The following is a 144,179-nucleotide window of genomic DNA, read 5'->3' on the forward strand; positions in this document are numbered from 1 at the left end:
AGCTGCTTGGACATGAGATGTCTGTAACGGAAAAGGTGCTGGTATTCATCTCCTTTTCAATGAGAAAATCCTTGTGCCATCTCCTGCTTCAGGCACAAGAACAAGGTACCAGCTGCACTGCTCAGCACAGCTTGTGAGGCTGTTTTTATGTCCCTCTTAAGGCTCACCCTGTTCCTCAGGCTTTGGTGGGGCTCCACTGAAGTCAACACTAGTGCTTCTCCCCCAGGAAGTCCAATTCTTTTTGGCTTTCTTGCCCCACAGTATCCAAGTGCATTAAATAGCTGAGATACATAAAGACCCTTTAGACAGTGTGGTGTGATGATGCACGTTTATTCTTTTAATCATGTTCTGCACTGACACTTCAGTGACTCAATGTCCTTTTGGGATCTGTGAGACTTACCAGAAATCACAACAACCTTTTTATTTCAGTTACTGGATAGCACCTGCAAACCAACAAACTTCTGTAAAGACGAACTGCATCTTCACTTTAAGAAAGATGATAATTTTAAGTGAATCTTTAAAACCTTTGTTTTATAGAACACAGTGTCTTCCAAGGAAATTGCCTTCTGGAAAATTAGTTCTTGGCAAGGACAGGACAGACAACTTATTAAGAAGTTGAATTAAGAATCCTCTACTCTAGCTATTGAATGTATGACTCCAGAAAAGAGAAATATATCATATGGTTTTATTCTAACACTTCTGTTATAGCTCTATTAATAATAATGTTTTGATGAATGAAGTACATGAACCTTGCCAAAGCTGATCTAAGCATGGAATGTCTACAATGTAGTCGGCTACAACCATTCACTACTTTGAGTAGAGTTCAAAATTTTGATGTTTACATTGAATTTCCAAAGTACACGGGGAAAAATGAAATAGGAAAAGCATTTACATCCATTTTAATTGGTGGCAGGCATAAATTCATCGAAACAAAGGGGGGAGAAAGACCATTTAGCAGAAACCTCAAAAAGTGCAGATACAGATTTGTTGAATGACAATCTTTCAAGAGCTTCTCCTGCAGGCTCAGCCACTCTTTTAGACATTATGCTCATGACACACGGTCACACAGACGTTCTCAAGATGGATGAAGATGAAAGCGCACTGCAGAAACAACCCGGGTGTTTGGCATGTTTCACTCTGTTTGCGAAGGAGATCTCCTCACTTAATTTACCTTTCACTGCTTTGCTTCGAGGTAGTCGGTCTCCACCTGTTACAGACTTAGTTTGAGTAGTTATTACCATAAATCTTTACATGGTGACCTATGCCACAAATTACATAATATATTAACTTTCGTGCACAAAAATAAACTTGGGAAATAATAATTAAACTTAAAGAACATCATAGAAAAATCACAATACTATTAACGGGGAACATCCGATTCTGATATAAATTTGTACTGCAAGAATTTCATGATGGTCAGATGTGAAACTTCATATTTAGAAAAAGAAAAAGTACATCAAAATGAATAATGCTAGTAGTAATATAAAGCCAAATCACACAAGATCATTTCAAGATCAATGTAATGAATGCTTATTATTCAGCAGAAAAAAAAATAAATCAGGAGCAATGTATAAAATAATAGTGCAAGAACAGCTGCAATCTATTTGTTCTCATCAGTTTTGAGATTTTGGTTAAAAACTTTACAGCTGGAGAGAGATGCTGCTGAAAAACTCAGATTCCACTCAGTGGGCTGATTAAGGCACGTCTTTATGGACTTCAAATGTTCAGTTTCTGTGTTCATGTCTATTGAATTCTGCGGCTCCGAGACTTTCACTTGTAGTGTGCTGTGAGAAAAGAAGTGGGATTGGGAGAGGGGGAGAAAATGAGACAAAGTTTAGTACATTTTCTTCTTCCCCTGCAAACAAGCAAACTGGTAAGAGGCAAGATAAGGTGGTGGCAGCCTGGGTATTCTGTGGGGTTTTTCTGCTGTGTCACTGCGCTATGTTCCAGGAACACCAAGCTAGAACCTGACTGCTGTGCTCTCCATGTTGCCAAAGTAGATGGGGCTTGTTTCTATTGAAATAGCGTGGTCCTGGTGGTTGGCAGAGCCTGCTGGTGCTATTCCTCTGCACAGAAGGGACCGGCCCTTCTTCAACTGTGTCCAGCTGACTACTGTAAAACCATAGAGCAGAAACTGAGCAAGAACTTGGGGTTGGTTTTTTTGCTGACATTGTTAATTTAGTACAGCCATGAAAGGGTTACTATGTTGGCAGTGTTCGTTTTGTTTTAAATCTAGGAAACTAAGTAATACAAGAAGGGAAAGAAACCCAGGCCTTTGTGGGGATCACTGAACAGATGAGGCTGTAAGTGTGGGTTGAATCACACTCTCATTGTGCATATAGACTCACAGAACAGCATCACAGAATGGTTTGGGTTGGAAGGGACCTTAACAATCATCTAGTTCCAACCCCCTGCCATAGGCAGGGACACCTTTCACTCCACCGAGTTGCTCAAAGCCCCATCCAACTTGGCCTTGAACACTTCCAGGGATGAGGCGTCTACCACCTCTCTGGGCAGCCTGGTTCAGTGTTTCACCACCCTTACCATAAAAAATTTCTTCCTTAACATAAATAACACTGTCATTGTCTTCTGAGTGTGCACAAGGTGGTAGAGTTTGGGAATCCTAATTTCAAACCTCTCCTTCCCTGCTATTCTTCTCTTTCCCTGACTACCTCCTGCCGTGATCTGTGCCCTATGTGCAATTCATTGTTTCTCACAAACCTTGTCAAAGATTTCAAGAACTGGATGAATGAAACAAAGTTGGAAATATTTCTAATTACTGAGACATTAAAAATCAAGTTGCATGTGTTGTAATTAAGGGCAGAAAGTAACAATTGTGCTATAACCTATCTGTACACGGTTTCTCCTATCAAAGGGGCTCTTAAGCAGTAAGAATCTCTGAGTGGCTCTTGCAGCATTTCAGGAAACCAGGTCCATCGCAGGATGTTTAGGCGCCAAGTATCAAGGACTCAATCTGCTGAAGTATGTATAGTGTTCCCATGGGTGAACAGTCTAGCTGGGACATTCAGTAATCATAAGACTATAACCTAAAATACATTACCTTGTGTTACTCAAATACTATTGACTGACTTTGATTAAACTTTTTCCAATGTCAGGGCAGGAGGGAAAGACAGGTTGTGTAAGAGCTAAAGTCATTGTTACATTTCACAGAGCATCTGAAATGCACTTTTCATTAGTTTACATTTTAATGCAAGCTCTCTGGAAGGCTGTGTGCCTTTCTGACAGGGTGGTGAAACAGGCATTTCTAAATTAGCAGCCCTAGCTCCTAACCCTTCGTAACTGGGGTACTGCCCCCATGCCCAGCGTTTCCTTGTGTGCTTACTCTTCTGCCTCTCTCTTTCGTCATGTTTTTGCCTTGTGCTATTTCCTTTCATTCTTTCTGGTCTGCACACGCTCTTGTTGCTCTGATCTGTCCCTTCCCACAGGAGACACAGAGTGCAAGTGTAGGTGACAGAGAAGACTTTAGTCAGCAAGGTTAACTCTCTTAAATTTACAGCCTCTTCAGACTTGAACCTTTGCCCTCACTGCTGTGCAGAAAGTCAAAGTCTGTTCTTATGGCCGTGGGATTACGTGTGTGTATGAGATGGTGCTAATGCTGACTGCTGCAGTCCTGCGGCCTGCCTCACCCCTGCTCATTATGTGCTCTGCAGGCATGGCCAGGTAGCAAAACTTAACTTACACTCTTAACAGAAACAATCTACAGTTAAATGAAGAGAGTGCTTGTTTTGTTGTTTTGTTTGGGGATTTGTTGCTGGTATTTTGGGGGTTGGTTTTTTGTTTGGTTTGGTTTTGTGGGGGTTTTTTTTTGGTGGTAGTTGTTATCTCAAAGAACAGAAATGCCTCAGGAACCAAGAATTGCAAACTCTGAAGTAGCAGATACCTACAACATGCTTTAAAGAACAGCATTTCTACTGTCTTTAAAGTAGTAGATACATAAACCTTGTTCAACAGCAAGCAAGTGCCAGACAGAAAAAGCTAAAGGCTCGGGCTTCTCAAATGATTTGGCATGTTACTTCTGTACACAAACCAGGAATCGCACTGTTGGTGTGGCCCATTTTCCAAAGAGCACTGCTAGCCGTAACAGTGTGTACACTAGGTCTCGGTGGAATTGTGACCATAATTCCTTCCCCTTTGCTTGGACTGCAAATGCAGAGTTCCGTGATACCCCCAAATAGCTCTTTGAGTAGTTGGCTCTCTCAGGGACATTCCTACCCTTTATATTTTAGGTTTTGTACAGGTTTGTGTACGAGGTGTAAAAGGCAGGACTGAGCCTGCAGAACTAGAACTGAAGTATGCGCTGGTAGTTATTATGCAGTAATTTACCTCTCACAGAAGAGCTCTAGGAAACTCAGGAATCTGGCATTTTAAGAGCATGCATAAAAACAGGAACAGAAAAATGTTAAATGAATATTTTTGTCAGTTCCCCAGTATAGGTAACATCAACATAAAAAGCTCAAGTATTTTAAGGAAATTTATATCACAGCAAAAGTGGTAAACAATAGGCCTGAGATCTGCATTAATATACTTGTTAACCAAGAAGAACCTAGTCTTTCATCTTGCTTTTCATTCTTTTACCTATAGTGATTTATTTCCTAGCTGTTGATGTAACAAGGCATGAAAATGGTGTATTTAGACAACACTTCTTTAAAGCAGAGAATATAATTTAAGCATAAAATTAAACAGAAGCAGCTGAATTTCTCCAGCCAGATCCACCAATAGATTCTACACTAAATTTTATTCCACTCCGCTTACAGAAGGTGCACGCAGCAGCCCTCCTGTCAGGAAGACCTTACAGAACCCAAGGAGCCTACTCCAGCAGAGCCTGGAATGAGGCTGTGGGACACCTCTGCTCTACAGCCTTCTGGAGTTCTCCGCTACCAGTAAGAGGATGGAGGTCTCTTTACCTTCCCAGACAACAGGCATTTACTGATTTATATAATGGTCTCGAAAAAGGTTAGAATTTCCAATTCTGAAGCCATCTGTTTGCTGTTGCAGCAATTATCATCTGCTTTGTTTTTATTCCCTTGGGACTGATTCAGTTCATCAGCTTCTGTGCATGTGATCGGTGGATGTCAGCTAGGGTGCTCCTCTAATGTGGAACATAAATTCCAGCCATGGCATATTCCATAGTTCTGCTTTCACTAGTGAATTTGAAGACAGGCCAACTGTGCTAAAAGCCCAGTGAAAAGGAAGAAAAGTCTTTATTTTTTTCAATTCTTTGTATGATAAACTAGTGACATTTCTTGAAAACTCAGATGCTTTTCTTCATCTTTAACTACTCTTGAAGTGCTGGTAACATATTTACTGGTTAATTTAAAAGATTTCATATTTCAGAGTGTACAATAACTGATCCTGATAATTCTTGTCTCTTCTCAGAAAGTAAATATATATATAAACACACACACACACGCAAAATGGAAATGAGACTGTATCTTTTTGATCTGAAACAACTGCAAATTAAAATCCATGTATCTCAGGCAGCTGAGGTGCGTGTTCCTGCAGTCTGTTGCATGCTGTATATGACTGCTCCTGAGTCCTTTATGTGAATGAGTGGCAAGGTGGGAGGCACCAAGTACCACACTGAGGATGTGGACACACGGAGGTTGTGTACTGTGACAGGACACTCTGCTCTTGCCTTTCTTTGGATGCTGCTGCACATAGAACCCATGGGCCTAGAAAACTGTCAGAGATGACTCCAGGGTTCATTTTTCATCTGTTGCTACTCAGTTCCCAAGTCACCACTACCCAATCATCTCTGAACTTACTTTCTTCCAACAGTGTTGGAGGCAGAGGTAATTACCTATGTTACTCTAACAAATCATAGCAGCCAAATTCAAATAATGCTGATGGACTCTGAAGTCCCATCTCCTCTCCCCTGGCTGAGCACACAACCCTGTGTGTGGTTAAGTCTCCAGGCCTGCTAGGACCAAAAAGGATCATCTCTCTCCACAAAAATTTCCTCCTATCATTAAAGCAAGAGGAATTAAATAGATAGGTCTTCGAATTCAACCTTCTGCTAAAGCAAGCAACAAGAGGCCTTCCCAGGCTCCCAGGAGCTGAAGAAAACTCTGCTCTTTTCCACATTTCCAGATAAACTACTCGAATACAAGTATTTGTGAAATTTTGTTTCTTTCTTTAGTTCAACTCCAATCATTGTTATAGAAGTGCTGACTAATTAATAGGAGGATGTGAGAGCAATACTGTATAACTCGATAGGCTGCCAAGCACACACATGCATACAAATATTCTTTGAGCTTCTTATTTTTCCATGCAGTTTGGCACTGCATTTTCCAGGAAAACCAGGAATTTGACACCTGTTGTATGAAAACAACAAAGTTAAGAAATACTTGGCTAGCTCAGGTCCATACTGAGCTAGCTAGTTCATTAACTCTGCTAAGTTAATCTCTGCCTACGATGTGTCAAGGACATGTAGAAGAAGTAGGAATAGGGGTAAATGTTTCTTATCTGTTAGGTGACTCCTCAGCATTTCCCATTAAAGAGATTACCATCAAATGTTGTGTTTGCAGGCTGTAAAATGACTATGAAAGTATCACTGCAGAGTTATGTTTCTCTAAATCTTTTGCAACACTTACTTATTTCATAAACACTTCTCCTTCCCACCTAGCTGAGGGCTAGGGCAAACTGGTTTTTACCTTCCTGTCTGACAAAGATTCTGCAGACTGCACTGTTTAACACTGCCATCAGTGAGGTGCAAACTGACAGCCTGGAAAGCATAAGAGTACTGGTGAGTTACAACATGGATCTGAGGCTTTTACAGAAAGGCTTCAAAAAATACTGAGTAGAAACAGTAAAACCTCAGCAGCATAAAAAAATCTTCTCTGTACAAAGTACTTAGATTTTTCCCAAAAAAGAAAACAGAGGAATAGATTAGGTTTAACCCTACAGCACTATAGTAGCCTCAGCACCCCTTCCAGCAGAGGTTGATTCAATAACGCAAGAAACACTGAAATGAAAGCAAACCAAGCACACACAGATTTATTCTCTCTAACATTTAACTCATCTTTTTCCACAATGCCCAAATGCAACAACAAAAAATCTACAAAGAAATCTACAAAGAAAATGTTACTGTCTCATTTCTGTTTATCAAATGGATTCTCATGGTAGTAAGAAAAAATTTTTTTTTCAGTTGAGTGGATGGAATCCCATTTGGGAATCTGAGAGAGAGGAAGAAATGCCCTGGAAATAGATGACATCTCAACTAGATCAAAGCAAGCTGGGGAGATAGATAAGTGATATGCAAGAGGCTTTTAAAAATTAGACCTAAGAGCTGGGTTTAACACAGCTGGTACTGAGACAAATAAAACAGTACACAAAGCAGAACCATGACAGGAGGGGAATTGAATGTAGACGAAAAGACAGGGTGAGAAGTCAGAACCAGCCACAGTCCCAGACTGAAATGATGGCAAAAAAGTTTCTTTTGCTCTTCAACACTAACTCAGAAATGTTTGCTTGGTTTGAGGGAAAAAAAAACCCAAAACATGGGAAGAAGAAAGGAAATAGGTATGAAATACATACGAAATATATGAGAAAGATAACTGAGAGAGGCTAGTAGGAATTTGCTTAGCACTTGTGGCACATCAGTGAAAGCAATCTATGACAGAAGCTGACAGACATCTCACTCTTCCTATAGATCTTTTACCAGGTGTAAAAGAGAGATAGCATGGAGCAGCAGAAGTACACAATGACAAATACGCAGCACAAAATAAAACAGGGAATGAAACCGAGCTGCACTCATTCTGCCATGCTCCTGAGGGCATGCTTTGGCACTCACAAATGTGCTGCTTGGAAAAAAGCTGATGCATGATCTGAGAAGGAGAGCAAAGTATGAAGAGAGGATGCAGATGAATGTGGAACCAGAGGGTATTAGTCTGGATGGTCCGAACAGTGTTTCAGACCTGGGTCTGAATAAAACAAAGGAATAAAAACTATGGTGTGAAATAAACAGCAGTTCAGCAGGACCATGGCACAGTACCAATGCAGGTTGGGCAATTCTTTCACAAAGGCACAGGCAGCTATAGCGGGTCACAGATGAAGCACAAGTCAATGCTATGTTGCTGTAAAAGTACAAGTAACATGATATACAAGAAGCAGTGGGATTGCCAACACTGGAAGAGATAGCCAGTGCCAATGGTGTGACATGATGGGAGCTGAGCTGTTACGAGAAGCGGTTAGACATCCTGCTTGGGCTCATCAGCCTCCCCAGAAAAGTGTGCATGCTTTCTATGCTCCTATGGGAGAGGAAAGCAAGCAGAAAGCTGCAGAGAAAACACAGCTAGTCTGACTTACTAAAGTGAGTGATATAGAAAATACCATTGACAAAAATCACACATTGAGAAAAAAAGAAATTAAAAGTGAGCATTTAGATGAGAAAACAAGTAGTCAGCTGAAAGCTGGCAATGCAATAATGAGGGAAAAGAAATAACAGATGGAGGAGATATGAAAACTGAAGTAATTCAAGATGATCCTTTATGCATTGTAAGGAGAAGAGGGAGAGAAACGTGTCTCAAGAACAGCATTATTTTATCAAGGTACACTGCAACCAGTCTAAACAGTGTTTTGAGTCATAACCTGGTTAGGAACCTGATAAAAATGCATGGAGAACATTTTAGTTATTTCTCAGTTACAAAAGCTTCAATATTTTATTTGACCAGCAGTGAAATAAATTCTGTTTTTTCTAGTTTTTTATACAGCACTATTAAAAAAATCCTCACAAACATCAAAGTAATTAAAAAGTTCCAATTAACATCTCAATTGGGACCTCAGTCGAGGTTATATTCACTTCAAAGAAGTGATTTTTCTCTTAAAATGGTGCATTAGATGTGTTCTCATAGATCTCATAAATGTACATATCCTTGTACATATATATATAGGTACAGGTCTATAAATCATACATTTCTACATACTTGTATTTATTAAAAAAATCCCAAACTTAGGTTTCCAAATATTTTCTTCTATTTTAAAATATCTAATAATATATTTTTTTTTAATACCTTGGAAGCTAACTTTGTTAATGAGGACTCCATAGACTTTCTTTGCCAGATTACACACCCAATAACACCAACATGTTTTATGTCACATTGAACCACAAAACATGACACCACCTCAATGACCATGAAGGGCAGAACTGTCAAACTGCGATGTTGCAGTGGTGAGTGCATTTGAATGCAGAATGTTGCTCTTAAAATCTTGGCATTCCATAGAAAGCAATTTCCATTCAGATGTATCCATCCAATTAGTTGCTGATCATTGTAAAAATATCTGGCTTAATTAGAACCTGAAGGCTGTCAACAGCTTTCAGAAATACTCAGTATGTTGGGGAACACCCAAGATTCAAGGCCATTTGAAAATGCAGTCTATTTTTTTTCATGTTGACCATAGGAAACACCTCATGATATGAAAATGCTGTCCTTAGAACATGGCAAAAATCTTCTTCGTAGTAAATTAATATCCAGTTACCAAATGAATACAAGGAAGAAGGAACATAAAAAATGAAATATAATCTCTAACATCTACTAAATGATTACCTACATTTGAAACAAAATTTCAGATAAGTCACTAAGATTCAGCACCACTCTGTAACACCCTGCAAACAAATGTTTAGACTTTCTCCTGAAATCCTTTAGAATAGTAAAAACATTTCTATTAGTCTCAAATCTTGTTTAAGCTGTATCTTTTGACCAAATCAAAATTGATAGTGCATGTAGTGACAGTGGGGAATGGCTTTAAGCTGACAGAGAGGAGATTCAGCTGAGACATAGCAAAAAATTCTTCCCTGTGAGGGTGCTGAGGCGCTGGCACAGGGCGCCCAGAGAAGCTGTGGCTGCCCCATCCCTGGCAGTGTTCAAGGCCAGGCTGGACGGGGCTTGGAGCAACCTGCTCTAGAGGAAGGTGTCCCTGCCCATGGCAGGGGGTTGGCACTAGATGATCATTAGGGTCCCTTCCAACCCAAACCATTCTGTGATTCTATGAACTAACTGGAGATTCTAGTGTAAGATGCTTTGCAAAAATTTTGTGAAAGAAAAACACCACCAACTTCAGCACATAAACCATAGAGGAATGCAAACTAAGGCACAGTACACATGCCTTTATGAATTAAAGCATCTTGAACAGAAATATTTTACCAGAGTTCAACATCAAAATGTGGAATTGTCTCAGTATAATTAACTGCTTTGTGATGATCAGACTACATCGACACTTCCTTTACAAAATTACAAATTTACAATCACCACAGGCTGTGTTGATCGACCTGTATCCTATATAACAGTAGCTGAAGCTCTGCTTTAAGCGTAAACTCCTAACAGAACAAAGGATTTTAAAAGGCATATGTACCTGTCATAGCTTCACAACTATGGGAGGCCTGGCAAAACTGTTTTCTCTTCTAGAGAACGGCTTAAGCTGTTAAGTGTCTGTATTTATGTAGTTATTACCAATACCCTAAAGAAAGCTGAACAATTTAACCATTTCCTCAGGACTTAGGACAAATAGAAAAGCATAAGTATGAGCATCTCAGTTTTTGAGGAAATAAAGAGATAATAAAACAATACTGAATGATGAAAAAAAACCTCACTTATGTTTTAAACTGGATATATAAATCCTACACAAACGCTTATTCATCATGACACTAAACTACTGAAATTTCCTTTCAGGTAAAGGAAATAAAAGACTTCAGAGTAGAGTTCTTTGAAAGAAGTCTACTACTCAAACAAGAAGAAGTAAAAATCCTTAGCTCAGAACCCTCAAAAGAACCAGAGGAACAGCATACCCTAAGGCAAGATGTAAATGACCACAGTTTAAACTCACACAGCTCCCAAACTTTATACAGCTCACAGTAGATCACATGATGGGAGAACAAGACAAGGGAAGGAAAGACTATATAATTGGATTTGGCAAATGGAATTCCGGAGTGTAAAACAAGATTGAGTATTAGGCTGTGGTATTAGAGCTGTTGTTGTTGCATTAAGGGGAATGAAGGAGAGACCATTAAGCTCATTTAATGAGTCAGGATTTATTATATATGTGTGGTCAACTACATATCAAGTCTACCTTTTTTGCTTTTATACTTTTGCATTAAAAAAAGCCCACTTACTGAGTCATTCATTTCAATATTCTTCCTGCATCTTCTATTAATTTTCTTCCTTTATTTTATGGCTGTCTGTGAAAAAGCAACTTCTCGTCTGGCAATTGCAGTTACAAACATTTCTATCTGCTTACTCTGCATCACAGGTGAAACTTACTCTGATGAAAAGCCTTTGTGAAAAGAGCTAAGCTGTTGAAAAGCATTTCTCAAAAATCAACGGATTTAATGGCTGTTACACTACGTCCATTTTGCATTTTATGTAACCCAATATTTTAAATTTGTTCCCCACTAGGAGTATAAAATGTGCTGCTTTGTGATAGAGAAAGCCCAAGAGACTTGCTAAAAACCAGTTCTTTTTGTCACCAGATCAAAGACTGATGTCTTCCATAGTAGTAGGAAAGCGATTCACACTGTAGCCTTATTGCTACTGTACCGCACTGCCACAAGACAAATAAGCAACAATACTGGAATATTAATGCCATACTAATATAGATGTGTAAAGAGTTCACAGCATTTTCCCTCCCAATTTTAAGAAAATTTCTGGTAACGGAGGTCAAAGTTAAGGAAAGTTTTGTCTGTTGTCATATTAATATAGATGTAGTTTCAAGTGCACAATCGAGAACACTTAGACTCATAAAGATACCAAGTTTTCATAGTTAGATTCCTAACTCTTGTAGTCAACTTTGAAATTATTACAAAGATTAGCAAATTCTCACTGTTAAGTACTGCACTAACTTGATCTCCCTAAGATAGCATTTAAAGCCAGCATTGAAATATAATGAAAAATCAAAATTGAAAATTTATATTCTCTACCGACAAATACAATAGATTTTCTTCTAAAACTCCAGACTACTGGAGAAAAGCCAAATTATAATGGAGAAAATTATTTTAGATGAAGAAAATATCCTAGCTTCAAGTGATTAGAATTGATTTTTAGAAGCTCTTCCATGTGAACTCCCACCCTGACACAAAGGGTAAGTAAACAGGTATGTGATGTCATCACAGCCTACAGTTCTGCCTGCTACTGTAGTAGGTCCACAGCCTCCTTTGCATCTGTGATAAATCCACACCCTCTGAAGGAGATTTTTTTAAATACTCAGTATACTGTAAGTTTCTAAAATGGAGTCTTTCACAGTGTCCTGTTTTACTGCTGGGTAACAGTTTCTCTTATTTCAGCTTGGTTCTCTTGAAGCCTTTTGGCCAAGTCCAAAGCACATGAATGTGGTCTTCAGTGTTATAATGAAACACAGTGAACCACTCTCATTGAGAGAAAACATAAATGCTTTCCTAAAAACAGGCTTACATAATTTTCTTTGCCACCTCAGAGAGTAATAATGTTTCACTTTCACTGAAGAAATTAAAATAGTCAGAACATAGATTTACAGTAAAAGGGGACCACTGTTCAACACATCAAATGCATTGTTGAAGCAACAGTTCAAAAGTCATATGGACCAATGTATCTACCAGCCACCTTATCTTGAATAAAACAGGTAATATGAAAAAGTGATCGACTTCCTTCTGTTGCTAGAATGAGTACATGGCTAGTTCTGGTTGCTTGATACTACCTTGAGCTGTAAGAACTCCAGAGCTTTATTCCCACTTGCACATTCTAGCAAAAACTGAGTATACATAAACATTTGATAACAGTGTTCTGCCTACCTGCCACAATGCTTCACAATAAAACAGCATCACAACACCTTTTTCTTTCAAGCATATTCAGTAAGACACCAAGATCAGTAAAACTTGAAGAAAAACTTTAAATATTGACCATAAATGTGTAATAAGAACATTTCAGGCATGACAACAGAACAATGATGCAATTTATGATACCACATCAACAAAAATACAGTCCAAAGAACACATAAATGAATAATGATGTTTTCATGTGCATTAAACTTCCAGATGTAGGAATTATGTCTGAAAACAGATACATGCACAGCTAGAAATCATGTTCGTTCTTTTTAGCCAGTAGCTATACTTTAGACTAAAAATGCTTATATGATTTCCTTGGCTAGTGCAGACAGTACACAATGTTGAATCAATGTGCCAAAACGAGACACCCTTTTCTATGTCAGACAATCCCCCAATACTGCAACAGTATCTCTGAAAAAAATTGGGGTTTGTAAGTGTGAAGAGAATTCCAGAATCATAATTCTTTGTCTTTTAACATTTCGTTTATCAGTGAACTTTCTAAAGACAACAATTGATATGAGAAACTATGAGTAAAAGCGAAAATAACAAAAATCGTAAATGAAATAATGTAAAATATCAAAATAGTTATCAGATTTCCTAAAGATCCAAAACTAAAGGAGGAAAGTTATCAGGTAAATAAAATTGAGTCCCAATTAAAACTAACATGAGACCATATCACAGTAATAGGCCTTACATTGCCATAGCAAGAAAAGGTTTAAATATTTGAATGCAAAATTTTCTTAACTACAGTCAAAATTATGAAATAAATCTATGAGAGAGCTCTTTCTTCATTTGCAAAACAGAAACAGATAGATGTTACCCTTTCCTTTTCTAGGTCTGGCTCTTACAGCAGTCTTGTGTCAAGGTTTGAACTTCCTAAAAACAAGGTTTGTATGTTGAGTTTAGCTGCAAATCAGTGAATTAAAATACAAAATCACAACCTAAAGATAAAAAATGCTGTATTTTGGAAAAGCAGGGTTATGCTGAATGAGCTTAATATGATGAATCTTATATATCACATAAAGCACAAAAGAAATAAAGTATACAAGAGCCATAATGTTGTTTTTACTACAACTTAAATGAACTCTTCAGTTTATAACCGGAGATAGTTTTCTACAAAATATAATACAAAGGGGGGCCTAAGATTTTGCTCCGGTATTTTGAAGAGTTTTTTTATTCCTTTGGGCAATATAATCAGATTAGCTAATACAATATTGTTTCTATAAACAAATACTTCTGCAGTAATTTAATTCCTATTGCAGAACCTTTTTTTTTCACTTGGTATTTCACACCTTAGTTATTTTATTGAAATGAGTTGAGACTTCTGTTTAAGGAGATCTCTTCACCCACCGGAAGAAATAACTTCGTAAGTGTACCATCTTTGTAAGTAATATAACAGCCTTTCTAAGATCACATTTGTATTACAATGTATTATAAATATCTAGCTTCAAAAACGGATTTAATTTCACACTAGCCTAAAGAGTTTCCAAGCCAATGCATTTAGCATAGTAACTGTGTATCGTACTCGTCTAGCATAATTTTGCATTTTAAGTTGTTGTGTAAGGATTCAACGTACAAACACTTTATAGTCATCAGATTTCACTTGGCAATGAATAGATACTAAAACGGATCTCTGAATGAATACTTCTCAGAAGTACGTAGTACGATTTTTTACCATATATTTATAAAATCATTACTGATTTATATTAGAAATCATTCAATGATGACTTTTTTAAAACAAGTAGATGATAATACACTAAATTTCTGCTTCGTTTTCATTATTTACCCTTCCTCACAATATGAGAAACTACACAGTGGAATGAAATTCTGTTCCTTTTGAAACCGATAACCGGTTGTGACCGAGTTCAGACATGTCAGAACTTGATTTGTTGTATGAGCTGTTTTAGGTTAGCTCTTTTTCTTTTATCTTGGTGTGTTATACTCGTAATAGAATGTAACACACCTACTGTAGCTGAAAGATTCATGTAAAATATTATATACCTTTAAAAATTGCACTTTTCGGCATTACTCTGATGCTATGTAATGGTTAATTTCATGACTTCTCTGAAATTAAAATGAATATCATGCAATTAAAAAAAAAGTAAAATCCAAAGTGCTTAGTTGTTTGACTTCTCCAATTCTTTAAGACTACAATTTTAAGATGAAGGGGGGAACAGGAACTTACCTACTTGGTACTTTGGGTAATAAGTTGCCATTTGTCCACTACTGCATGATTGTCTCTTATGCCTTTTCCTTATATTTGTATCAGTGGTCTCCCATTGTGGACTTTTTCTTTTGTTTATTCTGATAAGAACTTCAGAACTACCAGCAGGATTATCATCATGGTTTACACCTCTAAATTTTGTGCTGTGAAACTGGTCATCCAGCCTTTCAGTCACTTTAGAAGAATTGGATCCTTTAGATGTTTCCATTTCATTTTCTTGTTTCTTTAATGTATTTTGTTTAGTAGAATGGGACCTCAAAAGAGGATGTCTTTTTTCTTCCATATAGGCCTGAGTGCTTTTACTTTCAACAGCTTCCGGAGAATAAATGACATTATTTAACTTAAATGAATTGTGCTGCTCGATATGGTTGATTTTTTTCAGAAATATCCTACAATCTTTAAAGGTTTTGGCTTTCCAAGTATTTTGAAACAATTTATCTTGGCTTTGCTCTTTTCTAACATTTTGTTGGCAACAAACTGTTCCGTTTGTCTCTGCATGTGACTTAAGTATATTTGCTAAACCAGGATGTGGGTTAAACTCAGAAGATCCCATCATCTGTTGAACAAATGCATCTCTGGCTTCATTCTCAGTTGGCAAGAGGCTACTCTGAGATTCTACCAAAGTCTGAGTGGGCTGGATTTCTACTGTATTTTTTTCCTGGAGCTTGGGCATTTCATCATTGGCTTCCCCACTTGTACTTTTAAACAACTGGCTTTGGCAAAAGAACTGCAGATTTTTCTGTTTTGATTTCCAGCCTCCGGGAGCCTGGTTATAGAGCTTTTTCATCTGTCCCCATCTATCACGCCGTAGCTTCTTAAATTCATTTCTTTTTAATCTGGCTAATGTGAAATTACTTTTCATGCTTAAGACTGGAGACCTCACCATGTTATGTAGTATCTGTAATTTCCCTGCTGGTTTGGAAGGCGAGGATAGTGCAAACTTTTTAAAGTGCTTTCTGAAAGGGCAAGTATTAAGATCAGATTGTTTAGCTTCCATCTTTATCTCTCTAGTACTAACTACTTCTAATGGATTGCGAGCATTTGCCTTTCTCACTAGAGAGAGAGACTGCGTTTCTGTAGTTTGCATAAACCAGGTGCAGAGTTCATTCATATTACACTTTTTCTGAAAAAGCATTTTTATAGGTGATGTTTCAAGTTCTACAAGGCAGGAGTCTAAACGGTTTGACATTTCAGTATCACAGTCTTGTTCAATGGGATTCCCTTTTTCACACTCACATTTATCAAACTCATTTCCCCCCACTCGCAACCAGGTATTAGTTATTTGTTCAAATCTATTGTTTAGTTCTTCCAACAAAGTGTCACTTGAAGTGGAAGTAGGCCACCACCTGAGAGAAGGATTAGATGAAAAAATGGGATCCGATGATACTTCATTAATGGCCCCGAATTCACCATCCTTAAGATCCATTTTTGCATTTCCTGAATTTCTCAGTTCTGAGGTATCTTTGGATGCTGTGCTCTGATTTGATTGCCTATGTTTTTCCTTTCGATCTTTAGCTTTTTTCAAATGGAGTTTGTAAGATTTATGTAGTAAGGCACTTCTACAAGTAAATGCACTAGAAGATGCTAATGAATGTAAAAAATGCAGCGAGGGTTTTCTGTCTCTAGCAGAATGTCTCGATGGAATTTCATGTTTTCTTGACACTGTTGTAATAACATTGTTTGATCTATCCTCTCTAGAATCTTTCTGCATGCTCTTTACTTGACCCATATTATTGCACAGTTGATTTTTCCTCTCCTGTGGTACATTTTTTTCTAACACACTCTGCTGTTGCAAAGGAGGCAAACAGTTGCTAATACTCACTTTTCTTTCCTGAGGTGAAACTCTATTAACAGTCACAGATATGCCGGAGATTTTTACTTTTGCTGGCCTGCCGGGTTTACGAATGGTGGTTAGCGGTTTCTTAATAGGCCGTATAATATTGCTGCACGGATGTGGTGATGCTAGGTTACTCTTGATAGGTCTGACATAGTCATAACCAGAGACCTCGTTTTCAGTAGAAGAATTTTGTAAGGCTTTTACTATTTCAGTAAGAGCATTTTCAGTTTCCACATTGTGCCTTACTTTGCTGTGGTCATTAGCAAAATTAGAATCAATGTGTTGTGTGGGCAGAATGCTAATTACATTTAGATTACTTTCAGAAACATGTCTTTTAGTTCTTCTTGACCTTCCAAAAACAACTGTCACAGTAATATTTTTGTTGCTGTTAACTTCTTCCATTACTCCTGCACTCAAGTCGGTACTTTTACCATCACTACTAAGTTTAGGTCTAGGTTCTGTACTTTCAGTCATGTCTACTTTTGGTTTAGGAGGCCGTCCAATAGGTCTCTTAACCTGCTTAACAACTTGAGGACCTATTTTCTTTGGTCTACCAGGTTTTCTTTTTAAAACCAATTCACTACTACTGCTTGGTTTCTCCACAACTTCGTCATTTTGTTTTGAGTCATTTAAGGTAGTTTGACCAATTGGACAAAAGCGTGTAACTGCTTCTGCATAAACACAACTGGACTCCTCCTTGGTCTCATTTTCACTGTAATCACAATCCTTGACACAGATTGCATGAGAAAGGTCTCCTGTGACCTGTTTGTCTAACAAAGTGTTGGAGTGCCCCTGAAACAAACAAATATCTGTGCTTCCTTTAGAAGATGCAGCTGCAGATGTCAAAGTATATTTGACTCCTTCACTACTATTAACCTCTGAGACAAACATAAGCTTAATAGGACTGGAGTAGTTTAAGGGAGATGAGATCTCCCCAGCTTCAGAAGTTGTATTTGAGTCCCCATTGTTGGAAGTTGAACTGGATGAATTAAAGGTCAGAGATTTCAAAAGGCTGTCATTTATTGCTTGATGTATAACCATTTCTTGTTTGTTTGTTGTCACACACATGGTTTTGATTTTACTGCTGCTTGGCACATGTGAATGTGGAAGGAAGCTTTGTCCTTTGAATCCCATTTCACTCACAGTGAAAGGCAAGCCTCTTCTAGCACCTGGGTTCATAACCGGTTCGTATGCATTAACTTTTTGGCTTATTCTGTAACTATCCAACAATGAGTTGTTAGTCTTTCTGGCTAAGCTTATTGTATCTTCTAAACGCTCTACAACAACTTGCAGATTTGTGTCTCTCACAATTTTGCTGATATTTATGTCACTGCATCTTTCAGCATGAACATCTTTATTTAGTTTCATTTTTTCCAAACTCTCACAAGCATTTTTTGCATTGGATGACTTTCTAAACACAATATTGTTTGTTACATACACAGAGTACCATCCAGGAGGCACAATATTACGTTTAGTTCTGCCCAAGATTCCATTACTCTCATCCTGTAGAGGAATTTGACCAGTCTCATTTAAGGTTGCACAATCTCCTTGCGTTTTTGCGAGTTTCGCCTGTCTGGCTGCAATAGCACTGTTTTCTGAAAGAACTAGAAAGCCAGAGCTAGTGTGAAAATTAGTAAGAGGTAGTTTGAAAGACTCTGTTTGGTGTAGTGGAAAGCACCTTGGTTTGGTTTGGCAATTCATGCATGGGTTATTTTCAAGATGTTGCAAAGCCTCCTCTTCTATCACAGTAAAACTGTGTCTTTTATTTGGATATATTTTATCGATTTTTCTGGTGGATTTCTTTGCATTTCTCTCAGAAATTGACTTTTTTCTTACAAGGGTTTCATCAAGGCTTGCAAGCTCCCTCTTGATTTGCAAAGACTGTCGTCGAATGAATGGTGAATCAGGAGAATTATACATTGAAAATAAAGTTTCCTGACGCTTGCGAAATCTTGTTTGGATGATTTTATTTTCCATTTGTTTATCATGTTGGCGAAGTAACTCCATAAAGCTGTAATCACTTGCCTTAGCATTATGCAAAAGGGAGGTTATGAAGTCTCCTAATTTGACATCGTTTTCTGGTGTCCTGTCACTGCTAGAAAGTTTTACAAGATTTGTTGCTATATCTGTAGTGTCTATTGATTTTAGCTTTTCATTAATGCGGTCCATTAAATCTTGAAAAATGGCAGAATGTTCACCTTTCTCAGCCTTCTCGGGATTTATATAATAGTTGTTGCTTTCTTGGTCTGTTGATAGCAACATTGTCTCTTTTCCTTTGCATGTTTTACTTTCATATTCAAATTTTCCGTTGCTTCCTTCAGCTGGCAAGAGGGATGGAGGCTGGTTGACGGATATTTCAAGCTTGTTGTCTAAAGTTGGGAAATCTGTAACCGATCCTTCCAATGATTCAAATTCTTTACTCTGTACAGGTGATAGTGGAGGTGGTGATGGGCTGCGAGATCTATTTGAATTTTTAATGCTGCTCAAGAGATCACAGTCCTTAGTTGAATATGTACATGCTGCTGCTTTCCCAGAATGCCAGTTGTAATTTTGCAACTGTTCAGCACAATACTTATGAGAACTACATGCTTTGTTCACCATTGTCTTAATACATCCAATTGCTACAGCTTGGCATGACAAAGAATGGAAATCTTTAATACAGACAGACAGAGGTGGTAAACAAGTGTTTGGTCTTTGAGTTTGTAAACAGCACCTTTTTGTCAGCATATGCCCATTGCAATTACAAAATGAAACGTGAACATCCTCTTCAGTAAGGGAACTGGGAGTTTCAGAGTGGACCAAATGTGTTTGCTTGCAACTGCAAGCTATAGGAAAGTTTTCATCTTGTATTAGAAATTTTAACATAGCCAAAGTCTGTTGCCAGTGATATGAACAAAAAGACTCCAAAACTTTGCTTAATGTTGATTTTCCTTTTTCAAAATTAGCTGTTTCCTCTGAATTTGCATCAGCTGTTGAGCTTGAACTGAAAATGAAAACAAATCAAAACAAAATATAAATTACAGTAAAACACCATATCTAATGCTTGTTACAATGGTAACTCAAACCTAATAACCTGAAGTTTGCAAAATAGTTCTGTTCTATTTGCACTATACTTGCGAGTGTCACTAGCAATGATGTTCATCTTATCTATAGCAGTGATAGTCCTATCATAAGAAAAATCATCAGGAAAAAATTAAGGGGAAAAAAATAGTTTGAAACATAGCTTCTGATATCTAAAATGTAATGAGAATAATGTTAACTTTCTGATATTTCAAACTACCTTAATCAATGAAGGAAAACCTCACCAGGAACCAAGGGAGCTTAATATTACTCCCACATCACAAAAGTGAGGCACAGAGAGGGTAAATGCCTTGCCTAAGGGCACAACTCATGGTTGTGGCAAAGGCAAGAACAGATCCTTCTCTTCCAAATCCCACACTAAGATATTCATATAGCAAACTGTATTAAATGCTCTTCAGGATACTCTTAAAGATCCTTTTAAATACATTTTCTATTTATATATTTGTTTTTTCAAGAACACTTAATGGGCTCAGAGAAAATTGTGAAAAACTGCCACTTGCTACTGTTATTGTTTTTTGCATATAAAAATTTCCCTTCTAGTTTTTAAATAAACTGCAGTGGTGCATCACAGGCTCTTCGTTGCAATATACTACACACAGGCTCGGATTCCTTCATTAAACAGAGATAATCACCACTGGAATAAATAACTTCCGTGATAAAGGTCAATATCCTTTAAATCTCAAATACAGGGTAGGCCTATATCTAAAAAAGACTTCTGAGCAGTTGTTCTCAAAGATATTAACTCAAAATCACTCATAAAATACTACCTTAACTATTTAATGAATTTCTTACAAATTATTAAAACTAATGTCACTACTTACCTAATAAATCATTTATACTGAAAAGCTGAAAATTTTCCATGGCAGAAATTAATACGGATATTTTTTCAATTAAATACAAAATCCTTATGCTGAATAGCAACTATCAACAGATAGTTAATACCTAATTCAAATGTTTTACTGAAACCAACTGCATAAGCAGAAAATATTAGAAGAATTCTGTTTTAGAAAAGTATGTATTGTTTAAACATATCACCAAACTCTGAACATGACACTAACTTTTTGCCTTGCTATTATCTTGTGTAATTTTTTGCATCTAAGCCTGTACTTTGGAAAAAATTCATTTTGATTTGGTCTACAGCTGTATTATCAAGGAAGAAACATATTTAAAATTTCTATAAAGTTACCTATTCATTAATTAGCTCATACCCAATGTTATTGGCATTTAAAATAATTTTAGCTTAAGGTTTCTTACTGGAAGTTACATGCAGAAGTTTGTATTTTTATTGTCCCACATGGATTTTAAAGTTTAGAGCTTAAAACTAGTTAACTATACTTCATAATTCCTCAAGTTTTTTCCTTCTTCTGTAAAACTTTGTATGAAATGGTATATATTCAAAATCAAGCATCTAGATGATACTAACTCCTAAAAGCATCAGATAATTGTGAATGCCCTAGCTGAAATTGTAATTATGTTTAAACTTTGAATAATTGAAGTGTTAAAAAGACAAAAACCCCTCTACACTTTCAATCTAAAGTAAAACCAACATTCAAGGGCATGTCATTGTCAGGATTTAACCGGTTTTGAGACGCTGCTTCACTGAGAAGAGTCTGAGTGTTACTCGATCCAACAACCTCAAGAGTCATGAGGTGTTGAAATGTATTGCTACACTTGTGAAAACAAAGCTTATTCTAGCAGCACAGTTATGGATAAAAAATAATTCCCCTGCCATCATCGTGACTTCAATTAAATAATGTTTTGAAAGGCCAGATAGAAAAAAAAACGAACATGGCACTAGGTCTTCAATATTTTGCTCATAAATCTCAGTAAATTTGTTAGGTATTAATTTGGAAAAAAGATGGCTATTGTAGAGTCTTTTCAGACTCCAGGCAGATATCTGTCCCTCTAGACTCACCAGGTATGTCTAATGGAGTTTCACTGGAGAGCTTTAATTGAATAGGACCTGTTTCATAACTGCTATTGAAAGTATGCTCACTGGTGGAAGAAACCTCCCTAAAGCTTTCTCAAGGTCAGTAACCAAAATTTCCAAAGGCCTCAAAACGGCTCTGAATTCGCTATTTGGAGATGAACCTGTTGTATAAAGTAATATCCTGGTTATCACAGACATACTGGACATTCTTCCAATACAGTTTCTTTCCAACTTATCGGTCTAACATCTATAAGCTGCTTTCCCTTAACGTGTGTTAGTTTCTAAAGCTGACAACTTCAGCTATTCTACTGCAACAGCGCCACACTCCACATGATCTTCCAAGTTCATGAAAACACACCAACCCCTTACTCTGTTACCATTTCAGAGCACAGCTTACTATGCAACAAATTAAACCATTAAAGCAACCCATTTCTTTAAAGTGTCTCTCTGTAGAGCTGTCAATATACTTACACTAATTTTTAGGAGCTTTTCAATAAAATGATGGAATTATATTTCAGTTTCCCACCTACAGCCCTTTAAATATGTGCCGTCACATAGTAATTTAGGCTATCCTCAAGATAAAAGGCTTACACAACTCCCTAGAAGGAAGAGCTATCGCTTTCCCAATTGCATACTTCCTTCACAGAACAGTCTTACACTTTCTACAAATCACACATGGGTAGGAAACTGAGGAAGTGAGAGGATCAATATGCACTGCTCCCCCAGTGCCTTTTGTGCACAATATCTCCAAGGACAAAGGTTAAGCACGGAACGATGTTACCTCCCTGCTGGAGGACAGGGATGGTTAATACCACGGAGTGGGGATTGACTGGAGTAGAACATTGGCACAAAGGCAGAGATGAGATAAGGTTAAGTACTAGCCTTTCAGCGTATTATTTTATGTATAAGAAAGTAAACCTTTGCCTCCTCCACAAAGCCAAAAACTATCAGAAAGAGCTCTGTCAGAGGACTCCCAAAAGATGTCCCTTCCTGGTGTTCTATCCTCTGTCGTCTCAGCCACAGACAAGATAGATTAATCTAGCAACTTCTTTGCAGACTGGGAACAGAACACACTTCTAAGTACTCATACAAACAGCATAGAACTATTATAGAACAGTAAATTTGTCCTATAGAAATGTTTGTTTTCTGACTTTCCTAAGTAAATAAATCCCTCAAAAAAGCTATATGTTATCTGTAATATATAATATTTTTTAGCTGCAAACTAAAGGATATAGCTGTTATAAATGAGAAGAAATTTACAGAACTAATTCTATGAGTAATGCATCAATTCTGAGAGATTATCCGTCTTGAAAACTACTATTTCTGGTATATAGAATACTCATAGTAAAATTAGTCATTATGTGCTTAATTTATACAGTTCTTGATCTTATGCTACTGCTAATGAACTTGTGCCTCAGGAGTAAGTCAAAGGAGTCAGTGTACAGGTTTTTGTTTCTTTCTTTTTTTTTTTACTGAATGAGCAAATCAATCACACATCAGTGTTGTAAATTTATGTGCAAAAGCATTGAAGTGCTTTACTACAAATTACAACGTAGAAACACGTTAACTAAACAATTAAATTCATACAATCAGATTTAGAAATATAACAACACAAAGAAGAAACAGAATTACAGTACATTTACAACACAAGACAAATACATGGAATTCATTAGAAAATATTGTAATAAATAATTCATGAATTATAGTGCAATTGATTTATGCATAAATATAACTAATTGCCTAAAAATCAGTTGTTAACAAAAATCTGTCAAAAATCAAGGCAGCCACAGAGTTTTACTAAATTACTGCGACAATGGAAATACTGCAATTAAAAAACAAATACAAGTATTTGTACTGTAAACAACTAAAAAAATCAGTCTCACTAAAGTTAATATACAATTTAATATAAAATTGTCATTAGCTACCAGAAATGGTTTAAACAGCTTTACTGAGCAGTAGTTCTAAAAACAGAGGCACTGTTTTTTAATATAAAATACTTGAGAAACATTCAAATAAGTAGAAAGCATGTAGGGCTTGCTTTCGCCTTCATTTAAAATTCTGTTGAAACAGGAATTTTCAGAAATTGTCAATTATTAAGTAGTGACTGGTAACTGAATTTATAAAACAGTTCAAAATGTGTACTTTAAATGACATTTAATGGAATACATAGGGGTTGGGATAGGAGAATCTAAATATTTCCCTGCCTTTCCTTAGTTGTGTAGTCAAAGGTTAACCTAATAATTAGAAACAAATAATTCTGTTCCTTTAAACACTTACAGGTTGAGTATCATCTATAAACTATCAAAAAATATTTTAATATACTATTTCTGACCAAAAAATAAATACAAGTACTAAAATGTTGAAAATTAATTATAATATTACATACAAAACTACTGAGTACTGTTAAGTCAATAGTAAAATGATCCCTGATTTTATGAATCCTGTTAAGTTTTTGGTCAGGTCATCTTTTAAATGATATAAAAAGAGTACTCTAACTTGCCTTCAATATAAACTTTTGACTCAAGTTTATAACATTGTCTGAGGAGTAGAAAACATCAGTATGGTACAAATATTAGGCAAAGTATTGAAGCCCCAGATTTTTGCAAGTAAAACTGTATAAAGACAGATCTTGAAACATTTAAGGTTTTTCAACCTCATTCTTCTGTGGGGATATATTCACAAATTAATCCTTCCGGCCCCCTCACAAAATATGGCTTAATTCTTTTAAAATGAAAGATGACCCTGACATCTGCTGTTTTATGACCTCCTTGTTATCAGGTACAGTTCTGCTTAAAAAAGGATTCATTCTGTAATATGCAAGTAAACTTCAATCACTGAAGAAGATTCAGTATAGATCTGAGAGACCAGATCTGAGACACTGGTGGTGCAGTTTCGATGGAGTATTTTGCTTTAAAAAGGAAGTTACCATTTTTTTAGTAGCGTTAATATGGGCTAGATTTTGCCACCAATATTGCAGTATGCTCTCCACGTTTCTAATGGCAAGTTTATCTATAAATCAAATTACCTCATGTGGCCCATATGTATCTAACATCCCATTTCATTTATATAATCAACCTATACACATGTGAATTTGTTGGGTGAAAAAAAATGTATGCGTGTGTACTAAATGTATAGAAGTTGGAGAAAAGTCTTTTTCTATGCCAAATTATACATTAAAAAAAATACATTTTGAGAGGAAAAGGGCATTGATGTTCGGTATTGAATGTATGAAGCAAGCCCCCATTCTTCATTTGTAGACATATACTTTGTGATAGTACACAAAAAAATTAAGTATGATATAAAGTCCAATGTGAATACTTTGAAATTCATATAAAAACTGCAATATGAAGGTAATTGGTCTCCCTTAAATTCTATTAAAAGTTACGTATTTAAAGTGAACTGCCTAACTTCTAACTACCAAATTTATAAAGAATTTATATTATTGAAAGTTCAAAACAGCTTCACCTTTTAATATCTGTATTTCTATCAAGACCCTGAACTGCAAATTTGGTTATTAGCAAAATGATAATGTAACTTGGTATTCATTTGAAAAACTGAAAATGTTTTGAAATGTCACAGCAGCAAATACATTACAGTTACAGTGAGGTTCTTCAAAAGGAGTGTGACACAATCCTTAAATAAATTTTAAGTAGTCATAACATCAACTAACCAGCACGTTTCAATATAAAAACCCAAACAAACCCAAACCATTCTCAAGCTCATTCTGTGCACATTATGAACATGCTCTAAGTTGCATTCCAACTTTCTTCTTAAACCTTACAAGTTACCTTATTTGTCAAACTAAAAAGGAAAATTATGTTAAAGTTTAAATTATTTTATGCTCTCAGTATTCCATCTTATTTCATATTTAATAATTCTATAACTACAGTAATTTCTCAGATTTCATAAGTGTACACTTTGTAAACACCAATTTCTTTCTAAACCAACAACAAAATTTTCTTAAAATTATAAAAAAATGCAGTTTATGCCTGCTAAACACACATTTTTAGTAATGAAATATTTTTCTTACTTGTATTGGATACTTAAGCAACGATGAACTTTTTTTCTTTCACAGAATGTACTATATCCTACTAATACTTCACAAATCCACTTCCTTGTAAGGAACTAGCTTTTTAAAAACACCCCTTAACTTGTATAATCTGAGTTACTTACAATTTATTGCAAGTATTCTGTGAAGTATAAAATCTGCTAACCCTCGGTTGTGTATTTCCGTAATAAGATGGATTATTGAATGGGTAGAGTGGTTTTTCACCAATTAAAAATTATGCTTCACATGACAAATACTTGTTTTCTCAAAACATCTTTATGCTATTGACTACTAAATAAAACCTGAATCTTTTCACCTATTTATACAAGGATTATATTAAATACACACTATCAGAATTAAGTGAGCAACTCTATAATTCTGTCCACAGTGAAAACCCTGAATAAAACTATTTTTCAAAAGGCATGTGGTTTTTGAACTGTATAGTTTCACGTCTTCTGTCAGAGTGAGCATATGTACTTCTCACATGGTGTGTGTATATACGGACATACATACACACACACACAAAACAATTCGCTAACAATTATTCTACACAGGCTTGCTACTATTCTTGCAGCTGCCAGTCCCTGAATCTGTCATATTAAATAAGCCAGTATCTGGTAATCGGAGTTTCTTCTTCGGCGGAGTCTTCAGTGTTCCAGATCTTTCTTTTACTTTATATTCTAAAGTGCTGTGAGGTACCCCATAAATTCCTTGTGCTTTGGAAACACTCATTTTCCCACTCATTACCATTGCAATTGCTTCTTCCATTATTTCATGATCATACTGCCGATAGCGGCCACGTTTTTTTCGTGGTTGCTTATTATCTTTACGATCCAAACTATCTTCTGTATTTTCTGAGGTTCCATCTACTGTCCCATTCTTAGCATTAAGACACAAAGGAGAGAGGTCCCCATGCAGAAAGTAGGAGTCAACACTTGAGTGAGTTACAGGTCCAGAACATTCAATTTTGTTCTGTTTGGGGAGTATATTTTTCAATTTTTGAAGAGCTGATCCTTCTAAAACTGAGGAGGTTTTAGAAACGTGGTACATAACATCCAGAAGACCAGCAGTATCAGACTGTGGTTTGGACACAGAACTTATTCTTAGCTGAGGAATTTTTAATTGTACAGTAGGACTTGAAGTTTCATACTGTAGATTTTCACTTTTTTCTTTAAATTGAGTGACCATTCTCTGTAGAGTTAACTGGTGGAGGTAACTGGAAGCTGTTGGGAATTTTAATTCTGAGGTTTCAAGTAGACTGAGTTTACTTTTTTCTGTGCGCTCTGCTTGAGCTCTTGCCCACAAGGCTACTTTTTGTAGGACTGCACAAGTTTCTTTACTGTCTTTAAATGAATAACTATCATTGAAATCTCGAGTTTTGTTTTTAAAAGGTGCAGGCTTTCCTGCTGGTAAGGCTTCTAAGTGGAGAAGTAAAGTTTTTTGAGGTATGCCATAAAGTATGCCTGCTTTATTTATGTCCAGTGCTCCAGACTGAATGTCTTTCAAAGCTTTTGAGAGCAAACCATCTGCAAACTCAGCACTTCTTTCCACATAGTCCTCTCTGTGTCTGTGTAGTCTCCTGGATGGATGGAATGAAACGATGGTAAACTGATGTATGAGAGACTCTCACACAGCTATGGAAGGGAAGGGTCCACTCCTTTATTATACTCCTTGCTTCGGTAACATCACTGCTTCTGATACTTTTAAGCCTTTGAGATGTGGTAGTTAAATGATTATCCTAGCAAAATGTTACAGTTCTGGTAGGACAGTGTGTCAAAAATCATACGGTGGCTTCTACAGCAGCCCTTCCAAGAACTTTATATCCTAGCTCAGCATTTGATAATATTCTCATGTGCTTGCTATATCCCCTTGTTCACATGCTTGCAGAGCAACACTGTTATAATTTTAATTGTACAATTAACGTTCCATTAAATACCCAAATCCTGAAGGAGTTTTTGTTAGTAGAAACGTGACGTTACCGCTAAACAAGTAATAAAAGAGTCAACCCCCTCATAGAAAATTTGCAGCAATAAGTACATAACTACACACAAACATCCCAGACTTACGCAAAACTAGGCTTTCTACAACAAGATAAAGTGCTGTAGCTAACAAGTCCATTTTGGCAAGATAAAACACAGTTTTAAAGACTTCTAGCCACTATTTACAGCTCTCTAATTACAAAGCCATTTTTCTTTTAAAACTTCGTCATATCAACAAATTAATAAAATGCAATTTTACATCATTCAAGAAATACTGCTACTGTAGTCCTATTTGTAGTAAGTTATTTGGTAAGACGTACAGGTGACAAAAAGGGTCCTGCTATGGCTAGTGGATGGGAAGATGCCAAGATCGTAACAAAATCCAACAAAACAATGCATTTCACTAGTTTTGTGGTAGCTTTCAGCAGATGCAGATTTTTTTTTTTGCTGAATAAAGAAATTTAACCTTTTGCCACCACACACCATAGTCAGAACCATGATGTAAGTATAAGTACGATGATTAAGAGCTCTCTCTCTCACGCTTGCTTACTCTGTCTCTCTCATTAAGGAATATTAGAGATAGTCATTTAAATTGTTCATGTTAGTTGAAGAATATTTTAAATCTAAATATTAACATGCTCATTTTTGTCCAAAATTGAAGTTTCCTAAGTAAACTCTGAAAGAATGTATTTACATCTTCTTCTGCTAGCCTATTACTTTAAATGTGTTATGTAATAAATTTTCAGGTAATTTTTAGTAACATGAACTAAAGTTTGGTGATTGTTCTGATAACTTTTCTTTAAACAGAAAAAAAAAGGAAAAAGACAAATGAAACATATGATATATACATAGACACACACTTATGAGTGACAAAAATTCTTTTGAAAGCAAACCAGGAACATGTGTGTGTCAGTATATACAAATATGTTATGAACACAAAACCTGACTTCAGAGGAGAGAAACCTGGATTGTCTTTTACATAAGACGAAGAGATTCCTAAGCATTGCTTACCCAGACACTGAGTTTTCAGAACACACTGGGTCATATTTTGGTTCTTCCAACCTTGCGCTTTTCTTTGTAGAGAGATCTAGCACTCCATCCCCTGCAAAGAACGAGTAGTGGTGATAGCAGTTGTTTAACGATGCTCTCTGAAATCTTGTTAGCAAATGTTTATACCTATGGCCCATTTTTTAAGCAGTTACTTTATCTTGTGAAATTACTGACATCCCTTTAACAATGTCAGCTGTCAGCAAACGGTTTTATATATGATTGGTAACAAAACTTTTTAAAATTAAGGAAAAAGTACAATCATCCTATTCAGAAATAATAAAATTTAAAAGAAGAATCTGTCTTCAACAGGGACACATGAGTGTTTCCCTAAAAATCACATACATATATATATTGCATTGTTTACTTTCAAGGCAAACAAAGCAATGCACTTATTATTCATATATTCATATTTACAGACTGTAAACAACCAAGCATGATACTGAAGTTAAACCTGAAATAACTAAATCATAGGCTTACAGGATAATTCAGGCTTACAGGGATCTCGGGAGGTCTCTAGACCAACCTCCTGCTCAGAGCAGGGTCAGCTGTGAGACCAGACCAGGGTACTGGATGAGACAGCAGTAACTGGGAAGAGAGCTTGAGCCCAGAACAGACTTTTGGGCATGTGACCTATGTCATCAAATGTTCTAACAGTTTGTTTATACATATTCCCCCTGCCACCCCCGCATATATGTAATAATGAAACTAGAGAAATGGAAAGACCTAAACTGGGGTGGGAGTCCACTCTGTTAAGTCACTGGCAAATGTTGAATTCAAGAATTATAGTTGACTGTTGAAGTCTATGAAGTACTGAAATAGAAAACCATTTTTTTTAATCAATATTTAAGAACATTGAAATTTAAAACAGCTAATTAGCACAGCTATTACTCCTAGTTTTTGTCTTAAAGAAAAAAAGTGCATTTAAATTATAGATAAATCCCCTAAATATATTTAATTTCATACCTTTCTTCCTTGGTTTTCTGTTTCGAACTTGGGCTGTTTCGTATGCCTGACCTCTGCGAATCCGATTTTGTGTTTCAACAAGTAGCTCAACATTCAGGTCTACAACCAACCTTATGCTACCCATTTTTACATTAGTGTCATTTTCATGTTACTGCATATTATTTCTAAAACATCAATCAACTGTATATATTTTCCCACAGCCTCAGATGCAGACATGAAGCACTGGCTGAATAGTCCAAATACCAACACTCAAATAAAGAAGTCAGAAAAATCGTTAGGGCAACTGTCTTTTACACCAATGCTGCATAGAAATAGTTCTGTGTAGTAACCGAATCCAGCTATTTAATTTTGACTGTGTTTCCTCATTTTTGACTGTTTTCTCTCAACTATTTTGTATTATTTGAAAGGTAAAGAGAGAAAAAGTAGCATTACTCAGCCTGAGTGAAAAAACATTTATAAATATGCCACTTGTCAAAGATGCTCCTTTACTCCTGAACACATTCCTTTCAAAGTCTTCCTTAACCCTAAGAAAGCTAAAGGAAGAACTAGTTAATAAGCTTTTCTGACATTCCAGAAGGAAAAGCCAATTAAAAGCACTACAGAAGTATTTTTCAAGGACTATCTAGCATACCCAGCTGTAAAATATTACAAATACCTAAGCTCGCAATATACTCAAGTCCTGCGTAACAGACAGATTTAATCTGTTGTGTTGTGTCAGTCACACAAAGTACAACTCCCTTTCTTAAGTGCTTGTGTGTGTTCCCTTTCACAACAGTTTCTCTGTCTTCAGTTGATATTCATAGGCACTATGATAAAATAAGTTTAGAAGAGGTGACTAGAGCAAGTCACTGGAGAAAAAACAACTTCAAAGTTCACAACTCATCAAGAGCTAATACTCTCTGTATTCAAATTTAAAAAAAAAAAAAAATTTAAAATGAAGCTAACTAGATTTTTATGGAAAAAGAAAAGCCCAAAACCCAGAAAACCAAACACCACCCAACAAAGAAAACCCAAAGACTCTTGCAAAACTCTGTAACAAAATCCAACAAAAATCATTTTCATCTCCAATCTTTCAGAACTGGCTTTGCCAAGACAAGGCCACCAGTAAGTTGAAAAATTACTAAAAAGAAGACAGTACTGAAAATACAGGCTTCTAAAACAAAAATTAGATACATTTTATGCCTCCAAAGGGTAAGCAGAACTGAAGAGTCATTTCAAGTTCAAGACAGTTTGTTCCTCCAACACAGCATATGTAAGCATTAAGAATATGACACCTCCCTAAAGACAATGCTTTATGGGAAGCTGATCCTCAGGAGTGAAACAGAACCATGCAAGAAATTTGATACACATACAAAATACCAGATAAAGTCACCACACACCAGGATTCTATTCAGTGATTTCACTCAAATTACATCCCCCCCCCACCTCAAAATTATAAAAAACCGAAATCAGCACTGTCCCCCCCCAAACAAGTAACACAAACCCCCCCAACTGATACAGAAAGGGATGATAAGACAAAAAGACTCAATAAAAATACACAGTAGTTCCTGGTTTCGTACATCTTCGTGCTTTTTAGTAGTATCAATTATTATTATATAACAAAGGAGCACCTACAACTGGTAGGAAAGGGACAGCATTTGTTATAAATCTTTAAGACATGACGAAATGCTACCTAATGAAATGAATGTGTGCATATATATACACACAGACAGAGTAGAGATGTTCACTTTTCATTAGGTACAAGACCAAAAGGTTTGCAAAGAGGTATCCTATAGGTTGAAAATGAACCTTGAACACTTGCTAACTTGCAAAGTAGGAATAAGGTTTTTTTTTTAAATCAAGCCAGAACTTTCTATTTCTATCAAATCACTCAGAATGGGCATTTAGGCAAGAATTCTGGGCAGGAACTGAGTTATATCAGGGAAAAAAAAACCAAACAACAAACCCCAACCAAAACCACTCTAAGGTAGTTTCAATAAAAGATATGGAATTACGTTTACTCTTTAGCTGAAGCCATGACTACCACGACGACAGTCTTCATAAACAACACTATGTAACTGGATAATATAGAAAAGATATTAATTTTTCAGGTCTGCTGCTCATGATCTTCTAATGAAGTTATTTCTGTGCAAATTTAATGATTGTGATCTCCAAAGAAATGGCTCCACTTCTAGTCTTTGCTTCTCAGCATAAGATCATCGGGTCCAGCAACACCAAAAAATAATTAAGCGTGATCAAAGGTCATCTTCAAAATAACCAGGAGGTGGAAGAATAACTAACAGAAACTGTATGGGTCACTCTTGAATTCCTACATTTGGTGTTTCTAGCAAACTTCTTTTTCCTGGGTTTCAGGAAACCTCTCACTAGCTATTATGAACTGCCATACCAGGCCAGACAACCTACTCTACCCAGTCCTCAGTCTCCAGGCACAAGAAAATGCCTCTCCTAGGGAGAGCACATCAGCTTGGCCACCACCTGTAGCTCATTCCTCTCCTGCTCTCTCAGTAGCTCTTCAGTAATCACTGAAATAAGGATCTGAGAGATACATCCCTGTCTAGTCCAGCTTTAGTTTCTGGCCTTAGTTCAGTTAGCTGGGAAGTTGTCCAAGGCCTTTTTTGAACCCAGTGACACTGTCCATTTCCACAATCTCCTGTCACAGCAGTTCTGATATTCACAAACTACTGCGCAAAAGCTGCCCCTTACATGCTTTTCTCTTCCAAGAAGTTTCAGCAAGCCCTGCCTAGTTCTAATATTGTGCAATTTAGTAAATAACTCTCCCTCTACCTTACCCATCCTACTGTGGTAAACCTCAATCAGGTTTTTCATAGCAACAAAGTGACACTGTCTTGTCTTCACTACCTTTCCTGATGATGTCTTGCTTTCTGCTGGCTATTTTTTGTGCTGCTGCATATGAAGACAATGTTTTCAGAGAAGTGTCAGTAAGAATGACAATTAATTCTTAACTACGGCTTTGACTAGCCCCTTTTTGCTGTGCTGACTTGCTATTCTGTAAAATGAAAAACTGATAGACGAAAAGTATATGGCTATGCACTGGGTGCCCATGGCAAGGTCTTGCCAGCAACTGCGAGGAGAAGCCAGAGGCTGCCCTGTGCCAAGCACAGACAGTTCTAGCTGGTTCCAACAGACCACTGCTGGACACAGCTGAGCCCAGCAGCCCTTTGGGCAGAACCTCTGGGAAATCCTATTTAAGAAAGGGCAAAAAGTGCTGGCTGGAGGCAGAAAAAGGGAACAAAAAGAATGAGAAAACAGCAGAGGGAAGCCCAGCGGCAGAGGAAAATGGCAGAGAAGAAACTGTTTGGTACAGACTGTAGACACCCCACATCCATTCCCCTTGCACCACAGGGGTGGTGGTCATCACGAGGGTGTCTGGAGTGAAGCTGAGCTGGGAAAGGGGGAGGAAAGATGGTGTTGTAATGTGTCTTTCTATTTCCACTACCGGAAATAATAATTATTTTAACAGACAATAATTGAAGTTAATTTTCCCCAAGCAGAGCCTGTTTTGCCCATGATGGCAAGCGGTAAGCAATGACAATATTCTTAACTCATGAGCTCTCCTTCCTGTTCTTCCTATTTTCTCCCCTGTGCCACTGAGAGAGAAGCAAACAAGATAGTGTCTGACAAGGAGCGTGGTTGTTAGCCACCAAGGCAGCCAAGGAAGAAATAAATACCTACTGCCCTCCGAAAACGTACATTTTCAGGGTGACCTTGTCATGCAGAAGCATTAAACAAACTGTTTCCTGAATATACTTACAGCTCATACAATTTGTCTTTGGGAACTTAGCATGCGTACCTTCAAAAAACACAGTACTTTCCCCAACACAGATGGTAAGAACAATATATGAAGAAAATAAAAGGTTATTTTCAGTAACGTTTGGGATTCTTTCAGTAGCCCTGAACATAACAAACAAGAGGCCATACATGCTGTGAGCCCAGTTGCCATACTAACTTCAGTGTGGATTTTCACAATATGAAACCACTATTCAAAACATTAAGAATTGTTTCCAAATTCTGGTCCATTATTCAGAAATCTTTGCTACAAATTTTGGTGAAATCAAATGAACATTGTTAAACTAGATAATAAAATGCTATTTTAAATCATTTAAACAGGATTTTTGCCTTGGATTATCCTTAGTTTTCCTACTTCTTCAGTAACAGCCAACAGCAACAACAAAGCTACAGCCTAGCTGTAAAAAGTTCACAAAGCGAAGTGTCGCACATTGCCGGCTACCTTCTGATGTCTTCAACCTATGATAGATCAATGAAACATGGAAATCTATGCAAATTCTCTTGCATTCTTCTGCTATGTTTACAAACTATCATTGTTCCTAGAAGACACAGCAATAAGAATAAGATAAACTATCAGATAACTTGTTTGTACTGCTTATACTTCTGCCTGTTGTAGGTCACTTTGCTTAGAAGCGTGAGAGTGATCAACTCTTCTATATCTATCAAGGGAAAGAGGCCTCTGCACCCAAGTCAACTGCTGCTGGGAACACTCCCCAAAGAGCTCAGGATCATTACTGCACAAGAAAATAATAAGTTGCTGCAGGATATTTCAAGACTGTTCTTCACTCAATATTTTATTCTACAAGGATGCTGCTTTTTCATTGTCTTAATTTTGAGGACAAATAATATTGCAAAAATACACACCACCACCCTATTTTTTGCTAGATGCAGTGTTCACAAAACACTTTTTTTCACTATACAGAGTATTCTTTTCAAGGCCTGGACAGTCTTAAGAATTACATGGATTAGGAAAAAAGAGCAAGATATGGGTATCTGAGACAGTTGCTCCCAATTGACTGACCATGAAGAAATTGCCTGATTACTTAGCAGCAAGGAGCACAGGAATAAAAGCACCCTGCTAAGTTACCACACTTCCGCACGTACAAGAAAGCAGAGCATAATCTGGGACTCTGCTATCAGTCAGGCACCAGCCAGACATACTGGGATGCCAGTGCTTAAATTCAGTACCAGGGGTGCAATGGGTTGACCCTGGCCAGTAGCCAGACCCCATACAGTCCTTCTCTCACTCCCTCTCCTCAACAGGGATGGCAGAGAGAAATAAGATGCAAAAGGTCATCAAGATAAACACAGGGAGATCATGTGCCAATTACCATCACAGGCAAAACAGACTTGGGGAATTGATTTATTACAAATTATAATAGATTTGGATAATGAGAAAGACAAAAATTAAAGCACCACCCTACCCTACCTTTTCCCAGGCTCAGCACCACTCCCAACCCTTCTACCTCTCTTGCCCATGCCCAGGCGGCACAGGCAAGGTTGGGAATGGGAGTTACAGTCAATACAATCCTTTCTACAGGACCTTTTCCTCATGCTTTTCCCCTGCTCCATTGTGGGTTCTCCACAGACTGCAGTTCCTTCAGGAAATATCCAGCTGCTCCAATGTGAGGTCTTCCACAGGTTGCAGTGTGAATAACTGCAACCTCTGTGCTGCAGGGAAATACCTGCTGTGGTGCCTGGAGCACCTCCCCCCGCTTCTTCTCTGACCTTGTTGCTCCCCTTGCTGTTTCTCACTCCTCTGTCTTCCAGCATTTTTGATCTTTCTTAAATACATTTTCAGAGGTACCACAAACCTCATGGATGTGCTCCACTTTGGCCTGTGGTGTGTCTGTCACAGAGCTGACCTCTTCCATAGGTGCCACCCTGCAGCCCTCCCCAGCTACCAAAACCTGGCCATGTAAACCCAATACACAGGGGTATCAAGTCTCGAAGTGTCAGACCTGAATATTTTGGGAGTACTTCAGAGATGGCCAGCAGATACTGGAGGAAAGCAAGAAGGTTTCTTAAATGAAGATAAGGTCATCCAGACATCTTCAGTGGCAGAATCTTTCTTTCAGTATTGAGATAGCATTTAGCTTGGATCTGCTCAGTGCAAAAAGAACCCAAAAATCCTTCTAGTGATCCGGAATATAAAACTTACTCCTTCCTCTCAACTTAAGTCCAAGAATCATTGCCATAGTGAAGGAACAAGACTGCTTTATTAGTTAGATCATTAATTTTAAAAGATTACTACTACAAATACAAAGCACCTGCCTAAACAGAAAATGAATTTAGGTCATTATCTGCTTCACAAGATTCGAATTAAGACAGACTTCACCTTTGACAGTCCATCAGAGAAATGTACAAATTTGCACTTCCTGCTTTGTTACTGCCACTTCATTTGGAAATTGTAACAGGAATTACAAATAGCAAATAATAACAAGAGTTGCATAACAATTGAAAGACACTACTAAGAAGGGAACCATGGTATAATTTATGAGTCTCCAGACTGAAGTATATTATGTTAGGCACAGAATAATGTACTTTTAAAAATGATCCAATTGAAAAATTTCATGATTCCCTAGTGTAAGCATGTAACATGTCAATATATCCAAGCTTTCTTCAGGAAAAGGACAGAAATGAAGAGTAGGTAAAATAGTAATACATAGTCCCTGACAATAGCTAATTGAAAGAACTCTTCCTGAATCATTGCACCTAGAACACAATGCAAATGAAGAGAGCGGGCTGACTTTTTCCATCTTAATCTTATTTGCTTGTGTTGCTACCACTAGAGCAGAAAGCTAAGATAGCTCAAAACCGCTATTTTATGTTGATGGGAAATGCTAAGCGCAGTACAACTTCACTGCTAGAGAAGATGGCTTAAAGCCTTTCTCCAGCTGCAGCTTTGTTTCAACACTTCTCATTTCAGTAGCTCCAAACTTCAGAGCAAGACTAGTATCTTTAACATCTGCAAAGCATTCCAGCAAACATGGCAGTGCAAGTTCTGAGAATCTACAGTATCTTAGCATGAGTTTCACATAGTAAACTATGTATGCTGAGCAAATATTTTAGCCTCAGATATTTTGCTGCAGATGCAGAATTCTAAACTTGCTGCTTAGCCTTGTTATAAGAAAAATGCAGATCATATAAAAAAAATTAAAATACTTCAATCTCTTTATACTTTAAGTTATTCTTGGACAGAAGATGAATAGATTTTCAAATAGCTGAGGGTGGCAGCAGAACTTTCTTCCCATCGCTGCCCTGTTCACCCTCTGCCTTCCCTTTCATTCCTCAAAGATTTATTTGGGCTCAGCATGGACCAGAACCTGTCCCTGGGGACTCTGCTCCCTCATGGACATTTTAAACTTGTTATTCTTTGTAACCAGCTGTTGAAGTAAGCAACAGGCTACAGTGCTGATACCAGGAAAGTACTTCCTATTGCCGTTGCAAAAGAAACATGCTTCAACCCGGTCCGTTATAAATCTCTAAAATCTAATTCATTCATAGCAAATGTATGTCAAAGCACTACAGATATTTTCTCAGGATTTAATCTGCACAAGCTATTCACTAAACACAGGCATGAACTGGTTTCTGCTGATCATGAGGAATAAAAGTAGGAATTCCACAATTTCTTAATGACAAAGAGAAAGGATGTTTAAACTTTAATCTAGACTAGTTATGTTTAGCAAGGTAAATCCATGTTAGAGTACTGCCCCCAAAAGCATGTGCCATCTTAGTGAAGACTGCATCACTGAGCACACACATATGAAATCTACTTTCGCCCTGACCAAGGTATGTTTTTCCTCAAAAACTAAAATCTGCAGTTCTACCTTAACTTTTTTAGTATGGCATATGATGTATAGGTAAACTTTTCCCTTTGGTCTGCAGTATTATTGAATTAACATGGACTCTTGTATCTGCAAACAACGAAAGCTGCTTTTGCCACTGCTTTCAGTTGCACATGAAGTCACAACCCTTCCTGAAAATTGCTGCTAATCCAAATCAAGTTCAAAGTCCACAACATTCTTGTGATTATACTGTTATCAGTTTTGGGTAGCAGTACTCCTTGAGGCAAATTACTTCCTCTTTGTAAAGGACAGCGAGACAGACTTTTTCTTTTTCTAGCTTTACTCTGAATTAAGAAAGTTGCTCTGATCTATAATGATTAAGGCATGAAGTATGGAAATTTCCTCCCAAACAAATCTCCTATTTGCACCATTCTAACCACTCTGTATTTAAAGAATCCAGGTGTCCAAGGGCCGACACAGACACAATGACCTTTGCTCTCTGAAATTCCAGTATCCTTCTCTCTCTTCTCAGGAAGCTTCGTAAGAACCATTTACTTCTTCCACAGAAGTTTGGACCACTGTTACCTGTGACAGCCACAGGTGAGCTGACTTAGATTCAGTATGCAAAAGCTGAGAAATTCCAATGCCACTTATTTAACGCAGGCACTCAGAAATGAAAATATTTTTCTGCTCACACATAATACGAAAAATGTTTCTTGAAAGAATGTAGGGTTTTGGCTGGTTGGTGGGGGTTTTTTTGGTGGTTTCTCCCCACCAGTTCTCTTACAACATTTTTTTCCTGGTGCTTGAAGGAAAATATATTAGTTTTCTTTAAGTGTTAAGTTGATGCAATGCTGATTTTCTTTCAACCTTATTTTAATCACGTAGGATAATTCTTTTTCCTATACACTGACTACTACTTTGGAAAAATGAAACAAGGATATTTGACACAGACATATTTTTTTAAATGAATAAGACTTCAAAAGGCAATAAATGACAGCAAAACACAAATAAGCAGATATAGACATTTACCTTGCTGAGTATTCTGTTCTTGAGTTCGATTCACAGTGAGGTCTAGAGGGCTATCCTGTTCTTCCTGAAGGGAGTTTTCCGTTTGGTTCATTTGGATACTTTTACATATCAGACTTGGTTCAAACGATGAACCATTTCTGTTCTCTTGAATTTTGCTACTTTTTGAAATGTACTCAATCGCAAACTGACGGATCATTTTTTTCATTAATTCCTGAGCAACTAGGGGAATGTTAGGATCACAGTTCTGAGGAAGATCTAGGAATAAAACACAACAACAACACAGGCAACAGATGCATTAAAAAACCAAACTTCATTACTTGTCTTTAAATAAATACTTCCCATAAGCCAAATAAATGTGTATAATAAGTACATGTGTAACGAACACATTAATTCCGATGTGTGCAAGTTTTTCTTATGAGCATTCCTAACTAGAGGTCACTTTGAAGAACATATTTAGCATGCATCAGTAATTTTTACCTCATTCCTCTGTCATAGCATGCAAGTAAAACTATGTGGGTAGATCTGTAACGCAAATATGGGAGTCAGAATCTGTATTTATTGCTGGCAAATAAGTTAAATTTTCATTTGCAGACTGCACATGTTCACTTTTGAAAATAATTTTGAATACAAACAGTGAAAGTTAAATAAAGCTATGAATTAATACATAAGTCACTTTCAAAGAACTGTAACAAAAAAAATTCAGTTGCAGTACTATTTATTAGTCCTTCTCATAACAAAATAGTTGTACTTTTGAGGAGCTGATCTTAGAGAAAAAAATTGTTTCACCTACATATTAGATTACAATCCCTATTGTAGAATCAGGATTGCGATGTCAAAACTGCTATGATGCTACTTGAAACATCATACAAATTGCAGCAACACAAGCAATTGAATTCTACAAAAAAAGTTGTAGATTTCTATTGTAAAATCTTACAGGATTTTCAGGGCATTTTTGAAGTTCTACCAATAAAAACACCTGGCAGAAAAGCTTTATTTCCTATTCTAAACTGGAGGTACCCTATTTTTCATTTGTGTGTCTAACAGTCCCGTGGAGAGAAGTGTTTCAAAAAAACCCAAAAAGGATCAAACATACGATAGCTATTCTAATGTTATCTATCAGCTAGAAGAAAGTTAAACATCTTATTAACAAGCATAGCTGAAACTAAATTTGCTAATCGCTGAAAAGAATCCTAATACGAAGTACCAGAAAGATCAATCAAATAAAGCATAAGTAACTATGTATAAATAACAATACTTAGCATAAACAACGTAATTAAGAAACTCAGTTAAAGCAAGCTGTGTTACTCATTAATGCAAAACTGCATTGATGACTGCAATACTTTATTTCACAAAACGAGCACAATGGTCTATACTCAAAAGATCTAAGTAGTAGTAGTAGTACTCATTTCACTACCCCACTGTTCCTACTCTTTCAACTCTATGCACACACAAACCAAAAATATCCTCTTTGATGTTTTAACTACTGCCCATCCTTGAGTTCACAAGTAACGAATGAAATAGATTTCATCAAGAAGGGACAGGGATTTAAAGATTTAAGGTAAGTGTGAATGTGATACAGAATAATCAGCTTTTAGGTCAGCATGGATTGCCTGAAAGAAACACAAAACAACATGGTGGCAGTTACTGGGATACTTAACATACTCTGGAACAGATAAGACAGGAGACAAATTGAGTTTTGTTTTCATGGAAGTGGAGAAACCGAAAGGACTGGATCAGGTAGATGTTTGCACGCAAAGTGTAAATTTCCTAATAGGTAGTTTGGAGTATAACGCAGCATATTTGCTCAAGCATTTTATGCCAATGAAGCTTTATCCATCTACTAGCAAGAGTGACCATTGAGAGACCAAAGAATGTTGCTCTGGGTTTTATCCAGTTCAGACTTGAATACTTCCATGGATAGAGACTGTACAACCTTGCTGGGTAGCCTGTTCCACTTGCTTACCTGCCCTCACCATTCCTTACATAAAAAGGACCCTCTTCTTTCAAATTGTCTGTTATCTTTCACTGTCCTGTTAGGCACCATTGTAAAGACTTCGGTAACCTCCAGTAACCAGTAACCTCCTCAGGGGTACTGAAAAGCTCCTCTTGATTTATTCCTATTAATGATGCTTTGCTTCCTAATAGAGAATGAAGCTGCAGATGCATAATTTGTATTACAAGGAAGAAGTAATTTAGAGTATTTCGAAGTTAGAAATAATTTCTCACAGCTCTCCAAATGATATAAAAGAGAAATAAGATGTCAGATACTCGAAGAAGAAAAAGTTACGTGGTTTCATAAGCTATTTTCTTTTTACACACTGTACATTTTCGAAAGAAAATAGACGTTTTAAGGGTAAATGCAACTTCTATATAATGTTTTATCAACATAAGACTCCTGAATGACCAGACTAGGGTACACGCACTTCAAGTGTATTATATAGTCTAATTCCTTACATTCAAAGGCTGTAAGTCTGTATTATTGTACAAGCATACAATGAAAGCATGTAGAGACCTGTGATTTTAAATTCATGGTAGGAAAGTTTCACTACACGTGGCAAATTTGTAATTAGTCACCTGAAATTTTTAAATGCAATTTACTGTATTTTGGGGTAAGTATTAGATCTCTGAGCTCAGTATCACTAGCAAATATTTCTTAATTATTATCAGCAGATGGCACCAGATATACTCTGAATGACCCAAAAAGTTTTTATTCTAAGATGCCTTATTAGAAGTCCTGAATATAGCAACTTACAAAACTTTAAATCTACATGCCCACATTTGTTGAAGCTTCTTTTTTCACATAGTTGGTTTAAAACATGAGGCATGTGTATTTACTCCACGGATGATATATGTACATACATACTACCTCAAACCCAGCAGAACAGTCTTTAAGGATCAGGAATAAAAAGCAGCTCTGATGTTCCTCTAGTTTCTCTCAGATCACTATAGACGTCCTGATATTACTAGGATAAGAGAAGTCTAAGTAACACATTTGTATGATATAATCTGATACGTTCTGCTTGTGATTGTCCAGATTACAGACAGAATGCAAGAGAAGGCAGTAATAAAGATTATGTGTATGACTACCGTGATGATTTATTTTAATTCAAAGCTCACATTTAGGATTGAAACTTCCTCAGTTTATGTAGTTTTACTATTAAAATCCATACTCTTAACTACTCTCTACATCAACACAGTGTGTGATCATTACACTGCAATGCACAATGTAACAACCGATTTAAGTGATAGTTCAGACCTACACATGCATTTGGCAGGACAATGGGCAAGCTCCCAAAATAGTGCTCCACAATATTAATTATTACTTGAAAATCAGTATTTGTTTTTTTCATTAGAAAGTCAAAACAGTGATTATCTGTTAATTTCTCTTCTTCTGCAATACCAAAAAGCACTGGAAATCAACAGGGAATTGCCCTTATACCTTAAAATCATGCTGTGAGAGTAGCAGAACTAAAAACACCTGGTTGGTCATCAGCATGTTTCCTGTACCCACTCCAGCTCTCGCCTTCTCACAAAAAGGCCATGTTTTCCAGAACGACCCCACCTCAACAGCCACCAACCAAGCTGTCCCAGCAATATCCTTAGCTCTACCTGTAAATTTTCCAGCTCACTGCCAGATCACCAGCAAGTTAAAAACAGAATACAGCCATTTATTCTGAGCCATGTATCATGATTAATTTAGTTAACTTCACTGATCACCAACAGAAGGAATAAGGGCCAAGTTCACTCTAATCTTCTGTTCAACATTCAACATTTTTCCTTCCTCTTCTCAGATGGTCATTTTTATTACTCTATACACAGTAGTATCTCTAAGGTTTTTCTTAAACACAGTGGAAAATGACCAAGAAATTCAGAGGTCAGTGAAGACAGCAACACTGGCAGGCAGGCAGTCAACACAAAAAAGTATGTTTTACTTCCTTAAGAAAGCAGCTGAAATCCTGCTAAACATTCTTTGAACTTGATGAAAAGGGATAGCAAGGATGTCATACAAATTGACTGCACAATGAATTCGTGCAGAAAACCTTTCAGATTTTGAAAGGATTTCTTAAAATTAACTAAAAAGGAACTGCAGTTATTGGATGAAGTAGTGAATACATCTCAAAACTACACCTCAGAAACACTTTGTTGTAGTCTGAGATTATGTGCGCAAGATTACATTTTCATAGGTTTGCCAAATAATACATATGCTGTCCAAGAAGCATAACCAGCTTGTGACATCTATGTGTATTTGAGATATAACTAAGCAATGAACAGGAGAACTCAGAGTTAAATGCAGGTATGTGGTATGTTGTAAAAAAGCCTTAGTTATGAATGGAAATATTTTAGAATACAAGACAGATACCTAGAAACAAGGGAGAACTTCAAAAAGCTTACAGGGAAATTATTTTGGTATGGAAAATATGCCACTGAACATACTCAACAGAGTTGCCCAGAGAATCTGGAAAGATTTTAGTCATCCTGACCATTTTCTCCAATTTTGTGCCTCAATTTCTTAATTTCTGCAAAAGCTTTTCAGGTTTCTATCTTCTCCTGGTGGATCATGTCCTGAAGATAGAACCTGATTCACAACCATCAACGTATTCAAATGACCTTTTCTTTTTCTTCCCCTCCACCGCCTTAATTTTTGTTTTAAAAGGTCACATAAATATTGCATGGAAAAAAGCTTTGAAGAACATACAGAACCCAGAAAATTAGTTATCCATGATCAAAATGTCTGATCCAGCTCTTAACAACTGCAGTTCTGCCATATAATGATGATCACATATACAACATTCTATAATGTTCATAGGGGGAAAAAGACTAATATGTATTTTTTTAAAGCACATCATGTTTTCTCCTTGTAACTGTTTCTCTGACAAAGAAAAATGGGTGGAATTTAATGTTATTTAAGTGGAAAAAGTATCAGAGTCTTCTCTGCTCTCAATACTGAATAGGTAAAGAGAGATGCCATACTTAGGAAGAAAGTACCTGGGTTTCAGATATATTGTTTACTGGAAGCAATCAAAGTTTTATAAAAAAATTACTTTGGCTTTAACTGAGGCGTCTGCTGAGGGCAGGACTTTCCTACAGACCCCTATCTATAAAACTGGTCTTTTATACATAACTAAGATAGGTTCCTAATAGGAAGACTGTTACTTAGTTTACCCATCTTGGCAGTAATTCTATCACCCTCTTCAAAGGAAAGAGGAATCATCTTTGTCCAAGAATCTACAGACAATTCCTCACCTAAAAACATCCTGAAGATTGTATGCTGTGGACAATGATATAACTTGGTTGCATGTTTTGAGACCTTCTGAACTAATTCCCCGATGCCAAAAAACCCTACAATCCTCACCCAAAACCAAGCCTGAAAACTGAAAAACCCAGCCACACACTAACTTGTTCTAAAAAAAAAAAAAAAAAAGGATAACAAGACCAATAAAAGAAACTCTCAGATTTGCTCACTAGTCTCAGAAGTTGTCCACAGAGGCCCCAAATGAAGCTGTGCTAGCTACAATAGTAAGAGACAGTATGTGATTTTAAGGAATTTGCCATTAAAACAAGGGAAACAAGTGTTGCTTTCATTTTAAACACAGCCAAACAAGAATTCTACTTTCTTGGAGAAGGGAGAGGGGGAGGAAGTGTGTGTGTATCTGTTTCAGTATCAAGTATAAAAGCTGTTCCTTAGCTAAACAATTGCTTGAAATTTTTTGATAGTTTTTCTCTAAGTTGATAACTGATCTAAAAAAACTTACAAAAACTCAGAAAGCAGACTTGGGATTTTCCTAACAAAACTCTTCATCTTCCTCCTATAAAGCCAAGACAATTACTTAAATACCTCATAAATTGGTTTCACATGCCCTTTGTAGGTATAGGGTTTTTCTTTCTTTTCAGTTCCAATCATTTGAACGACTTAAGAGACTGGAATCTGAACTGAAACAATATTCTTAAAAAACTCTGCAGAAAGTACCTTTTACCTAAGAATACACAAGTCCTTCAGAGAATCACAAAAACAATCCGAAAAGACTTAGGTTTTGTTTTTCAATAGACAAAACCTTTTTAACCTAGCATTACTGATCTGGCAGATCAAAAAACCTAAGGGAGATGCTAAAAGACAAATGCTCTTTGTGAAAAACTTCACAGAAGTCATTCACTCCAGTAAGGTCATGCAAAGTTTCACTTCTCCCATGATAAAAAGTTCCTCTCAAGGAGTATAAAAAGACAGCATCTCCAGCAGAAGCACGAAGCAGGCAAATGTTGAAAAACACTGCACATCAAGCCCAAGAACAGACACGAGAAAGTGGAAATTTGAAGGAATTAAAATACTTGCCTAGGGAGATGCCATGCAACTGGGTCTGTGATGAAAATACAACAAGAATTTCAGAAGTAATGAGGTGACAACTTCACTGGAAATTTTATTTTAAATGGAAAATAGTTTTAAAGAAAGCCAAGGAACAAAGATGGGCTCAAAATGCTGTTGCACTCCGTCTAAAGATCTTTAAAGCCCAAAGCAAAACGTAGGCTGAACAGACAGATGCCCTGTACAGAAAAATATTCCATATACCCCAGGTTCAAGGGCACAGTAATCTCTTCCTGCTACAGCAAGGTAAAGGAGAGAAAATTAGCTTTGGGTTGTTCTCCCACTTACATGAAGGAAGAGAACGTGTCTCACACTCTAATTCTTTGTGGGAGCAAGAAAAGGCTGTCACCCTAATCATACTCAGCTATTTTGACATCCAAGTGCATCTACTAAACCTAAGAAAAGCCTGTGAAAGTTGTAGTTGCTGAGTAGAGCTGCATTCACAGAAGTTTAAGGAAGAAAATGAGTATTTCTGCTGCTGGTGACAGTGACTAGCTAAGTAACTTATATGAACCAACCTGACTTGTCAATCATTCATGTTAGTGCTATAATTCGCTGAGTGCCAAAGAACAAGGATAGTCAAAGACTTAAAGAGCTACTAAATACTATATATTTTGACAAGAAGTTTCAACCTCTGAATTGGATGTTTCTGAAGTATCAGGTTTTGCATGAGAAGATCCCAAATCCTAAGACACATTCTCTCACCTAAAAACAGTCTTCCTGCTGAAAACTAGAAGCCAAAGTTTAGGAACAGGAAATGTTTAAATGCTTAAAATTCCAGAGATTGGCACCTGAACTTGGCATAAAAACAAAGTAGCAAGTCATGGTTAAAAAAACCAACAAAACAACCAAACCATACAATATGAAAAACAGGGATTCAAGAATAGAACACACAATGCGATAGGACTAACAGCAATGCCAAATAGGAAGAGTGGTGCTTCACTCAGTGACTCACTTAAGCAGAGGAAAAGATTAAGGAAAATCAAAGGAATAAAGAAGAGAAACGACATTCAGTAGATAAATGAAAACTACTTAAAATCAACCCTGAATAATTTGATTCTTCTAGATTTGTGTCACATCTCTTAATATAAAAGACATGCTTATTACCTTTCTTTCGAAAGAGTGCATTTAGATAGTTTTCTGCTTGGCATTCAATCTTATCAGTGTTGGACTGGCCCTGAGATGACAGTTCCTCTGTAGGTGTTGACTGTGAAGAACCGATAACTGATGCACGATCCTAGAAGACATACAAAGATTATAACATCTTTCAGAAGTTAGTCTACTGGTAGCACAATATACAATTAAATTATTGAGTTATTTAGTAAAAGAATCACTAAAAAGATATTCACTATAGAGCCAAACCACCTCACTCCCTCTCATAGCCAAACTAGTTGAGCCAAAATGCAGTATTAACTTATTTGCAAAATTCAATTCTCCAATTCCTACTTTCATACAAAAACTTGGGTGTTGGGGAGTCATGCTTGATATCATGTTCATACTTACACTGACTGTTTCTTTGTGTAAATTACAAAAGGAACATTTCTCATCCATAGACCAGTCAGTTAGCTCTTCTGGCTCACAGTCTTAAAAGAAGAAAAAAAAAGCTAGATGTTTTAAACAAGTAAAAATGGATTTTGAGAACAAAATACACATCCTCCAATTCTCTCAAATAAATCCCATCATAATCTAATATACATTTATTGTTACAATGTAGTCAGGCTCACATAGCTCAATTTTCAAATAGCAGAGGGCACCTTTCTTAGGAGGAAAGGTAAACTCACACATTTCAAATAATCACAGTTACTGGAGGCATTTGAATACTGTAAATAAAGCTCTGAATTCTAGTCATCATTCATTTTAACACAATGCAAAGTGTTAAACAAGCGTACAAACTTGTAGTAAACTAAGCTAGGAACTAAGATATGGACTCCTCATCATTTCAGCTACATGTGTTAGAATATTTTAACTGATTTGATACCATCACTGTAGGTAAAACAAACTCTTATACTCACTTGTAGCACCTGATTTATTTAGAAAACTTTAAAGTAACTTTGTATGTTTTATCAGAAGGTGTACTTTGGTCTTGAGGGAATGTAGAACTTAAACAGAACACACATATCAAGTCCAGTCTTCTCCTACTGAATGTTTCTTTAAAGAAGTTATTAAGCCCCATTTCAAAATTTAAGAGTTTTCCACCTCATACACTCTTTTCTTCCCAAGGTACCAATTGCTTTAAAGCTTTTCCTAGGCCAACTGCGCTAATAAACCAAAATTAACCTTCTAATTTGTTGTTTAAATTTACTCATGGCAAGTTATTCCAGTTTACTTCTGTGACAAGATTGTTCTTATACCCATAAACAATAATTGTTTCTGTATTTAGCACCTTGATGTATTTGTAGAGAATATTGTTACCTGCCCTTTACACTTCATTTTGCTAGGCTAATGTAGTCCATCCAGTTTTATCTCATGAGATTCAACCCTCTCCACTCCATCTGCAATCACTTTTTCTGCACCATTCTCACGTGAACACCCGTTTCCTGAACACAGGTGACCAAGATGTCAAGATGATGCCTGTCTTTTACACCAGACTTCCTTAAACTGTAGACAATACTCTTCCTACAGTATTCTAGTTGTGCATGAGTCTATCACAGCTGCAGCATTTTGGCAGGTGAATGACTGATCAACTACAGCACCAAGGTCCTCTCCACATCCCATTCATTTGCAGCTCATGCACTTACAACCTAAGCCTTCCCTGACCTTAATTAACAAATATATTTCTTTCTTTTCTCTGTACCACTAAACTACAATCACAGTTCTACTAGGGAGGTTCTTGGGATTATCTGTTTTCAGTAACACACTGTGGTAGGTTGACCTTGTCTGGCTACCAACCCCCACACAGTCACTCTCTCACTCCCTCTCCTGTACAGGGCAGGGGGAGAAAACAAGATGGAAAAACTTGTGGGTCCAGATAAAGACAGGGAGATCACTTACCAGTTACTGCCACAGGCAAGCCAGACTCAACTTGGGGAAAATTCTTTTCATTTATTGCCAATAGATTTGCATGATGAGAAAGGCATAACTAAAACAACCTTACCACCCTTTCTTCCCAGGCTTCAATTTCACTCCTTCATTCCTTACTCTTCTACCTCCTCCCCCACCACAAATGGTGCAAGGAGGATAAGGAACAGAAGCTGTCCTCAGTTCATAACAGTTCCTGTCTGCCTCTTCTTCTCACATTTTTCCTCTGCACAGGCTACAGGCCTTCATGACCTGCGCACCAGTCTGGGTCCTACCCACAGCTACAGCTCTTCACGAAGTGCTCTAGTGTGTGTCTTTTCCACAAGGCACAGTCCTTCAGGAAAAGACCACTCCGCAGGCTCACAGTTCCTGCCAGAAAACAGGCTCCTACATGGGCTCCTCTCTACAGGCTGCAATTGCTGCCAGGAGCATGCTCCACCATATGCTCTCCATGGGCCGTAGCCTCCTTCGGGGCATGTCCACCTGCTCCAGTGCGGAGTCCTCCATAGCTGCAGTGTGGATATCTGTTCTGACATGGTCCTCCTCAAGCTGCAGGTTCTACCTGCTTCACCATAGTCCTCTCCATGGGCTGCAGGGGACTCTCTATTCTGATGCCCACAGCACCTGCCCACCCTCTTCTCTGACCTCGCTGTCTGCAGGGCTGTTTCCCTGACCCTGACAACTGCTGAGCCTTCACTTTCTTAAATACATTATCATAGAGGCACCATCAGAAATAAAATGAGTCTGCAAAAATGAACTTCTTGAGTGTGAACATAACCCAATTAACTCTATTATTACTTAAATCTAGTTTACTCAGCTCTAAAATAGTCATTTAGAACAGAATTCTGTATTGACAATATGTTATATGCTCCCAGGGATGCAAACCAGCAATTTTGACAGGTTGGACAGCTGATGATCAGAAACAGACATGAGATTCTTCTTGACTGGACAGTAACAAAATGAGTTATTTCTGCTGAATTAATCTAGCTGTCGCAGCCTGTTAGAGCTATTCCTTTAAGATGTCCACAGATGAAAAAAATCCCACACTATTCTTTCATAATAAGTTCATGTTTTCATAGCTTTCCTTGCAACCTCAATAAATCTACTTATGGATGTCGGGATTCTGTGCATAACTCCAAGACACATTTTATATTTTCAGATAAATTCTTCTGCCGTGGAATCCTGTTCCCCTGTTAAAAGTCTAACTAGAGAGCAATCCTTGTTTATCGCCAAAAAAGCAAACCTTGAGAAACATCAGCCCTAAGTAACACCAAATTTATTCAAAAAAGTATAAACTAAGTACAACATTCCACATTTAAGTATGACAGTGAGGTAAGCAAAACTGCCATCAGACAGCAGATGTATACCAGATACATCAAATCCCAGACATCCAACAGTCTCACGTCACCACTGCAGGAAACATACTGAGACCAGTATTAGTTTTTAACTTCAGAGACAACCATGATCCCAGAAAGAATAAAAAGGTGAACTCTGACAAAAACTACTACCTTTTTTTCATTTCTTAAGCCATTCAAATCTTTGTTTCCCCAAACCATTTTTTGTTCCCCAAAGAGTCATGCCAAATTAAACAAATTAATACAGATATCTGGTACTGAACAGATTCCATTTACCTCTTAAAAGGTGAAATAATTGCCTAGCAAATATAAATGAGATAGCCTAAAAAAATTTAACCCTTACTTTTCACAATTTTCTGCATCATTATAACAATGTCCCAATAAATTTTCCAGCTCTTTGTCACAATTCTGACCAAATGATCCCCTTTCGTTTTATATGGCACTACTGCTTCCTAACAGGTACAGAAGAATATCTGAGATGTTTATCATGTTCTTTCATCTTTTTAATTTAATGAAAACTTGAATATTATAGATTCAAGTTTCTATTATAATTTTTCATTCCATTATGTCATATAAAAATAAATATTCCAGAACAACCTACCAAAAAAACCAAAACACACCCTCAAATAAACCTTTCATCCTGTATAAAGAGGGTATTTTCCCTGGCAGATAAAGAATGATGAGAGCTGCTTTTCTCCCGCAAGACACTTTTTCCTCTGTCTGTAAGAGAATACCCCACAAAAGAAAACACACAGAAACCAGATGACCAGAGGAAAAACTTTCTAACAGTTCAGCTAAATATCTGTAAGTAAAATGTAAAGAATAACAATTTACATGTGAATCTACTTAGCTGAAAATGGGCATAAGCAAAGGATTACAAAGCCTTAAGGATTCAATGACACAAGAAGCCTCAAGCGTGTTCAGAAGACGACCAAGGTCAGATGCCAAGATATAGAACTTGACACCTTTGCAACCAGAAGCTGCACTATCAAAGCAGTCAGGGGGGAAAAAAAAAAAAAACCAAGGTGCTGAATAACAGAGGTAACAAGAACCATTTAGGCAAGCCCAAGGTAAGTCCTACATACACGTGTAAGAATTTCAGGATAACAAAAATAAAACTTTGTATTCTTCAGGTAACTGTTTGTTGTATGGTGGCTATTTCAGTTTAATTAGTTTGGCTTCTCAGCAAAATTGTATCTGATTTACAGGTTTACAAGGTATTTTCTTTGAAAATTAAAAAACCTACTAAAACTGAAGTGTACCTTTTATCATTTAAATTTGCCATTACAATTAACTATTATCTCAAGCAACTTTGAGAGAATAAAATAATCTATAGATCAAATGCTATTACAGGACAGAAATAAAGAGGAAATAAATCAATTAACACAGTCATGTAACATTTTATGCACATTAATTTTTTTCTATGCTACAAGCAATAGATAAAACCAACAACGTAAGTGAAAACATGCTGTTGTAGCTAAGCACCATGTATTTCAGCTGATTCTTACACATTTCTGGATAAGAAAGCCATATAATTTCTTGAGATTTGTTCAAGGAAACACACACTCTTGCTAATGGGGAATAATGCTGCATATTGACAGTACTGGTTCAGTTCATTATGAGAAAAATGGACACCTTACAAGATGCAGTGATTTAGATACTGCTAAGAGTCTAAAAACTTGGGTTCTGATTCTGCCAACCTCATATTTTGTTAACTAAGGCAATTTTTTTACTTTGTATCATAGTTTCATTACTTGTAAAGTGAAAAGTGGCACTTAAATTACAACAGCGGAAAATTTGTAACAAATTTTACTCAAGAGTTCTGTATTAATCTTTATAAATCAATTCAGACCTCAAATCAGAAATAGCCTTGCATCCTATACTATGAGTTCTACCTCTACTGGCATTGTATAAAAACATGGCAATTTCAAAAAGCATTACTGAAGTTATAGACACTGTATCTATAAAAATGAACCAAAAATAGTAAGGTAAGGTGGGCAGCCCAACCTAGCACTCCTCCGTCTCTTCTGCAGTTCCTCCAGCAGTAAAATCAATTTTACAGATGTGTCAAACGTGGAAACAGACTTTAACTGTTGAAATATTCCTGACAGACATTCTTAAAAATTGGGAAAAAATTAGTTTTAAAACTTTACATTTTACATAAACATTAATTTCATTTACAGGACAAAGTCATTAGGGAATCAACTACCAAAAGTCCTCTGCAAGCAATGGAAATAGCAGATCTTTTACAATTTACAAGAAATCTTCAACAGCATAAGGCAAATAAGCTAAAACTTTTCCCATAAGACAGCTCAAATATACGCACATAGGAACTCTAGAGGAGCAATGTACACCTTACTGTGTACTACCAGGCTCCTTCAACTACAACACTTATATTCTGTTCATTAGCTCAGTACTTTCTGCCTCCTCTCACAAAAGGAAAAAAAAGTGTCCTGAATTTTCTTTCAAAATGTAAACCCTTTGATGCAAAGGAACACTAAAGCTTTAGTCACTAATCAGCCCAACACATAGCAACCCACTGGAATTACAACGAGGAAAAAAAAAAAAGATACCGTATACTGTTATAACAATGCCCTGTTCCCTTTTCAAAGCAGTAACGTGCTTGTTTATCACAGCAGATGGAAATAAGCTTTAACCCAAACTTACACATTTCTTAAATATTTTTAAGTCTGACTGGTGACATGCTTATAAAGCTAAGTGGCAAAAAATATTCTTAAAACATCAGTAAAGTAGTATTCCATGTTCTCCCCTTTCCCTTTAAAATACTGTATTATGCACATGATTCAGGCCAAAGAACTTGCACAATATGAAGAGGACAAAACCATAACCAAGTTAAATCAGTCATTCCAAACCTATTCTAAGCAAACAGAAATAGTATGTGCCCACTCTGCCTCAGGTACTAGCAGTATATAGGTTATATGCTTTACAGATTACACTATCAGATAATAAATTCTAAAGAAATTAAATGGAACATTTTGAAGGTTCGATAACAAAGCATTTTTTAAAGTCATGAAAGTGAACTTGACAGAATTCTTCCTTCAACACTTCAAAGAAATTTTGTGCTGGATTTTCCTCCTCTGCTTTTGTTAAAGGTGAATAAATCATTTTACGTTTAACTAAGGGCTCAGGCGTTACTGACAGCTATTCCAGCAAAACCAGGCTAGGTTTTATAAGGATAATGGAAAAATATCTACTTTTTTTATATATATACATATATATATATATATATATGTATACACACACACACTCCCCCCTTAAATATAGATATACTTCTTCTATATATACTAAAAGAAAAAGCTTATTTTTTATATAAAGATATTAAAGATATATGTATAAAAAGCTTATACTTTCTTGACCATTACAAGAAACCCAAGCTAGCATTCGCTACCTTCCTTTTCCCAATTAATGTCAATAGGCAGCTGAGCAGCTTGTCTTCCCTTTCTAAAAGCTGTCCAAAGAAACAAAGTAGGAGATGCAATATCCCAGAAAAGTAGATCTTTCCCATGAGAGCTTCTCAAGAAAGCTTAGCTAATGCAAAATTTCCCTGCATAGGAACAAAACCTAGATGTCATTTTACCTAGTGCTTTGCCTATGCACAGCATTGACAAGAACCTGATGAAATAAACATTAGAAAGAAAAACAGTTGAAGATTTTCTTCTTAGAATTCAATACATACTTTAAACTACCTTTAACTAAAATTAAAAATAAATGAAGGTCATTGCGCTAGAGCTGGCTCATTTACCTTCAAATAAACTGAGGTCTCTTCGTAGCCTTGGTCCATAAAGCCCTTCTAAAATACTTTCAAAACCTGGAAACAAAAGAAACATTTAAAACAGTAAATCAAAGGTTTCTTAAAAGAAAGCAAATCCAAGAACACTGGCAGTAAGTATCTCAAATTCTGAGAGCAATCCCAAAAATTGTGAATTTATCACACAAATATTTACTCCTTCCACTATACTGCTATTCAACAGAATTAGAAGATAAAAATAAGACAAGGCAATTGCCATCTGCACACAATCAGCCTATTAAGCCATGCCCCAACAACCTCCTTAGACTTAAAATAACTATCACAGAATCTTAAAGGTGGGAGGATTAGCCTTGTAGCTCCACACAAGTGAAGCAGTCTCTCTCTGGCACCGAGAATTAGAATCATGGGGGAGGGGAGGGAGGAAGAAACCTTCAAAATCAGAAACTTCTCATTCATGATCACCTGAAATTACCAAATCTGAGTGGGCTAGTATTTCTACAAATGTTAAAAAAAAAAAGAAAGCTTATTTTGCTTCTGCTACCGTAACAGTTCTCCATATCTGTACAAAAACCTTTTAAATTTGAGGATTAGATAAATCCAATTATTTTCCAGATTTACCAGCTAGTCTGTTTAGGTATTTGGTAAAATCACATACTGTAACTAGAGAGAAGAAACAGAGCAAACCAAATGATTAAAAAAAAAAAAAAAAAAAAAAACCAACAAACCCCTGCAGATGCATGAAATATGGTGAGAATTTACATCATCAGCATCACCAAAAGAAGTTTCCAAATGCCTCCTCTTTACTCCTTCCAAATAATAAGCTTATTTTCAACTAAGAGGATAAATCAAAGCAGCATTCGAAGGTTCTCACTCTTCATTCTCAAGGCCTATCTATATTAAAGATGTAGCTATTTTACAGTACTTTCTAAGACTATTTTATCATCACCTCACATAAAAGATACCAATATGTTCAGGAAACAACTACCATCAACAAAGAACATTTAGAATCATAAAATCTGCTCATCAGCTGTAAAGCTCTCTAAGACAACACCACATACAGCTCTCATCAGAAATGACATTTACTTTTTGGTTTAGATTGTATGTACACTAGTAGAAGGAAGGAAGAATAAATATGTACCACATCTTAAGTAGCACGTTAAATAATATATTAAAATCCTAGCATAGACAAGAGAAGCTATTTTAACACATAGGAGCTGCTCAGCTTGACAGCTCACATTTGGTTGAAATTTACCTTTCAGTTTTGTATTATTTTATCATTTTAATGCTCTAAAGGTTATTTATTTCTATTTTAATTTTCTACTTCTCTTTGTAATATAGTCCTATGCAAGATCACAAGTTGACAAAATCAACTCTCACAAATATATATATACATACTTTTTAAATGCAGCGTACAAAAAGCAAAATTCCAAGGCCCAAGCATACACTAAAAATTACCTTAAAGCACTATCCACTGACTCTTCTATTCAGTGTAATATAAACTCACATCTATTAGCATTGCACAAATTCCCAGTTCTTCTGGCTTCAAAGGCTTATGGACAAAAAAAAACCCAAGAGAGATGAAGAAGTCTCAAGTTAAGATAGCAATTCCCCAAACACAACAGTCTGGAAATACAAAACACACTATATGTGTATTATTAGGCTCATTAATGTTATAAACTGCAAGCCACTTTAGCTCAGCAGCTGACTAAGACTTAGGTTCTTGAAAGTTACCGTCACTGGGTAAAGACATGAATGAGTGAAGTATCTCTTGGAGACAGCTGTACTTATTCCAAAAGAACAAACACTAACTCCCGTTTCTTACTAGCTTGTAAATCAAACAGGAAGCTTGTTTACCACTCCAGTCAGCACTCAAAACCTCCTTGTTGTTTAGACACCTGCCTTCTCCCCTGCCCCGCGTCTGGTGGGTGTCACTTGTTTCTGCCTTTACTTTTGTACTTAACACGTATCTGCCTGCCCTACTGCCTGCTCCTGCCTATGCAAAAACACAAGCACAGAAAAACCAGCTCTGTGAAACAAACGTTTGCTAAGGAAGAATGCAATTTCCAAACAGACTTCCATACAGCTTCTATAAGAGATACAATTAAAACTCACAATGTGCTGTTTCCTGAGCAAAGGACACCCCATCTCCACTTCTCTGCCAGTTCACCAAACTTAGTTCCATCCCACCCATCCGAACTGATGCTTCTTTTGCAAGTCCTCACAGAACTTCCCCATAGAGCCACAATTTAGATTTACCCAATGTGATTTTTTTTTCTCATGTTCGGATACTAGATCCTTTCTTTTAAAAGAAAGTTTACTTGTACAGCCTAACAACAGAGAGAATCTTTTTCCAGCACTTATTCTAAAGTTTTCCCAGAAAATGTGTCCTACTTCCACTTTGTGCAGTTTTCTACAAAGTTGTTGTTCTGCTTTTCAGCAGCATTGATATAATTTTGATTTAGCCTAAACAGGAAGATACATCTTCGTTTCTAGAACAGCTACCGATGAACATGCGCTGGCACTGTTTCATAAAATGTAACCACCTAAATGCAGGCATTTCAATAAACCTTTGTTTTACTTCATGAAGACCGTGCGCATAAGCAGATGATAGTAGTAGTTCTAGAACTCTTCAGAACCTGAAGAGCCTCTTGTCATTCATCGATACAAAAAATAATCTGCTTTAATTTTACTCAATTTTTTGTTTCTCTTTGTGGTCAATCGACTCCTTGATTTCAAACTACGTTTCAAAACTACTGTTACTTGAGCCCTGACACTTTCTGGCACCAAACTAAAAAGAAAACACCATTGGCTCTGTTAACTTGTAATACCTCAATGTGTCAAACTCCCTTTACCTCTAATAAATTTCTTCCGTTATTTGTCTTACTTCTTCTATCTTCACACAAAAAGAAAATCAGCTTTCTTCATTACATGAAACCCTTAGGTTCCTCTAAGAGTCTTTGTATGCAGAAATTTATGATACGGCTCTTAACCCAAGAAGTTTCCACAGTTTGCTTTCCTGAACAATGTTGTGAACAGTTCTTCCCCTATATTAACTCTCTCCCTGCCCCACAACCACCCTCCACCAGATCTACTGCTTTCCTCACTCAGGGGTAGGATGAGGACTCCCAGGACCAGGAAGCCTGGAAATTCTGACCTCCAGCCACAGGAAGGGAGCTCTCTTTTTCCATTGGTAGCTATTCAGGTGCTGAAGAGGCAAGCAGCTGAGGAAAGAGGTGAAGACATAGAAGTTCCATCAGGTTTGGCATCTAAGCCTTATCCATGGGCTTAGGTATCACTAAAAGAAGCAATAGGTGACAGCAACTGCAGACTCCCAGGGGGATGAAGGCTTCTGCTCAGCAGCCAGTCTGGCTGTCTTAAAAGCTTTGCTTCTTCCTCAGAGTCCAAATCTGGAATGCTGCAGAGAAACTCTTACAGCTCATTTGGCCACTACAATTTGTCCAACTCACTGCCACCTCGTATGATACTGCCAAAAGAGATCTTCAGCAGATCAAAGCTAATTACAGGAGTCCAGGGGCAATGGTGAATGACACCAGAACCCAGGTGCTGATCCAGGAAAAAGGCTCTGACAGGAGCAAACACATTCTGTGGACCAACATCTGACTACATGGCTGCAAGCTCTTATGAGTATTAAGATCCTCTGAGAAACAGAGTGCTTGAGAGAAACAGGATCCATTTGATAATGCATGTGTCATTGCCAACAGGCTTGCCTCATAAGAAGGGCTTCAAACTAGGTTTGCCAGGGAAGTGGAGACTGATGCCTAGAAAGTAGAATGGCAGAGAGGGTAAATGCACAGGACAACACAACAGCAAAGGTCTTACAGTCCCACTGAAAAGATGGCATGAACAGGAACACATCTTAACTACCTGTATATGAATGCATTCAGCACACGAAGCAAGCACAAGGGATTATAAACCAAGGTGCACAACAATCTTACTGGGAGTATGTGGTACGGTGAGACAGTTCACACAGCCAGAGAACTACAGTGAATGGATACTGGCTTTTAAAAAAAGAGAAGTGAGAAAGTCAAGGACAGTGCTTATACTTTGCGAAGAACTTGAACAAATGGAGCTTTAGTGTGGAACACACTACATGACAGTTGAAAATCCATGGGTCAGGATTCAACCAGGGAACATTGTGGTGAACACCTGTTATGGACTGCCCAATCAACAGATGAAGCCTTCAAAAAACAACAAAAAAATAATACACAGTCAAGGCGTTAGCTCACATGAAAAATATCAGTTCCCTGACATCTGTTGGAAATGCAACATGGCAGCACAGAAGCAACCCGGGAGATTTTGATCGTGAATGGAAGACAAATGTGATTGAGGCAGACAACCTTAATAGGGGAGGCACTTCTAGACTTGCTACTCATGATTAAGGGAGAGCGGATCAATGATGTGACAGTTAACAGTGGTCTTGGCCACAGGAGCCATGAGATGGAATTTAAGATCCCAGGAGAAGTGGGTAGCTGAATAACGGCCCTGGGCTTAACAGCCACTGATTTACACCCTTCCCCCAGGAGGGGGAAAGTACAATGGAGCTAGAAGTAGGGCTGCTGCACTGTCTTAAGACAGTCTTAAGAGAAGTCTTAAATGGGCCAAAGGCCTAAGGCAAGGGTTTTAGTGAGGTACCCTACTAACTCTTTATAAAGTCAAAGAAATTGCAAAAGAAATTACCACCACCGAGCAATTCAGAAACCGTTACTTTGTGAGTTATTTCCAGTATGTTGTTTAAGTGTCTCTACAGGTTTACTCAGATTTAAAAGAATATTAAACCAGGATTATTAAATCCAAAATAAGTCTTTAGAGTACCTTCATAACTTTTAAATAGTCTTCTTAAAGAGAAACCCTTCAAGTGCTCATAGAAATTTATGATTTAAGTTTTACATAACATTTTATCACTGTAAACTACTCAGTGTCACATCCTCAAAACCTATCTACATTAGAAAGTGTATCTCGCCACATATGAACAGTAGATGCTGTGAAATTCTTTGTTATGAACAAAACAGAATAGTGATTCAATGGATACGTTCCACGGAAGCTTCCCTGATTGTGCACCTTATACAGACTCACAGAGATATTCAAGGAACACACAAGGACTCTTCCTCACTGCATGACCAAAACCAGACATTCTTCATCTCTCTTCAGCAGTGGTGTGGCTATGTATTATGAAGGCCTCTCCCACCCAGAAACTGGTCAACAGCTAGGCAGCACCTCTGGTTGTGGAAGCTATCTAGCCTAGAGGAAATCACAAGGTGCAGACTTAGAATTTTTTATACAGGTTGGCCTAGGTTAACTTTGGACATAGTAATTGAACAATTTTACAATACGAATTGAGGTCAAACAGGTTTAGTTACACATTGGCCATTGTTTTTCCAAAAGCTGTATCTCCATAATGCTTCTAAGAGGGAAGAGTTATTTTAGCCTCACAGTTGATCCCAGTTCTCAAATTGCTCCTCTCTACTTTCCCTCTCCGCATCCTCTAAGTGATCACAACTGGGACTGCAAGTATGTTTTAAACAAATCTGTTTGAATAACTCAGACTGTGTGTTAGAAGAAGAGCCAAGAAAAGAATAAATGTCATGCAATAGATGGAACCTGACATTTGAGTACTGCTTTCAAATGCCCCACTTGGTGGGTCTGAAGACAGGAGAAGTAGTTACTATACAGTTAGGAAAGAGAACAGTAGTATATGTGCAGGTATATTTAAATGATTTTTATAGATTTGGTACTCTCTGCATCATACTAATTTCTTGATTCCCCGAGCCTTCTTTATGGCCATAATAGCTTCAGTATTTTTATTATCTTTTCAAAAGAAAGTCCGTTTCATAAAAGCAGATACATTTCCATTTACCTTTGCCTCTTCGTTCCTTTTTCTTTGCTCTTTTACTCAGTGCTAGAACACAGTAATAGTAAATCTCAAGGAGCAGCCTCACAAGACTTAGGCAAACCATAATAATTACAATTGATGCATGGGCATATTGAGGTACTTGCTTAGTCACTTGTAACAGGATAACAGGGAACCCATGTAACCAGCTACCACGCTGTAGCCACCGAGTTTAAAAAAGAAAATAAAAGATTGGTGATGGAAAACCCTATAAAAACCCCTATAATTCAAACTGTCATCACACTAATGACCTCACAATAAGACACCTAGAAAAACCCTTTATTTACACTTGCTCTCACCTCCCCTGACCTGCTGCAGCTTGTTCCAGTTTAGGAAAGTATGAGCAGATGAACCGATAAAAAGCTTTCAGTGAAAGTATTTCCAAATTAATTTTTTTGTTTTATATTTTTCCAAGTCATAGAGACTGTTTTATTCATATCTCTGGATGCATACCAGAAATGGTGGATAATTGTTCCTTGCATAGATAGGCAAAATTTAAATGGAAGAAGGAGATGTTTAACAATACTGCCCATCTGATTCATATTTACTGCTCTATTTTTCATCTTAATGCTGAAAGATTACTCAGTAGAAGAGATCATATTGTTCTATGTTAAGGAATTCGGAAAATACTGCATGCGTGCAAATTAAGTTCTGCTTTTTCTCTTCTTCTCCAGCACATCCTCAGTTAAGCATTGGGTAATTCTACCGCACACTGCTTTGAAGGATGGGGCATACATGCATATTTTTACTACAATGAAATAAGACTTCTAGCTTAAAGCACTACAGCCTCTGGAGGTACTGCAGGAAAGAAGAGGTGTGTTTTACAGACCCTCAAGATCCCTGTTAACCCACCTAACAAAGTTAGCAGAATCAGGCTGGATCTTCACAAATTCTGTGTGCCTAAAGATTAACTACACCAGAACTTATATCACCCTACACTTTGTGGCTTACTGTACCAAGAACCACATCTGAATTATGGTAGTTCAAATTGTTTTACTGAAGTCCAAAACACTTGTTATTTAACTTCTAAGGAAACTCAGCTCCTCCCCCCATTTGAGAAAAAGATACTGTTAAGTAACATGCATGTAAGATTCATGCCTCCTCCTTGATTTTTGAGTTTATTCAATACTCTAAGCAGAGTAAATGGAATGAAAAGTTAAAGTAGAAAAAAAATTGCTCATTCTAACCAGTGTGGAATTTAGCCCATTACTGCTGCTTTTCAAATCAGAACTAACATGAAAGTAGGTTCAGAATTGCTGATTTCAGTTCTTAGAAGATTGTAAAATTGAACAAACGGTCTTTAAAATGTAATTAAGAAAATCCAAAGAATAGGATTATATTTAATGAGATTTGGCACAGTATCACCAGAAACAGCATTAAAATGAAGCTTCCTTCTTTTATTTTTTGGTGTTCTGTAATAGAGGTTAGTGTTCCTTTGACCACAGGAACACCATTATCTAGCTTTCATATAAATTCTGTTCCCATTCTGAAGTCATACAACCCATATTTTGAGATGGTATTTTTTAATCTATGACACAAATTGTATGAGTCTAAGAAACTAAAATCAATAAGGACCAAAAGACAGATCCTGCACACGTCAGTTTAATGCCATAATCAATAGGCTAACCTCCTCAATTGCAAGCCTCCTTTGCCCCATACACTTTTATTTAAGTAGCAGTAACTTCATGGCAAGGTACAACCCACAAACACACAGTTCTGAGCTAAAACTCATTGACATTACATGAGAAGTAAAAATTTCCCTTCATATGTGAAAATACATAAGCAGTTAAAACCATTAAGCTTGGCTCTCCCACACCACAGCAATGATTTAAAAGATTTTTTTTCCCCCTTCCCTTGGCACTTTCCCCTTTCACTCAACTAAAGAGTGATCCCTTCTGAAAACTACATGTAAATTAAGTATTTTATATACATGACAAACTTCAGTTCTACTTCTGCCTATTTTATACAGTTTCACAACTGCATTATTCAGTTTGGCTCAGTACAGGAGCATATCTGAAGGAAATTTTGTGGTTAGCATTACTAAGTCAGCTATCTTGGATTTAAACTATCATACCATACACAGAATTCAGCTTCATTAGTTTTGTCAAACATTAGAACCACTTTATGTTTTTATTTTTAAACAAATAACCCAGGCAGACAGAGTACCAAGTCTTTCAGTTTCTCTGAAAGAAGAACTTGTGGTTCTCTTCAAGTTTTCTCTCAATTGTGCTTCAGTGTTTAAAGTAATACAAGTGCAAGAGCAGGAGGGAGTATTTTGTTCTGGGTTACTTAAAAAGGAAAAGAAGTCATCTGCCTTTCTTACAAGTTACCCTTTCATAACTGCATCAGGAACCCAAGATCCTTGTATAACAGAAGCAAAAAAAATAATATACCTTTATTCAATTATTAGCTTTTTCCTGTTTGCAATGCCATTACAGAATATCTAGTCAGTGAAACTCCTTAGTTAATAAAATGCTGGCCAGATTCTCAGTTAAAAACCAGCCCATTTTTCTTGCAGGACAATTCTTGAGACATAATTTCGGACAAATGTTGCATACGGCTGGCATAGGGAGGAGGCTTGTCTAGCTTAAATCCACTTTTTGCTTATAGCACTAAAAAAGGTATTCTTTTAACAGAAAGTTCTAAACATTTACCTTCATACACTCATTTTCTTTACCATATTGATTCAGAATCCTGAGCAAACAGGAACCAACATACCAGAGATTCCAATGTGAAAGGGAGGAAATCCTCTATTTAGACTCCAATACAAAATCTGAACTAAAAAGATACTTGTCTTCCTCTGCAGATCTTGACTTGAGGAATCAATGCAGTTGAGGACACTGCTGCTGCCACAGAGAAAAGACAGGGTGACTGAAAACTGAAATGAGACTACAGAACAGCTTCACTTCTAAGTGGCTACTTTTCCCTTAGGATAAAAACCCTTGCTTTCAACTCTCTATGCTGTGCTTTCTTAAGGGGATGCAGACAGTGATGAAATATTGTTTCCAAAAACAATAAATATTGTTTCCAAAAACAATACATACATCAAAAGAACTAGCCTTAACATAAAGCAGTTACAAGCATCAAGCAGAATACAAGAGGGAGTAATATTCCAGTACTAGGAAGGCCAACATTGGCCATACCTCTAAGGAAAAACAAAAAGAGGAAACGTCCTGCCTCCCCCCTAATTGTTCAACTATTATAAAGAAAAGGGTGGCAGCCAACAGAAAAAAAAAAAAAAAAAAAAAAAAAAAAAAGACTGAGGTTAGCAGCAATTCTGAGTTCAGGTCCATTTTTCAGGTACTTATAAATCACAGCAAGAAAAATCAGGTTCAACAAAAAAAGTTTGGAGTGTGGAGATGCTTCCATGCCAGTAAGAACATGTCCTTGCAAACCTGTAAACACGAAAGGCCACATGACAACATGACTTGCTACGCATGTAGCTTCCAGAAACTGTCAAAATTAAAGCTAGATTTAATTTTTAATATAGTAGCAAGATATTGAGATTTATATGTTATTTATAATTTAAAAGGCATAAGGAAAACACTCCAGGAGTGACTGCATTGCTCTGTGGATTAGGGGACATAAAATTGCTTCTAAGTGACAGTTACTAGAACTTAATTTCTGTTCTCTTTAAAAACTCTTCTTTCTTTGAACAGCAATGTAACCCCATCTGTCACACAGGGATATTTAGATATGGAATCAGTGTGAGCATCAGCGTTCTTCAGACACTGAAACTTATCCTACTGCCTTTCTTTTTTCAAGACACTACATCAAAAAGTTATCTAGATACTAACTGTTACTCAGAACAGTACTGGAGATAATTTGGACCAGTTTAGAGTTTGTATCCTTAGAGAACAAAATTCAGAGGGAATAAATAACTGCAAAAGAGATAACGTCCAGCTTGGAAAAATGCTTGTGACTTCCTCATTTGGTATCAATTTAACCATTTTACAACATGAGGAGAATAAAACATAGAAACAACAATCACTTTCAGAAGACCACGTGCCTGGGGCACATTCTTGTTTCTTAACATGCGCAAGTGGTTTGAAAAGTCTACCTGTTTTATCTACCTATTTTATCTAAAACATTTAGGATGGCCAGACAAAGGCTTCTTTTCTACATGAAGGCTTAGTCTGATGTTCACTAAATCATCATGGAAAAGTGAAGCTCGCAGTCAATCTGTAACAATGAATAGGTCACAACACTGTTTTACTACTATACAGTATCACACATCTAACCAGCCTCTGGGAGAAAGTCTACAAGTCAACTAATGAATAAATAGGTCTGGCACACTTCCTGGATTATCAGAATCAGAGAACATGAAGCTTTTTGCTAAGAAGGGAGGACTAGTTGAAAGCTGTTAGAGAAAAATACAGTTATCAGAAAACGCCAGTTCACTGAGCCAAAAAAACCCCATTTGATTCAAAACATTCCTAGCCTGATGGGCTTTTGAGAAACTGAAGCTCCCATTCCATTAGCTTGCAGTAGACCCTGCTACTATCTACTCCAAGCTCGACACTGTACTATACCATGGGTCTACAGCAAGCTAATGGAGTTGTGAGCCTTCCAAGAGCATTCCATGATGGCTGACAATATGCTTAAAAAGTAAGTGGAATTTCCCAAAAGAGTCAAGAGCTTCATGAGAATTTTCATGAGGTTTCTTTTGAATTGTCATTTCTGCATCAAACCACCAGTCTTCCCCACAAACTGCAGACAGTTTTGAAATGAACAAGAGAAAAGTCATTCTTGTCTCCCAGTAGATCCAACTTCTCATATTCAGAAACTATTTATTAGTCTCTATTATTAAAAACAAACTACCAACCAACCTAAACAAAACCAACATTTGAATTTGATTGAAATCCTGCAAGTACTCTGCACGAACACATTGATTACCTGAAATCAATTGACATATCTGCTGAAGCTACAGAATGAAAGGCATCTTGTATCTAGATGCCAAATTACAACACAGTAAATGAACTACCAAGCCTATAAATCTCAGTATCGCATTCTTCAAAGTATTTATTTCCAAACATATTAACACAAATGCTGAAAGCAGTTTATTAAAATACATTTTTAATAATCCCAGCCATTACCACAAAGTTACTAAGAAATTAGTGCAACATTCCTTTGAACTAGTAGTTAAAGTTTGCCATAAGCTTACTTTTTTGCATAATACCTATGCCATGTATTTTCACCTCTAAGTCACAGTTTATTTTTATGAATACCTTCAATAAATAAACCAACAAAAACACTTTCCCTCCCGTAAAAGAAAAACCACAACAAAACCAGCCAGCCATAATTTTTGTATCCTGCCAAAATTTGGCTTGGAAAATTAGGCAAAATTTAGAGCTGGCAACATGTCAACTAGATCAACAAGAATTGGACACACTCATCTATGTAAAAACTTCACTTGAAACAAAAAAAAGTTAACCAGGCCTCCTTCCTCCAAAAGGTTTTCTGGAACCCAAGGTTAAAATTGCGAGTGCCTCAGATACTCTGATTAGATTGGAAGAACTCTAAATTCAGCTAAACTGTGATTCCAAATGAGTTCTTAAACATACAATCATAGAATGGTTTGGGTTGAAAAGGACCTTAAGATCATTTAGCTCCAACCCCCCTGCCATGGGCATACTCAGTGCATAAAAGAAAAGATGACATTGTTCAAAGTAGGTAGGTATTCTATCTTAACTTACACGTCATGGACCTGTAAGTTTTACCAACCTGTAATGTACATCTTCTAAGCATACTTCTGTTGAACTTGCACAATGTACCAAAAAATACACACAAGTTTCTCATAATTTAACATTTGATTAAGTGGGCTGAATTCCCTCATTTCCCACTGGAGATTGAAAAAGCAGAAACACAGAAATAGAGACTTCAATACAGATTTTAGCTTCACATTAGACACCTATCAGATAAAAGATGTGAGATAGAACAGGAAAATGTTAATTTATTGGTTTTAAGCATTTGAAACAATTCAAAGATTAAGTATGTGTGCTTGGATGGCATTTTTAAATCGATTACACACATCTGTACAAACTTCTGATAAACTTCCAGTCATTAAATGACACAAGACAAAGCATGAAACGGTAAGATTCAAAGCGTGGGACTCAGACTCTCATCTGCTGTGGAACAGAATTCGTATGATACTCAAATGAAACCATATACCAGCTCTGAGAATTTATTGGGCAATAACCAATTTTGTAACAATTCCATAATTCATTTCTGATTACATTCTCTAAAACATTACTAACAATTGTCCAACCTGACCTGGGGAACAGGGGGTGGAACACCACAAAGGAAAATCAGATACGTATTTCAAGTGCCTAGTGGCAAGATTCTGAATACTTTAATCATGTGGAGAACAGACAAGAGGTCTTACACAAGGCGGATGCGTTTAAATAGTAGGCTATCCTGTCTTAGAAACACTCTGTTCCTTCTGTACTATAGCCCGGCTCCTCCTTAGCAGAAGGAAACATTATTTCCAGACAGACATTCATTGTTAGTTCTAAATTTGTTAGTCTGCTTTAAAAATAATGAGAAGATACACCACTTCATTTATACCGTGCAAAAAAGGAAAGAAGTTATGTCCCTATTTTGCTCCTTAAAACAAACAAGAACTCAGCACAAATTGTGTATTAAGTTTCTGTATTAAGTCCCTTTCAGAAGGACCACGAATTTAAAATAAATAGAAAAGGCAGAATCTGTACCAGATTTCACTATTCCACTCACAATATACCGAGTTTCTTTGACTCAAGACAACCATATCCTATTGCTTCCCATAGGACTCAAGCAAGGCAAAACAGGAAACTTTAGTACTTTGAGCTATCTTTAAGTAGGGTACTTTTCCCTACTGAATGAAACAATAAAGAAAGACAACAGCAACCACTTAGGGAAGCCAACTGCCAACTGAACAGCAAGGTCAAGAATACAGGAATAGGATTTCTTAAAAGAAAGGTGTGATTGCAGTCTGCATTTCCAGCAAGAGGGAAACTCCTGCAGGAATCAGATAAATCTCTGTTCCAGCATTCTGGAAAACTTCATATGAAGCTACTTATCTGGTACCAAGCTTCTTAATCTGTCTCATAGGTCAAGGTCACTCATATCCCACACAAAGAGCGAAATAGCCCTTATTACTAATCTGCAAGGTGGAGAATGAAGGAGGAGAAAATGCCAGAACACCACTGATGCAAAATGCACAACTGACAAAGCTGTCAAGTATCCAGTTGGTAACTGTTCTGTATGCCACATAACCAGGTCAGTTGGTTGTTAAAGGGAAGGTGGAGAAGTACAGCACCACACAGAACACAGGGCAGTTAACAGCTCTTAAAATACACCAATCACTACCAAGTAACTAATCCTGCAGACAACAGTAGACAAGGCAGCTCTGGCTCTTCTGAGTCTGTGATGCTTTTGTGTTTTGTGTTGTGATGCTTCCGAGTTTTGAATGAGGCAACCAGGTGAGCAGAAGCTGTGCAATGCGTTATTCCTGCCTAGGAAATGAATAAAGCCTCGAGAAAACAAGCAGTCACTTTACTGCCTTTAAGATGCTCTGTTAATATGAGTTTCCTCAAAGTTATTTGATTCCTCAGAAAGAGATTCTGAAAAGATGCCAAGATCTCCTCAGACAATGACAGCACCAGAAATGACTTCAAGTCGCATCAAGTAGCAGCCCTCAAAATGCTATATGTGACAACCTGAAGTAAAGGCTTCAGCAGAAGCCAGCAAAAACCCTTCGTGGACCATTGCACAAGTATTCTTAACGTCACTAATTAAGAGACGTATTCAGCAAGTAAGGCCACAGATTTCAATAACCTGAATCATCATGCTAAAGTAAATTTCCTCAGGACACACTATGAGTTTCTCTCACAGCTTTTCTCCTGCAGTGTCACTGCAGAAAGCACTGACTAGTTAATAAGAAATCCATGATCCCTTGAATTTCCAGTTCACTCCCTAAAGGTTTGTGGGACAAAGAGTGCTTGCCAGAAATGATGACAATAATTCAGACATGACTGATTTACAGACAAATGCTTCCTCAAAAACTGTATTATTTGTAGGATTTACTAAACAGTTTCTCTGATATGAATTCCCCATTGAAACGGTCATGTTTTGTCAAGACCTAGTTTTAAGAAAACACCTAAACAGACCATTTCTTATTAAAACCTATATCCTTGGGGCAGAACACACTTGTTCAGGAGTCAGTAGACTTAGACAAGAGTGCAGACAGGAAATAAAACTACCTTCCAGTATATCCTAGCCAGTCTGATGGCCTTGCTGAAGAAATTCTCTCCAAAAAGGACTAGCATTTGGTATTCCAACACAGAAGGCAGTATCAAGGAAGCAGGGAGAGTTGTTGCTGTTTAAAAAGCAGCAAGGGATTAAAATTAAATACACTAAGGTACCTTAGGAAACAGGGAAATGCTAAAAACCAAACGCCACCTCACATTTCTCAGCTACACATTAGACCACTGAGAGTACCTAATGACATGGAAGAGGAGTGCACGCTTTTGGACACCAGTATAACAGACTTATCAACTGCCTAAGGCATATACATCAGTTAAATGTTAGTATGGATATATGAGTTGGCATCTTGAGATAAAACTTTGTCAAGTCTAAGTGGAATTGGCACAATGCAAGTGTAACAGGCATGGAACTGATAAAAAAAGGAGGAAGACAACAAGCAATGCTGAACGAGATGTTCCAGCCTGGAGAATCACAGAATCAACTAGGCTGGAAAAGACCTTTAAGATCATGAAATCCAATCATTAATTACCCCAGGACTGTCAAGTCCACCACTAAACCATGTCATTAAGGGCCTCATCTACATGGTTTTTGAACACTTCCAGGAATGGTGACTCCACCACTTCCCTGGAAAGCCTGTTCCAATACCTGATTACCATCTCGGTGAAGAATTTTTCCCTAATATCCAATCTAAAGCTCTCCTGGCACAGCTTGAGGCCGTTACCTCTTGTCCTATTGCTTGTTACCTGAGAGAAGAGACCAACCCCCATCTCACTACAACTTCCTTTCAGGTAGTTTTAGAGAATGAGATGTAGCTGTAGACAAGGGTTATTAGACCATCTCCTCAGGAGTTTTACCCTTCCCCCCCCCCCCCCCCCCCCAATTTTACCAACAATCAAAAGAAGCATACAAGTATACCTCAACTTCTGACTACATCAACACTGGTTGATGAGAAGCTTAACACGAGCCAGCAGTGTGCGCTTGCAGCCCAAAAGGCCACTGTATCCTGGGCTGCATCAAAAGAAGCATGACCAGCAGGTCGAAGGAGGTGATCCTGCCCCTCTACTCTGCTCTTGTGAGACCTCACTTGGAGTAGTGCGTACAGTTCTGGCGTCCTCAATATAAAAAGGACATGGAGCTGTTGGAGCAAGTCCAGAGGAGGGCCACAAGGATGATAACAGGGCTGGAGCACCTCCCATACGAAGACAGGCTGAGAGAGTTGGGGCTGTTCAGCCTGGAGAAGAGAAGCTGCGTGGAGACCTCAGAGCAGCCTTCCAGTATCTGAAGGGGGTCTATAAGGATGCTGGGGAGGGACTCTTCCTTAGGGACTGTAGTGGTAGGACAAGGGGTAATGGGTTCAAACTTCAACAGGGAAAGTTGAGATCAGATATAAGGAAGAAGTTCTTTACAGTGAGGGTGGTGAAGCACTCGAATGGGTTGCCCAAGAAAGCGGTAAATGCTCCATCCCTGGCGGTGTTCAAGGCCGGGTTGGACAGAGCCTTGGGCCACATGGTTTAGGGCAAGGTGTCCCTGCCCATGGCAGTTGGGTTGGAACTAGATGATCTTAAGGTCCTTTCCAACCCTAACTATTCTATGATTCTATGTGGGCTTCAAACATAAACACATGACATTTCATTTCACATCTGATTATATGACATGCAGGAATGTACACATGGAAAGAAGTAAAGAACCCACTAAGTGCTGCACAGTTGAAATTACTTTGACCAAAGGATCTCAGTTCCTGCTGGAACACAGGATAGCTACAAGCCATTAATTAAACAATTCCTCAGATTTAGGCATCAACAGAAAAAGGTGTGGCAAAACCTCAGTCAGGAAATCTTTAACACAAAGCCTCCTGAACCTCTACCTTTTGGCGAGACTCTCTAAACATCACCAGAAGATCTCCGACCTCAAAAGCCAGACACCACAACAAAGTGGAACACACAACAGGTGGCAGAATTCCCAAGTAAACAGTTAAGATGGTAACAGTGAGTTTATAAACCAGTATTTCCCCAACGGCCATTGTCTGGTATCACTTCCAAGCTTGGTTTTAGTCAGCTAAATACTACCTGTGAGTTCTGTACAGCTTGATCTATATAAGCCTTTCATTGTCAACTCCTCAGGCTGAGCAGTTAACCCTTCTTTCCCTCATTCCCTTTTCTCTCCTCTCCCCATTTAACTCACATTACAGCTTAAGCTGCAAGGTCCCAGCTTGTTGGCAGGATAGCCTGCTAGATATACAAAGGTCTCTAGGACCATTCCTCTGCCAAGGTAGTTCAGTTGATACCAGGGATGGAGCAGCCTCTCCTGCTCCTCAGAGGAGCTATCTGACTCAGTCATACTATGATCAGTTTGTCTAAGGAGTAAATAAAACATGCTTCTTGTAATAACAGCCTCTTGTTGATGGGAACAAAACAGGAAGTAACAACAACAAGAAAAACTGAAAGGAACTTGAGGGTGATACACCTGAACAAGTATTTATAATGAAGAAATCGGCAAGCTGATTACCTCAACGCTAGAGGACAGGAAAAGGGCAAAACTTAACACGGATCAACAAAAAACAATGAGCACCTGTGTATGCCTGTCTTTTACCAGCCTGTGTACCTCTACCAGAGAGACACCTGCTTAGAATATATACCAGCAAAGGCATACACAGAATCATAGTACCATTTAGGCTGGAAAAGGACTTCATAGATCACGAAGTCCAACTGTAATTCTAACACTGTGAAGTCCACCACTAACCCATGTCCCTAAGCACCATGGGTATACTCTTAAATACCTTCAGGGATGGTTACTCAACTACTTCCCTGTGAGGCCTGTTCCAACACTTGACAACCCTGTTAGTGAAGAATTTTTTCACAGTATCTAATTTAAACCTCCCCTAGAGCAACTTCAGGCCATTTCATAAACCAGCAAGTCAAATGTTCATAACTGGGCAAATAAAATTCGAGGAACAGGATTACCAGATGCATAGAGAATTACAATGTATTACTGAAGACCCAATACAACTTCCGTGAAGTCACACTTCAAACATAATTCAGCTATCTGAAGATGTCAGTAGGCATGTAGACATTGGACACTAAGATTAAATCAAGATTTCTGAAAGACATCTATTGACATCCATGCCCAAAAGCTTTAAAAACTTCCCAAGACACAGAGGTAAAGTCTGTGCATAGGTAAGTAACTGGTTGAAAGAGAGAAGTAAATGGTTAGTTTTCACAGCAGAACGCCACAAGTAAGAGTGTCACTCTTCCACCCAAAAGAGGTGATCTGGTAACGTGACAATGCACTGCCCAGTAGATCCTAGTATTAGCAGCAAAGAAAAGCAAGAAAACATCAGGGGAACTTCAAAATATTGAGGTATTGAGGTGGTAAAATTGAAGACGATTACCAAAAACAAGTACATATTAAGCTAAATAGTGGAGTAAGCAAAACTTCATATTCCATACACAGTAATGGGCTCCAAACTGACTTAAAATTTATCTTGGGGTTCAAATATACAGTTCTGTGAAAATAAAGAACATGTCAAATGCTCTGACTTCTTAAAGGAAGAGCTTCTGCATTGCTCCCTAGTTTATCACCACATAAATTCACACTGATGTTATCCTGAATAGACATAGCTCTAGTTTCCCCATCTCAAGAAGAGAGCAAAACTAAGAAAACACAAGAAAGGAGGGGAAAATGATTAGATTTAATGAACAGCTTTTCTACAAGGAACAGGTAAGAGCTCCAGTTTGAGGGATGGAAGAAATGGCCAAGGGAAGGTAGGTCTTTTCAATCCCTTGGGTTTTTTAAGTAATGGTTTCATAAAGTGCTTCTACTTCTTGTTTTTGACAAACGGAACAGTCAGATAACACAGTACAACCAGGGACAGCAGTTACGTACTGAAGTTTCATTTGGCTTTGAAATCACATACCCATACAAAATCAACAATAACTTATGAGAGAATAATCTAGTATATCAGTTATAAAACCCCCAAAAAACTGGTTTTCTATGAAGGATCAAGACAAGTGTCATGGAAGGCTGAAAGATATTTCAGAAATAGTATTAGGTATTAATATTTTTTCCCTAGCGATCCACCAGCAGCTGCAGACAATACATCTTAGGCTACACAGACTTGCTCTGATCTAGTAGAGCTGTTCTTATCTGACAATGCAGAGACAGATTATTATGACACTCATTCAACATGGTCCAGACTATACTTTGTTTGAACTACTGTTTGGCATGACTCTGCAGAACCCATTCAAATGGAATGGGGGAAAAGGAAAATACTCAAACAGATCACAGGGACAGAGAGCTTATTATAGCCTCTCACTGCAACTGAGATTGTACCACAGTGCAGACAGTAAACTTTGGACAATATCCACTATTAACAGTTTGCACTAGCTGGTACATTTGTAGCTACATTTTTGTCACTTGTCTGTGAATTACTTGCTTAAAATTCAAATCCACTACAGTGACTTCTGAGACATTAGAGCTCATGATCCACTCAATTTTTACTGTGATATTTGAATAGAAAGAAATATGGAAGGGAAAAAAATACAAAGGAAAAACTTAAGGAAAACCCCTAAGTAACAGCATTGGCACAATGCATAAAAATTGGGGATAAATTGAGGCTAGAAGTGTCCTAATTTCTAGCAAGAATGAGTTTGGGATCCATCTCCAAAGAAAAAAAGAACAACGAAGTCCTTCCAAACAACTACTGAGTAGTATGTGAAAGTCTGATGGCAAGGTAGTACTCTTCTTGACCTAGCAAGATTGACAAAGACTGACATTTCCTGAATGAGGTGGTAGGAAGAAGCATATACCCCTTTTCCTCAAGCTACCATGAGATGGGATATCTAGCAGCAGTATATAAAAACCAAACAGATGGGATTAGACACTTGGAGGAAGAAATTGCCTTATCTCCTGAACCAAAAGATGAAAAGTATAATTTGCCTCGGTGAGCATGCTTGTGGTGTGTCACCTGAAGACACCCCATACATATGTGTGAAGACACATAAGAAAATCAAAAGCTGAGATAAAACAACTTGTGGAGACACAAAGTTGTCAAAACGGTTTTAATGTCACTAACAGTAAGTAAAAGGAAAGATTTGGAAGCAAAGACAAACGGGTGGTTTTAAGAAGTCAAAGACAGAAAATGACTGATTATGAAAGTTGAAGAATAAAGAGAGAGAGTGGTCCAGGAAAAATAAGAAAATGAAAGGAGTATGAACGAGGTAAGTCCCAAGTCACTGCATTATTCAGCTGGTAGCACAGCAAACTTTTCAGACAGAGTTTGGCACAGTTAGCACTAAAGCCGTTGCACAGGGCAGTCTAAGGCAGCAGTACATCCTAAGCAGATTCTTTTTTTCTTCCCCTTCATCAGATGGCTAACACCAGAATGACCTAAATCTGCACAGGTCACAAAGCAGGAGCCATTTGATAATCCTCCCCCATATTTAGATTAGGAGGCTTAATACCTACACTTAGGTAAAGTCAGATCTTCACATTTAACTGGGCCTTGCAGTGGCACAGTCTGTTCTGTGAGCCAAACAGACATCTGCAATCACAAGCTGGAGCCCTTTAAGGCAGTCTTCTATAGTCTACATCATATACAACAGCAATATTAGTTCACTGTCAAAAGATGTCCAGCAGTTTTGCACCACTAGTATTTAACCTGTCATTACCAAAAAACTATAGTGCTTCTAGGATGAAAAGAAAATTTTTAAATATGATGTGCAAAGGTTTCTGACAGTAGTTGTGTAAAGCAGCAGCATACTCAACCCTAGATTAATTACACTGCCCTCTGACCTACTAGTGGCTCATTAGACTAGAAATGCACTAAAGCTAGTTTATAAAGCAGTGGAATTATGACTGTTAGAACTACTATTCATCTGTAAGTTTTTTAACTAGCCTTTAATTAAGATGATTTGAAGAATGATACGATAGGAATGAAGGATGATAATTATTTATAATGTGAAAACTAAGCATTTTTAAAAGCGACGGTAGCGTTTTAGAATAAAACACATTGCAAAACAACAACTTTTTTCCACAACAACTCTTTAAACATGAGTAATCAACCCCAGGTACCACAAAAGCTAGGATGTCTCATAATTGGAAAGCAGGATCCTACCAAGTTATACAGAAACTGAAAGCTGAGGAATATAGTTAAAGAAGTCAGAAATTCAGTGACTTAAGAAAATTCACCTCTGGTGACATTTACCCAACTCTCACTGCTACAATACAACACATGCTGCTATGAAGATGCAAGCCCAGATGGATGTTGAGAACCAAACACAATTAAAAGCAGCAGCTGAAAGTCCAGAAGAATTTTGCAAAGGATAAAATGTTAATCTAGAAAGGGGTTAATTCAACTTCTCAAAATACTACACAGGAACCCAATCTGTGCCAGAAGCACAACAAAAACAAAGATGACAACCTGATACAGGAGTCTTCTGTCTGCAGTCTCACATGCTGCTGACCACACCCCATAAAAAGGAATTCAACCTCATTTCTGAAGATTCAGAGTCCCCTAACTCTTTGTAATACCTTTGCTATCCCCTTACAGGCTCAAATAGATGAGTTGCTACCATCCACTTTCCTTTCCCTACTCTCTCCTTGCTTCTTCCTGGCTTCTCTTTGCCTTTAATGGATGGGAGGATAAAGCAATAGATTAGCTGGAGGGAAACATATATATATATATATATATATAAAAACATATATATATGGGAAACATTTATATATATATATATATAACGTAGTAACTTCACACCCTCAAACAAGGTTGATTTTTTTATGTATGGTACACAAATTTATAATGCCATCCTGTTTTTCAGAAGTTTGATACTAGACATGTGAATCACGCAAATTCAGTTCTGTTCCAACCTATCTTATCAAAGTTCCCTCCAAGCACATGCAACAGAGCAAGGTTCAAGAATAACATAAAAGACAGTGGTACTAACTGGGATGAAGAATTTTAAGTTAGTGAAGTCTATAAAGCTCTGGCTGACCTCTACACTTTACATAAACACACCGAACTCTAAAGGACAGAACAACAACCTTGTTTGAAACCCTGATACTCAAGACATATTCAAGAAGAAGGAATCCATTGTAAGTATCTATTCAAAACATCCATATAATACAGCTGAAAATAAAAAGGTGAGGGTGGATAAATGGAAGAGACGCTGTTTTTTCCCCCCATTTTAGCTATAGGCAGTACAAGCCCTGGCTACTTGCCAGCAGCTGGAATACAGCTCCTGAACAGCATACACTGATCTGATAAATTGATCAGTATGACACATTCCTGTTATTTTCCTTATACAACTACCAGTACTTATTACCATAGCAAGACAGTTCAGGAGACTCAACAGAAAACCAGCGTGGTGACCAAAATCACAGCATGACCCCCTCCGCCTAACTTAAAACAGAAGGGAAGTTCACTGTTACATCAGACAATACAAAGGGAGAACAAGTGGAAGGACGTTATAGTTAGTGGTACTGCCTTCTTGCTCTTGTCACCAATTCCGTTGATTAGGATGCTGTTCAGCTAACTTAGTTTCTAGCTCACTTCAATCCCCCAAAAAAACGTTGCTAAAATAGGCAGTTACTAAAAATCAGAAACCTTGTTTTCTCCAGTATGGCTACTTATTCTTGACTCAGTACAAAAAAGGAGGTATGTAGTAAACCTGATTAGGAAACTGATCCAAGTTAAACTGGATCTGACCTTTTTTTCTTATTCTTCCCTCCTGCCACGTTTCCCCTCCTGTTTTCTAGGTTAGCGTTAAGCTAGATTAGTTTTACAGCCTAGCTCATTGAATTGTTTAATAAATGAACGCTCATACCAGTTGACATAAATCATGTAGGTACAGTGAGTCCAGAAAGAAAAACAATAAAATTGTGTAATGCATCAACCAAAAAAACCCCTGAAAGTTACCAACTTCAAGCATTAGTACACAGTTACTGAATGCCAATTCAAGGGAAGAACTGAGACTGAGTTGCCGTGACAATATCTGTACTCCAGGGTTTTGGTTTACACAAGTTCCAGCTTAGGAAACTCTTAGTGCCTGCAATGTAGAAAGACTATCAGAGTTTGAATTTCTCATCTCACTATCAGCTAGACAAAAAGTAAACAGCTACCATATAAGAACATACAATAAGAAAGTTCAAGCTATGCCTGAAAACACTGACAAAGATTACAGTAGTTCCTGGAACACTTAAAAATTGAACTGCTTCCACATACCAGTATCTACACATAAGGAGCACCAAAAACATAAATCACAGGTTTTATCAACACTACTGAAGATATGTATATCTACTTGCATGCCCTGAATCACATTTCTGTTCCTAGCACAAAGAATTCAAACAAAGCATTGCTTGCATCCTGCACGGTCCATGGATTAGTCTGTGTAGCAGGTAGTTTTGTCTTTCAAAACTGGTGCTCTATACAACCTTACAGTTGCAGGTTCACAAGAGACAAGTGAACTGGTAGTGCATCTACAGCTAGATATGTGGAACTTCCTCACCCTGCCCTTTAAACTAAGCCTCTGATGTTTTTACTCTAACTCTTTTTGTACTGTTTTCACGAGTAAAAATTTCAGAGTCAAACATAAGATATCCCTTTAAAAACACATAATGACAGCAGTAGGCAATTACTTCTTTCTGAGAGAAAAGCTGATGTGTTGAAATGGATTGTGAAAGGACACAGAAAAGAAGCTGAGTTAACACTACATATTTGAAACAAAGATAGTCCAACACAAGCAAAACAAACCCCATGTGTTTTCTCTTATTTCAATCTAAAGACAGTTAATGTGATACCTACACCAAAGCAACTTCCAATGACAAACTGACTGTTTTTTCCTCTTCTTTTAACCTGCTTAGTTCAGGGGAAATCGGGATGGTACGTTTAGGGCTGTGTTCCACTTCTAGCACTGACAGTGCCACAAGCAGCTAAACCAATCCAATGACTTATTTCTGCTATTACCCATCCTGCTTCTGTCACACAGTCCCACCCCTGTCCTTGTGCTAGCACCAGCACCCATCAGGTTTGGGATTTGCTTTTTTTGTTGTTTTGTTTTTCTAAGTTCCTAGCTCCTCTCAACAGAGTTGACCAGCTAGTAAGTTACAGCAGATTAGACAGGGGTCCAAGCAGTGCTGATGCAAGCATGTGAGCAGCAGAAGCACAGAGTCAGGATCGTGATTTCTCCATCCTGGTAATAGTTCCGTGAGACCTGAGCATGCAAGATGGCACTTCAGTGTGTTCTTAGATTGTGGTTTCATAATAAGTGTTCAACACCAATGCTGACTTGCACACCTGCCTCTGTAATACTAGTTTGGGCTATCCCCTTACATGATACCATCTTTCCCCATTGCATCAAAACTGCCCGTGAACCTGTGCTGTGATTCTGATCTAGATTTAATTCCTGTTCTTCTCCAACATTTGCAGTAGCACTGAGATTACTTCCCCAATCTGTTTTACACCGGAATCACAGCATGAGTTTCACATCACAGCTCAAAGGATGGTAGATCCACAGAAACACCTTATACCAGTATTACTGCCTATCATATGGGATGATGGCATTATGGCCACAGTGAGTTATCTGCTGTTTAAAACAAGCTGGAGTGCCAAGAAAGCAAAAGGGTTCAAAGCAGGTATCATTTTGAAATCATTCTTGTACACAGGCTGTTGGTGGCTTGACAGGTAATAAATAGAGCATCAAGCCACCAAAACAATCACTGACAGATAGACAAAAACATTAGAGATGTTATATAGTAAAATAACCAGTTCTGCCACTACTACTGTGGCAACTATAGAGAATCACCTACAACTGCAGCAGTATTACAGAAAAAGTGACAGTAACCTGAGGCAAAGTACTTACAGCCACAGTGAAAGTGAGAACACTTCTGTGTATTGTTGGGATAAAGATACAAAGTACTTGATGCAAGAGTGTTGCAAGCGTGGGTATAATACCAAATGCAATAGCTACAAATCTTTCATCTGGTGGGGAAATTCCTCTCACTGAAAAGCGCACTTGAGGGGCAGCTTGTAACCTGGAGCAGAAGTTGAATAGTAACCTGGAGCAGAAGTTGAAATATTTTAAAAAAATAATTGAAAGTCTACATCCATCAAAACAGATGCACTGATGTATCCTGGTTCAGAGGGAAAAAAAGTCTGAAAAAATGTAACGGGAGTAAAGGAGTATTTGTATGCTAGATTTCACAAGCATATAAAAATGGATTTTCACTTTGATCAAGTTTCAGCTTTCATAAGAGCAATACCAAGGCTATTTCCCATCAAATGTGTGTCCTTGAGCTGCAGGAGAGGAACAGTAAAACTTCTACCTTTCCCCTCCCCCTCAAACAGCAATTTATATTTTTTTAAAAGTAGTTGTGATAATATTTTAAACTTTCATTTTCACAATGAAAGATTATTCAGATGCTTTTATATTTTCACAATGCAAGACCCTAGCAAGAAGATTTCAACATCCATTACTGGAGTTACCTGGTACTTCCCATTAAAAAGCCTCAAGTTACTGCTCCAAGCTTTACACATAGGATACCGTGACAAGGAAGTAGAAAGCACCACCTCATACTGAAGCTTTTTGTTGCACCCCAGCAATTACTAGGTCTCTCCTCTGCGCCTATTCAATAAAGTTATTGGGACTCAATGTACTTGCCAACACTTTACCTGTGAAGTTCAAATGAAATCAGTCAGTGGGATCAATGACTGCTTGGAAAAACTGCATAAATCCTGTTTCTTAAGGCAGGCCACAGTCAAAGCTAGACTTTTACAGCTCCATACCACCAAAGCCGCTCGACCCAATTCACATTACAAAGTTTTGATGAAAGAGCATGAAAAAGCAGTTTTTAACCATTCTGATATCCACCTATATAAAATGTCTTGCAATTTAAACCGACATGGAACTCAGTTGCTGGCTTAGTTAGGTACTTCAACTCCAAACTTATTGGCACTTCTCCATAAACACAGAACTTAGAATTAGGGTATGTTGTTTCTTAGTTATATCACAAAGACTGTATGTAGGGCAAAACACACCAGTGAGCATTGCTATAAACAATACTTGTTAGCACATATTGTGTGTTCTTTAAGAACACCAACAGAATGAAGATCTTCAGGTGCCTTTCAAGAGCATCTCATTTTGAACCCTGTTCAAGTCATGCAAGAGTTAGGTACATCCATAAGCACAAGTCTAGACATCTTAGGAATGCTAGTGCTTAACACAACCACACAAAGATTAACATCTGATCAGCCATTTTGTACTGAACATCTATTTAGAATTTCAGTGAATTTACTCAATCCATTTACAATATGAAGTCTTTTGTTCCTTCAAATATGCCTAGATACAAACAAAAAAAAAAAAAAAAAAAAGGAATTCTCAGTAATGTCAGTGAAACTTTATCACTGTTTTTCTTCTTTAACTCTTTAAGTGCACAAACATTTTGGCCCGAGATTTTAAATTATATTCCAGAGGTCACAAATTAACATAATAGGCTGGCAAACCACAAGCTTTTGATTCTAAAGCCCATGCAAATATTCGAGTCTGTCACCAGGTTCTGACAAACAATTCGGCAATTGAGCCCTTCAAGCAGAGGTCCCTAAACATCAGTGACCGCCCAGCAAACAGTACATTGCAGGCAACTGAGTATTATTTCTGTCTCATTGTTGCAGCTGTGAGCAATCTGTTGACTATGACCCTCAAATTCTACAATCACCATCTTAGAAGTAGTATCTCTGGCTCAGTTTACCACTTCTACAAAGTAAGTGAATGAGGAATCCTTTAGAGGTAAAGGATTTCAAAGTGCTCAACTGACTATACTACAGAAATGCAAATATCAAATTTAGTATCGATAAGTGATACATCAAAGCGATGTTGTTCATCCAAAAGGTTTAGCAGAAACAGTATTACATGTTCAACAAGTCCGTACTCTCCTGCTTTGTTCTCTGAACACAGGGCTTGACAAATGATAGTCCACAGAACTGTATCACCTTCCAAATTCTTTTTTTTTTTTCAATTAAATAAAACCTCTATGGGTAGAATGATCCAAATTTTTTGTTGGTGGTGGTGGTTTTTTGTTTGTTTTAGGATTGACAATAAGCTAGTTCCAGAACTGGGGGGCTACTACTTTACCACGTCGTTTTCCTCACTTCGCTACGAATGTAGGATTCTTGAGAAGCATGGAGAAAGAAAAAGTTATGACAAATCCATCTTATTCACCACTCCTCCCCCCACCATGATGCCGTTTCAGCCACCAACCTGATAACAGTTTAGACCTTCCAGTTAATACTAATTCTGTTACTCTTCAAATCCTTAGGAATACTTTGCTGAGTGAGAACAATTAACCATTTTCACTTTGGAAGTTCATTTGAGATAATGTAGGAAGTTATTTTACAGAAGTTAATGCTACAGAATTTCAAAGGAGTAAAGAAAAAACCCCTCAACCCAAACCTGTTAAGAAGTGTACCCTACCTCCATTATCCTGCCTACTCACTTTCTTGCCACTCTATTTACACTTTCTCTCAGATAAGGGCTGCTCAACAGGCATGCCAAGTTAACAGTTCTTAACCCAGATAGCCCTTGACTAACTATTAAACCATAACCAACGTCCTTCCTCCTGAGCGCTTGAGCCCTGAAATGATTAGTCTTTATATTAACTGAGTTTTGCATTGTGAGCATACACAGGAATCATAACCTAAATAACTTTTCTTCTGAGAAGGAGAAAACTGAGTCTGAAGCAACACCACAGTGAGATCAATGTAAAAAGTAATTATGTTATGGTTTTACACTTTGCAATTCTGAGTGAAAGAGCAACCCAAAAAACCAACTTTGAAGCAGTTTTCAAAACACAACAGACCTGCCCAGCAGAGGACCCAACCTGTGGTAACAATTTGTCTTACAGAGCACTCATTACACTTCTTCGCAGTCCCTGCCAGTGCTGGTTGTGCTGTTCAGCTGTGTTCCCCAAACACATCTGGCAGCACACTATTACCACCTGAAAGTCCCTTCAGTCATCGATTGATAAGCAGACTTTTGGGATTTTAGCTTAAATTCAAAACTGAACCACCATTAAATAACAGGAAACAAGAGGAATGGCCACTTCAATATTGTGAGATATCCCTCCATCAGATTTAAGTTTAGCACATCACCTGTGCCAATGAACTAGCTTTCCTTATATATTCTAACTAAACTGCTTTCTTTCCACAAGAAGCACTATATAATGTATCAGGATATGGAAGCACACGAACACCGTTTTCCTGAGCAATATTATAACTTGAAGGCTTAAAAAGGCAGTGCAAACATACACAGGTATCATAATACATACACAGGTGTGGTAACAGGTGTTTAAAAGTGTTATTGGGGCAACACAGCAAGAACGAAAAGCATGCGTGCATGAAAACAGGTAAAACACAAAAAGCTAATCGCCTGCAATTGTAAGTGTGCCTAGTTGTTAGACACTCAGTCCTTTCCCTGCGCTCGCCTCAAGCACTCGCAGAAACACTGAATGAGTTGCTGCGTGCTCTCCCGGCTACATCTAGACGCGTTTCCCCCGCTCGGGGTGGATGAGCACGGACACTAGCACGCTACTTGAGAACGCAGGATCTGTTTGATCGCTGTCCCCAAGAAGGGCCGTGTCTGTTGGAACCGCACAAACAAGCGGTTCCTACCGTGGAGGCGCCCCCGCCCTCCCCAGCACACAGGAACCACCGCCCGGCGCCCCCCGCCCGCAGGCGGCACTGCCGCGGCAGCACGCGGGCCGGCAGCCGTTACCCCCGGCCGCGGCGGCCGCCAGGGCCCGCGCTCCCCCGGCCCCGCCCCGCCGCGTCACGTGACCCGGGGGGGAACCTCGCGGCACGAGAGCCACCGGGGCAGCCCCGGGGGCGGGGGGGGAGCGCGAGGGGAGAACGGCCGTCGCCATGACAACTTCCAGGGGGAGGGAAAACTTCAAATCCCAACCGTCAGTGCAGGAGCGGCTCCCTCTTAAAGGCGCACACACATACACATACACACACACGGGCGGGCTCCCTTCCCCCCTCCGCCCCCCAGGCGCTGGTGGTGGAGAAGAAGAGGAGGGGGGCAGCCACCGGCACTCACCGCGCGAGCGACGGGAAGCAGAGACAAAAGGACCCAAGCCGAGAAAGGGTCTCGGTCGGCGGCGAAGGGAGGGACCGAGCGGCCCCAACCGAAGCCGTAACAACCCCCCTCCGCTGCCTGGAAGCGGCTTAGGACCATCGCTCTCCCCACAGACCCCGTCTCCGCTTCTGCCCTCCAAGAAAGCCTCCGGAGCCGCTCATCCATCCCTCCTCCCCCCCTCCGCCCACCGGGAGACCCGGGCACTAGGCGTCTCGCCCGCTTCCCCCTTTCCCCACCTGGAGACCCCGCTCCCCGCCGCCCCGCTCCCCTCAAGGATCTCGCTACCCCCTCCTCTCGGTTCCCCCCACGGCGGCCGGGGTACCCCGCGGTCCCCCCGTCTCTTACCCACACAGTGCATGAGCCGGTGCCGCCAGGAGTCGAGTTCTCGGCGGACTCCCCTGCGCTCCGCCGTGCAGCGGGGGCTCCGGCACTGGGAGGCGGCGGCAGGAGGAGCGGGAGCCGCGGCGGCCATTCTGTCTGTTCCCTTTTCCATCTGCCTCTGACCTCACGCCCGCTCATTTACATACGAGCGCGCGCTCCCCCGGCTCCTCTCCCTCCCCCCCCCCCTCCCCACCACTACCCCCCTTGCCTCGTCGGGCGCGTGCCCGTGTCCCCCCCCTCCTTCTCCCCCCCGCCCCCCCCCCAGCTCAGCATCCGGGGCGGGGAGCGCGCGCCGCCTGGCGGGGTGATTGACACGTGTCGCCGCTCCCCGCGGCGCGCCCGCCCCGCCGCCCGCTCCCCCCTCCCCGCCCCGGCAGCAGCGCTCGCTCAGGCTCAGGCAGCGGGACGGTCGGTGCACGGGCCGAAAACGGGCACCCCCCCCGCCCCGGTTCCCATCGTTTCCCGGCCTACAACTCCCGCGGGGCAGCGCGGCCCCCGCGCCAGCCCAGGCAGGGCCGGCAGCAGCGGTGCACGCCGGGAGGTGTAGTGCGTCCAGGGCAGGGTAATAGCACCCACCGCCGGCGCTACTCCAACGGCTCCGCGCTGCCCGAGCCCCCACACGGCAGCGCGGACCCAGAGCTGCCTCCGCACCTCGGTTGGAGGCAGCTCTGGGCTAAGAGCGACTCAAAAAGCGGCGCAGGTCTCGCCTCATCGCACGGTGTGCGGCGGGGCTGCATGAGCCGGGCTCCCTCACGGCCCCCCGCGCTCTCCTCCACCTCCCGCTGCCCACACCTGCCCTCGGGCCGCTGTCCGCCATGGCACAGCTCACCGTCCCTGCTCCGCCGCCGGCACGGACGCGGCTGGCTCGGTGCTGTGCCTTCCTAACTAGCTCGCCAAATTCAACCCGTAGGGAGATTTTCAAAGTTCTCTCAACTACTGCTCAGCCCATCAGGCTGTTTTTAACGGCTTTGCCCTCAGCCCGCTTTCGATGCGGGCGGTGATCACACAGATGTGGGCAGGGCGGTGAGCTGTGGGACCGGCACCACACACAACACAGCGTTATCCCCCCTCCTTTAGTAAGGAAACTGGAAGTAAGTCAGTTTAGTTCAGTATCTGGGAGCACGCCTGAGAAAGCTCACTCTCAACCTAGAGATGCCTTCAGAACTGAAGCCAGGTTAAAGATAACTGCAAGAAAGTTAACACACAAACGTCAGGCTGGATTACTCGGAGCATTTGACAAGCGCGTGGACAGTCGGTTTTGCTGCTCTGCGCGCAGTCACCCTCACGCTGTACCTCCAGACTCCAGCACAAAACAGACATCCCTCAGCACCAGTCTGATGTGACAAGTGCTATCCGCGCCTTGCAAGAGAGCAATTAGCAGTCTTGAATTCCCCAGACAGAAAAATCAAGATCTTGCTGTTTTCTCAGATCCTGGTGCGTCTTTGAGTGCCTCCTCCTCCCCCATGCTCCCCTTCTCACAACAGTCTTTGTATGCAGCGTTACTTCACCAAGAAATGGCATTTTCTGTGCCTATTTGCAGGTTATCATAGAAAACAGCATTTAATAAGGCCATAGAAAAGAAAAGACACCCTTGCTTCTCCCCTCCCTCCCCCATAAGGGTTGAAGGAGCAATGCTGGAAGGAAACATGTCACCCCTATCTGTACACAGTTTTTCTCTTGTGCGAGAGGATGAGCAGTTAAAAACAGCAATACTGCGTCAAAGCTGCAGAGAGGCTTCAACTTTGAACAAAGAACGGGAAGCAGTTCCCCACTCATTCATCCCTCTACGTATCTGTGTAGACTGCCGGTGCAACCAGAAGCAGGGCTATTTGGGAATGGAGCCCTTACCACCTTTCAGTGGAGCGTTTCAGGAGCATGGCAAGACTGGAGTGCAGGTGAAAGGCAGCCTAACACTTCCTCTAGCTTTTCAGCATGGCAGCCAGCAGTGAACAGCTAGCAGCAGCTACCTCCTCCATCACCTCAGATATGTTACAAGTACCTTGCCTCTCTTATTTGCACTGGACTTCCAAACAGCAACAAAAATCATCAGCCTTGCCTCAGAGAAACAATAAAAACCAAGGCAACTCTGGGAAGGCATTGTCAAAACCCATGCAAACTAAAAGGTAACCTTAATTGGGCAGAAGGCAATTTCAAACTAATAATATCCTCCAGTTTTGTGGGGTTTTTTTTTGTTTTGCTTTTATTTTTGGTTTTTATTTCGGGGGGTTCTGGTTTGGGTCCGTTCCCCCCATCCCCGTCCCCCACCTTAAGATGGGCTTAAAAACAACAACAACAAAAACCTGTCCTGTGTTTTCTTCTCCTGCAAACATTCCATGGTGGAACCGTGAACTTCTAATAGATGTTCCTTTTTGCAGCTGAAGGACATATTCAAGGATTGCTTGTAGAGCACAGCGCTGAAGATAAGTTCTGCCTCCACTGGAATGAACAAAACTTTGATAACAAATAGCAGGTCACGTCTTTTTTGGTAAAGAAATTTCATAAAAATAAACTTCATCACTTCTGTAAGGCAGCTAATTGAGCTTAATGAATTCGACACACAGGAATTTTAAACACTATTCATTTAACTGAATCCCTGAGGTTATCTGACATGAATCAGTTTTGTAGGGACATAAATGACCTGCATCTGAAGAGTTTTATTTCGAGATGTCTATTATTAAATAGTAGAGAAGAAACTGCACTGCCCCCACATGTGGTTAATTTAACACACTTTTTGTTGTTGTTTCAAGGTTTCTCCTGTTTGAGGAACTTCTCTAGACATGAAAGAAGAACGTGATAATCCTGGCTAACAGAGTTAGGCAGATTTCAGGGAGCAGGAGGAGGAAAGGGGAAAGAAAGAAAGAATTTCAAACTGAATTTTTATAGTTGCTTAGATTTTGAACTTGTAGGCCTTCTTAAAACACTGCCTAGACATCAGGTATGCTGTGAGACTAGGTTTTGAACCACTTCCTCTGTTTGAGATGTTTTATTCTCCCTAACTTAAAACTGAACCAGGTAACCCAAAGATCCTGCTTCATCAAGCCACCAGGGGTGTTATCTTTACATTAGCTGAACTGATTTTTCTTCTCTATGAAAGTGACTGTCCAGCCAAGAGGTCATTTCTTATGTAGATTTTATAGAAGCAATTCCACTTTTCTGAACAAATGTTGGATCAAAACACCAAAGCAAGCTGATTGAGGGCAGAAGCTGGAGCAATGAGGAATAATTTTGATTTAGTTAATTTTAACTGCCTATCCTGGCTAGTTTTTAAGAGATCAGAGAGTCACATAGAAATGGCTCTGGAGGCAAAGCCCATACAATTTTGTTCGATGCTACAGGAATTAATACTGCTGTTCTTTCGCTATGTTTCATCTCATATTAATTTGGGGGTAAAGAGAAATTAAAATAGTCACAGATGCTTATGGTTTGATACCACAACCCCATCAAAATCTGACATTCTGAATTAATTTTTTTTAACACACATTGGGGAGATTTAACTATCCTATTGAAACATTGCAAAATTGTTCATCACCAGAACCTCTTTATAATTAATCCCCAAAGGTGAAATTTGCTCCTGTACAGACAGCTTTGCATGGCTCTATCACATAAGTACTGCTTTGCAGAAACTGGGGGTAAGGATGAAGTGTAATTAAAACGGTTTAACTTGAACAGTCAAACCCCTGTAGTAAGCCTTTTGCAGATGCTATCTTGAAGTGAATACATCCTGGAGGGTTGAGCTCCCTCTCTTATACGAATGCAATTGTGAACCTGGAAATTGTCAGTGTCTTGGTAAAACAGAAGGAGTTAACTGATGAACTGTATGATAGCTTTATGAATGAATATTGCAGAGAATCATTCATACTCACAAGATGTACCACAGCTGAAAACAGAAGGGTAAAACCAAATGACATTAGAGGAGGTTTCACCATAAACAGTATCATGATCATTTAGATACAGTATCTACTCAAACTGAATAAGGGCTTAGTAATCAGTGTGAATATTAGATTGCCAATACATGACTACTTAAACCTATTTGCAGTATCGATTTTCTAACAGTTTAGCACATTATAAAGAATTCAGAGATGCTCATAAAATATAACACTTTCTTTTGCAGCGTCAGATGTAGGAAAAATCATCTTAATAATCTTAAGGGATCCATTATATAGGCCATTTTTCCTTTTTTTTTTTTTTTTTTTTTTTTTTAATTATCGTTTTTCCATCACTGACTGTTGAGGACTTAATCTTAAAAAATGCCAGGGACTTAGCACAGAGCTTCCATAGAAGCAGCTTTGAGAAGCCAACCCCCCAGTTCTGTACAGCGATCTGCATATGCTTTTACTCATGCTTTGAAGGCAGAATCCCTGTGGTCACTCCTAAAGGCACATTCGTACAAACTATTTAAGTTGCTCTAGAGTTGCCTGCATAAAGCAGAGTTCAGATTCAGGAGCTGGAAAAGTACACCTATTCAAAAGCAACAGGATTTTTCAGGCACAATCTCATCCTTAGATTCAGGCTGTGATTAGTGGATGGCCAGCACAGATACGGTTTTGTGAGACTGGCAAGATGCAAAAAAAAGCACAATCTCATCAGCTAGAATACTATGAATTTCAGAGATTTAAAGTGATACACTGTACTGTAAAACGCTGTGGCTGAGTAGGTTGGCAAGTCCAAACAAGGTAAGCACAGACAGCTAGGGAACGATAATTATTTTCCACCTGCAGCCAGGTTTGAAGCATGACTGCTCCACCTACTATTTCACCTACTGCCAGCAGATACTTCTACTATTCCAAGGTCAACATACAGCCTATTCTTCTTCTGCGGAGGAGGAAGGTAACCTCCAGCAGAAGCAGCTGGATCAGCAGCTGTAGTGCAGTACAACAAGAATGCTGTGAGAGGGGGGCCATCCTATTATCTACCACTTCCCTGCCTATGGTGGCAAGCAGCACCACCCAGGTGAAAAGATTATGCCTAATCTAATAGTTTAGACTTTGAATTTCCATAATAATCTCAATCAGCATGAAGCTACACAAAGATATCTTTAAAATCCAGAATTATTTCTTTAAAAAAGCTAAATTCCTTCACAGTTGGTTGCCAACGTCTGGGTTAGGGGCCCTGTGGACCCTGAAGCTTGCACCCAAAACATTCCCTTGCATCGTCATCAGTTCTAGTAGGGAAAATGAAAGCTCAAACTCAAACGAGAACATCTGGAGAAGTTTCCATTTCACAAACAGGTAAATTATCTTTTTAACAGGGCAGGAAAGTCAGGCAACTTCAGATCTACTTATTGGCTTTTGGATCACCAGGAAGACGTGAGATTTGCAAGCATTCCATGCTCCTGAGGCTTTAGGCCTCTTATCTCCCTGTGCTCCTATAAAATTCAAAATAGCTTAGAAATGGAGATGTGTGGAGAGGCTATAATTTAATACCAAATATCTTACAGGTGAAGAAAGAAATGGCACTTATTTACATATGAAATCTCAGGGTATAATATTTGGTGTTTAGTGACTCTGTATTTCAGCAATATATAAAATGAAAAGTACTGCTATCTCCTAATTACAGAGTCTGCTTTTGTGACTATCAACAGCATTAGCCCATATCACCACCTTCAACATACATGCACAACTGAATCTATGCACAGGTTAATAGAAAGCTAGCTAAGCTGTACAGTAACATTTTTTTAGCCAAAACCTGCTCCTTATTCTCTAGAGAAGTTATTATTACCTAGAGAAAAGTACCAGGAAATTCATTAAGTGAAACTTTCTTCAGGTAGAAAGGCAACACTAAGACAATCAAGTCAACACTATATTTGTGCCCCTGTTATTGACCTAATTCTAAGTACATGGAACATGATTATTGCAGGCAAATGACCATTTTCCACATTTTCCTTATCCCTTGTGTAGAAAGGCAAAAAATGGAAAAGTGCTTCTTATGTTCTATCAGTAGTGCTCTTAAAGCTGTGAGGATCTAAATAGGTAAAACAAAGTTTTTATCTCAGCGGATGTTTTCTTATCAGACCATCTAATTAATTTAGCAAAAAGCAGCCAAGCTTTGAAGAACACCGATATTCTTCATGTCCTGTCTACTTAAATCAGCTAGTACAGTTAAATAGACATGTCACTTCCATGTATCAAACTGGCCTTGTTTATAGCAAGCAAGCATTATAATAAAACTCTACAGTAAATCTTTATGAAATAGATGCATTCGGTTTTACATGGGTAACTATAACATGAATAGAGCTCTCGGTTTATACCATTTTAGAATACACAGTGAAATTTTTCATAGGTTATTTTCAGATCTTTGTTTATCACTACTACTTCAGAGGCTGAGGTTCCGGTGATATTGAGGCCAAAGGGCCATGGTCTCATCCCACACATGTTCTGCTACACGCAAGCACACATTCTTGAGGTCTGCATTTCATTTAGACAAACCCCTCGAGCTAGAAAAAAAATAATCATCACACGACTTTTACAGTGAGCTGGGTACATTTGATCAGAGTGGAATCCAAAAGGTTACTTTACAGAATCACTCTTCAAAGCAGAGCTGCATTGCAGTGGACAGTAAAATAGGGCTCTAAAAAAGACAGGCTTGTAAAGTGAAATAAAATGCTAATATGCAAACTATATGAAAGAGTCTATGGTATAAAAAACAATTAGAATATTTTGCAACTAGAAATATAGCAATTTTTGTTCCATACTAATTTAAGACATTTTTTATTCTTAGTGTTCTGATGAGGATGATATATCCTATGTTTCAGTACTAGCCTGGCAGAAGAAGGTGTACAAGTGAAAGGAGCCAGCTTGAAATGCCAAAAAATTACAAATTAGTCTTCTATAGATTAGACTGCTGTTTTAACATGTCATTATTTGACTATTAAAATTAAATTTAGAGAGAAGGTAAAATCTGATATATACTCCTAAGCGATGTCTCCATAGCACTATCAATCAAATATGGCTGGTTTTTCCTTCCATTTAAACTGTTATCCTATGTTCCACACAGCTGAGTAATGTCACTCACTCTCTCTAAAGTTTCCCAAGTGGCCAAGTAATTTAAGTATGCCATCACCAGAGCAACTCTGCAGCTGAAAATATACTGCTATTAAACCCAGAGAGAATAGATCACTAATTGCAGCTTAATATTAGAGATAGACATAAAATACTGAGCCAGCCATCAGAGCATGTGCTGGTAATCCAACCTTATGCTATTATTGAAAAGACAAAGAATTGTTTACTGTCTTCATGAATGACTTTTACAATTATGCTAGCTAAGAACTCACTGTAATATAACGGCTGCTGGTTCTGCTGCAGACCGCAGATTAATTATTATTTAAGCTAAGGAGGAAGTTTTTTTCTCCAAAACTTACCCTTCCGTGTATGGAAGGTCACACTGGGTGAGTTTCCCTGTGTGCCACTGGTGCCAACAGAGCATGTGACAAGATATAGCACACATGCAGCACCAAACAGAGGATGTGGTTCCTTTCTCCCAGAAAGATTACAGTCTAAATAGAACAACACCCAATTCATAAGTTGGCTGCTCTAACAAGAGTCATTGCCCAGGAAGCAGGTCATAGGTCTCTAGCATCTCCCCAGGACTGAGGGTGTGTGTATGATTCTGGGTGGAGAAAGGTGCATCTCTGTAACCCCAGGTTTTGGGGTTTTTGTTTTTACTGCAGAAATTCATGTTTCATAGTCCTTTGCACATTTTCCAGCTGTGGTTTCCAGCATAGGTTGCAATTTTATAACCAACCTAACCAGCACACACCATGGGAGGTGGTAGGAAATGAAACTGAATAGCTCATTGGTCACTTGAGTAAAGCAGTTTCTTTCCTGTAACTTCACTTGCAGTTACTACCTCTTGAAGTAGACCTCTTCGTGGTTTGATTTAGAACAACTATTTTTATTACATCTATAAGCTTCATCTTATCAATTTTATGTATAACCTTTCTTTTAGCTGAATTGTCAGTAGTTCAGGTTTTGTTATCTTCTGAATCTCTCACGCAACTCCCTTCGCCCTCCTTTTCCACCAATATAATCTCTTCCATTTTCAAGCTAAACATCTTGAATTAAAAAAACCCCAAACCCAAAACAACACCCCCCTCCAGACAAAACAAAACAATCAAAAAACAGTAGAAGAAGAAAAAAGGAGGAGCTTTGTGGATGAAACAGGTAAATTATCTTTTTAACAGGGCAGGAAAGTCAGGCAACTTCAGATCTACTTATTGGCTTTTGGATCACCAGGAAGACGTGAGAGCAAAATCAACAGCAACATGATTTTTCAGCCCCAAAATAATTTGCAAATAATTTCATTATAGTTATTCTTGAAATGCAGCTATTTCACAAGCTAGATCAGCGCTGGAGGGTTTGGTTTGCTATGGCCTTACATTGCCTTGCATAACTGCTTTCTTGAAATGTTTGGGCTTTTGTCTGTTGGTTCTCAATAAGTATCTTTTCATGTGGTTTCAATCAATCTCTGTAGTGCTGCAAAAGGACTGAAGATAACATTTCTATTTCACAAAAGTAGTTAATTCAATGTAGCCAAGATATTTTCTTATTGTCCCTTTTTTCATCCTTCAATTTTAAAATCAAACACATGGAATACTTTTCTCCCCCATGTTATTTGTCGTGTAGCTTTTTAAAAACTTGATCTGATTATTTTCTTGCATTGTCTGACCATTTTCACTATAATTTTTAAAGACTATTTTTGTATTAAGTGAATTCAAATTAAGAGAACAATTATAGAGTCACATCAAGTATCCCTTTTTGGGACTACATGAAGTAATTCCCTCAGCTAATAAAAAAATGAAGTCACAGTAGGCTGAATATGACAGCCTGAACAGTTCCTCATTGGATTCCTGCTGAGAAAAGCAGGCGGCAGAGTAGATCTACTGCAGATCATCATAAGAAAAAGGGTAATGTTGTTGTCCTTTCCCATAATTTTATCATCCCTGGAAGGGTCTTTTTCATTCCAAATATTAATGGGTTCAGTGGCAAACAGAATTATTCTTTCCCTTCTTTCTTAAGCAAGTCCACTTCCTCTAAAAACCAAAACATTTGTTTCTTCCCTTTCCTCCTCTTGTTTAAAAATGTGTTTAAGTTCCTACCATTTGCCTTGAAGGATGTTTTCACAGCTAGGTATCTGTATTTCCTGGCAGTGCCTCCCCACGGTGCAGAGCAAGATAGCTGAGAAATTGTTGTGGATCTAAAAGCGCTATAACCACTTCAGAGCAATGCTGGGATCCTGCTCCTGCAGGTTTGGCCCCAGTGATTCAGGTATACTCCTTCTCCATCCAGTTTCTCTATTGTATTACTTTCCATTGTGCAGTTTTTCTTGCCTTTCTGCTTATGGTTGAATTATGGTATGTTTTCAACCTCTTCTGCACTATTATGTATGCAATTTCTTCCAAAGGGAAGCCAAAAAGCTCCAGTCTTCACTGATTCTACAGTCTTGGGCTTAAAGTAGTAACAGAATTTGTAAAGCAAATGTGAGATCTGGCAATGCTTTGTTCCTTAAGGTAGAGGCTCTATCTTAACTGTAGTGTTTTACTATTAAAAATAAAAATAACTACAGACTTAAGTGTTACACAAATATTGTTACAAGCCAAGGCTGTACCACCACTTCGTCCAATTTGGTTGACTAAGTTTTATACCGAGTACTTTTCGTATCCTTGTAACAAGCCTTCCCCATTTAGATTATTTCTCATATTCCTAGGCTTTTAGGCATTCTCACAACCAGCTTTTTTCAACATTTATCAACCAGGTGTTGCTGCCATAAAATAAGTTCCAGTGTTATTCAACTGGAATTATTCAGATCAGAAGGTCAAAGGAGGTGCTAGGAATGTCTTAAACCAGCACCATTGGTTGCTGATGATTAAAGTGGGCTCTAATCTTTTATCATTATATCTACAGGACTATGCAACAGGAAAAGATTTAGCTACAAACTCATTGTAGAAAGCACATAAGCTTTTAAAATCCAAAGCAATTTTGATCTTGATTTTGATCTGTTTATAAGTTTTATTTATTTTGAAGATAGCAAATCTCTAAGGATGCTGTCTCCGGTCTTCAGATTTGAAAAAGCTAAAAGAGGTCATACACTTCCATTGGTAATTCAGCTATTTCAAACTGGAATTCTTTTAGAACTCAAGTGAATACTCAAGTCTTGGTGATTTATTTTTAGTGTTTATTTTAGCAACTTGTTCCATAGCTCTTACATAGCCACTTTGATTTTAGACAACTCCTCTGCCAAGTTCCCTCCTCCCAGAAATAAAAGGTTTGGCATAAGGATCTCCCTAGCTTCTCCCGCCTCCAACATTGATGCAAAGAACTCATTAAGCTCCTCAGCAGCGGCCTTTTCCCCTGTGAACGCTCCTTTTATACATGGAATGCTATGTCTAAAATAAATCTCAGCTCCATTTCCACATTGACCTTGTACAACTGTTTTGCATGATTATTGGCAACAGATTATTGGAAATAACATCTTTTCACTGCTAGGATCAATATTTCTTATCAGTGAAAATATCGTATTTTAAAACATCTTGCATTTCCTTTGTAGAAAAGGAAAGGATAGGAAGAGCATACTAGCTGGAATATAAATAGTCTCAGTGACAGAATTTTCACTGTGGTTTCAGGGATATTAGGACTTTTAGTGGAGATGCTTTTTTGTTTGGTGTAGCCTTACTAGGTGTGGCCTGCAAAACAGGAGCTTCATCTGCTGCTGAGGAATTCCTGTATAGGTCTGTATAGAACTTTGGTTGCTAGAGAGGAGCTTGTGCATATGTGAAAAAATTATCTCCCCAAAACTACCTGCTAAGCTAAATGAGAACTTGGTCAGGTGGAAACCAGTCAAGGCCAACACAACTTGCTATGACACACAAGTATTTATATATGTGGACTGCTACAGAAGCATACTAATTTACCAGCACAAAATCCCCACTGCCCAGTATCCTAGTGCTTATCAGATTTCCCTTACCATGATTATCATGTTTTCATCCTGGATATCACCATTCTCTCCACAAAGAATCCCTGGCTAGACACGTCAGAGGTTTGCACACTCCAGCACTGGAAAATTTGTGCAAGTAGTAACTAAAACTCCTCTCCCCTTATTTTCATACATGGGCAATCTGTTGATTAAGTGTAGGGGAAGCTGATAAAACATGTTCTCCCCCAAATTTTGAGCTAATTCTCTGCCCAGTGACGGAATAACAGTGACAAGTTTCCTACCTCTGTGCAATTCCAAAACATTTCTCAAATTTAACCAAACATGCCAATTTTAATCTTGCTGTTTCTTGTCTCTGCAGAGCTAAAAGCAGTCTCAGCATTCTGTTTTTTTTCCTGTGACATGCACTCTTCTGCTATTCTCAGCTGCTCAAAGCATTTGGTTAAAACAGCCATACTTTCTCTTGTTAAAGATACCTAACAGCACTGTGCTTAATGTTTAAACAGCTCCATGTGTACCCAATTATGAAAGCAATTAATTTAGTCAAAGACTAGATTAACTGCCATCTGTGGCCTGATTGTTTGTTAAATTTGAGTACTTCTGATCAAAATTGTCGTAAACAAAGTCTTATACAGCATGTGACAAATCAGCATTGCCCAAGGACATCTTGATATGAAGAGAGTTCAACATTAAGCATTAAATATTATTATACCACTTCTATTACCAATTTCTATAGCATATATTAACTGCGATGCATTTTATTTGTTTCACAGAAGTGAAACCCTGGAGTTTGCTAATAAAGTAATGCTGCTGTTAGTGATGTAACACATGATAAAGGAACCACATCTAGGGCAAGATCATAAATATATACACAGTGGAGGACAAAAAGCTGAGGGGAAGGTATGAAACAAAACCATGCTGGAGAAACAAATGAAGCAGAAGGTTGAGCTAAGATCAGCTCTTGGGATAGGACCCTACATGGATGTACAGCTAGTCACCAAATAGGCAATGTGACTTTTTAGCTAATCCGTACAAAGTGGACTGTATGTAAAAAGAAAGAGCATGTAAGCCAGCAAACAAGCAAGCCTTGCCCTAAGCCTTCAGTAGTATAACACCTATCAGGCTCTTCTCTGTACTCAGAGATGTCTATTCTAACTTCCTAGGGAGAAGGATAACATGCTTTATGTCTCCCAGGATCTGGGTGTACATCATAGACTTACTTTAGAAGGAAAACATGACCAAATGGCAGAGCGGCTCTTTCCCCTCTGACCCCTATGCCCCAGCCTTTGTTAAAAGTGCATGAAAGCATCATTTCAAGAACATCATCACTCTCAGGCCAAAACCACTCAATAATCATGATCAACATTTGTGAGATGTTTCAGAGATTCCTCTAAATAGTATTTTTTAAACAAGCAATGACCACTTTCTTTTAAGAAATATGCTTCATCATGAAATATACTGTTTTATATTTTGGAATCATGCTTATTAAGTCGATGAAAGGATCTATTTAAAGATACAAACTTAAGCGACACTGCTGATTTTAGACATCGGAAAACAGTCGCCCTTTCGGTCATCTGGAAAGACACTTCCTTTTAGTTACAAAGGTATTCATTAAAGTAATAACATGCCTTGGAGGAGGGAAACGCATTTCAAACAAGTCTTCCAGAGCCAATATGCTTCCTTAAAATACCAATTCACAACATTAAAAACCAACAAACTAAATAAACATCATTAAAGGTGGATAAAAAGCTCAACTCCATGCAGAACCTGGATGATCTGCAAGAGATTTTTCTCTCTCAGAAACAAAGCCATACACACACGTGAACCAGTAGCAAACCCTCATTATGTAAGCAAAGCTCAGTATGAAAATAAAAGTCAGAAGAAAGGAATATTAAAACATGTTAAACATTTTTCCCTCCTTGACATTCCTTCTTATAGATATGACAAGATTGAAGAGACAGGTATTATCTTACCAATTCAGCAGAAATACGTACAATAAGGGTCATTATGACAAGTTGTATATTGAGGAAAAAAATTTTTTTTTGCTTCTTTATATAAGTGTCAGGCAAGAGTAGCTAGAGGTTGTAAGGAAATCCTCTTGGTACAAGCTATACAAACCTCCAAGCTGCATAGTTTCCTGAGGTTTCATTTTAGTGAGCTTTCATTTCATTTTGATATTGTTTGCTTGAGAAGTGATGACTTAGAAATCACCTTTCCTCAAACTATTAAGTGATCTGGTAGTCATCTTGCTTCTCTGCCTGAGAAGGATCCTGAAGTTTATAGAACGGTTGCTTGAGGATCTGTTAACTTGCCTCTAACATAACCAACGCTTCTATGTCCAGCATAACCAATCTTCCTATCTCCAGCATGTACTGTCAGCTTTGTAGGCAGTGTCAGCAGATCTTTTTTTAAAAACAAAATGAAGCAACCAAAACCAAAAATCCGACCAGAATAAAAAGACTTTAATGTGCCATCTTCAAAAGAATCTGAGTAAAGAAAAAATTACTCAAATACTCACCCAGTACAAGCACTGAATAATGCAAAACACAAGCTAATCACTCCCCAAATGAAGGCTATAAATCAACATCTCTTTTTTTTCCTCTTCTAGAAGAGGTGCACTTCAGATTGGAAAATAGGACACAAAGCTTACTTTTATCTAACCTGGTCACCCAAACTTAAAGTTATAACCAGTCCTATTACGATAGTCAATTGAAGTTTTTACACACAGTTTACTCTATGCTATGTTTTGTTAATAAATCTGTGACTAGGTACAGAGAGAACAACTACCTACCTCTAGTGCTCTGGCTGTTGCACTCTGGTCAGGTGAAGTTCATCAGGGAGAGGGAAGTAGCTCCTCTAGAAGCAGTTAACTATGTTCACCTGGGAGAAGATTTAGGTGTGAAAGAATAGGATTAGCATAATAAGTGATTTCTATTCTACATGATAAGAAAAAGAATCTTGCCGTTTTAGGTGGCTGAGGGAGAGAATATAGTGAATTTGCAACTGGAAGCAAAATTATAAAAGAGTAAGGGTTAAGTTAAAGTAGTGTGAACACTCAAAGAGTTAAGTCTTAGAGGGAATAGAAGGAAGTTGGTTTTCTTACAGAGATTATGCAGAGTATGTTCAGTTTGGGAAACTTTTGAATAAGAAAAATGTACTTCGAGGAAGGTCATAGCCTCTAGGGACTCAGCAGGTAGGGGACAGGTTTGTTCTCAAACCATTTTTTAAACATATGTCTTAGTATTTCTGAATTTGCTCTAGTTATAGGAGTAGTGTGTTCTGCTTCATTATTATTTGTACAATGGAACCTCTTTTTAGGGATTATAAATCTATAGCAACTTTGGGTGAATTTATCCTTAAAAAAGATAAAACTGAGCTAATGTCAAGCTTCTGGCTGAATTTGGGTTCTTTTAAAAATAAGTTTAGGCCTTGATCCTGCAAGACAATTTATGTGGACAAGTGTTTGCTCATGTAGCAACCTTCCAGAAAGTCCATCCTAGTTTACCTGAATGCAAATAAATGAATATATATATCTCTCAGTAATAAAGGTATTTGTGTTCTTGTTTCATTACTTAGATCTGTGTCTGCAAAATAATCTTTTGTTATCCTGTAGCAATTTTTTGTTACTTTTTCTCAGGTGAATTAAGGCTTGGTTTAAAATATGCAAGGCTGAGGGTATGTGTAATATCTTTTTGCTCTGGAGAAAAGAGTAACACCAAATCTGATATATAATCAGTGTAGGGATGCTTTTCCTGCCTCTGAAGTGAAATGCAATGAGTATTTAACAATGTGAACCACATTTCAGAGGGTGAAGATCAAACTTTGGACTAACAGATGGCCTTCCTGATGTTATAACTATCTGGCTTGATTCTGATGTGACCAGAATAAACTGCATTTACTGAAACCTCGGAGTTTTTCAGAATAGCTAATAATATTGTTTCTACTTTTAATGAATTATGTTGGAGAATGTTTAGTAAACACAAAGGTGTGGAAGGGTTTTTGTATGAATTCAGTGAACATAAATATTCTGTGCTGAATGATCATTTTCAAGAATAAATGTTCTGTTGTTTACAGTGATCAATAGGATTATACTGACTCTAGCTCATGGTTTGTTATTTGTTTGGATTTTTAAATTTGATTTAATCATATTAACTTTATGGAGTTCTCATTCTTTAAAAATTAACATTTTAATTAAACTGTACTGAAATTATTTCTTTGTAAATATTTACTCAGAAAGCTGCTTCACCAGTGTGGAAGACAGGAAACAGCTCTCTGCCATATCCACTGAACAGTTATGGATGGAATTACTGCAAACCTAACAACCGTATCTATTTAGCAATAGAAATAAGAAATGGTACAAATTGTTATAATATGCGGAAAAACAAAAAGCAAAGGGGAAAGGAAGAAATGTTTTTATATAAATAGTCTATTGCTTAGAAACATATCAATCTCAATGGCAAAAATCAAACAGACTTCTAAATAAAGGTCAAACTGGTATGGCAGCATTAAGAAAGCCAACAAAACTAGCATGAGTAGAATTTATTCATCTTCATTACCCTTCCTTTAATCTGAATACTTTCCTTCTCAGCTTCTGTATAGAAATATAAAATAGAGTCTATATAAAGATACACTTATCGGTTATACCGGCGTATGGCTGTAATTCAGGAAAGCACTTAAGTAGGTGATTAACTTCAAGCATCCACTTACCCACTTTCCTAATTATGAACTTAAGTGCATACCAAAAGTTCTTTCCTGGATTGGTTTTATGCTATGCCTGATGACTGCAGCAGAGCTGTCTGAGCTAGTTTGAAAGCAGCTTGCTCAGGGGCTGGGAACAGCCTACAACCACAGCTGCCTGGCACTTGGGGCAATTTCACTGACTTGCTTCCAGTGCTCAAGCTGCCTTGGTAAAGCCTGTTAAGTTATGCAGCTTGAGGTATACACTTCCTTCTGCTAGTCTGCTCTAGTTTCTGCAGAGCAGTTGACTCTCAATTTTCCCAAGATCCTGCTATTTCTTTTGTAGGGGAAGTGCTAATAGACCTCAAAATCAGAGGAATCAGAGGAACTGCTGATAGACCTCAGGTAGTAGCTCAAGTAAAGGGCTTATGATCATGAAGCCTAAAACATGATCCAAAAAGACCTTGCTCAGTAGCATTTTCATTCTAGATGCACTTGACTTTCTTTCTTTCTTTGCCTTTAAAGGTGTAAATGTGTCTAGATTTTTGTTTTTGTGCATGTCCAAGGCTGCTTGGAGCTTGCCTGTGTTCTATCTCAGTCTGGCAGAGGTCTGGGAACTGTTTCTCTACCAAATCCTCTAAGCAGCTTGATCTGGGAGGCGTTCTCAGAGCATACCTAATACTAAAGGATTAGGCCCCATGCAAAATGCAGTCATAACGTTTTTTCCAAACCAACGCTAGGCATCGCTTTCTGTAATGGCAGCTACAACTACCTGCAGACTGTCACTGAGTATTCCCATCTGTAACAGAAACATCTTAATAAGTTATTGTGCTTTTTTTTTTTAGGGGATAATCCTGAAAAAAAACCCCCACCAAAACCTCACCCCTCTTAAAAACTCATAAAACTTTTGGCAGTCTTTTTAAAGGCTTGCTTCTGGCACTTAACAGTTCTTTGGTTTATTCTTTAGTTTTTAATATTACACTACAATGTAGTACAATGTTGGCTGATTATATTTCAAGTTAAAAAACTCTGTCCCCATAGATTTTGTGCCTGAAAATGACCAGTTGAATAAGCTGTTCTGGATAATCTTTTCTCAATTCTATTCATCTGTCACCAGCTTCATGCTTTGGCAATATTTACAAGTAGAAGGGAAAGCAAATTTAGGGCAGTGTATTACTATACTTATTATAAGTGGGTGCTTAAGTCTACATTGTGTTTAGCTGCATGAAGCATGTACTTAAATACTCTGTTGAATGGGGATGCATTTAGCACAGGTAGTTTAGATGCCTGGCTAAACACCAGCTAAAATGAAGTAGCAGGACTTTTGAGTTCAACAGTCAGTAGGGCTGAGGACACTTGCACTGATCTTACTTTAAAAAATCATTCAGAACTGGCATAAAATAACAGCAGTGTTGATCTCCTCCTGGCTGTAAATGCAGACAGAGTTTGTGTGAGCTTAATTTTAACCATGTTATTTGTAATCTCTTATTTCTTGGTTCCATATTTTTGCTGCTCTGCAAGAGTTTCACTGAAGTTAACAGGATATTTGCTCAGATATCCTGTCAGTGGAAACCCTATGGCTGTTAAAACCCACATCTGCTGTTTGGCATTGTAATTAACTCATTTAAAGTGTTTGAGAGACCTATAAAAAGTGGAAACATGATTCCAACAAAAAAAGACTCTCAACTCTGCATAAAACCTTGAGGATTGAGTGTCATCATTAAATGTCAGCTGGGTTACTGAAGATTTTGATCATATAATTGGGATTGTTTCAGCACATTTTATTGTAGTAAATATGCTAGGGCATGCTCAAGTCAATATGAATCATCAGTGTACTATCAGAAAGATATAAAGTAAATAAGTAGTCATATAAGTAAAGCAATAGCTCATAGAAGAGACAGGTAATCGTATACATAAAAGTAACACCCCTGCTGCAAATTTGTCCCCTAGTCGTAACTCCATTATCTCTCTCTCCAGGTTCTCACTAAAATTATGATGGACATCATTAATTTTGCACTCACTGTGCTCAGTAATACTGTCATCTTCTTCACTTATATCAGATAATTGATTTAATTTAGATTTTTGCTGTGTTGTGCCTAAGAAATAGAATGAACTTCACTTTTTATATTCTCACTATCGAACTAATGCCAACACAGTACAAGTCTGTTTACTGTTGCTTCCTCGCTTCTAGTTTCAGTTCTGATAGCTAGCAACTACTGTCTTTCCACATAAGGTTTTGTCACTCATCTTGCATGCACCGTGTCTTGGTCACTCAATAGCCCAATATATTTTTGTATAAATGTCCTTAACTGCATTTAAGACTTGTGGAATATTACTTCATTGTTACAGGGTTGCATTTATTTCCAAATTTTATTACAGGAAAATTCAGGCAAACTTTTGAAATTGAATTGATTAATGTTATAAACTAACTAAATTTGCAGTTAAGATTAAAAAGATCATTATTTATGCCTTAAATGTGAGCATATGAATTGGGTATTTTGTTTGAGTTTTGGGGGTATCAGTGCTAAGTGTAAATGAAACATTAAGTATATATTAAAACATTGCCTTGTTCCTTAAAAGTATATTAAATAAACAGGCACAATTTTTATCTCTGAGCCATACTCTTACACGGGAAGTTAAGTGGCAGGTTATCTCTGGTTTTCTAGTTTGACCATAGTGCAATTTAATATAGTGCTGTGCACGAGCCAGCATATGAGTCTTTAGGGACCAGGTATTAACTGGAGTTTGCCGGTGTGCAATATCATCCTCCATCACTCTCCTGACTTCTCTCTCTATCCCTGACAAGACTTACACATTTCTGTGGTGGTGGTGGTGATAGAGAAGGAAGGGGCTGGACTCGAAGACTGAATGGAGCTGACCTTAATGACTCTGTGGTTCCCAAAACCTCTTACATGCTCTCCTAGCACATACCAGCAAACTTCCAATCCGTTTGCAAAACAGGGCTGAAAAGACCAAGACAGAGAAATGGCTGTCTATTGTGTAAATTTATCTTATTCTTAGGTACTCTTGCACCTTGTCATTCTCATTGTTTCATCCATTACGCAATTAATGTTTGCAGAAAAGAAGTCTAATCTGGAAGACAAAGCATTTTATGTTATCATAAACTATTTTCATGGCAAGTAAAATAATTTTTAAAGATGCACAGTATTTCACAACCATTGTAAAGGAGAATAAGAATAACGTATTTAAAACATGTATAGCAAATTTTACTGTGAGGATTCACCAAAAATTAAACATTGTGGATAGGATTTCATGGGTAGCGTTCTTTGACAGCTATTAAAAAAAAAAAAAAAGAAAATACAAATTAATGCAATATTTTGAACTCCATAGTTACTCATTATATTCTAATAATATTTTGCAATTTTAAAGATTAAACCGGACATAAGATACAAGTTGTTAAATACTTTAATTTTATCTGCATTTTTGGTGTCAAAAGTAATTTTAATATTAAAGGACAACTGTAGACTCCTAATGACTTGAATACAGTTTGACTGTTTTCATGAAGTGCTCTGTGGGATGTCAGAATATTTAATTCAGGATGTTAAAAACATCCCAAAATGTCACAATAATTATATCACAGCAGGCAATTAAAACACTGGAAAATGCCAACTGACTAAGTGTGTTCTCTGTTATTTAGGAAACTAATGAGTGAGTGACACATAAAGTAGCAAATACAAATTATAACCACAGAATCCAATATACATTATGATTGATTTTAATATAAAATATATATTAAAATAAAGTAACCTGTCTTAACAAAAGCAAAGAAATACTTATTTAAAGCTGCCATTTGAGCCTTAGGCTCTATAATTCCCCACACATAAGAAACCGTTTTTATGTTTCCCCTTCATTATTTAGTTAATTAGTTATATATTTGTATTATGACACTGTAATATGGGCTTGCTTATGAAGCCCTCACTAAGTAGAGTGGTTCCATTCGCTGCACTGTAATAGTCTCTGCCAAATTCTCCATGTGTCCTTAAATTAGTCTAAGGGCAGCTAGGGAAGATCTGTGTGCTTGCAGGGTGGAAAATACAACTCCCTCCACAGCAGGTCAGAGGCCCCATAAAATCTGTATTGACACGGGGAAGTTACAGTCCAAGGAAGGATGCTGATTCCTACACAGAAAACAACAGAGGCTTGGAGGAGTCCTTGCAGAATTCTTGCATTTGAATGGCAATGGGTTAAGCAAAGCGGCAATGCAATAAGAGAGAGGGTTTTGATTTAATTTATACAGGGATTTAATCCGTAATTATTAAACTGATATCCTACTTTAGCAGACACTATAGAAATCAAGTCGTCCTATTCAACTTAAGGGAAAAAAGTATTTGAAGAAGAACGACTGTTGAAAAGAAAAACGAGGGGTTTAATAAAGATAACAATAGGCAATTATTCTCATTAGTTAATGAGGCAGGAATAAGTATTACTACTGCAACTGAACAGCTTAAATAATAGAAAAATGTATGAAGTGCCAGGCAGAGAAAGAAACTGCGAGAGGTAGCTGAGGAATCACTCTCACTGATCCTATGCTAAGCTACAATTGGCAACAGTCTGTTTGCTCCATTTTAAGGTTTTCTGTGGCAGTCGTTACCTGGGGAGCCAACAGCAGTTTAACTGTCATGAATCATCGATGCTACTGAAGGGCACAGCCTTAGTTGTTTATTCTTGCCCCTTCCCTTGAGCAGACATAAACATTCACGAAGTTGCAAGGTGGACTGGATCTGGCATAAATCTGGTTAGAAATAAACCCCCTGGCACTGATCTGGTTAGAAACTAACTCCCCAAATGTAATTTTCATGGATATGAGATCCCTGACAAATGCATCACATGTGTTCCTGAGTGCTAGTGCTAGCACAAGAGAGGGGACAGGAACTGGGAAGGTGGAAAGAGATAGGCTCAACCCTTTCAGTATAGTGCAGATCTATACTGAATTAAACTAATTGGGAATTGTGACATAAAGCGTTAGGTTGCATACCTGATTGCAACAGTTCAGACAGAATGAATTATCACTGCATTGACCCGACCAATGGAAATGTCAGTATGTAGCACTCTTTTAAAATTACTACCCTTTTACAGTTCCTTGACATGAAATAATACTTGGATTTCTGTAACAGAGCTGCATGCACTGAATGCCTCCTGTTTGGGGAAAAAAGAGTGATGGTTAATCTGTTTTTTGTAGCCCAAGTTGCTTGTTCTTAAAAACTTGAGCAGTATTTTGCACTTCCTTGGTTGTTTTTTACATGTCCAGATTTTCAGCTCTGGTTGGGGATGATCCATTTGTAGCCGAGTTTCCTTTCTGTATCTGGCATCATATGGTGGTCAGTCTTCAATGACCCCCTACAACGCTTGCATCGTGTTGTTTTAAAGTGTGCTATTTTGCTTCTGGCTCTATATTCCTGTCATTCCTTGGGCAGGTTGTTGAGAGCTGATATCCGTCTCATTACACAGCCTCCAAGAACTACTTGTTGCTGGTAGACCTTCAAAAGCAAGATTTTGGGGCCAACTGGTTACGTGTCCTACTACTGGAAAAACCCCAAACCCTACTATTCTCTCTAGTTTCGGGTCAGAGGAGATCAAAATCATGTCTTTCCTCATTTGGTTGCTGTTAGACAAGCTTACATGTCACACCTACATGAAGGGTGATCCCTATTCTCATTGAAGTCTGCCCCAGTGCCCTGAAACAGACCCCAGTACCCTGTGGGTCTAAAGGCTAAGTAGTTGAGGCATAAAAAATTATGTTCTTCCTTGTCTTCACATACAGACTAAATGAACTGTTTTCAGTGTGTCAGCTCAAATAAAACAGGCTCCTAATTGTGTCACTTTTATATGCACAGGTCCTTTTTTTTACTATAAACACCTTCAGGAGCGTTCTTTTTGAGTCACTAAAAAGGTCTAGGAGTAGTTTGGCTTCTGGTGATAGTTATCTTAAAGTAAGGACATGGGATATATGTATATTTATCTGAGACACATAGAAGATGCTTAGCAATACTTATACGTATATATATCTCAAAGAATTTTAACTTTGCAGGCAAGCCAAGGTATGATGACATAGCTGGTAAGACTACTGGCTAATTCCATCCCAGCAAAATCTTTTCTTCCATAAAGGTCAATATATTTCTCTCTCTGCTAGTTGCCATGAAATGAATAGAATTTTTATGCTACATATGAAGAAAGTGAGGATAATTAATAAAACCCAAACATCTCCAAACCCTAGGTTGTTAGGAATTCTTGTGGTTAGCATGGACCTTACTTAGCTCCAGATTTCAGTGTCTTCTTTGGTTTATTGCATTAAGGAGAGCACTAAATAAACAGAGAAAGACATACTCCATGAGATCTCTTAAAACAGCAGATAAGATGCACTTGCACAAGCAATGTCTTCAACTTCACTACCTCTTCGTATTATTACAGATTTAATGTAAAAACCACTGAAGACTGTAATTCTGAAAGGTACATCAGTAGCTTCTTTTGTCATTCAGAACTTAGTTTACATCTGTGCTGGTGTTGGGAATGACTATAAGGCAACAATGAAAGCAGCAATCCTACTTGTTAATCTGATTTTCCTATATTTCTTTATATTAACCCAGAAATGTTTCACTTTGTTTCACACACTGAAGCAGAACTGTTTTTTTCAATCCTGATGTCTGTCTTCCTGAAGTCTTCCCCCTGCCCTCTCCCCAAAGACAGACTTTCAGTCTACTTTGCAATGATTTCAGCTACTCCTTTTAAACAGGTTTGGGGTTTTTTTTTCTCCTTTACTATGAAAGGATTAATCTTGCAGAGCACATGTAAAGAAAAGGGTTAAAGAAACCAATTTAACAAGTAGAAATTACCAAATTGTGATTTCCTTGAAAAAGAAAATCTGGACAAAGATTATATTCATTATTATGAGGCTCTTTTCAGTACCAGAGGCATTAGAAAAGGTATTTATAGCTGACCTTTGAAGAGTCATAATTTCTTTTGATAAAGAACCACAGAATTTTGTACTAAATGTTTTATTACGTTCTTTTAGCTAAAAAGGAGAGATTTTTTGTAAAAGAAGTTCTAAACCAATTTTTAGAAGACCAATGAAGCAATATCATAATATGTGAACAATTTCTGTCGTTTAAAAAGGTGGAGGAACTCTGAGGATATTTTAGTCCATATAAAGTAGAAGATTAAATATTAATTCTAAATATATCTAAATATCTAAATATAGATAAATACATTTCTAGCATACACTTCTGAGCTTGAACTTTGTACTTTTGCAACACAACAGAAATTTCTTCCTGTTGTCCTGAGGGAAGATTTTTTTTTTTTTTTTCTAACAAAAGCATGGCTTTAAAGGTTTAAAAAAATGTATGGAACCAGAAAACTATAAAATAATTATTGCTTCTGAATAACAGTAAAAAAAATTATAGCCTTTTTGCTTCAAGAAGCACTGTAAAAGACTTTGGTTTTTCAAAGGTGAGCTTTCTTTCCTTTATGTTTGTTTCATATTTTTCCCCAGTTAAACCTGCTTTTCTAAAACCATATTTGAGTACAGCACCATGCTGCAAGCTGCTCTTCCGCAAATGTGTATGAATGACTGTACTCACAGTAACTAGAGGCCTTTTAGTATCAGTGTGGCTACTCAATATAGATAAAACTTTAGCCATTAGGCAATAATAAAATATGTTATCAATATCCCACATTTCCCTCTCAGTTCAAGTAGCTATATAAAGCAAAAACCAAACAAACAAAAGACAAGCAAACCCAAAAGCCCACACATATTAAATTATATTTACTAGATGCCTTAGGAAGTTTCACTACCTAAATGATTGGTACTTCATTATGTTTTTAGGTGTATTAATCTCGTATGGTATAAAGATATAATATTAAGAAAAAATTTAAAACATTTCTAAAAGGTTTTATAGTAAAATGCTCACTTCCTGTTAATTATTTTTAATAGAAGTTCCCCAAATTATTTCCAGCTAGTTTTCATTCATTTTCAGGGGGAAAAAAAAAAAAATCTATTACAAAGAAAATCTATAGCAGCATTATACAATACAATGGCTCCAGTTCTTGAATCAAAAGAAATACATTTTATTAGCAATCTTAAAACCAAAAGTCACAGTGAAATTAACCTCCCCCCTTTTCCTGTTCTCTGTGTGGCCAGAACACTGCAGAACAAAACATCTACATTTCAAAGTTAGAGATTAAATTAAAAATTGTACAGCTAGTTCTGAAGATTTATTTTTTGTTTTTTCAAATTTCTGATGATTAAATTATGAAACCAAGTGTGTTTAATCTAAGTGAAGGTCTCACAGTCCATACTGTCTTAACCATGGAGACGAACAGCCTCTGTATTTCTACTTTCTCTTTTGTCATCTGGAGTTGGCTGTAAATTTATCATCATAGTATCTTCCAATTAAAACAAAGCCTTTCACTGAATCAATCACTTCTGTTCTACAGCTTTATTAAAAAATAAGAACTTAGTAGGTTTTGGGGGTGATTTGTTTGTTCGTTTGTTTTGCTTAGGGATCATAAAAGGAATACAGCAAATGAGAGGCCAGCATTTGGGGAATATTTATCATTTCCAATATTGACAGCTTTCTGAAAGGAAAATTGGCTGGCAAGAACAAACAAAAATTAATTTCTGCTGAAATATAAAGAACAGTAGTATAGGTGCCGTTATTGTTATTTCATGGTGGCAGGGAGCACACAGCTCCACTAGAAATCTCAGCATAAGAGGGTAGATCTTGGGACAGTTGGTTGAAACGTGTCTTGTAGGTTTCTATGGTCATAACTGCAACACACAAAATCCAGTTAGCACTTTTAATGCTGAAAAAATCAACTCATTCCTTAAAGCAGGATTGCAGAGGTGTATACACTACCTGGGACTGGGAAGATATCTGTATGTTCTTCGACAGACTTGACACTCCTACAAGTTTTACATCTGCCTCAGTCCCAGTATAATTTTCAATGAGCAATAAACTGTTAATCTCAAAAAGGCAAGTAATCTCTATAAGCAATATGGCTTGTGTTTATTAGAAGCAAACATTTTAATACATGATAGTTGCCTTTAGGAAACATAGACATGGATCACTGCAGTGCAGTCGGTGGCTTGTTTTACCCTTGGGCCAAGGTCACAGGATGCAGATCCTCAGTGAAGCCAGTGTAATTTGATGTCACATAGAACCCTCCTAATCGTCTGAATTTAAGCTTCTGGATCTCTTTCGTGAAGCTTGTACCTGAGAGTTTATTAATATTTAATTAGGACTGTGCAAATGACTACTTCATTTTAGGGGCTACACAGAAAACTTTAAAGGGGAAAAAGAAATAGGCATCTGAATAGTAAAATTAGTGGAGATGCTTTCAGATGGTCAGTGTCATAAATCTCTCTTTTCCTCATCTCACAGAACATCTTGATGTGCTGAAGCTCCCGTCCTCTCCCACTCTTTTTTTTTCCAGCTCCTAAATCGCTACCGTCTTTGGGTGGGCATGCAGCACCTCATGCAGGGGCTGCCTTACTCCATGTATATACTGCCTGGGTTACAGGAAACTGCTGGAGTTATGCTGCCTTGCTTTAAATAGGGACATGAATTTTGGTCTATCTTCTCCAAACAGCTGTCAATTATCAGACACATTTGGAGAAATTTGTATTTTCATGTAATGTATTTTAAAGTGGTCAGTGGGATGAAAAGTTATTCGAAGATGGGGAATACAGATGACAATTGACCATGCTGTTACATAAATGCATTTAATTAGGAAATCAAAATAAAATTGATGTGGGAGGGGAGGGCTCAGGATAGAAACTGAGACAGCTGAAAAGTTTCTTAAGAGGGATAACGGCAAAATCATCTTAGCTTGAAAAGCATTGTTTTATGTTTTTCAGTACAGGTAAAATAGCTGGATTGAAACGAAATGTATGATTTCTGGGTTAGTTCACATCTTATAAATTGCTTCTGTTTTAAAACAAATACATAGTTCTGAAACAAAAATAACAGTAATTCTTGTAGAAAATGGCTGGTGTAATCAATTTCCCCCCTCTTTCTGAGATTTCATTTTTCAACAGATCTATTTATTCAATTGCCTTGATTAACTTTTTGTAGAATTTAGATTTGGTACTCTAAGTGGTATAATAATTGTTTCAGACACTACATTATCCATCCATAGATCATTTACTTGGAGACTTTTTGGTGATTTATGAGACATGCTATATTTGTGATAGTAATGTCCTTTCATTTCATCCTAATAAGAATAATTGTCTCCTTATTTAGGGAGTAGGCTTCTGAAACCTTCCAATCTCTTGTTTGCTATGATTTACCTTGATCTGGCCTCTTAACCCAACCCGCCTCTTCTGTTCTTCCACTGCTCATCTGTCTGTTGGCAGAGACAGAGAGATATGAAAGGCAAGAAGATCGAATTATCCATGACCATGGAAAGTAGGTCAGAAAGCAGTGATAGATTTCTAGTGTTTTTCAGTCTGAAAGCTATTCGACTGAAAAACCTGTATGTATTAGGTTTTGGGCTAATTAATTTTTTAGTCAAGAATCAACCCGCTAATTTAATTACTGATTCTTTCACATTTTGACTCTCATTCATTTCCTACAACTCTAAGAAATCATCACTGCAGCTGTACATAAACGACAGGGAGAAATACATATAGCTGTGATTTCCCCTCTTGTGCACTGATGACGTTATTCCTGAGAGACTGTTGTGAGTTCATTACCTGTTAAACCAAATCCCTTTCTGTCTTTTCTCTTTAAGTGATTTTAAATATTAAAAAGTCATAATCTCTCTGTCCACGAAATCTGGTTACAACTGACGATCATACAAATTTGAAAAGCACTCGTTTAATGTGGAAAGGTGAAGATATTAATTTAGCCTTGAGAGGTTTCAACAACCCTTTTCTTCCTTAATGTCCTCTCCTCGTGAACTGAAAGACTTCAGCCGGCTTTGGTAGCCCTATTCTTATGCACAATCTTTCAGTAGGGAATTAGCAGGGTTGCTTAGGAAAACAGCACAAATGACTGACTCTCACAGTTGGAAGACCAATGGCATACAGTGAACAGTCATTAGAAAAAAAGAAATCTAGTATCAAGTTAATAACTGGAAGAAGCAAAGACAGTTTAATCCATAACTTCTGTTTACTTAAAAGGAGTACCAGTGTCCCAAACTTTCCAGGAAACCTTCTTAGAACTGGGTATCCAAAGCATTAATTAAGCACTGAAATAAATTCCATGATTTTCAGTGCTGGAAGAACTAGCTCTGATTTTCTGTGCTGAGCACCCACTTCAGGCTTGATCTGTTTCCACTGTCACAAGCGATATTTCCTTGGCGCTGCAAACTGTAAACCTGGTAAATTGCTGTCATTAAGTAATTCTACTCTCTGTGTGACCGAGGCAGCCAGTTTCTAACCTGCTTCAGTCCTGTGCCCCTTCCCAGCTCTGTGTGACACGTGTTGTGCCAGGCTCAGTGGTGGGAGTGTTGTCTGCTAGAATTTGGAGAAAAAACATCACTTGCTTCACTCAGGGTAAATAAACAATCATTGATCTGCCCTGGATTCAAAGGGAGAATGCACACAAGGCAATTTCTGCCTCTTTCAAGCAGCCTTTTGAGACAGTGAGTGCTCGTGAGATATGTTAAAATGACAGAGAAGCAAAAAAGTGGAATGGCCCCGTGTTGTTCCTGGCAGGTTTGTGCTCCATTCTTGAGCCCGTGGCCTTGTTACCCAGGGAACAAGGCAAAAGGCATCTCTGCTGGGCACCCACTCAGGCTGTCAGGTTGTTAGCACAATTGAGGGTGCTGTCTTTAGTAGGGATTGAAAAGTCCCAAAATTTATTTCTTTATTTTTAATCTGTAAAAGAGATTAAAAGTGCATCTGCTTTTAGATAGTTTACAGTTAAAGAGTACATTTTGGAGTGCAGTTAGATAAGACTTCCTGGGGGATGGATGTACTGTAGGTTGGGTCAGACACTGCGGGTGCTCAAATGCACACTGAAACTTTCCTGACTGCTGGAAAAACATTGAAATGCTACGTCAAGAATGCAAGTAGCAATGAAGGAGTAACTGCAGTCTTTCATCCTCGTATTCTTGTGGTATATATAGGAAAATTCCTTTACTTTTGCAATCTTATAAGAAGCTTCGAGAACAAGCAGTACTGAGTTTGTGTGGTAGTGAAGGTTTTGTTGGGGAGGCTGTGAGAGGCTGAGTGCCCTTTGCTTGTGGCACTTGCTCCAGTGCCATTATTAATATTTACAGAAGGCGGTACCTACAACTTTCAGACTTTATAGGAGGCAAAGTCTTTGTCTCAAATTTATGAGCCACCTCAGAGGAATTCACCAGTGCATAATCTAACAGTGTAACTAAGAAATATGGTTTAAGCATTTTTCCAGCTTTGTTAACTTGTTCAGGTAGCGCTTTTGTCTTTCCAGTCTGTGAAGATACAGTGCTTGATCAATGTAATAAACAACAGAATACGTATTCTGGAATTGACACAGTGCATCAGGCTCATAGCCAGACTTTTCCAATAGCCAGGAGTATAGATCTAAGAAGACAATACCAAAAACTCCAATAAGCAGCTACAGTAAAAAATTTTCCCATACATTAAATGCCATCCTAACTTCTAATGCACAGTGACTGGTTTAAACCATGAGTCTAGGTTTTTTCCTAGGCCTTTCAGTTAAAAGTTTTAGAGTAGTTTTTAATTAATACATATTAGAAAGTCTATCCCCAAATATCTAATCCTTTCTTGGATTCTGTTAAATTGAACCTGCTGTTGTAATAAGCTCCACAGAAATGTCTGTCTTCATTCTGTCAGTTTTGTTTCTGTCATTGTGCTGATCAAGAAACCCCCTTTTTGTTTGTGACTTTTATTTCCGGGGTGGGGGGGAGGAAGCACTTAGCCTGTAAATCTGAAATGCTCTGTGAAAGAGAGAAACTATGATTCATTATTTCAGAGGAAGACACACTGTGTGACAGTTAGAAATCCTTTCACCCACTCTGACCCAAGAATCCCTAGCAAAATCCGCAGTACAGTTTGGCTGTTTATGTTCTGCCGTGCTAGATCATCCTGTGCTCTCTGCTGAGAAATGCAAAACTTCAAAATGGATTAAAAGGATTATCTCTAAAAATGCATGTTTTGCTTATATGACTGATGACTCTCTAACTAGGAGGTTTATTGCAAACGCTTTAAAAGTTTTGGGAGAGACTGGAATCCCAGTAGCCCAGTGCAATAATCTGCAAGTTTCCATTTATCCTCTTTTGCAGGACAGTATGCTCAGAACAGCATGACCTAGCAATGTGTATTTCCAGACCTGGAAATACAGACCTGGAAATCTTTTGCCTGATTCCTAATGAAGGGATAGCATGAAGAAGGAATTTATATATATTTATATATACATGGTATTTTAATGAAATTGTTGAAAGCCTCACACAGATACAGAATAGTGAATAACTAGGGGAATGACAAACAGGCTCAAATTCTGAAAATGTAATAAAATACATTTTTTCAAAATATAGCATGAAAATTTGTGTGTGTGTGGAGGGGAGAGGGTGGGGAAGGAGAGAAATAAAGATTTTATTGGCACTTCTAAGAATGAGTTGTGTAACTTCTTTGTAAGGAACATACTTTTCTCAGAATCATGGCTATAAAACTTTTTATCATTATGTGTCCTGTACCTATTTGATGGTCTTTTCATGTTATTGTCTTTAATTGCATAAAATACAAAAAGGCAGATACAAAATAGGGTGATGTAACTGTTCCACAAGTTATACAAGTTAATAGTTACACACTGGTTATACAAGCTCTGGATCAAGAGTTTTATATAATTCATTGCTGGAGCCTGACTGGAGTTTCAAGAAAAGTCAATCTCAAATCACCTTATAATGTATCTTTGCAGCAGAGCAATAGACAACTTGTCAGCTTAGTTGAAGAGCTAAGAAAACTCAAACCAACTTTGGCGGATACTTTTCAAAGGAATTTGAATGGACAAGGAATTCCCAATATGCCTTGTCCTACAGGAGCTGGTCTTCAGAAAGTGAATTTGAGGCTTCCTGAAATTCAAAAGCACTTGATCTATTTCAAGTTGGGCACCTGAAGATAAAGTGCACTCAACCAGCTTTTGAACTTGATATTGTTGGTTTTGTTCTGAATTTGTTCTCAGTTTTCTAAGCTTTTTGTAATTCTTCTGTTTGCTCTGCCCACTGCCTTTTAGACAGGACAAAAAAGTTGTGGGTTCCACATGGTGTCATAGCTGCTGGTTTGCAATAGTGAATTTCCACACCACTGAAGAAAATGAACACTCAGTATTTTCAAATATTAAGCAACATTTTGACTTTGAATTGCTGTATTTTTCAGGTGTTGCTTGTCAGTTTATAGACACTACCGATTAAAAGCTACCAGATGGTCATACTGGTTTTCCAAGTCCTCTTCCCTGCTCTGAATGTGTTTTTGGAGAAAACCCTGTACTCCAGAAGGATGTGAGGACACTCTTTAAAATAAGCATGAAAGTATATAAAGTATGTAAGTATATAAAAGTTTTTCTGGTTCAGGGTCTACAAAGTAACAATAAGATAATTCTCCAAGAGGTCATCAAGTATTAAAGGTGCTGTAAAAAGTTACTAGAGACAACTGAAAGCCAAAATATGAAGCATTTATTATGGGATGTAGTAGTGACAACTTTTATTCAATCCTTTTTTTCTATGAACAAAAAAACAGCCAGGCTTTTCCACCTGGCCTAAACTTTCTAGGAAAAAAAGGACAGAACTGATGTTGAGGAAGGTCTGAGAGGTGATGCAGGCTAGGTCTGAAAAATTGTGATTAGGCAGCATCTGGACAAGGTGAGAACTTCAGTGAAAATGCTTCACCCAGGGAATAGCTGAGCTGATTCAGGATGACTATAAGTGATTCAGATGGTTGAACTAGGGATTCAACACATTCACGAGTATGTAACATGGGCTAAGGGCATGATGAAAGGGCTTGTTCTTTTCCTGCAAGGAACAGTGAGATGAGGTGCCCTTAAATGTTGTGTTAGTTGTACTCTTAAATGTTGGGGTTTGGCATATTTAATTCTCTGGAGATACTGTCTTCTGTTGCTGCCACTGTGTGGGACTCATTGGAGGCTTGTGCTTCTGAACTTATTGCAGTAAGTTCAGTTTCCAGTTTTGCTGGAATAAGTTACCACTTTATGTGCAGTGTGGTGTTTGCTTATGGACTTTGTGCCTGTTCTAACGGCATTTGTAAGTACGAGCAAGTCTGAGCAAGAATCTTGTCCCAAACATTGGGAAGCAGGCTTCCCTTAACCTGTTTCCGGAACACCATATTTTGCTTGTGGAAGTGTGTAATAACAAGGCCATAATTCTAGGTGTATGTGAGAAGATGTAATCTGTAAGGACTGAATATGTGGAGGCTATGAGTTTAAGCAATGACTTATGTGTTTTCATAATGTGCTGATTAACATGAACTAACATTTTCTGGGAGTAGTAGCTGTACCTTACTCTTCCCAAGAACCTTTTGCAGGTGTACAGGATGAATATACCACATAAAATTTAGATAAGTGCCATCTGATGCCTGAATATGCCTCAAGTAACTACAAGTAGAAATTAAACATCTACATAAAGCAGTAAACCCCTTTTGAACATAAAAATGAGTGCCATTAGCAGCTGGAATTTGCATAGAACCTTTTAAATCTAAAACCACTTTTGCTGCACTTAGATACTGGCAACATATGGTGGCAGAGCATAAAATCAGGCTATATTTAGTCCTGTTTGACAGGTGTAAAAACAAATGTTTAGATGAAAGAGGATGGGCTTTTGATGATACCATATCCTGAAATGAGTATTTTTCCAGAAGTGAAATGCTTGCAGATTTGCCTTTTGGCTAGTGAATATTTTCTTCCCTAGAAGCAGAGAAATTCTGTGGTTATACAGAGCTCAATTTTTGCTTACAGGGTTTAACTACGCTCTTACTAAAGGTAGTTCAAAACTACCACATTGCCAAAAGCATTAGATGGCACTAATAATGGAAGAAAGAAAGCAACTTGTAAATTGTATTTTACAATTTACAATTTGAAAGCAAATTGTAACTTTAAAAAAAGAACATGGTAGCACAGCTTAAATGTATAATTTTGTAGGCAAATATTGTGGAAAATCCATTACATAAAAAAGGAGTAGGCATGGAATCATTTCAGTGCTTTACTTGGGGCAAAAGCCTTTTTTGTAGCAGACCTGAGCAGAGTATGCTAGTCCCTCCTAGATGTGGGCTCAGTGGGTTTAGTCAGACCAGTCTGCAATTCCTTATTTTAGTGCTGGATCAAGGCATTATTAAGAATTCAGACTGCAGTTTTAATCTAGAAAGGGAGAGGAAAAAGACATTCAGGTGTATGACATTGGCAGGAAGGTAGGAAGTTCCAAGCACCCTAGCTGCAGAGGAAATCTGCTAATAAGTGGTCCACATTTTGGTTTCTAAGCCCACAAGGTGCACCTGAGTCATGTATTCAAGAATGTGCTTTTAACTATTACAGCCTGAAATCAATATTTCTATTACATTTCTATTACATTATTTCTGCAAGTCTCATCTCATGGCATCAGTTTGAAAACTAAGGCCTTAAACCCTCTTTTGTACTGAAAGATTGTGGCTTGTGGCAAAAATGGCTGCAAAGTTGTCAGCAATCAAGGTCCTGTGCAAGCAGTGTGTTGCTATTTCCATTGTATTCTAGCAGTGGGGTGCAGTCGTGAATGTGGCATTTGTGTTTTGTGGGTTTTTCAGGTAGTCTTGAATAGGGTTCTTCAACTGAATGGGAAAGCTCAGCTGGTCTGAAAAGTAGTATCTCTTCATTTCCGTGGGAACTAGCAGCAATTTTCTGTGTGTGGGTTTGGGCACTATATTGTGAAAACTAAAACCCAAACCCAAACCCTATATTGCAATATTGCAATATAGGAAATTACGATGTTATAGAAATTCCTTGTGTTTGGTAGTGGGTGGAAAAGAGAGCTGAATATGTCCATAGCTGGTTACCCTGACCTGCCAGGTGCTACAGGGCTCCTCTTTCAGAAGATACTACTTACTTACTCACTGCCTCAGCGTCTACCTCAAATCCCAGCTCCCACAGGGACCACAAAGACTGACTGAAATGGCTCCAAACTGACCTGGTTCACCTTTTGGGTTTCTTTATCAAGGCTGCACAGCAATTGAAAAGCATTGAGAGTGTTTTAGTGATTGTCACCAGTGCGATAGCGTCAGTTGTCCAGCAACTTGACTCAAATTTACACTTCTCCTTCAGAGACGTCTATCAGTTCCTTAGGCAAAATCCTAGAGGTTATAATTTTCATCATGTGCCTTTTTAATTGGTTAATTAATTTATTAATATGCAAAACATGTACACAAAAACTAGGCATTAGTAGCACCACATGTTCAGTACAAGCTATATATATTTGAAAGCTATTTCTGGTATTTTCAAGGCTGCATGTCTATCTCCACACACTGCCACGAGTAGACTTGTTCTTCAATGGACTATGGGCATCTTTCCTGACAGTCTCTACTTCAGTTGCACAGCTATGATAAGTAGACTTTGCATTTTTCCTATTTTCATATACTTGTGTTAATAACCTTTGTCCAGTTTCATGTGAGCATTTATCTAGTCAATTGGAATCTTTTTACACTTGGGATGTAAACTGGCTGAGATAGGGACCTGTCGTTACATATGTGTACAGTGCTTTGCACAGTCCTCAATCTGGAGCCACCAGAGCTCTACTCCTGAAGTGTTTCAAAGCATCTGAAACTGGCAGCAGAATTTAACACTTCCAGTTTGTATCCAGTTGGCATTATCAATCTGTTTCGGTATGTGCCCAAGTGCTGTTTTAAAGATCTGTAATAATCAACAAATTTCTATCATTAGAGAGCTGAGACTATGGCATTTAATTTCAAAATAGCAGCATGAGCTCACAATTTAAACAGGAATCACTTACTTAGAAAGAAGAATGCTGTTCCTGATTCCTTTTCTAGAATATGCCCATGTGTTGTGATTTACATTAAAAATAATACCTGTTAGTTTCATGTATTCACTGTGTGCAATTGAAAGTTTAGTGTGACATAATGTCACCAGAAATAAATATTATAAAACAATAGAAAGTCCAGTTTTGCACAGAAAGGACCAAGTCCTGCCACACAGGACCTCACTGTTGTGAATTGGGCATTTCTCTATTTGCACATCACAGTGAAAATCAGGGTCCTAATGGTAACTGATTATTATTGTATGTACTATAATTAAATAATAGACAGCTTCCATTTTCTACTTGTCTCTTGCTGCACGTGGGAATAGAATTGTATTTAATAATTCAAGCATCAATTTTTGCAAAACGCATGCCCTGATCCCTTTTTTTCCCCTTTATTACAAAAAGAGCTCAGGTCATAAAATGAGCTGCAGTTAAAAAATAAAAAAAGTCATAGTAGCAAAAAGTCAAAGATGATTCACAAGAATGAATAAGGCTGGCTATAATAAGATATCTGGAATTAGAGTTATTTATGACATACGCATGGCAGGAAAAAGGAGAGGAAAATGGAGCAAACACTATAGCAATGAATGACAGCATTTAATGATAGTCTTGATTACTAAAGCATCTTACAACCTGATGGTATTTAGGACATTGGAATGAACTCTACAGTGGTCCAAAAAGACAATGTTTTTAAGGAAAGATACCTTTCCTAGTCCAACCACAACATGATGAAAAGAGGAGAGCTTTCAGGTGCATATCTTTACTTTCCACACAGACTTTCAACACCATCCTCTGTTTTGAAGTGTTATTTCCGAAACGAGTTGAATCACTTCCAGCATTTTGTCACATAGTCCAGAAAACAAATGATCTGCCTCTTTGAAGAAATTTGTATTTGTCAGAAAACCAAGTGCTACTACTGACTTCCAATGTCCAATTGGGTTTGATTGGGATCAGCTTGTATCACAAGAACATAAACAAGAATTGCACAACTATTCAGGAGTATTTCGTTATTACCTACAAAGAGGCTTTCTTCACGAAGAGCCTTGCAGGATATATTGTTGTTGTGTTCAAATTTAACCCAATTCTGAACCGAATCCTGCACTGGGTTTACCTGGTGAGGTGCTGGCAGCAGGGGGCGGCTGCGGCACAGCCCCAGCGTGAGGGGCCGGGGCTGTCCCGAGGTGGACACAGCCGGTTCCATCCGGCTCCAACCGGCCACGGCTGAGCCCCTCAGCCACGTGCTGAAGACGCCTGACAGGCTGAGGGTGCAGGGGAGTGAGGAACAGCCCTGCAGGCACTGAGGCTGGAGAATGAGGAGGGGAAGAGCTGCTGCAGGTGATGGAGCAAGTGCTTCCCTGCAGCCCATGGCGGACCCCAGGCCAGAGTAGGTGGATATTCCCTGGAGGAGCTGTGGCCTGTGGAGAGCCCGTGCTGGGCTAGGCAGAAGTGTGAGGAGGAAGGAGTGTCAAAGAGGAACCGTTACAGACTGAGCACAACCCCCATTCCCCTGCGCACTCTGCACCACTCAGGGCTGGGGGAAGGTAAGAGGAGGCGGGAGTGAAGTCAGGCCTGGGAAAAGGGAGGGGAAGGTGGTGTGTTCATTTTTGTCTTTGTTTCTTATTACCCGAATCTATTGTAATTGGTACTAAATGAAATTGATTTTTCCCAAGTCAAGTCTGTTTTGCCCATGACGATAACTGGTAAGCAATCTCCCTGTCTTTATTCCAGCCCATGAGTATTTCTGTCTTATTTTCTCCCCATGTCTTAGCAAAGAGGGAGTGACAGAGTGGCTGGGTGGGAGTTTGGTCCTTGGCCAAGGATAACCCGCTACAAACACAATAATTTTCCTTAAGACAAGTGCACTGTAATTCGATTTTCCATAAACTAGAATACAAATGTACATATTATTCCTCATTTTCTGTATTTCTATATTTTGCATTTTAGTAGGAGAAAGCCATCATAAAGTACTTTGTTATTGTATTTTATTTTCATTCTACAGTGGAAGCTCAGAGCTGAGCAAACATGCCTTCACATTCAGTAATTCAGTTCTTAAATAGATTTTCATCCTAGTCCTATTTTTCTTATTTGCTACACTGCAGAGTTCAGTTTCTGTGTGTAAACAGATTATTTCATCTACTTTTCTATTTATAATCTATCATTTTATTAACATTGTTATTTAAAGAGCCAAACTGGGAACAAAAAGAAAGGGGGGGGGAGAGGCAAAAACATGTCTTGAGCTTTGCAGACACCTGCAAGAGGCCACAGCTAATTCTGGAAGACCATTAGCCATTACCAACTGCTCTCTGCACACCCTTACGGTCACTGGAAGAAGATACCTTTCTTGCTTTTTAATTGCTGAAAGCTGTTTAAAAGGCTTTCCCTTTCCACCTTTTTCATTATTATAACCACTGCTAAATGGGATTATTTAAAGTAAATACATGGCTCCTCAGCAACACTTGTGAATAGGAGCATAGCCTGATCCGCTGCCCTGTGAAGGCAGCCTCCGTTGCCTCCAGCGGGCTCTGGAGAGGCACATTGTGCATCGCTCCCTAGAACCCCGCTTGGATGCTTTCCCAGATCGCCCTCCATTCAGATCTGAGTTCTGAATGGTTTTCAATTAATGTAACAAGGCTAATTAACTGTATAAGAGTAGGGATTTTCTTAGTGTTGCTGACAATGTGTCTATTCAATGGTACCTTGGAAATTCAGTGCTTCTTATTCCAAAAGAAAAGTACACAAAGTCAGAGGGTTACTGAGGGTGAAAAGAAGGAACACAAATTTCTTTCTTTGCCTCTGAACCTGAACAAATTACAAAGTTACTAGGAACAAGTAGTCTAATCAAAATGAGACACCTTTCTGACTGGTTCTCCAACAACTTTAGCAGGCAGCCTCTGCTGAAATTGGTATCGTGTGGCATTGCTGTTTTGATTTCATAGTTGAAGAAAATCGCTGTACCAGTGCCTAGCACTGAAGAATAAGAACTGTTAAAAATAGCTATCATGTACAAAAAAAGACTATTCCTTGGGCTCTTTCTCATGGTAATGTAATATTTTTGTGATCATTTTCAATGCCAGGCAGTGCTAATGAGAAGTTCCCTGTATCATTTTGTCTAAACCCTGATTTGGGGTAGCACCCTGAATGTTGAGAGGTGGTTTAAGCCTCTGTTATTCAAGATCCTTACCTTGAGGTTGTCACCGATTGTGCCAGTTAGTGTCTTTTGGGGGGGGGGGGGGGGAGGGGAGCATTACTTACTGCAAGAAGGTGGAGTGTGACCTAGATTATATGAGCTATTAAGCACCATTAAATGGTAACAAGTTCTGATAAACATATTTTGACACTTGAATCGGGTACCTGAAGCTGAAAGTATAGCCATTGATTTGCTAAGCCTCTGAGATATCTGATTGCAGGTTTTATGGAAATGTGTTTTAAGAAATGTTTGAAGTGTAACCTTATTTGTATAAGAAAGGCATTTTAGTAACATACTGTATTGGATACTTCATATATGATTCTGTGGCTGTGATTAAGACAATATATGGTATTGTAAAAAGTATGCTATCCAATTCATGATTCCTTACTATCAATCATATTTATGCATGTTTATGGGTTAGAAAAAAATATTTTTATTATGAGAGCTAGTTGCTAATCACTGAACAGAACTTCCGTGATTATTTTATCTATTAAAGAATGCTCACTATTTTATTCATATGAAACCTAAAAGTCAGTAATAAAAGAAGGAATGGGAAAATGAAGAAACCAGTAGCACTTATTTGTTTCATCTTACTGAATAGTGAACATCAGGATCTGGAAGGAACACACTTTACTAAGGAGAAAATGTATTAATATGCAACAATAGGAATCTTTCTAAAAATATTAGTCTTAGCTGTAAACTAACATGTTACATTAGTATTTTATGTTAAAAGCATTCTAACTAATACATGAGTATTTTCAGTCTGCAAACCCAGAATGATGCCCAAATTGTAAGTAGCCCCTATAGTCGAGACTGTTTAAGTGTGAGGAGGAAAATTCTCCAAGGAGTCTGGACATATACAAACTGCAATCTTGCTGTAGGGTTTGGTTGTTTTGTGGGGGTTTTTTTGGTTTTGGTTTTTTTTTGGTTTTTTTTTGGTTTGGGTTTTTTTTTTTTTTTTTCCTTTCAGTTGAGCTGAATCTTGAGTTTTGTGGTCAGTGACTAAGACGTAAACTGTAGTAATGATATTTTCAATTATTTTTTTGTTATTCTGCAGTCTCATCTTTATAGTTTTCTACTTTTCAAAACCATCATTAGACGTCACTAGGGAGTCGCTTCTGCCTCTTAGAGAAAAGTGAGTTCTTTGACTGTAATACAAACCAGGGCTATTCAGGATCCAATCTAAAGTTTATTCAATTAAACAGAAAGATTGCCACTGATTTTACTTAGGTTTGAGTCAGACTTTTAAGTGGTGAATTGTGATCCCATGTGTTTTTAGTGGCATTTATCTGAAGAAGTAGGTGCTGACTCTTTTTTCATGTGGACAATAGGTACTTACTTTTGTCTCAGCAAAACAAGTGCAAAACATTACTGTTTTGATTCTCTCCAAGTAAATATTCTACAGGATTCAAGGCAATGACAATCTAACAAAGGTAGGATGAGAGAATAGTTTAAGGACAACAAACTGGCCAATGGAAACCTATTGAAGGGCAGAGCTCTTACTGCTAGTTAACAGAAACCCAATCGATAAATCACCTCTGAAATGTAGCAAATAGCTCATTAGGAGTTACCTACTGAAACTGCTTCCCTGATTAAAGATATATATGTAATGTGTTGTATATGCAATAAGGCCATTACTAATGCTCCATTCATTCAATTTCTTTTCAAACCACTTCTGAGGAGAAGCTCCTAGAAAAAACTTAAAACCATTCATGGCTGACCTGTGTAGTTCTTTTTTATTTTCATTTTAGAAAATCAGTTAGACAAAGATCAACAAATGTATTTTGCAATCTGTTACTGTAAGTTAAAAAACATTGGCACAGGAGCCAAAAATGAGAACAGTGGTATCAGCAGCTTTGCCATTACTGCCTTCAGAAACACAGCAAGCCATCAGCAGCACAGGGGAATGACAGTTTAGTGACAAGAATGAGAAATATGAACAAAAAAATGATAAATGTTTATGTTGTTGTCTTTGTAACAGCATTTCATCTTTCACATTACTCTCAAGTTGTCTGTGCACTTGTTTTCCATCTTTCTTCAATTTTGTATGTGACAAGTACTGTACCTTTTGTCATTTAAAAATGAAACTCTTCCAACTGTAACTTCTAATTCTGCTAACTTCCCCAAATTCCTATAATTAAAAAGCCTATAATTATGAAAATTGTCGTAAGGATATTAGACCTTTTTAATACCAATGCCATAGCTTCTATTCTTCCATTATTATTATTTTTTTTTAGTATGGAAATATCCTCAAAAGCACTTACACTTTAAACTCTCAAATACTGTAAAGCAACTTAGAGAAGCATTACATTTCTGAAGCAGCATGTGCCTCCTTACATGAACTGTAGACTTCTTCTAGTTCTCTCAGTAACATGGATTTAGGCAGTTTCCTAAGCGTTGCACACTTCACTGAATCCCAGATTCACAGAACAGCAGAAGCTAGAAGGCACCTCTGGAGATGAAGTGCAACCCCCTTGCTCAAGAGCAGGTTGCCCAGCACCGTGTCCAGCTGGGTTTTGAATATCTCCGAGGATGGAAACTCTGCAACCTCTCCAGGCAACCTGTTCCAGTCCTCAACCACCCTCACAGTAAAAATTTATGTTTTATGCTATTAGCTAAGATCTGCTGTAGTAGAGTGTCTGCATAGCTTCCAAACAGAAAAGGACTCTTCAAGAACAAGAGCAAAAGAACAAATCTACTGAAAATTTTCTTTCTAGGGCAGGACGGATGCACAACAGTAAGGATCAGTGAAGGCTCTGAGTTACCAGCTGGGCTTAAACCACGACAGCTACTAATAACAAATAGTCTTCTTTAAACAAAAAAAAAATTCTAAATTTCAATTCTCAAGTATTTAAGGTGCATATCCATTACTGAACATTAAAAAAAAGCAAGATCAAACCATTAACTCAGAAAACATTTTATTTTTAGTGCCAATTGGGTGAGGAGAGGAGGAAGTACTGTATAAAATATTACGGGGTCTAGTATTATGACAACATTTCCATTATAGTTACACAAAGCTACTAGAAAACACATAAGTCTTACTGGCCTTGTTTTGTTTGCTAATACTAGACCTCAAGTGGGTAACCACTTTCTTTTTAGCTACCATACAACAAACCTCTAGAAAGGAAGCATCCTTGCAAGTCAGACTTCATAACCCCAAATTCCATCTCAAAGATATGAAGTGTACTTTTCTTCTGGTCAGCTTGTAGGTTTGCCCTGGAGACCCTAAATGGTTCTGACTTGAGAACAAAGTTGTCTTTTCATCACATCATGATTTAAATTATACCCAGGCATAATTATTTCAGTTGATTTCCAGTGAGACTTTGCTTGTTTTAAATTTGGTTTTATTGATTGAGGAGAAAATTTGGGATTTTTTTCACTCCAAGTTTGGGAGGTTTGTATTCCATTTTAGACCCCCTCACACCCTTTCCTACTGACACAAACACACAAATGCTCTCAAAGGGGTTACTAAGGAAACCAGAAACTATGGTAACCTAGAGTAGAAGCACTCTTATTTGTCCAAGGAGATGGAAAGGAAAATTCAGGCAATGCACACTACAGTCACACTGAAGGTCCTGATCTTTGCTCTTCCCTTCAGCTGCAGCAGACCTTCTGTTTCTCATATTCTGCTTCCAGCAAAGCTATCAAACCAGAATTCTGACTTAGATAAAAGGAGATAAACATCACCACTGTAATGCAGATGAACATAAATGAGGGTAGATGGATTTGGGCAGTATACTACACCAAACTGGTAAATATATTTGATTTTTCTTTTTACCATTAGGTCAAAAATCCCTGTAACTTCCATTATTCATGTAGCATTAACATAGCAGCTTGATCAGCAGTGCACCATGTTGTCTGCCTTTGCTCTGAGGGCTAAGGTGGTGTGTTAGCAATACTCTTTGCAGAACCTCTCATCAAAGCTGTCACCCTGCACATGCTTATACGTACCTTTAGTTCTGCTCTCATAAATAGTCTCACTGAATAAAAGCTATCAAGAGCTAGTAAATGCTCTATCATTGCTAAGTGAGGGTGCTTCATTAGAAGTGAAGGGAGCTCAGAAGCTCATCAAATTAGTCTGGAAATATTTCGCTTGTGCCTTATAGAAACAATCCTTTTACCACTGAGCGCAGCAACAAAACATTCTCTGATTGTAGGCACCCAACAAAATTTCATAATGGATGATGAAAAAAATGGATGTCATAATAAAGAAAAAGTTTAATCTTGACCACGTTCATTCCTTTAAAGCTCCTCCAGAGCTGTTTATGCTGCAGGATAAGCTCATTAATTTAGAAACTGGGAAACACAAGTTGCCTATAGCTGAATCCATTTGTATATGGCCTGGTTCAGCAACAATATTGAACAGCACCAATGCAAACAGGTTTACTGAAATTAGTGAGATGAGTCCCATGAGATCATTTGAATCAGGGTTACAGAACTGGAGCCCATGCTAGCAGAAAGTGTAAGCTGTGTGCTGTGTCAGAAAAAAAGGGCTACAGTGTTTAACATATTGCTAAATGTATTGGTGTGAGAAATTGCTAGCATCAAGTATTTTTCTAAGTGAAGCATCTAAGTGAAGAAAAGAATGTGTCCTTATTACTTAAGTAAGAATAACAAGAGGATATGTAAAAGTTCATGCTCTTTATGCATGGCTTCTGAAAAATTGGAAATTAGGAGAAGAATGACTACATATACCATACATTACTGAATTAGGAAAGAACATGAAACAGACTAGTTATATTATTGATATATTTTTATTGCTGAGTAGATGTGGTCATCAGTAGCAAACTGATTAGCATCACAGACAAAATGGTTGTTGCTGAAAAAAAACACTGAGCAGAACTGTGGCATTTTGTGCAGGTAAGCTAGAGAGACAGGAGATCATATGAAATCCCTCCCATTTAGCATATCCACTTCAGGGATAGCCAGGATTTTGTTGCTATGAGAGAGGGAGGAAGCTAACCTGTGCTGAATGGTACACAGAGCTTTTTAGTCACACAAGCTAAAACACAAGAGCTAGGAAAAAAAAAGTCTGATACAAACAGGTTAAAGGAGTTAATTAAATGGGAAGTCACATTATAAAATGGCACGAAGTCCTCTTTGCTATCTGTATGAATTATGACCTGAGGCTGGCAGTACATATTTTGTTGGATTAGCAAATATTTACAAAGTGAACTACAGTTCAGAGGACATGAAATGTTTGAATTAAGTATTAAAAACATACCTGAAATTTTACTGCTATCATTTGCTAATTAATATTTTAATGGGACACACAATTTAGGTGAATGTTATTCTTACTTTGACAAATAGTTTGACTGGAGGTAAAAAAAGCTAATGTATGTACTGGCCAGAACAAATGATTATATGCTAGGTCCATTTGTACTGCATTTGATATGCTAATATGGAGCATTTGAATCAACAGCGTCACTCCCTGTTTGCATTTGCAGGTTAAAACTCTTGTTTATGCAACTGTGGGGCACAGATTACAAAGGAGGCGTTGTTCAGTTTTGTTGCTGGAAGCACTGCAGAAACCCCACAAACTCCTCTTCCCTGGATCCCATGGATCTTGATGGGAGCAGCATTAAAGACATAGAGCAGAAACTGGATATAACAAGTTAAAGGCAGGAACATTTCTCTCCTGCAGAATCCAGATCTACCAAAGAAGGAGGAAAGTCTCACTTGAGAGCTCTGGAGAGGAAGGAAGCCTCCTTTGCTACTCTCAACAAATCAATAAAGGGAGAGATGTGAGGAGTGGAAGTGTGAAAGGAAATAGTTAATGTATTCTTTACCTGCTCACAAACGTGCAGACAGAGCTGTAGAAAAGTGGCTAATAGTCTGCTTGATGACTTGTCAGGCTTGAATTATCTGTCTGCTTCCCTGTAAGTGGAAGGGAAGCAACAAGATACATGTACAGAAAATAATGGGTTTCCTGGTATCTTCCTTCCTTATCAAAGCCCTCCACTGTTACACTGTATGTGTCCTACAGCAGCATGATAGGACCTGAAAGTCCTCCTTGAGCTTCATTACCTATTACAACCAATGTTAACCATACTGTCTGGTTCTGTCTTACTCGGTGTTTGTGGTATTGAGCTCTTGCTCTGTCATAGGTGGTAGCTGTATTTTCTTAGGGTGAATTGTTAGGGTAGCTCATCTGACAAAAAGAGAGAGCATAACTTACTGCTGGAGGCTTGCTTTTGTTACCTTGTGACTAACCCAGTACTTCCAACTTTCAGGAGCAATGAAGAACAATTAATTATAGGGACATATTACATCCTTGAAAAGAAAGGCAATGCTGTCTTTTGCATTAATCCAGCCTATTAAAATGGCACCGCCGCATGTTCATAACAAATGTAGCTCTACAAGCAGATAAAAGTCCATGCCAAAAACCAAAATAATTGATTCCTTGTTTTGGCTGTATCAGTCTACTTCAATTCCATGCCCTTTGATGTCTGATTTATCTAAACCAGGGCTATTCCCCAACTCATTGTCAAAATTAGGTGGTCCATTGCAGTTTTTCAATACATAGATTTCATCTTTTAAATTTATCTGTTTGATTTTCAATATGAAATATTGCAAAAAAATGGGGCAGGGGGAGGAAAATAAAAACTGATGTCGAGGATGTGTACACCTTTTTCATTTTTAACATGTAGAAAATCCAGCCTCTTTCCTGGTGAATAACAGAAAGATTTAAGAGCCCAAACAGTTTATGACTGTTAAGTGGACTTTTTCTATCTGTTAGTATTCATGTGTCCAGATACATTTTTCATTTTAGATTCCCTGTTGCTTCTGGCTACAACTACAGAAGATAAGTCTACCAGCCAGTCAAGCGTGGATGACTCCAGTTGGTTTTCACCTATGTTTAGGCAGATGAATCCTTCTCAATCTGCCTACTATACAGAATAAAGCTTATCGGTTGGATTAGTTTTCCCATTGAATATCTGCTGTTAGTGATCCATTGGTCCATGAAATTCATTCTGTGGAGCACTCATTCTGCCTCTGAGCCATGACTCCAGCACAGCTGGCTCTGTATTTCTATTTTATTTTTCTTCTGTGTTCAAGTTCTTGTCTGTTCCTTTACATAGGGAATATGCAAGTCAGATTTTTCAGCAGATGTGCTTGCCAAAGAACAGCATTTAATCACCTTCTGTATTTCAAAGGTTGTTACATTGCATACTGATCTCCCCTAGACTCCAAAGATGTGTTAGCGAAAATCGTTCCAAATGTCAGGAGACTAAACAGCAGCATAGTCGTTGTCCTGGATGATATCTTGCAAGCAGCAGCAGCAGTTTACTCTTTCCAGACCTAGTGATAGAGAGATGATCATGTGAGCTGAATACTTCATTCAGGCATGCTAAGGAAGTGGACTGTACAGTAGCAAAGCAAGCAGATTGACAGGTCCTGTGTCCCTTCTCTGGCATTCACCAATATCATGAGTCTTAAAAACCCCTCTCCCACTGAATGCATCTCTCAGTTGTGTCGCAGAAGAAAGGAAGGGAAATCTTCCTAATATAATTGAAGGCTTGACTGAGTCCCTGAAGCATCAGTTTTGATAAATAAAATACTATGTGAATGCAAGACCAGCATTACTGTTCTCCAGTTCTTTTTAACATTGGCAGGTGGGGATTTACCGGAGGCTAAAGTAACCCCAGGCCCTCATTTGGATCACTCTCCCTCCCAGTTGTTCCCATCACAGATCCATGCGTGGTGCTTTGGCTTTTTTCCAGCTCCTGGGATATTGACTTTGTGGAGGGATGTTCCTGCTTCTACTGCCTTAGTAGCAAGAGCCCCTGAAGCAAATGAGAAGCTGGAGCACAGCATCCCAACAAAGGCATCTGTACCACTCCTGAGGTACCTGCAGGCTGTACCTGCAACCCGCTGCTTACCCGTCACTGGCAACGTGAGCCGCTGTACAACCAGGCACGGGAGCCCTTCTGTGCTGCATGGGGTGATGGCTGGCCTGGGTCCCTGATTCACCCTCAAGCTTGCCCATGTCTGATGTTGGAACTACACCAAGTGTCTCCCAGTTCTTCAGAAAAGCCCTAGACTGTTCCAGTGAGCTCCCCAGCTAGTTACTGTGGGGATCTTGGATATAAGATGCTCAGCTTTAACTGAAATAATTAATTTTAGCAAATGCTCCTTCACATCTTTCTTTGTCAACAGATGGGAAACTTTTATTGCATCCTTAACATCATATGGGATGTAACATCTCCTTCTGCTTCACTACAAATACAGGATAGAAATAAATAGTGGGTAGTTCTTTCAAGTATACATCACTAATGTGACTTTAATAACTACATCTAGCAAAAACCAGTAATGGACTTTGCCTTTTTTTTTTTTTTTTTTTTTTTTGGTGTTTTGGCTATAGCCAACTCTGGATTTTGCTGGAGAAAGGTGACTGGGAAGCTCTAGGCTAGTCAGAAAAACCTGGATGCTATGAATATTGTGAATCTGGCTGAAAAGCAAAATATTTTTATAGTTACTTAGAACCTACTTTGGGCTCAGTAAAGCTTATTTATCTCCTGGCTTTTCCAGGTGCATGTTGGCTTTGTGCATCCGGTGTCTTTTGGCCATATCCCCAGGTAACGTGGGTGCTGGGCTTAAGCCTGCTCACATTCTGCCATTCACACACTGCTGTGCCCATCTAAGAAGCTCTCCTGGAGCTGGGGTGCTTAGAAATGCAATCCTGAGGCACTGAGACGATTCTCCAGGAGCAAAATTACAGCTGCTGAGTTTGCAATCTCAGCCTTTGTATTACATGAAAGAAGCTGAATTGTTTCTAGGCAAGAGTTGTTTTGGGATTAATGTCTCTCTGTTTCGTCGTGTCCGAGGCTGAGCCAGTGAGCTCCATCAGGCCCAGCAAGTTCTGCATCCATAGCGATAATAATTCACAATCTGGGTGAATGTCCATTGACTGCGTGTTTAAATAAGTAGAGCCATGAACACTGGAGCTGATGAAGTCTGATTTGATAGGAGTTTCCACCTCGCAATTAATTGACTTTTTGACTATATTATACTAAACCACAGCGTGATCTCACCCTTCTTTGACATCGAATAGCATAAGTAGAATTTGTATAATGTGAAGTACAGAAATTTATATTTTTGGCTCTCAGTACAAAGTCAGGCTTTTTTTTTAATCACCTGCAACCTTTATTATGCTTATGAGGATCTGCAAGCAAAAGCTGATGAAATGGCCAGGAAATATGACAACAAACCCAATTACTCATTACCTTCATAACACTAGAGTTTGGAATGGGAGTGATTAGAAGAGTTTGCAGAGGAAAGAAAGAACAGCATAATTAAACTTCGATTTTGTTTACCTGATGGCCTGGGGTGAGAGGAGAAGGCATGCCATTTATTTATAAAGCTAAATAACTAATTGGAATAAAATGTGACCCTGCAAGAGCAGAGAAGCATTAGAACCAGATCCTACAGTTTAATTGTGTGTTGTATTTGCCAAAGACGTGCTGTTTCATTGAGATAAAATTAAAAGCTAACATCAGGCAGGTGAAACCAAGTACATGTGGGGCCTTCATCGTACCTTTTATCAGGGCATTCAGTTTTTAATAAACGTGGAAGAAGAAAACTCTGCACCATATCCATCTTTATTAAAACAATAAATAAATTGAGGTTCTGGTCTTCCATGAGATCGTCATTTTTGTCAGAAACCAAAAGATGGTGGAAGACTAAAAACTTGGCACTTGCCTACAACTGATGAACAAGCTCTTACCTCAGTATGAGCGCTCAGATTTCACAATGATAGAAACCAGAAATAAAAGTGTAATGAACATTTGTATATTCTATTTTTGTATGAGATCTGTTCATAGGGTATCTGATTCTCCTTATACCTGTTTTACATCAGTTTTACAGTGAAGTGACACCCAATTTTCTTTTCCGTGTCTTTCTCTACCTAAGAGTTGCTCTTCTGTACAAAAGTTGTAACTCAAGTTATATTTAAAATTAATGGCAAATAACCATTGGGTAGATGCAAGCTGTGACAAAGCTTCACTATACTGAAAATGTATTTAAAAATATGGAACCACTGCCTCCACCTCCCAGATGTAAGGACGGGGCATTGCCCAATTGAAAACATACTTACGCCTTTTCTGAGTACAGATACTTTTTCCCTTAAAATTCCCTGCAGTACTCCATAAAAGTAAGTTCTCCCTCTGTTAAGAAACCAGAATAAGTAAAGTTGAGATCAAAACCTGACAAAGGCCATGCTTTTGAGAAGGATGTGGGACAACATGTGGGATGATGTGGCATTTCCAGTCCATTATGAATTCAAACAACATGCAATATTTACAAACCCTTGTCAAGTTTGAGAGTTTTGAAGCGGACAGTTTAATAATGATTGCTTAAAAGTTTTAATCTAATATTCTAAAAAATAAGCATTGAAAACCATCTTAGGCACCAGAAGAAAACTGTCTGTTACTTACCAGTGCCTCAGAGAAAAACATATCACTTCTGCGTAGCTCGTTTTATATCCTTTATTCTGATGCCTAACTTCGGGCATCCATGTCTGAAAACTGTGATATGGTAACACAGCTTTCACTAATAGATACTTTTGAGAGTGTCTGCTGAGTTATGCATCCAACCTCTTCCCTCCGCTTTCCACTTGAATTACTATTTGAATTCAAAGAGGCATACTTGGGGGTAACTCTAGCATAGTATTGAGAACTCCATCTAAGGGCTGACAAATACAGCCATAAAGAATCTATTGAAGAGCATTTAATAAAAATAGAAAACATCTGACTGTAAAGTGTGGAGAGGAAAAGGTATAATGGCTTTTAAAAGCAAGTATAGGAGAATTTATGGAGCAAGAACCTTTAATCACCATTAGAGGTTTTAAAATCAAATGCAGTAATTTTATAATACATAAATTCACCATAAAGCAACAATATTTTGAACCTTATTATAATGGATACATTTGACTGAACTTAAGTTTAATAAATTTGGCTCCTTTAGAAAGAGTTATTAGAAAGTAGGCGTTCTGATTAAATCTTCGAGGTTATGATGCCATATCAGGAAAGGGACTAATTTTCTTAAAAGCTTACCCTAATCCAGTGGCGCAATGAAGATAAGAGAAATAGAAAACCAGTCTATGAAATGGAAGAAAAGCCAAAGAGAGAGAAGTAAGTCATCTTCAATTTAGAGCATAGAAAGTTTGTAATAAAGTAGGAATTGCAAAAAGTCATGGCTGCCAGTAAAAAGGGTAATAGAATTTTTTATTTTTTTCCAATTACTTTGGGAACAAAGAGGATCCTACTGGTGGGACAGGCCATTATGAAACTGGACATAGCTAAAGTGAAGATAATTACTCAGGAAATGTTCAACAACTTCCTATTCCCTATTTGGAAAGGTTGATTTAGAAGAGTTATGTAAGAACAAGGAAGAGCTTGTTCTTGACGGCTCACTCAAGTAGAGCAGATACCAGTGCTGATGTCAATGGCTGGAGCCTGGAGCTTGAAAAGAGGTGGCTAAGCTGGCCAGTCTCCTGGTGTTAATTTTAATGAACATTGGAATACCGGGGAAGTTCCAGACAGTTGAAAACCAACCCAGTAATTCAGAAGGGCAAAGGAGATAGTTATGTAAATATATTCTGGTTATCGTGAAATCAAAACCAAGTGAGATAATGTGTTATCTGATAAAACCACTGAAGAATAGGAATAGAATTTATTGTCATTAATGTGACTTTAAGGAAATAGATAGAATCATAGAGTCATAGAATGGTTTGGGTTGGAAGGGACTTTAAAGATCATCTAGTTCCAGCTCCCCTGCCAGGGGCAGGGACACTCTCCATTACACCAGATTGCTCAAAGCCCCATCTAACCTGGCCTTGAACACTCCCAGGGGTGGGACATCCACAAGTTCTCTGGGCAACCTGTTCCACTCCCTCACCACCTTCACAGAGTAGAATTTTTTCCTAATATCTGTATCTCCCCTCTGTCAGCTTAAAGCTATTCCCCCTTGTCCTGTCACTGCATGCCCTTGTAAAAAGTGCCTCTCCACCTTTCTTGTAGGCCCTTTAGGTACAGGCAGGACAGTATAGATCTCCCCTGAGCCTTCTTTTTTCGAGGCTGAACTATCTCAGCCCAACTATCTCAGCTTCTCTTCTTAGCAGAGGTGATACAGACTGTATAAAGATTTTTGTAATAAGTACAGTGAATAATCTGGTGAAAAAACAGATATATAGCACAGCAAAGAAGTACTGGATAAATGGACTAAGGCTTAGATGAGGAGATCCAAGTGCCTGCAAGTGGTAAGTCATCATCAACTGGTGGATTTTGTAGTGAAGTACTGCTCAGAATCGTATTAGGTTCAATGTTTTTTCAACATTTCAACAGTGACATGAGGAAGCAAATATGAAATCAATGATGATAAAATGTGTGGTGGAGATGTAAATAATGCTGGAGATTTGGCATTTAGAGAAATCTGGATTGCTTAGCTGGATGTATTCAAGGAGGGGTTGGAACTAGGTGATCTTTAAGGTCTCTTCTAATCCAAACCATTCTGTGATCCTGTGATTCTGTGAATACTTCTATTCAGGAGTACTGGATGTAAACGTGTTCGTCAGTGAGCTGAGACTTTAGGCAAGACTTTAGGAGACTTCAGCCTGGAAAATGGTGTATGTATGTGATAGTTTCAGTCTTACCTGTGTCTTTTGCTGTGTGAGAGTTTTCCCTAACACAGTCTACGTTTCTGTATGTTTAGCCCAGCAGTTCTGGTCCTTTTCATAGATGTTCACATCTTTTGGCCATGCTTTTCTTCCACTTTTAATGCATGAAAATATTTCTTGTGAGGATTTTAGTATCTTTATGATAAAATGTACACACACAGAGATCTGTCTTGAACTTTCAGCATGTTGGCTGTGGAATGTAATGGCAGTAGCAGTGCAGGAGTCACCTAAAAGATAAATTGGACATACATAGTTGTACACAGTATTTTTGGAAAGGTGGCTTCCAGCATAAAAGCTATGTATTTCTTGCATGAAAAAAGAAAATAATCTTCCTTCAGGAGAGATACTCATTCATTTAAAAATACACTAATAGGTACTTTCCCCTGAAGTACTGCTGCAAATTCTTTGCCAGTTCATTTACTCTCAGATTAAGTTCACATTGTTTTATAACCTGGACAGTATTTTTATAATCCTGAGTGCTATCAATATAAGTTTTAAAACATTAGGTTCTTTTGAAACTAAAGTAACTGCTTTTGGCTCCATACCTGCACTAATTGAAAACCAACACATCTTTTGCAACAAGGCTCTTGGTATTATCATCTGCTGCTGTAGTTCTGTGCCTTGTGCCTGTGAAGTGATCTTTGAGCTAAGGGTCTTTCTTCTTTTTGCCTTTACTGCCTTACATCTTCTTTCAAATATTGGCTCATAATTTCATTTGTATTGTTTGACCAAGTGGCTTTAGTGCTGCTCTTGGAGACTGATTTGAAGTATGTCTGCTTCTCTGCTTCCAGAATCATTTCTTGTAGTATTTTGTCGTCTCCATAACATGAGAATATCATCTGGCTTGCATAAACCTTATTTTGATTTGGGTGACTGCTTGGCAAATTCTATTTACTATTTTAGGATAAATCTCACTCCACAGATTTTATATCCCAGATCCCAATTATGTTTTTTTTTTTTTTAATTTAGCAGAAGCTCCATCTCCCACAATTGCAATATTAGATTTTCATTTTTATCTCAGTCAAAGAAATAGTTACCTCATTGTTTGAACTGTTACATAAAACATATAAATTGTGTTTTATTTTTAATGTGACTATGCAGAGCTTCTCACATTTCAGAATCACAACTTCATAGTTATCCTCCTCTGCCTGAATTAACTGAAATCTGTTAAAAACAAGTGCATCAGAATAATTGCTTATCAAATTACAGCTGCTCCTGATTCTTTCTTTTAGCTGGCGACTGTTTAATATTAAGAGAAATTTTAGGAAAAACACAATTCTAGCTTAAGACATACTCCAAAAGGAATTGAGATTATTGCCTTAGAATTCCATAGAAGAAAATGTGAGCAAGGTAACTGTGGCTTTTACATTTATAAGAATCACGTATGTGCAAGTGCAGGCAAATTAAAAAAAACCTGAGGACAGTTAAAATGTTGAAATATGAATGACTCGATTTTTTTTAAATGTTGAATTTTTGTAGCAAATTACTAAGGTATCCATCCTTACAAAGACAAGCTCTATATCAAGTTACAGTTAGCAGTGTTTGTGTGGATTCATAATAAACACAGAATCTCAATTTTAAATGAAAAGCAATCTGTGTGCTTGAAAGCTTCGTGTTTTTTTCCAGCTCTATCAGAAATTATAATAGCAGATATATCCTTTCATCATTTCAATTGACTCCATCCTCCATATTGACTTCCTATAACATTTCCAGCTTTGAAGTTACTTTGGCAGATGCTGGCAGTGAGGAATTGTGCAGGTCCTGAGAGACAGATGGATGCTCCAAGGCAGGGTAGTATAGTGTTGGGCTCCTGATGGTTTCCTTTTTTGCAGCAGGGGATGCTTGGCCGCAGGAGGTATGGTTAGTGAAGGTATGGCGCTCTGAGGGATTCTGCACATGGGCCTAAGGCCTTGAGAGCAACCATGAAGAAAAAGGAGAGACATATTAGGGTGCCTCTTAGCTTCCGTGACTTTTAAGATGACTGAAAAATAAGATATTGCTCTGCTGCAGATTGTATAAAGGCACTACTATTAATTGTTCAGAGTCTCTGGAGGTTCAGTGCAGACAAACTTGCGGGTTCCACCTTGAAATACTGCCAAGTTTGGCTTCAAGTTCACAGTAATTGAAATATTGCCTGAGGCTCATGCGGGAATACAGTCTGTATGTCAGACTATTTAATTAGTGGTCTTATCGCTTCAGTGAGCCCTTGTGTGGATGGTGTTCCACACACTACCATGGGAAGGTAAAAAATTAAAAGATTCCATGAATATTTTTAAAACGACCTGACCCTCAGAAAACTGATGCAGGTCCTTCACCCCAGCATAGAAGCTGTGGAGAAAATTCAAAGACTTTACATTGAGAACATTGACTAATAGATTTTAAAAAACAGTAGCTGCAGAACTCTGAATGAAGAAAGATATTACCTCATGTTTCTGTATGATCAGGGGTTGGAGAAATTAGAAGGCATTCATTTACTCTCTGTCATTTATGAAAGAAATGGTTTCTGACAACTTCAGATTCCTAAGAAGGAGATAAGGAAGCTTTTCAGCTCCAAACACTAAGTCTTGGGTTGCGATACAATTGAAAGCATGTGCCTGCAACGACTCTACTCACATGGATCTCAGACAATGATGAAAATCATTGCTCAGAGAATTATTCACAGCTGCTCCTCCTTTGTGTCCAAACTAATCAGAATTTGTTGTCTAAAGGGAAAGAAGGTAGAACGAAACAATTTTAGATATATATTTGTGTTAAGAAGAGGTTTAAATATGCTGAACATAACTTTGCTTATGGAGTTTATAAGTACAATGGAAAAATCTAAAAAGAATCCCATGAAATTGGGTATAACTAACTGAAGACCAGCACAAAATTGGCTCTTAACGAATGGTAAAGCTGACAACTTCTTTGGGTCTGAAAAACAATACTTAATGACTAATTTCATTAAAAACCGTGTTTGTGGTAAAAATGAGTAGGCAAAGATGTGAAAAGAGATGTCATTTCTGTAAAAGATAAGTAGGAGGGGAATGAGAGAAAATATTATATAAAGCTTAACGAAGAAGCTGAGAGAATATCTTCAGCAGTGTTTCCTAAGGTTAGTAAGTTTGTTCAAAGCTTTTATGTTCCTTAAAAAAATCACAGGAACTAATTTTCCACCTGACACAGGACAGTTGGTTGATGGTTTTCTTTATTATTATGTAGTCATGTCTGCAGAAATACTTGCCTTTGTGTACACTTGACCAAGAATGGGACTGTTTCAGGATTCTTTGGAAATTGGGTCCATAAACTCTTTAAGGCATTGTGTGAAGGACTTTTTAGATACCAAATGCAGTACTTTTGAAGGTTTTTGCTTATGATTGAAAAAAAATGGGTATATGTATTATATTAGATACTTTTTCAGTTACATTTTATGGAACATTTAATATCAGATTTTTGAGTTTCTATAAAATGTGATGACTTTTTTTCACCAAAAATCATTCACAAGTGGAGATTTCTGGAGCTATGAAGTTATTGCTGTCATTTCACTTAGAAAGGGTGGATTGCTTTATTCTCAAGGGTTACATAAATTTATGCAGAGGACTTTCCCCTTTAAAAGCATTTCATTTTTTATGACATATGCTTACGCTTATTTTTCCCTTAGATATTTTACGTTATAATTGAAATGAACGTGAAACTTGCAGTTACAAATTGCACATTTCTGTCAAAAGTAGGTCTCTTGAGGATTACGTGTGAATTATTTGCAAAGATACTTTATAGGTAGCACACAATTTCCATCTTTAAGGAAGCCAATAATATAGCTTATACTAGAAACTTAACATGGTGATACAAATCTTTGGGAACGCACCAAACAAAACATCCTTCATGCCACTGATAGCATTTACTCTAACCATGCATATACATCTGATACTTGTTTTTGATCACCACTTGAACATATTTCCTACACTTTCAAACTGACTGTGAAGCATGAAGTCCACACAAATTTGGGTTAAAGGGTCAAAAATGATAAAGCCTCTCTGGCAGAGCTTTCTCTCTCGGATGCGGAGGAAGCTTTCTTTGTGTACAGCTAGCACATATTTTCAAATCTGATGTATGGAAGAGATTATGTGTACCCTGGGAGAAGTGCTGCATCACCAAAGGATTCCCTTCATCAGCGGATTTTTTCTTGTGCGTGCTATACAAAAACCTTACCAAGCTATACTCTACTTGACATCAGACTATTAATTCCCATCTGTACTCAGGGAAGACATGTTACAAGATAAAATGCTTCTCTAATTATGAAATGAATTGTTAAAATACATTTTGACCAGTAGTTTTCTACTTTGCCAAGAATTAGGTGGAACAGCTACAGATGTAGCAAGTAAATATGGCTCACACTTTGACATGTTACATTTACTTTATATACATGTTATTTAAAATTGTGTTTTGTTTTGGTTTTGTTTTTTTTTTTACCTTTTCATTTCTAGAAGGCAGAAAATCTGAAAAATACAGAGTACGTAATTTAACAGAGTTCGGGGTATAGGAAACCCGGTAGGTCTTGAACTCCAAGGCTGAGATTCACTGGTTTAAGTAAGTGATTTTTTTTCTTCTTCCATTAAACCACCACATTAGTGATTTGCTTGGCATGATCACCGAAAGATTTATAGATCTGTACTTAAAAGAGTGCTACAGGCTTTTATCATGCTGCTGGAGTACTCTCACTAGTCTGTGCAGCTCACACTGTAGTAAATTTAAACCATAGTTTATATTCATAGGCAAAGTAAAGCTTTCTTTGAAGGCTGTGATTATTACCATGTTTGAGGTTAAGCACGTATTTATATAAATTGCTGGAGAAGGGATAATCTGTTCAGCATTTTGGAGAATCAGATCCAAATGTCCTGAATCAGCTGCTACTGATTCAGTTTCCATGGCTATGAGATCTGTCCCTGTGGGCTGTAGGGAAAAAAAAAAAAAGCAGCAGCTGTAATAGTTGTAATGAAGACCTTCTTCATTGATGGGCACTTTAGCCCTAAAGTCGAGCCAAGTACTGTGTAAGGAGTCATCTCTTCCAAGAAAATAGAAGATGTGAGAAGGTACAGATCAAACATGAAAAGGGAAGCGCACAGGAATGTAAGTCTGGAAATGGTCATCTGCATCATCAGATCTAATTCTCTGTAATCCTCCAAAATCATACCACGTTTGAAGGGTCCACAATATCATCTGGGCTGCGTACAATCTATACATCTCAAAGGCCATAAACCACTTCTGCATCCCATTAGAAGCACAAGCTCTGTAGTAAAAGATGAAACTCTTAGCTAAAAGGTACCACAGGAAGAGATCAAGAGACACTGTGGTCATTGTCAGTGCCATAGCAGGATGTTTATTAAATCACCTTTCCAGATGATCCCAGAAAAAAAACACTCCATATGAACAAAAATCCCGGGGGCTCTTGGCTCTGATACAGGAACACTCCTTCTCAGTCCCAGTTCTAGTGGTCTTTTTAGAGTAATAATTAATGTAAATGAGGTATTTATTATCTTGGATTCACTTCACAAAGTGAATCCAAGACAACTTTCAGTTTTACATATGCATTGATGGATGTGGAAAATACTTGAATACAGAACTGTTACAATGTCTACCTGTAGATGAGACTGCTTTAATTTGTTAAATAGAGAAGTTACATGTTGGTCAGAACATAGCAGCAGTAAAAAAAACCACCTCCTTTCTTTTTCTGTAAGAAAAAAAGGCTGATTTCTATATGAGTCAGTGAAATTCAAACTAAATAAAGAAGATGTTAAATTATCTGTGTACTATCAGCCATGCCAGTTTTATCCTACATTCAGCAAGCACACAGGTGTACAATGTAGGTCTATCATCTAGGTCTTACTGTCAGTTTAGTCTGATTTCTCTTGTTGAAGTGCTGCTCTGGCGTACAGCTCTCAGGTGTTCCTTTCACATAGGGCAGCCAGGCAATCACATACCAAATACAGTAATATTCCAGGACCGTGTTGTTCTTGTGAACCTTTTCAAATCATTTAGCTTAACCCAACGTGCCACAGAGCTCTCCGTTAGAAAAGAACTTGTAAGAGAGTGAGCTGATGCTGGGAACTCCCATGTGGAATTTGTGGGATCAAGGTAGCACTTGAGCATGGATCTTGGGCAAATTGCTTAGACTTGTTATAGTGTCCACCCCTGACCTGCAGTTCAGCATAGCCTACAGAGCCTTTAATTCCCTTTAAAAGATGTGGGAGCTGTGTATTTAAATAATGATTACACTTTTGTGGATCTAGCTACTAATAGATAATAAATTTTAGGCACCTAATTCCCTTTGAAATCAACTAGATTGGGAACCTCCCCTTAGAGGCCTTAAGTGTCCATCTGCATTTTTCTCTCAGTCTGTCGTTTAGTATCTTGTAATTCAGTTTCTTATTCTTACTTAGCCAGCTTCATTAGCATGTTCACAAGAGAAATACGTTAAGCATCACAAGTCTGGGGACCACTGAAGTACTCACATGGATAGTGGTCGATTGTACCTCTAGGCCATGTGATCCTGCATTCACTTCAGCTAGCTTCATCCTTTCAGAAAGCACTAGCAGATCAATTGTTTGCAGAGCTGTGAAGCAGCAAGGTTAGGCCTTTTGCTCAGCATCTGTGTTAAAAAGAAAATGTTGTTGTAACCTTCATTGTCTGAAGAATACTCGAAGCTCAAAAATAGTATTCTTTATAATTGCTTTTGTAAAAGCAGCCTTAAACAAAGAAACTGGAGAGCTTTATGTGGTGAAGGCAGAACAATGAGTGTCAGGGAAAGCTGGACTGTTATGAACACTGCAGTACAATGGAGCTTCACAGAGCGTTTTGGTAGTCCTTCACCAGGCCAAGGTGACAGAGCTATAAGGATTTTTCCTAAAGTATGAATTTTCATTTAGGATAGGAAGGACTTTTTTGCTTGTTTATTTATTTTCTGTGCAATTTCTGGAGCCTAAAATGTGTCCTATTCAAGAAAGGAATGCAATATCAAAATCTCAGTAAGTCTTCATAACCAAAAATGAGGAAAGTAGTCAGCTCAAGTAATTTGAAATGCTTTATTTAATAGCTTAAAATATTTCTCCTCTATTTGACTGTGGAGTTTTTATGAGTCTTTTGTTTTATTATAATTATATTCGAAACTTATTTTTAGTTCAGGAAAAGTAATTCTAAGATTTCAGAGCCCCAGGATGAAATGTTTTGATGTTTTCTGAGCTTTTCCTATGTAATTTCCCAGGTTTTTCAAGGTCAGTTCTTTCCTAATTCAAATGAAGAGGTATTTTCTGATTCAATATATATAACTGAAATGTTCACACTGCTGTTTTTAAAGGCTCTTTGCGCAGTAAGGACAAAGCTATTACTATTTGATACCTATGTTACATGTATTCTAGTATCTATAATTAGTGCAGAATGTTTTCATTAATGAAGATCTTTTGTTTCTTGGAAAGCTTAATTTTTTTATCATGTTTCCGGTAAGGTTTAGTATAGATTGGCAGTATCCTCTGCAGACCACTAATGCAACCCCTGGCCACGGCAACCTTACTCCCTATAGTGCATCCAATACAGAATATGAGAAGTATATATGAATGTCCTTAAAAGTATTTAGACAGTGGTCTGATTAAAGTGTTTGGGACTCACTGCTCCAGATACTCACTGTATTCTTTTATCCTTAGGGAAGAGCCGCAGCTTAGTTTCAGAAAGACCAAGGGTGAATTGTTCAGATATTTAAGTGTTTTAGGCATTACAGCAGCTAAATGGATCCACTGCTGTTCTGGCATCCTGAAGCAGTTCTGCCGTGACTCACAGGGATACTAATGAAGTTATCTGGGAGCGCTTCTGCTGGGCAATTGTCCCTGCAAGTCATTGCCGGTTCCTGCCCCGCAGGGCTCCAGCCTCTGTCTGTTGTGAGGACGATGCCCAGCAGCTGGGACAAGAAGAGTGTGAACCAGCACACACAGCACAGTGGCTTCAGGTTTACACTGCTGTCTCCAAGAACAGATTTTGGCTCACTCTCCCCAGGATGAGGTATTAGGGCAATAGATGAAGACAGAGCAAATGCTAAAGGCCATGAGGACTTGCAGAGGACTAAGCTTTAAACCCAGGAGCCTCACAGCGTATTCAGCTGCACCAATGGGAATACTGGTCAGAGGAGAGGGGAGAATTAGCAATGAAATAGAACAGGAGCAGTAAAGTAGCCTTTTTTTTTCATTTTTTTTATTCCCAGTTAATACAGAGGATTAGTGTAGCAAAGTGAAAGAATTAATTTTAAGTGAAATTAACACACAAGTTCACATCTCAGAGGGCTGTGTTTGTCCTGCACTTGAATGTTCTTCAGAAAAGATGAGAAAAAACTTAATTTTTGAAACCCAGTGAGTTGTCTTCTGGAGGAAGTCCCGTTTGAGTAAAAGAAATGTAGCTTGCAAGAGTGCGAATATTATCCTTCTTAAATGTAATTTTTAGTACTCAAGGTAGCTGACAGAGCTTTGTGTGATTTTTCAGGCAGTGTAAAGGATGAGCTCTGGTAGTAATCGTATCATGCATTCAAACTGAAGCTGTATTCTCAATGAGTTTAAGTACAGCTAGCTGACATGATGCTGAACATGACTTGTCCTTTGCTATATCAGCTGCAAAATCAGCATTATGTTTGCAACTGTTAAAAATGGAATAGGATGAAAATGTCCTGTGTAAGCAGGACTGTTGAGCTACTGAGTAAATAAAGAGGTTTTATTAGTGTTTTATTATACTTTCACACACAATGGAAAAAACTGTTACAATATCCAATGTTTAGCTCACATTTCTAAAGTAATTTTGAAAAATTATGTGATAGATGTTAACAAATTTGCTTTTGGCTTTACTGCTGTATGAAGGAATATATCATAAAATGACCAAAAGATAGAACACCTTGGTCAGTTTCTTCAGCAGGTTTTCCTCTCCCTCCCATAAGACTCATACAACAAACATATTCATAGAGCTGAGTCTTTAATAGTCACACTTTACCAACCTCTACGCTACAAAAGTAGCTTCTCCGTTTGTGAATATTTAATAACAAACACTATGCTGCAGTCAAATTGTATTTTGTGAAGAATTCATTTGGTACAGAAAATATTTTAGAGGACATTTACCGAAAGAGTATTAAGGAACTAACCATGAAATGAATTTATTTTCATGTATTGTGTTTTGGTTTTTTCCTTTAAACTTTAATGAAATGGTTTAGCAAATCTTTATGTACATTTTGAGGTACGATACAATATTTTACGTTTGTTCCAGTACACTGAGCAACAGAATTTCATTAATAGCAGTGATACCTCCTCCAATCAAACCAAACAACCCTCATTTTCATTTTCATCTACAAGAAAATGCCGTAAAAATCACACAAATTAATGTGCAGATTTGGATTTTAAAATTACTTGGTAGGTTTTAGACCTCCAATCTCTATTGACTTCAGAAAACGCCATCAGGAAGCTATTACTTTGCAAAATCAGTGTCAAGATTTCAGCTCACTAGAATCTGTTCAAAGCCATAGGAAACAACATTAACACCGGAATCTTCTGATTAGTTGGATCAGGATTCTTTCCCTCTCCCTTTTGTCACACTCTTCAAGCTCCAGCTGTCTTTACTTTTCTTCCTCTTCTTCTCCTCCCAAAGGAAAGGAGATGAGCAGATACCTGCTTATTCCTTCTTAAATGTGAAGATCCTCATGCTGCTCCATCACATCTCAGCAGACTTTCTGTCTTCTTTCTGCTCCCAGTCTCAAAACAAAAGTACTGGTCTAACTCTTCTAGCACTGCTTTCAGTACTGAAAGAACTCTACATAATGCTTTTTTGCCTTTTAGCCCAAGATTTCCCCCCATTTTTTGGCCCCTGATTGATCTTTCAGTTCTGTATTTGTGGTCCTTGTTCGTAGTTTCCTTTCAATAAATACAAATGGCTGGTTATGGTTCCCTGTACTTCAAAACCAGAACAGCAGCAGGTAAGCGACAGCTTTGCCTGTGTACATCATTATTGACACAGTCCTATCGGTCATGCTTAAGCCGTTCCATAGGGAAGTGGCATCTTAATGTATTCTATGACTTTCTGCTCTTCAAGTAGCTATTCAAGCTTCCTCCATAAAGTTCTTTCTTTTAGGGAGCTGTCAGGCTCTTTTACATGTGTCGGGGCTAGCTATGCCTCTACGCATATCCCGATTTGACAGGCACTCTTCTACAGTTCCCTAGCAGTGAGGGAGAAACATCTATCAGAGGTCATATGTGCTGGACTTCCTCCTTGGCAAGGGAGCAGAGGGGAATGACCCCTGTAGAGCCTTCCAGACTGTAAAAACAAAGAAATGAGCTACTGCAGCACTTGGTCTTTTGATGTTAAAGCAATTGCTCCCTGCCAGGACCTCAGCGCCTCATTCCTCTTCCTGGGGCCAACCTCCTGTCTAGTACTTACATCAGACACCGATGCCCTAGGCACTGCTTGATCCCTCTCATTACTTCCTTCGGCATTTGCCAAATCACCCACACTGTTCATACTGGAACTCATACTCGGTCACTTTGAAGCCCTTAAGCACAGTTTGATCTCCCCAAATGCGCTGTGGTGACCCTCTTTTCTGCATCAGCATAGCTGTTCTGTGTCTCCCCAGGCAGATGAGGGAGGGAGAAAAAGGAAAGCCTTTTTGTGTTTTTTCCACAAAGAACACCAAAGGTAGTCTTCAGGCAGTGACTCAAGTTAGAATAGGTGGTCAGTGCTCTGAGTCTAAACTGTCTGTATCACATTTTTAAACAGAACAGCAGATAAAATTAACAAACATTAGGAGGTTTCCTTCAGAAGGAAGGCACCTGCAGCTTAGTGAGGCTGCCTGCCAACCTTAACATGCAAACTTAGTTGTAAACTGAAAGGTCCAAGGGTTGCTACTTTTCTAGCTTGAGGATGTTATCCTTGTTCAAAACAAGTCCTAAGAGCTGATTTTAACACTGTTTTCTTACAGGAGCCTCTACTCTGGTTAATTTCAATTGCTCTGGAAAGCTCTTTCTCTGCTCTTAAGGCCTTTGTATGTGAACACAACAGAGCTTGTGTGTCTTCATTCCTCTGCATCACACCAGGACTTTTGAGGCTCTTGTTCTTCCCTTACACTCAGGGTTATGACTGAATTCCTCCCAACTTCAGCCAGTTAATTCATAAGACTTTTAGGATTTCTCTTGCCTCTTTGGGATCATCTGCCAATATGAGTGGCTCTAATGAAGCTTAACTAAGTAGTAAGGTTGAGCTAGGTCAAACTCAAGAGAGACAGTGGTGGCTTCCCCTGAAAACTATGGCGCTTCTTAAAAACTGCATTTAGCTCTAGCAGCCCCTCATCAGCACCAAGACAACTCCAAGAAAGGCAAGATTGGAATTCAGAAGTGTTCCTCTTGATGAGACTGATCTAATGATTTGGAGTGAATATATGCTGTGAAATGAGTGTGGAAGGGAAGGATATAACAGTAAGAGGGGAAGTACTGGATGTAATCCTGGCTATTGGTCAGCGGAACATCTGCTCTCCTAGGTCTTTTACAACAGCAAGCTGTGAATGGGGTAGAACAATCAGTCAGATGGAGATTTCCCTGTAGATGGTGCTTCTCTTGACCCTAACATACACTGAAGGCCTGTGACCTGGTACTGTGTATGTGTGTGTATGTCTGTTGCCAGGTTTATCACTCCCAAGTGTGGGCACAACAATATCATTATTCCTGTTTTCTCCTTCAGCCTAGTATGACTGACAGAAGTGATGACAAACTTCACTTCACTTGCTGGACCAGAGGAGAAGGAGAGGTATAGCAGCTCTCTCCTGTGCCTAATGTGGGCTAGGGGTCTTGACGTTCAGGACTAGTTTGACTATCTGAAGAAACTGTTTTGGGATCAAGAAGAAGAAGGAAGACGAGGAGCAAGAACAGTGTATGACAAGTCTGATTCCTTCATTTAGCTCATATCCACTGCTGTTCCCAGTCTTTGGTTCCACAGATGTCATTGGTTGTGAGAACTGGGTCAGACCATGGCTTTAAGGCTCTGCAAATAGTGCTTAGCTCTTCTGGTTTTAAACCTAGAAATAAATCAAAACTATTTAATTAGTCTTACTATATATTTCATAAGTACTCCAAGTTTGAAGTGTCTTAGACCTTAATTATTAACCATATACCTTAATCATAATCTGTATCCTTTTTAAGGACTGACCTAAAATTTCTGTTTCAAATCTCCATTTCACATGCATATTTTCAGAATGGAAGGATAGGAATAATTTTAAGTTTGTTTGAATAAATCTAATTGTGTATAACTATCTTTAAAAATAACTTAATAGGTTACTTTTGGCTTTCATTTTGCCTCCCTTTTTAAATATTTGTCTTGAAAGAACATTGTAACATTCTCTTTAGCTTTCTTTTTTCTGTCTTGTGTGCTGGTGATTGACAGATACAACCTTAGAAGCAGCTTAGCAGTTTTTTGGACTGGGATCCCTGACAGTGTACACTACTATATTGAGCTGTTCACCTCAGCTAGAACATGAATAACTTGTGCTTTCAGGATTTAAACATCATATTAACAGTTTCTTTGATTCTCTTCTTATTGGTTTTCTTTGAACAAAAGGAACTGTTGTAATGGCCCAAGCTCAGATAGAGACCAGAGGACATTTTTTTTTTTCCCCTTTGGATTATTTTTTGACAGCCTTTCTGTTTTTGTCAGATTGTTCAATATATCATTTTCCTCATGTGAGAGAAAGCAGTTATTATGTTTTACTTGCCAATGGTGCAGAAAATGATACAAATGTTTTGCTTACTGAGCATCTAAAAGTTCTTCCTGAGCATTAGGCATCTATAAAAATAGGGTATTACTTTTGATTAGCACAAAGATTATTTTCTTTTTGTTTTAAGACGCACCTATTTTGTGTGCAAATAATTTAGAACAGTGTCATTAGTAAAATATATGAGAGATACTATTGATCAGAGACAAATGTATTAAGTATTCTGGTGTCACTATGAACATAAGCTTGTTACAGAGACCTCTTGTTGGCAAGCTCATTT

The 144,179-nt window shown here is 38.1% G+C and overlaps 1 protein-coding gene across 10 annotated transcripts; it reads right to left on the reverse strand.

The window, feature by feature from the left end:
• Positions 1-311: 311 nt before the first annotated feature.
• On the reverse strand, positions 312-81,927 carry LCORL (ligand dependent nuclear receptor corepressor like). Of its 10 annotated transcripts, none has more exons than XM_030493218.1 (8): positions 81,674-81,927; positions 53,045-53,110; positions 46,412-46,491; positions 46,016-46,145; positions 38,551-38,805; positions 28,922-29,012; positions 15,001-19,855; positions 312-1,784 (listed from the first exon to the last, which is right to left on the reverse strand). In XM_030493218.1, exons 1-8 carry the CDS (start codon positions 81,819-81,821, stop codon positions 1,725-1,727), a joined length of 5,685 nt encoding a protein of 1,894 aa, XP_030349078.1. In that variant the 5' UTR covers positions 81,822-81,927; the 3' UTR covers positions 312-1,724. The 10 variants fall into 10 exon arrangements, with proteins under 10 accessions (XP_030349078.1, XP_030349079.1, XP_030349088.1 ...); XM_030493219.1 differs by having other exon boundaries at positions 14,997-19,855; XM_030493217.1 differs by lacking the exon at positions 312-1,784 and adding an exon at positions 9,959-13,717 and having other exon boundaries at positions 14,997-19,855.
• Positions 81,928-144,179: the final 62,252 nt, after the last annotated feature.

The sequence above is a fragment of the Strigops habroptila genome, chromosome 7 (assembly GCF_004027225.2).
Source record: "Strigops habroptila isolate Jane chromosome 7, bStrHab1.2.pri, whole genome shotgun sequence".
NCBI lineage: Eukaryota > Metazoa > Chordata > Aves > Psittaciformes > Psittacidae > Strigops > Strigops habroptila.

Excerpts from the sequence above, each read along its gene's own strand:
- LCORL (XM_030493217.1), bottom strand. The coding sequence starts at position 81,821 with ATGGAAAAGGGAACAGACAGAATGGCCGCCGCGGCTCCCGCTCCTCCT. Across the intron at positions 46,146-46,411 it reads TACACAAAGAAACAGTCAGT|GATCGTGCATCAGTTATCGG; the intron begins GTAAGTATGAAC and ends TATGTCTTCTAG. Across the intron at positions 38,806-46,015 it reads TGCACTCTTTCGAAAGAAAG|ATCTTCCTCAGAACTGTGAT; the intron begins GTAATAAGCATG and ends TTTTATTCCTAG.